At 43.1% G+C, this 106,558-nt stretch overlaps 1 long non-coding RNA gene across 2 annotated transcripts; it reads left to right on the top strand.

Annotated features, from left to right (window-relative positions):
* Positions 1–1,021: 1,021 nt before the first annotated feature.
* Positions 1,022–79,746, top strand: LOC117225324 (uncharacterized). Of its 2 annotated transcripts, none has more exons than XR_013033216.1 (4): positions 1,022–1,529; positions 4,192–4,294; positions 4,756–5,364; positions 78,625–79,746. It is a non-coding gene; the product is annotated as an uncharacterized LOC117225324 (long non-coding RNA). The 2 variants fall into 2 exon arrangements; XR_013033217.1 differs by having other exon boundaries at positions 1,022–1,524.
* The last annotated feature ends 26,812 nt before the right edge of the window (positions 79,747–106,558 follow it).

Here is a 106,558-nt window from a genome sequence, read left to right on the forward strand (position 1 = left end):
TCCCAATCCTCAACCGACTCGGAGATCTTATAAATATTGTTGTGCGAACGATTACTTTGCGAAATTGATGATAAAGCAAATATTAACAACGCTATGAATTATTCTACGCTTAATCGGTTTTTAATCGACTTTTGCTGCAACCACTTCGGCGTACACACATCTTCTAATAAGACTCGTCTGCGTCACGTGCTGTGATTTCACTACTGTGTATATTTTCCGTCGTAGTTTCTTTATCTTTTGTCTTTTAAACATTCAGTTCGCTGGGAAAAATTAAGCGGTTTCCCTAAGCAAACAGTAAACCCACCGACGGCGACTTTCTTTACTATTAGAAAGCTTCTTAATCAATTTTCGTAGACCCATAAGTAATCTGTTGCATTTAATGTAGCAACTATTCATTCAATTTAGCCGATTAAAAGTGGACAATTGAATAACGATTTTGATAGTCTTTTGATAGTCTAGTCGAGTTTTAGAAACGCTATGATGTTTAGCACGAAAAATAGGATTATGTAGAAAAGTAAATACATCGATGCATATTGCTATAGATATTTCTCTAGCAAACTACGCTGATGCATAAAACTTTATTCCCTCCCAATACTCTTCACCTTTGTCAGGTGATCTTTGCTCGTGAAACAAGAAAATCCGCATGAAAGCTACATTGATGCTTCGCAGTTAACATGATCGACCAGCTAATGGAACAGTAATCTGCCATATTAAATCGCTATAGGCCAAGTAAGTGTATAGACCGAGTAAAGAATTTAGCCATCAATGTTTCGCATGATCCAGTTTGCAATTAGACTATGTAGCTAAACCAGTCCTGCAGCTAGTCCAGTATCTAGTCCAGTCCCGAATGCCTTCGAAATGATCAACTGCAAGAAAGTATTTCGTCGCTAACGAGCACGAAGCAACGTTAAGCTACAAAAAAAGCCGAGCGCGTTGCTACAGAACAAACAATGACGCGGCGGATTCGTCGCCGAGCGAACAACTAAACAGCAAATCCCTGTGCAAAGTCAACAGTCGGGAAACGGCGAGCGTCTGTCGATTAAAGAGCCATGACGCCGTGAATCCGCAAGCGTGCAAAAAGCGTGGATCGTTCGATCAGAAACTCCGTCAGCCGGTCGGACTATGGTCGGGGCTGGCTCTCACGGTTCCGGGAGCAGTCAGGTGGCTTTCGCCGAGATTTTCCGCGGCGTGGCGGAGCGGAGGATGGAATATGAAGTCGCGCAGTTGCAAATGTATCGCAAATTGTCGTTGCGAAGTGCTTAATGCAGGAGGCGAGAGGCGGTGGCCGTCGAGGTGGCGGAGGAACGAGGACCAGGATTGGGGCGAGTGCCGGGGACGCTCTTAGACGAAGGGAGACGAGCCATTTCCCCCCTTCGTGCCCCTCCCGCCTCCCCCGCGGTGCCCCACCCACGCTGCTTGCTCGTCCGTGCTCGAATTCGAGGCTCTGTTGACGTCAGAGGCGCACCGAGACCGTCATCGGCCACGCTGACGGCGGCGACGACGACGACGACGACGCGCCTAATGGTTCGGTAATGTTCGCCCGTAAAGATAATCGACCGTGAGATCTTCGACCGATGCGTCCCGCTCGCGCTTTTCTTCCTCCCGGATTCCCATGGGACCGCGGATCCCGCGAGCGAGCCGATTTCCCGGCGGAAAGTCCCACTCGAGATCACCGTCGACGTCATCAACGGTGCACTCCCGGAATGCGCCGGGCTTTGATGTCTCGCGACATCGCCCAAGGTTTTCAAATGTTTTCTCCCCGGAGAGTAGAGAACGAACGAAGATGATTTCTGGTCTTAATGCCGCTTCATTTCGACGCGGTTTTATTCCGACGACGGCGGAACGTGTTTTCGAGATGCGCGCGTACGAAAATCTGCCTCGCGACGTTCGCGGCGCGGTTCCGCGTTCCGGGATAATGGCGGCGGGTTAAGGAGATTCTGGGGACCATTGTTGCCTCGAGAAGCTTTTATTCTTGATAATTGACGGGTGGCCGGCAAGTTTTAGGGTGTTAATCCGATTTTTCAGAAATGGGCTCGTCGAGCGACGAATTTAATTCGCGGATGAACGAGAGGCTATTGTTGCGGGGGAAATGTTCGGCTATTCGGAATGCGTGGGAAATGATCGAGGTTTAACTGCATCTTCAGTGTTATTAGGTTGTATTGTTCTCTGAAACAATGTATTTTCAGGAACGGAAAGATATTTGATTTGGCTGAAAGGTTTGACTTATTCAGTTACAGAACTGCTTGCTTCGTTTGGAAGCTTAATTTGTTCTTTGATGTGAAATCGGTGTAATGGCAAAAATTCAATGTTTTTATAAATTCGTTTAATAAACACATGTATTGAATGAATAACTCATAAATGTATCTTTACAATCTGAATAATCGTCAATTAAAAAATTAGTGACCCGTCGTTTCGACGGATTCCGTAATCTTAGTGTTAAAAGCAATTGGATTGTTGCAAAAGTAATTTCGGTCTTTTTTTCCTAAGCTATCTTCTATTCGTAAAATCGAAATTACTTTTGCAACAACCCAATTATGAGCTCGAAACGAAATAATTAAGCGATGTGGACGATCGAATCTCCGTATTTCCGCGAAAAGATCGAAAAATCGAGGATCAATTAAGTGTCAGACAGAATGATCAGAATCGATGGCGATTCCCTGTAATCAGTTCATGGGATTTATTAAAACAGCGTTTAATAAATATTTGCTGCACGTGTTTTATCCTGTGTGTCCGCCGACAGAGAAATCTGCATCGGTACCATTCGACTCGAATGTAGATCCGCTGCGGTGCAGTAACATAATGGCCCCAACAAGCCACGAGGGGTTGGGTCGGTGGCTTGGTTGCCCTCAAATCATCACGGGGGTGTGAGGCAAATGACGTTCGGCCACGCGGAAGTAACGCGATAATGGCAGCCATGAAAGGCCCCACCGTGATATCTGGTGCTTTGATGTCCTCTCCCAAAGCTTCTCGCTGCAAAATCCATTCTTTCCACTAACACTTTAAAACCCCTTGAACCGATACAACGCGGGCTACGGCACCAGCACCGTTTCGGGGCTCATCGATCGCGCCGCTTTATTACGATCTGGATGACGTAATGATCTCGATAAAACTACCTGAAACGGCAACTTTTACACGGCAACTGATTTCACAGGCTTTTAACGGCGAATCTCGTTGCGGCTTGGCGCTTGCTGGTCGCGTTCACGCCTTTTCATTCGACGATTTTACATACACACACACGCATACTTTGTCGTTCGTACAGCTTTAAAAAATACATTTGCAACGATTTCGGTAAATATTATAGTACTCGTTCACGTTTATACATAATTATTATTTTGTGGGGAAATTTTCGTGTGTTCGATGGTGTTTCGTGCATTTTCATCGAGGAATTTCAGTCGCATAAAATTGTGGCAGAAAAATTGATCTTCGACCATCTCGCTAAGTGCTCTAATATTCCTTTTAACGTTAATGAGGAAATTGAAGTATTAGGTGTAGCAATGAATTTGTGTTTCACAACAACCATATCATTTGCAACTTTATCTTAAATTCAGTATTTCCCTCTACGTATCTCAGGTTTATTTATGGACTATACATTTTATGCAAGAAAATATTATTACGTTATTTAAAACGGGGTGAAATTATTGATAGAAAAAATACAGGTCTCTTTAACTCGTGTCTTTTGCAATTTGTGCAGAAAATACTGAAGAATCTGGCGATATTCGTTGAAACTTCGTGAAACTTGATATTTTTATTCTATACAATAACAACTCTTTATTTGAATGAAAACAATTTTCCTTTTTGATGAATATCATCTACAGAAATTAATCTACAGTCACTTTACAACATTTCTAACTGATAAAGGTGACACCGATCCTACCTGATTCTTTATGCAGTTAGCTGTTTTTGACGAACATTCTGGTCATATATAACGTAAAAATTTGACGTTTAAATTGCGATTTTCGTAAAAACTAAAATATCATCGTAAATTCTAAGATGTTTTCAATATTCAGAGGCCAACACGAGAACAAAAACGAACAAATTAAAAGACATAAATAATTATTACCTAGATTAGACGTTTCGAAGAGGTCGCAACAGCTAAGTGATTAAATTCAACTTGTAGAGCGCGTTACCGCGTGGAAACGGTTGCATTTGATCAAAGGCAAATCGCGGGCCAAATTCTAACCAGTTAATTAGTTTCAGGTGCGGATCTCTCTCCCGGGGCGATCAGGAGATCTTCTTGTGGACGGTGCCAAGAGCCAATAAAGGCGAGACAAGGGACCGCTTGCCGTCCGTGAGGGTGAGTTTCCAAAAGTGTTCGCGAACGTACAATCATTCGTCGGGATTCCACGAGTGCGTACTCCTGCCCGCGATCCTCCGGTCGTGCTACATCATTACGATCCCCAAGAGATCTCTATTTATCGAGTTTGCTGCGGCGGCCGGGGCGCTCCGGTGCCCATTAAACAACGAGGCAACGGGGTTCTCGCGCGAATTGCTACCCCGGGGATCACGAAATCGATTCCGAAAACCGTTTTTTACCGGCGGAAAAGAAATACCAAAAGGCGAAATTACGTCTGGAACGGGGGCTGAGGTCGCAGTCTACCGGAACAGAGAGACTCGTCCGTAGTCGCAGTTTGTCGGCCAATGGGACCAGACAGAAACGCAATCGCAATGCAGGCCAATCCCTCTGCCCCGTTCGTCCACCCGCTCGCTCGCCCTCCCGTTCCCGGTAATGACAATCATTACGGGGAATGATTGCAGCGTCGGGTCCGCCAGCGCGCCAGCCGCTATTGGGGGATGGAAACCACCTTATAGAGTCTCTCCTCGGTCCTCGATGCGAGCGGATTGTCACATGCTCCCGGCACGGCAAAGTGTTTCCTCTTCGTGCCGACTTCCTTCGGGACCCGACAGTGCGAAAAGCTCCCTTTATCGACGACCTGACCGCCAACGACGACACGGGAAACCTTCGGTCCCGGTGGGCTGCGAAAAATGGCCGACCGACAGCTTCGATTCGACGGTTCCTCGATCACGTGGACAAACTTAAGTGACCGAGCACGTTCCATTGTCAGTGATCGCGAACACCGAGCGCTGTGTTAGTTGCTGTTTTACTTAATCGAGTCTCAGAGCTTCCGATCCTGTGGAGTTTCGAACGAAGATTTTCGATCAGAATTCGAGACAGTTGGTATACTACGAAGTGACATTTCGATATCGGTGAATCAGTAAGAGGCAAATTCATCGAATGTAACGGACGTGGGACGAGGAGACGTGGAAAAGTTCGCTGACAAGGACCGACGGCGGCCGTGCTGCCAGAAGAATATGGCGGTCGAGGCACCACGTGACCGGCCACCTGTACGGAAGACGGACCTTGAGGTAACTGCAATTGATCGACTACGTAATTACGCATTTCTCTAAAGTCCCTACTAAATGTTAAGCGTATTCTCTTTTGCTGCGGATACTATGGCCGGTTTCTTCCGCTTTGTGTTTCCGAGAGAATGCGTTCTCGTACACGTTATTGCCCAGAGCCTCTCTGCAAGTACAGAAAAGTATATTACTTCTTTTGATCGTTCTTCTTGTAATTTTAGATGAAAGAGGCTCATTTTTAATATATTATGATTTCACTCTTGTCTAAAATACGATACGTGTTTACTGTAAAAGTTTCACACAAGATTCAATATTGTTCCGCTTATAATTTTGCTCGATTACGCGACAGATGACCCGATTAGTATTCGACTGAAAGCAGAATTTGAGGAAGAATAGATTTTTGAAATAGTAAATAGATCATAAATATTTTTATCTTCTAATGTAATACAGAATTTGGCAAATAAACTATTTTTGAGTACATATGAATATTGTGTAGTTAAATATATTTGAAATGCTATGCAACTACAATTTCAAAAAAGGCTTATTCGCCAAATTTTGTATTATATGAGAAGATTTTAATAATACAGCAATATCCTTGAGTTCGGGCAACCTCTTCGCAATTTTGCAATTCACTATTAATTTTTCCATCGAGTGCGTAAAGTCCACAGTCTACTTCCTGTTTACCTCTTGTCAACGCGTTAATTAATCTTCGGTTACAGTGGTTCTCACTTCGACGAACAGAGTCTAGTTCGACAGGAATTACAATCGCTTTTGCGCTGGCCTAATATTGGCCTGCGACAGTCTGAGATTCGATTACTCAGTCTTTCCATAACTGTGTCACTGGTTGGATCGTTGCCAAGTTGGCCCAAACCTCAGGGGTCCGAAGCGTAGCATTCTTATTCTCGTTTGGGGGTTAGACGATAATTGTCGTTTCGGAACTGATCGTTTCCTCTTCTCGCAAAAGGAAACTCCGACGTTCGACAGGATCTGCGTTCAATAAGTATCAATTTCGCTAGAATATCAATACATCCGTAATCCTTCAATGCCGGTGCTATGCGAAAAAATTTAGTCGTCCCTAAAATAATTGATTCCAATTATACCTTAGAACCGAGATTATCCGGTTCTTCAATATCACAATCATCTGTTATTAATGCACTTTTTACCTGTAACCAGATCGATGAAAGGCAAATGATATGCAAAACGATTTATTGTGCAAATCAATCAAAATGGCAACTAGTGATTTAACTGAGTAATTTTTCTATTATCTGAACATTTATGTCGCTTTGCCGGATAATCGTCCTCTTAGACCGGATAATCGAGATTCTACTGCACCATATGATAATAAATAATACCTTATAATGTATTATCAATGCATTTATATGCTAAGAAGGTTTTTTTAATGTCATAAAATTAATGTCGTAACATTGATGTCATAAAAATAATTCCATAAAATTAACATCACAAAATTAATGTCACTAAATCAATGTCATATCGTAAACGTTATTAAGATTATAATGTTATTTTCGTATCGATGTATATGAGAAATACTGGTCCGTATTTTTCGCACGTACGCCATCGTTCGAGGATTAAACACAGCTAACTCCTGCTCCTCTTCCAAGATTAATAGATCCAATGGCTGACAGTAATCGTTCCGAATGATCCGCAAGAATCCTCGCCTTTCTCCGAAATTACGGAATCGCTCTCTCGATTCGTTCGATTCCTACGAAATTCCGATTGCAAGCGAAAAAATGTCGCGAGACCGGTTGTGCCATAGTTAGTATCGAAGGAGCAGATCACGGGAATTCAGGAAACAACGGCTATACTTCGCGAAGTACAGTATCCTTTAGAGGGAAATGCCGGTGTCCTCTGTTCGAGTGTTGCACCCTCTTTCCCATTAGGAGACGGAAAAGTGTCGCGGAATGCGAGTGCACGTTCTGTGAATGGAACAGGGAGAATTCTGTGTCCGTTTCAATTGATTCTTCGGCGAGGAATGCTGCGGAACGGCGTCGAAGTACGATTCAATCGAATTGCAGACTTCCAGAGAGCATGCTCGGAGTTTTATCAGACGCGGGTACGCGAATACGTTGATGGTCTTGCTATGTTCCGGTGGAACTGGATCTTTATCGATTGTTGTAGAACGAATCTTCATTATCCTTTACAAAATGAATTCTCGTTGATTCGCACATAATGGATCTCCGTTGATTCATACATAGCGAATCTTCGTTGATTCTGACAGAATGAGTCTTCGTTGATTCATACACGTTGGATAATGGTTCGGGAATTTGAACGAATTCATGAATCACAGATCTGAAATAAGAGAACACGTTGCAACGCGCCCATTGTACGGTTGAACGAAACAGGGAGCCAGTGTATTACAGAAAACAAAAGAATACGTAATCAACAAGGGTTTACATAGTCAACGCGTAAGCGTTTCGACCACTATTGGAACGCTGAACACACTAATCGGCGGGAAATTAGAAGCCCCATTAATACAGCTCAAGGCTGAATAAGTGCTCAACTTTTGGGTAAAATATTTGCTAGAAAAATGTGTGTCTTTCGTAGAGAAAAAATTAATAAAGAATTTCATCTCGACTTTTCCAACTCAGACACTTCGATTAAACTTTTAGAGTATGCTGTTCTCAGAGATCAATCGATTTAAGGATTAATTTTTTTTTGATAGATTCTCTAGTGCTTTTAATGTTTATAAAAGTTGAATGAGTTTCCACAGAAGTACATTAGTGACTTTAACAGTTATAAACGTAGAGATCTCGAGTTTCGGCTGATAGATTCAATGATAACTGCGAACTGCTGGTTTTCATGCAATGAGATCAACAAATTGGCATTACCTTTTGCAACAACCTAACATTTTATCACACGACAGGGGACTATTATCGGAACCTGAATCACATTGTAGCCTTCAGCGCTTCCAAACTTAAATGCAGACAAATCGCTTACATCATTGACTCTGTATCAACTGTTAATCCTTTAGCTGTTCACGACGAATATATTCGTTATGGTGGCATGGTAATTGTAGGATCAGAAAGTTGGAAAAAATTAGTACGATATTTAATCGGAAGAAAATTACAAGAACACAACAATAAAAACTTTTAACACTCAACTTCTCCAAATCTTCTTTGTACACCGTTTCATCTGAATCGCTGAAACTAATACAAAACGTAACCACCGTCGTTCTTCAGTTGCTGAAGAGCAGTGACGTATCATTCTGGTAATGATTCCTTATGGTAATATCATCATTTCTGGTAATTTTTTAATGGTAATTACCTCATTCTGGTAATTATTCCTATTCCTTATCACTCTAGTTATATGATGCTTTATCCGGTATGATTATTGACACAATTGTTAGCGTCACGACAAGTACACTCGTCTTACAATTTCAATTAAAATGTTTCCGCAATATGACAGTAAATTCGCGATACTTTAGAATAATTGTATGATAACTTGGGTCACATTTGACTTTGTGTCCAAGTGTCGCATCGTCCGCTATCAGTGGAACATTTGTCGGACGACAAAGGGTAGAGAAAGACGTCCATTCAGCAACGTTCTCGTGGAGAACAGAACGATTCGAAGCCGCGTTATCCTCGAATCACAGAGAATCGCAACAAAATGGCCGAGCGAGTCGATCAGGTCTTGCGAATTGAATTTGATAGCAGCCTGATGGAGTACTATCGGGCGGAGAGTGCGTGCAGGATGATCTAGGAGCATGGTATCCGAGTTCCCGGAGGTGTGCGAGCCTCGGCAAGAAACTCGCTCATTGTTCGTCTCCTCCTCTCCTCGGGTTCTCTGCCGGCGACAGGTAAAGTGCGTGCACGCGTGCATGCGTGCCTGCATGCCGTGCACCGCGCGGCTCGCTGCATGTGCACACAGCGCGTAGACCGCATATAGCCGTCGCGGCGCGGAGCGGAGCGGCGCAACGTGCACACCGCTCGGCTCGGTGCAGCGTGTACCGGAGTCAGAGAGCCGCTCAGGGCTATCATTATGGCGGCAGTAGACACTCCCTCCTTATCGCCGGTTTCCAACGCGAGTCCCGACCGACCGACCGACCGAACGAACGAACGAACGAACGCTCGCAGCTCTCCGCTTCGCCATCATTATATTTTCCGCGGCGAGAAAGGACGCGCACACGCGCGGCCAGGAACACGCACACGCTCGAATCGGTTTCCATCGTACGTACAGGTGAATCCGGTCACCGTCGAATCGAATCTCTTCTCGCGTGCTTAAATATACCCATGCGGTCGGCTTTTGATACTGTGTAACCGATGGTTTAGGCGCAGAGAAACTGTATTACCCAGCGCCGGAAAAAAGCGATCGGTTTTTTGGGGTCCGCGGACCCCAGGACCAGAAGGGCTGGCCCCGGTTTTTTCCGCCGGCTAATTGCGGTTGTGGCCACGGTTTTGCGGACTGGATCCCGCGGAGCCGGGTTCTCTTTCCTTTTTTTTCTCTCTCGGGGATTTTTGATCGAGTATAATGAAGTAGCCGGCGGAACAATTAACCAGTGAACTGCGGATCGCCGCGGCGGCGCGTGCACGGAGATCGGAATGAAAATCGAAGACACCCGCAAAAAGATGGTATGTCTTATTATGTGCAGTGACTGGCATGCGCGATCATTATGTAAGAATTGTGCAATGCACTGCAACTAATTGCGGGGAGTTGCGTGCCTCGCGAGTCAGTCCGAGGAAAAATTGAACAGAAGGCGCGTAGAAAATTCTGCCACGCTCTCGCGTTCCGCTCCTCGATCGTCTCGGATCGATCGCCGATATTCGCAGGTCCATTTCTCAGCATTTTCCAACGTTGCGCGGGCGCTTCGTCATCATTTCGTTCTCATATAAAGAATTCAAACTGAACAATTTCAAACGGGGTGTTCGTGGTTGGAAGGGTTAGACCACCCCTCGATAGTCAATAAAAAGGTGACGTCTGCCTCGAATCAACTTCCAGTCCGCCGGACCTGAAGAATACTCTCTAACACGTGATTCTTGAAAAAGTCCGCTGATTAATGGACAGCGAATCTTTGCGCGACTTGTTATGAATGGAATAATTTTTTTACTGTTTATTTAATGTTTAGGGTAGTTTTTGCAGGGATAAAGAAAAAACATTAAGTTCGTAGTTGACGAGTAAAGAATAACATAAATGTTGAGTATGTTGCATCACATTCGAGACAGTTGTGTCGTAAGGCAGAGATAAATGGTAAGATTACTATGAAGAAAATGTTCTATCAGGAACAAAATGGAGTAAGAAATTCTTCAGTTCGATGCGAAATAAACATCGCCTGGATTAATTCTGAGATAGACGATGTTACAGTAAAGCGATTCCCTAGTTTGCGATTATTTTATTGATTTTGTGTATCCACTGGTAACCAGATTAAGATGGATAAAATCGTTCCAAGCTATTCGTACCAATGTTCAATGTGAAAAATCAAAATGGTGGATACGTCATACAAATAAATATCTCTTTGACCGATTTAATCATTTTATTATCTCAATTTACCCATTGGCGATGTCTAGACTGCGGATTTCATGAATTTATGAGATAAATGAATAGGCCAAGTACAATACCATGAAGACATTAAACGAATTCAAGGATATTGTTACATCATATTCAACTTGTTACTGTTATTAAATGAGGAAATACATTTTCGTCCAACTTTTATTTCTTACAAAGAACTCCGGCAATTTTTATTCCACATAAAAATCCGCAGTCCAGTGATGGCATGAAAAGGGACGGCGGATATTTTATACAAAATAAAGATAATCTAAGTCGTAGGAAGTCAAAATGAGATCAACGTATATTTTGTCATTCAATAATTTGAATAAGTCGAAAACGATATAACAATATCCTCAAAATCGAACGATTTCACAGTTTCGTCCGACACCATTCCATTATCGTGATAAATGCATCGTCTAATAGTCTAATAGCGATAAATCCGCAGTCTAATAATCCAACCATCGGTACCACAGTGGAACACGAAAAATCAAAATGGTGGTGATGCGAAGCGTTAGACGAGCCATCGATAAAAAGCATGGAGTGTTTCCGATCTCGGAAGCGGATCAGGGGACAGCAGGGCAGGCCGTAGGGGTAGATGGTTCGATAAATTAACGGGGCCCGGCTAGGTTGCGTAATGGCCATTGAAAATTTCGAAAAATCGACGGGGCAATGGTTGATTCCGATCGCAGAAAAAGAGAGGAGGATTTCTGATCGAGCCGGGGCGCGCACCACCACCACACCCCGGGTATTCCTGCGGCTCGGCATCGCCACGAGGGTTACACCGGGTTCACCGGGAGCGTACGGGGTCCCGCCATTGGTCGGGTCGGTTCAGATTCATTAGCACGCGAGCGCCGATTGGCCGGCCGCGAGGCTATCGTCTTTTTGCTTTCTGGCCGGCTCGCGTAATGACGTGCTGCGCGTCTCGGCTCGGCTCAGCTCGGCTTATATGCAACCGAGCGATCGTGCATGGCAGATAGGTTTTGCCCCGGTGTCTGCATGTGCACATCGTCCTCCACCACAGAGATACACACCGGCCCTCGTCGCTTCGTTCGCTCGGTTCGCTTCGTGTCGGGCTTGGCGGCGCGGAATGGCGCGGCGAGGAGCGGACACACGCGCGGCGCGCCTCTCCCTGGTTCACAGTGTTCACACGTACAGGAAGCGGCCCGACCAAACTCTCCAAGATACCTCGAGGGGGGCCTGTGTGTGTTACCTGCATCGCAAATGGGTCTACGCCACGCAGCTCAGCCCCGAGACCCCCGAAACGATATATGTACGCCCTTTCGCTTGCACCCTCGACGAATCGCCGATCGAGGGGACGCCGAATCGCCTGATCGAGATCCCCAGATTTCGCGAAAAAAATAATTACGAGGCCGCAGATACGTCCCCGGACAAGCAAGCTTGCGAGGGGGCAGCCGGACTCCATTTTGAATTCTTCCTCGACGGCCGCAATAATATCCTGCTCAAGTATCATTGAACTTTCCGTACTTTCGACGTCTTTGAATGGTTCGTTTAACCCCTTGACATCCTACGAATTAATTACGGCCAATTCATTTTGTACACGATTTTGACTTAGCACGACCCAAACAAAGAAATTCGATTTCCCTTTTACACGATTTCATTCGATTTGCCACGGTTAAAAGTGTTATTTAATTGAAGTTTGAACCCTTGTGTCAATAAGATACCTTTTTGCACACGTTCTTCTCGAAATATTTTTTTATTTCTGTTAAAATATTTCAATAACCGACTAGATCTTCGTTATTTGTTTTATTTTTTATTTCCTTTCGATATCTATTTCGAGTATAGTCGTCGAAAACACCTAATTGGATGGATAAATACTTTGATATTCTTTATTAAATTATATATCTTACAAATGTGTCGTATTTAAACAAAACGTGAAGAAAATGAGATATACACGGTATAATTACGAAAACATAAGTGTAATTAATGTATACATTTACAATATAATTACAGTGCAAGTTTCTTTTCTCTCAAGCTTTTATATTTCAGTCTTTTTTACAGTTTTAAGTTTTTGTATTTTATCCGTCCTTTTGTGACCGCTACATTATTATTACTTTCTCTCGCTGTAATAAAGGCTTTATCCCGCGTCGATAAGTAATGTTATTATTATTATTTATAACTTCCACACTTTTCGAAGAGATTGCGACAGCTAACTGATTAAAAAGGATCATTCTCGACACATTTGCTGCGTCAGAAACGATGGCAATCTTCCGAAAACTCGGCATCGTCGATTCGAGCGTGCCCATAAATTAAGTCGAGAATAACACCAGTTATTTAACACCTTTTTCGAGAATGACTGTCAATGACTGTACTCCGGCGTGCTAAAGACGCGACAAGGACTCCTTGTCTTCCTTCTTTCTGTTGTTCTTCGGACACAGATGCGATATTAATTAAAGAGAACTCGAGCGAGGTTTTTGCGCGATTAACAGAAGTGGATCAGATTAGTTGCACGTATGCTAATCATGCGATTACGGAGACACGTGACGAGCCAGCAATTTTTTCTGTCGGAGAACCGACAGAATATACTTGTGCACCGGGGATTTACACTCGTGGTTTTGTAGCGTAACTCGAGTGTCTCTGGCCTGCTCGTTCCCTCGCTGTTTAATTACCGATCCAGACCACTGTTTCCTCTTAACGTCATAATCGGCTGGAGGGCCGTGACTCTTAAATCGGTTGCTCGAGGACCAATGCGCAAGTGTCGCGACAGTACACCCCTATGCATCGTCGAGAGGGCGCCGGGTTCACGTGTAAGGGCGGCTTTTGAGGGCCCTAGGAATGCCGTCGAAAGCACTTCGCCTAACGCGGAGACCCCGTGTCTAATGCCTCGGAAAGAATTGTCTTTCGTTATCGAGCCCTCTGCCACGAGTTTCCAACCCTTTCATACCGAACTCGATCGTTTTGCTCGAAAATAGGGGATGATCCGTACCTTCGCGCATATCTATTTCTGGGACTTTCCTGCGACATATTCCTTGGATTCCGCCTTGTAATCACTAGACTGCGGATTTTTTTGTTGCAAGATTCGATGGTGGCAATTTTAAAACAGTAGACGCAACTGAGAGAATTCAGTTATGTCAATGTACAATATTATTTTCAAGCTATTAGAGTTATCGAAGAAAGGAATTTCTTGCGATTGATGAAGGCAATTTTTATTTCGCATAAAAATCGACAGTTTATTAATCACTTGTTAACCCAAAGCTTTAAAATTAGGAAAAACATCGTCTCTACTCGTCTCTCGTCCTAAAAGGACGTGACAGCGTTCCGAGATCTGAAATCGATTGACAAGTGTTGCCTTATGAGAATTACAAGATTGAATTAATTTAAATTTTTCACAATTTTTCCGCGAATGAAGAAATATCTTCGGCGATATCTAACAGAACCAGCTTCGTGCCTTCAATAATTATGAAATAGAAACTACGAAACGGGCCACTCGGCCGGCGACGATGTGTTACGAGTGAAATTATCTCGAAAAGGTGCATATCTTCTAGAATACATTGCGTCGCGGCTCGAACTAACGGAACGTGCAAAATTATGCAACGGCTGATAGCGAACGCGTCAAATAGTAGACCTCGGATTTTACGTTTCGGCGAGAAGAACGAATAAATGAATTTCGCATTGCCTTAGAAAATGTTTGGTCCGCACGAAGATCTAAACTTTCGGCCGAAAATAAGAATGGTGAACTGGTCGGTGCCAGGTTGTTCTGTCCCCGAACATTTTCGTGTTTTCCTGGGGGGACGCAGGAGCATTTTCGGTGGCAGAGTTCATGCGCGGCAACGATGCATTATTTTACAGAATTGTCGGCGAAGATAATGCTAGTAATTCCGTCTAGGAAACTGGCTCGTCGAGACTGCGGCCCAACGACATATTTATTACTGCCGTGTAAAGTAAACTCTCGGACAGAACCGAGGTTTTTCATGATTACGTAAACGCCGGGGCACGTAACGGACAACTCGCATGCAACATTGTTTGCAACCCGGCGTTTCCATGCTCTTTGTTTCAAAAACCGGCTGCCGCGTGCTCGCGCATTATCCTTCCCGCCTTTCGATATGTCCATTATCCGAACGCAACGGCGTGCTTCTCGCAACAATGTGTTGCCCGCAACAATTTGACGGAGCTTAATACCGTTTTAACGAAAATGACACTGCTCGATGGAACGCGTGGCATCCCCCGGCGTCGAATCACGAACTTTTCGCGCTGCTCTGAATAGGCTTTATTAAAGGGTGAGCCCTCGATGTAAAGCAACTATCTTCGTTCTTGTTAAAGGGTTATCATTACTGACTTTTATGATCGTAATTTGCCGCCCGTGTGTTTATAACACAATCTACTCTCCCTCGGTCATATTTGTTTATGCGTACCGGGCAACAACGGCCGATCGCTGATAGTAATAATAGCAATGAAACGTTCAATTACTGATAATAATAGCAACAAAGTATGTAATGGAACGCTAACTCGCACACTAAGAGCTTGCACGTGTTGAACAGCTCCTTCGGGGAGGAACTACTCGACTGCGAATCATTTGCAAAATTGCTTGTGTTTACTTCATTTCAGGAAGCACCGACTCCGCATGATTTTGCCCATTTCTTTCCGAAATCGTTGTTGGAGTAAACAGATGCTCGTAGATTTCGATAGGAAAATGAAGTTTGACTGGAATTTTCATTAACATCGTGTTACGTTTTCAGGAAATGCGACCTAAATTAAAGAGACCTAAATTAAAACAATATTTCGCCGGATAAATTTCACAAAATTTTTAGAACATGAATTCCACGTTGTTCACGGTTGGAAGGGTTTAATGGATGCCAATCGAAGTAATTGTTCAAGTAGACAGAAGATTCTGCTAAACAAAAATTACAATTGTTCAATAAACGCAAACGTAATGTTATTAACAGAGTATTGATATTGTTGCCTCTCTAATATTGTCCGTATCTCCTCTTCCCAAATTGTCCATTTCTGTTTACAAGCTGCAAGAAAATTGGGAAGAATTTACCGTACGTTGACAAAAATTGACGAATAAAATGGATAGACGGTCGCAGGCCCACTCGGTGAAATTGTTGTCGAAAAGGTCCGCCGTTTTGAAGTGTTAAAAATGCCAGTGAAAATTCGTCAGGGTATGCGGTTTTACGGTTTAATGGGGATTCCAGCGGTTAAAAAGGGAGGATGCGTGAAGGAGAGGCGCTAGGAAGGATTACAGGCCCTCGTATTTCGAACATCTTGCTCGCGGGATCAATATTTAAGTAGATAGTGGCAGTTGGTGCACGAGGATGAAGAGGGAACACCTCTCCTCTCGCATCCGAACAGAAAATGGCCATTGAAACGCGACTTGCCGTTAGCAGATATGGATCGCGCCTTCCCCGGAGGTCGGAGGGATCGCTCTGGCGCACGGGGAAATGGTGAACTGCCGGAGGACGGGGTTGGTGTCGCCATGGCAACAACGATCCCTCAGTAGCCGAGCCCTCCTACACCCTTCATTCAACTCTGCCACCCCTGTAATCCGCTCGAACTCGAAGACAGCCACTACGCAATTTTCGTGAGAGGATACGCGTTTCGACTGTGTCTTCCAGGTGCCTTGGCAAATCGAGAATCTGCCAAGAAAGTGGGAATCGTCGCTTTGAAAATCGACCCTCGTGCGTCGGGGCCGCGTACAATGATTCTTCACCCTAGTCATCCTAATGAAAGCAAACTAAACTGCGCCCGTCGTGTAACGTCCGACCTACAATTGTCCGGCGAAGTCGTAAGAAAACCGGCGATCTCGCAGACGTGCAATCACCGGAGCAGTTAAAAAGGGTCACGACCGCCATTTTCAGGGCTCTAACGAAGCGTCGGAACGTTTTAATCGGCATGTCGGCCAAGTCTGACCCAGATAAATATTCATGAGCCCCTGCGAGACGTTGCCCGCTTCTGGGGAAGCTGATTTCCAGATCTGCTCCGCGTTCAGTGGTTCCTCGTATAATTGCATTTACCACTCATTAACCTCCTTTTTCTAGTTGCGCTCGCCTCTCTTTCTTTCTACACGCATGGCGGTCTCTTTCTCTGCTCGTAGAACTTGTTCCACCCAGACAACCTTGTTTTATACTCATTCCGCTTCGGCACTGCTTTGTGCCCTTATCCTTTCCACGCATGAACCTTTCTCTTCTACGCCCGTCTTTCCACACTCGTGCGATTTCGCGTACACTACATTTTGTACTCGTTCCTGGACTCTTGTTCTTCTACTCTTCTATTTTGCTTTTGTTATTCATACCCACGTTGCGTTCCATGACGTAGCTTTTTCGACCGATGCAGATTCTTCTTTTCTACTCTCGTGAATTCAGTTTCGTTCACAGGATTTGCGATTTACTTCTTACACTCTTCTTTCAATCGTGTATTCTTCCGCTTTATTTACTATCTTTTTCCTATTTTTTTTATTATCTTTGTCCCTTTTTTTCATTCTGAGAAACAAGGCGTCTTTACTGATCAACTTTATTTTATGAAACACTTAAGGTATTAGAAAGTTTAAGGTTTACTTTGTCATTTAAGAAGAAGCGCAATAAATATTATTTCCTTTGTTCGTGATATATATATATATATATTTATACAGTACTGTTACATAATACATTTTGGTATTTGCAAAAATAAAATATAAAAAATTTATAAAACGACGTTGTTACAACAAAAATATTAAAAACAGGCATTTTTTATCCTCTCTTAAGCATGCTCGGGTTAAGATAATTTACTTAACTTATAGCAACTTTTTATAATTTATATCACTGGTATTTTTGACGCGCGTAGATTGCATCTTAAGATATAAATCAAATTTTTCGAAAATGTCACCTATGTCACTACGACTCCAACCACACCTCGGTTGTCTAATTTTATTTCTCTCCAATTGTTGGACCAGAAATCCGCCGGGAAAATGATCGCCACGGAACGATCGCCGAAAACGACGAGTAGCAGAGCGTTTGTCGCTGTCCCGTTCATTAATTATATTTGGTGAACTTATAATGCGTCGCGACGACCGTGGCCGCATACATAATGCACCCGACCGGGCGACGTAGGCGAAAAGTCTGGAGACGGGGACGGCCCCCGGGTGGCGATAGGATATTGTAATATACGTCGGCATCGATTAACATAATATCTCTGCTCCTTTCGTATTCAAAATGGGCCACCGCCACGGCCGGATAATGGTACTCTCCATCCGTGTTTATACTAATGCTAGGTTCCCCGGGACGAGCTCTAAGATCATAATGAGCCTTCGATCGAATTAGGAAGGCGGGTGACTCTCTCTCCCGTTACTCTGTCGCTCCCTCTGCGCTTATGACCCCCTTCATCCTCTGCTCTCTGCTCACCGCCACCCATTGTAGAAGTCCCGCCGCTCTTTTTCGGGAATCCCGGTATAGTTTCCACGGGGCCACATAACAACGGAGACGCCGCGACGTGTATGGTAACACGGTGGACAACCCTCGGCGCCTTCCTCTCTTCTTACCCCCTCCGGGCCCTTCTCCTTCTTCCTCCTCTTCATCTCGGCTGATATTAAAAACGGTTCAGCGAAGCGACCCTCCGATATTAGACCAGCCATCGTGCATGATTTTCTAATTGGCGAAAAAAAATCAGCTGGACGCCGTCTCCTGTCTGCCGGACTAGGTCCTCTTATTTTACGGCTGTAAGACCGGGTGGGGGCAGCTTTTAGTCGGGGACAAATTCGAAGTTAATTGAACAAACGTAGCGATCGCTTCGTTCGTGGTTTCTGTACCAGAATTTTGCCATAGATGCGGAGATAGATGTCTGTTCTGTAGGGGATGAAAGATGGTTCTCCAGGAAAAATGGCATATGACGATAGGTGATCATAATTTTGGGAACTGTGCAGACCTTGGTAAATTTTGTATAATTTTGTAAATGTTCAACACCATCTTCGTTTCGGTGTATCATTAAATTTTATAAAGGTTGGAAGATGGCAACAAATGCTCCAGCGAACAGTTTTTTTTTCACTAAATCAAAGTGCTACTAGATTTATAAATTAAACTTATCGTATGTATATTTGCACGTTCTTATATTTTTTTATTCGGTATTAAATTGATTCTATGTTGAGTGAAATCATTGTAATCGATAATAGCTGCGCTGTATATTTGGTAATAATATTTAGTAATATATATATCAATATAAATATCAATCAATATATCTTATAACGAATAGATAGTTCGTGATAAAGCATCCTATTGTCTCCATAAAATTGTGTCAAAATTTTAGACACAGTAGGTGACTTCAGTTTAAAGGATTGTGCAGATTGTACTTGGAATCGTGGATAATAAAAATGTTCTTTGTTCAGAGCTTGTACCTCAAACGGAATAAAATAAAGATGCTCCAACTATTGCAGAACTTGCAAACCTCGAATCGTAGAACATAAGTTTTTTAACCAATTTGTATAGGAATCTAACATTTAATTTTCTATTTCTAATGTCTTCCATCGTACTCGGGACACTATACGTTTAATAGTGTTCTAGTAAAAAGGTATTTGCTTTCAGAGCAAATTGACAACAGGTTTTATCGAGCTGCCCTCCGAGCGCGATGCAACGTCCCCGTAGACAGTTTCTTTTTCAGCGTCTCCCCACATCTCTCTCTCGATTCGAATATCCACCCTCTCGATATCGATTCGGAAGCGATACGGAGCCGAGGAGCCGCGGAAGAATACGCGCGGGAAAAAGTAATTCCTCGTTCGTGGAAAATCAACAGTTTTTCCGCGAAACGAGCTTAAAATCTCCCCCTCGTTGGCTGGAGAAGTGCCATTAGCGGCGGCAGCGAGTACTTTAGAAGCTTCCAGCCTCTCCCCGCCGTTGCATCACCGTGCTTTCGAGCACAGAGAGACACGATGTGCCAGAGCTCGTCGTTCTCTTATCCGTCAATGACGTTCAGAATATTGCATCCATTCGTCGATCCTGCTGCGAAGGGGTTATCGAATCCCGTCGTTTTTTAATATCAGTCATCGATTTATTCCCCTTCTCTCTCGATGCTATCATCGCGGTCGGGATTCGCATACTCTTCGCGAATAACCAAATCATTTGCTAACCAATCATTTTTCGAATTCTTCTAACTCTGCGTACTTTTATTTATTTATAAACGGGAGAAGGCTCATTAGAGCACATAATGAATAGTATTAGTGCTATGGTTATTATAGATTTCTCATTTGATTTTGACATTGAATAATAACAGTATTATTTCTTAATTTGTGTTCCCGTTTGAATATTCTAATTATATCAGATTGATAAAATTTGTACAATTTCTTTCGAAACTTTGCCAAACTACGTCAAACTTTCGATTAATTTTTGAACGTTGGATTAGCTTCTTTTTGTTTATCCTTTCTTCATCATTAATTTTCAACGATTGGAAAGATTTTCCAAGGTTAAGAAAGTTACTGCAATGAACTTTAACATCAACCCTTTTCATTCAAAATTGGTTTGACTTGAAAATCTAGGCAGTTGAGCTCAGAAATTTCATTCAGGATATTCTACACGTACGGAACTGAAAATGTGTATAATCACTCGTATCACAGTCATGTGTTTAGCAATTTATTATGTACGAACATATTCAGTAATGTTAAAATACTTTGAAATTATAAATCATGCTTCCCAAAAACTCTTTTCGTTTTTTAGTTCATGTAATTCTATCGTGTTAGTAGCTCTATAGCTCGATGATCTTAATGAAGTAATCACTAGTAGACTAATTAGTAAGTTATTTATTTTTGATACGGTGCTCAGAAGTACGTATTTTCCCCTTTCACATCGGCACTGGTAGAACAGATTATCATTTTACACAAAAAGACCCCAATTTATCCAGACAGCAGAAAGACGTCTTAAAGAAGTCCGTGTTTGGACATTCGGGACGTCTTCACGAAAACAAACCAATAAAATATTCTTCAAATGCGTTGAAAATGTGTCAACAATATCGTTGTAACGATTGCATAAATAGAAACAGATACATCATGTAATTAAAAAGAGAACAAGAAAAGGTTGTCCCGGACTGGGTTCGAACCGAGTCAGTTAGGTTCCACAGTCAGACCCTTAACCGCCTATATTTCTTAATTACCCCCCAACAGGTATACTCGTCCTCATCTCACAAAATAACACACCTCTCCCCGCTGTTTAAAGCAATAAACCGAAGCGGAAAACATTTTCAGACGTAACAATCGCCCTGGTTCCCGTGAAATCACATCCTGCCTCGCCTCTGCCCCTGGATCTTGCAAATTCCAGTCGAAAACAGTGTCATTAGGCAGAATGCATCTCCATTGCTTTCCGTGGTGGCGCGGTCAGTTGGCAGCGTTTCGATATCCCCTCCATTCGCGAAAAGCACCGAAAAAGCATTCTGCCTAGGAACATTGGTCGAAAATCGCGCGAGATTCGACGTGTCGTCAGAGTGCTGGGCGCTTTCTCACGATTCCGCAGATTTTCCCGGGTTCGAAACGCCGGCGGCCGAAAAAACTTGAGCGATTCCGCGGACCTGATCCGATACATCCCCGCGTGGAGCTATCCGGGAGGATTTCCGGCGCGTCGGTGCGGGGGTAAAAACGTGCGGGCGCGATAATGCCCGTGCGACGCGTGAAATCGGCGCGGCTCGGCGCGGCGCGGCCGGGAAACCGGGCGTTTTAAATCGGCACGGTCGTCGCCCGCCGCGCCGACCGGGCCCGATCCAAGGCGAATCCGGGATTAATGCGTTTTTAATAGTGACATAACTGCGCCGCTCGTTCGCCTTTTTTCCCTCGGCGTTTTTACGCGGCCGGAGTGTCGGTTGTTCATCGTCGAATGCACTTCGCGGAAAGCCGAAACATCGGCCGTCGCCGTCGCAGCCGCGCGCATCGAGTATTTTTAACGATCCCTCAGCCGACCCCCTCCTCTCCCTGTTCCTATCCCTCTCGCGGCGAGCGCAGAGAGGGTGGACGCGGAGGGCCGAGGGAAAAGGGAAGAGCAGAAAATCGCGTGAATACATTATACAACGACCACGCTCCACTTTCTTGCCGGCGGAATTGCGTTTTGCAAGAAAGTCGGCGGAGTCGGCTCGCCGCCGACACGCCCGCCCCTCGTTCTCTACCCAGAAGTGCTCGGAATCGGCGGATTGCGCGGTCAATTTCGCGAGCGACCGGTGAAAGCTCCGTTTCGACTTTTTGCGATGGTGTTCCACCGTTTTAACGGGCCCCCGCGCGTTTATTCCGTTGACCCTGAACACGATTTCGGGCGCGACACGCTTTCCTTCTAATGCGACGTGTCACGAGCGAAGCCTGGGCCACTTCTCAACCGTCCCCCCGGGGCCCTACGATCTTGCGAATCGTTGCTTTTTAATTGTCGCGAACGATACGAAACGTTAAGGATATGTTGCATCTGCTTTACTTTCGACGCTTGGAATTAGTTTTGGTTGCAATTGACGCGGTGGCTGATCCGTTTTATTGTACATATTCTATATCAATAGTTAATTTTTGGTATGATATTTGGGACAATACGTTTTCCTTCAAATGTGACGTGTCATGAGTGAAACATGGACAATCCTTCATCAGAGAAATAGACAGTTTTTAATCAGTTTTTAACGAGCACACTTGTCGCGAATAAATAGCAATATTTTGATTTATTAGTAAAATATATTCGTAAATTTTAAGATGTTTCGATTATTTGTGAGGCAAAGACGCGATAAAACGAACAAATAAAGAAGTATAAACAGTTATTATGGAAAAACTGTACTCGTCATCACTGACTTCACGACTAGACTGCGGATTTTATGCATTTATGACAAAAATTAATAGATCAAATGCAAAATAGCGAAAACACTTATACAATTTGAAAATATTATATTACTGTCAATTCACATTAGAATGATTAAGAAAAGAAATAAATGTCTGCGTAGTTTCTATATGTTGTAATTAATCAAGACAACTTGAATTTTGCATAAAAATACGCAATCTGATTATTATGGAGGATAAGGATGTTGAATTTATTATACTTTCGATGCTTGGAAACTTTTTTGCTTACCCTGCATATTAAGATATGCAGGAACCGAGAAGGTAAATGAAGCAGTCACTGCATGAAATTTCAGCTTTCCATTTTCGGTTTCGACTACGATTTACCCTCGTGTAAAATTCATAACGTACAAGAAAGGATGTAAGGATGTAAAGTCATTCAGTATCGTGTTACGCGTTATAATACAAAGTAATGGTATGCATGAGATTAATTTCACTTTTTTCTTTTCGCATAACGTACAAACCGTGGCCGTCACACGTGTGTAACAGCTGGTAGAGAACGTGTTAATATCGTGCTTATAGCACACGGCATAATGTGAATTATTATGAAAGTAGGTACGAACAGTATATCGTGTAAAGTGTCCAGTTATATTTGTTGAAATTCAATCTCGTCGAGAAAATGTCATCGTGATTTTAATGCCTAATTACGGCATGAAAAAGTCCGCATTAGATCATTTCTATCCTTCTGGTAGTTCTAATTAAAGTAATCATGCAGTTTAATTCGAGCATGCTTAAGAGAGAAAAATTATCCGCTAAATTTTAAACATTAAATATATATTATTGTTTTAACAATGTTCTTTTATATTTTATCTTATATCTTTCATATTTTATTTGTGAAGGCACCCAAGTTTATTGTTTAACAGCATTGTGTAAATAAGTATACCTTGTACAGAAAAAATAATATTTATAGCACATTTTCTTACATGGATAGAAAATGACTTTAATATCTTAAGCTTCTTAGGGTTAAACTTTTTCTTGTCGAAAATTTCTTATTTAAAGATAAATTAAAAACTAGTACAACACACACACATTAGTAACCTAATTTAAAACAGTATTTAGGTTGTACGTATCAGTACCATATACCTTGAGAAAGGACAACATTTACAGTGTCTCTAAAAATAACAATTCACTACGAATTTGTAATTTACGTATATCTTGGAAAGCAGAAATACTTACAGTGTTGCTAGTTGTACTAATTAACAACGATTAGGTTCACCTAGGTAAAAATCCGACTATTCTCCCTGTTTTTTAAGTTGTCCAAAGAGAGACAGAGGAATAGCTTTGAACAATGTTTCAACACTACAGTAAATTCTCCCTAATTGACGCTCAGATTGTACACGAAAATGGATAATTTGGGAACAGGAAACACGATTATTCGAGCGTTGCAGCTCGTTTTTTATAGTTACCGATTGTCGATAACTATAAAAGCGGGCTCCTCTTCCCAAATTGTCCCTTTTTGCGCACAATCAGAGCGTCAATTAGGGAGAATGATTTAGATTTGACTTTAGATAGGATGTCACATTTGCAACACACTAGTCCAACATTAAAAATCCAATTTCCGGTAGGCAACAGCCGCTGGGCCAAGTGTTAACTATATCCGAAGCGTCTGTAAATTGCGTTTGATCGTTCACCCCGCGTAGAAGCGGGATCTATTATAAGGGAAGATCTTCCGCGTCTGGCTCGCGAGCGTCGAGCATTACCCAGCGGAAGATTAAAAGTTTCCACCGGTCGGGTCACGGGATAATGAGCTGGATGAACGATTATTAGGATCCGAGCGTGTCTGTCGCGCCTGCGAATTTTTCGTTTTTCCCCGACGGACGTGGTACGTGGGACAGAATACGTAGGGGAGGGTTTAAGGTTCTTTTGAAACGCCGATTCGAGGCAGGTGGGGAACGGGCGCGATACCGATCCGTATCATAGTTTTATTCCTTCCACGGTCCGGCGAAAAAATGTAATTGGCCCGACCGAAATCTATCGCGAGCTCGCCGAGGATCGAGGAGGAGACGGAGGGGTTGCAGGGGATGAACGAATGAAGGAGAAAAAAGCACGTGTGCGAACGGGCGACCGGTCGTAATAACAATGATTAGGGCGACGAACGGACCACGGAAAAAAGACGAGTGGAAGGAAGAGTCCTCCTGCCTTGACTCCATCTCAAAATGGCGGTTACGAAGCGGGCCACGTGGAACCGTGACCGATCGATCGGTATCGATCCAGGCAGGGATCCGGACGGATCGAAGTCGAATGCTTTGATGCAATCGGCATCGATTTTGCCGAGAGATTTTATTGAAGGTTGCGAGGATCGCTGCAACTGGAAAATAATAATCTGCTTTTAGTCGCTGGCTTTTGCAGAGATATTGTAGACGTTTGCACTAAAAATATAGTGCGATGAGTAGTGACGGAACTTGCGGAACAAAGGCTGATCAAAAAAGTTAGAGTTACACCTGGGCATTTATGGTAAAATTAGACCGTCATAATTTAGAATGATATAAAGATTAAATGAATTTTAATACGTCAATCTATTATTTTGAATCTATTCAAATGATCGAGGAAACAATGAACTTGTTATTTGGTCTCTGTTTTTTGCAATTCGTGCAGAAAATTTATATTTTGCATAAAAATCCGTAGTTTAGTGATTAATTTTATAACTAATAAATAACCTTGACATAACCTTATCCCGGAAAGTAGATGAAATTTGTAAAAGGATGCAACTATTTATGAGGGCCCTAACAGAGATTTTAGACTACGAAAGGGATGATCCGAAAATGTCACGAGCGTTTACGCCATAAATGAAGTGCGATAAGAGGAAACAGTACTCGGAGAATGACCCAATAATTTAATACCATGGCGGCCATAGATATCGCGACCGTTCGAGGACGGAGAGACGCGCGATCTCTTATCTCGCTATCTGCTGGTAGGTTAAATCGAGGGTTAACTCTTCGTTGTCGTCGTCTCCGTCGTTCGACGTACGATGCACCGAGCTGAAGGAGGAGTGGAAGGAGGAAGAGGAGGAGGAAGAGGGTCCAGCATTGTTCGCGGACATTGTAAGTATGTCCGGAACAAAGAGCGGTAATCGACCCGTGTAACATTTATAACGTAATGGGAGGGCCTCACCGGCCCATAATAATATCAATTACGGGGCAAGAGGAGAAAGCTGGAGAGAGTCTGGCCCGCGGAGAAAGAGAGAACGATAGAACGGTGAGGAGCGAGGTGGGGAGGGCGAGGCTTAGATCGGGGGGAGCGCATTGGCGACGCGGATTCGCGAATCTGTCGGCCAGAAAATTGAACCCTCTCCAGCCAGCCAGCTGTCTTCGGGATCGGATGGGGGCGTCGTGACGCTCTCGTTAACTGTCGCAATCAGGCCTGAGAACCGGCCGATTTTTGCATATCGGAGACACGAGGCATCCGACTTTTTATACCTAAACACCCGCTGCGAAGTTAATCAGGTTTACTTTTGTGGCGCTCGGTGATCGACGACTTCCGACGGCTCGGTTCGACATACTTTTAACGTTGTTTAGGCAGAGAATTTATAGAGTAGCGTGTTAGTAAGTTTTAATGACGTCGGGGTTTATCTGATAGTTGACGCAGTTGCTAGGTTTTTAGTGTTACTTAATAGTGATTATTAATAATTTAATCCTTGCGCTATGACCACGAGACAAACTCATGGTGTAGATTTCGTACGTAATTCACCGAATATGAACGTTATTCATTTTTTCTAAATCGAAACAAAATTTCATTCTTTTGTTATCAAAATCTGGAAATGAAAATAAGCGAAGACGTAGTTATCATTGCAGATCACTTGGACCCCTTTATTTCCTGTTCTAGTTTTAGAGAGAACCTCGTCACACTTCCATCGTTTATTCGTTTGTACATTTATCCATAAATCTCTGATGTGTATCAGTACAGTAAATTTTCTCCAATTTTCCTTCAGCTTGTAAACAAAAATGGTCAATTTAAGAAGAGGAGATTCGATTATTCGATTTTTATAGTTATTATAAAAACGAGGTGCAAGGCTCGAATAATCTCCTCTTCCCAAATTGTCCATTTTTGTTTACAAACTGAAGGAAAATTAGAGAGAATTTACTGTATTTATATGCACTAAAATATAAGTGCACCGTATATAATATTAATATTATTATATGCACCATATATAAATAAATTGAATTCTTTTACTGTTTGTTATTTCTAATAGCCATTTATACAGGTGACATGATTTTTATCTAGATTCAAAAACCCATTTGTCTTCTAAACTTCAAAACTTCGTCTTTCTGTTGACGCAGTTCGCAGTTTTTGACAATCCCTCTTCCAGGAACGATTTATACAGGTGACATAATTTTCGTCTACGTTTAGAGATTTATTTGTGTCGCGACGTGCATCGATAAACGAATTTATGCTGTCAATAATCGCTCGAGTAAAGCGTGGTCTTCCGTATCCACTTTCGTTAACAAAATTACTTCGACTTTCTGCAACATTATAAAAACGATCACAGACTATCCACTTAGACAGTTAATATCTAGAATTGTTATACAGTTACGCGACAAGCAGTCCCCAAGCCAGGGAGAATTAACGAAACTGTTATCCAAACATGTTCCAGACGATTCGTGCAGATCACACATTTATTGTTAAAAATCAATAAGGATTTTATTTTACACTGCAACCAAGTACACCTATGATAGCAATTGATAGGGGTCAACCAAAAATTCCTGACAAGCCGTAAAACAGATCTGTCTTCGTAGGCAGCAATTAACCAAAGAAGTTTTAGCTAACGCGTCGCTAAAAGAAATGTTTCAAGGCGTAAGCGCGGGTCGGATAGAAATTGCGGATAGGCAAATTTTCGGGCTGGATTGGTGGGGCGCGTATGACGATGAACGGACACGTCGCGAGGGTACCAGGATCAGCGTGTTGGTACCGGGAGAGTGTAGGGGCAAGGTCGGGAACGTATCGAGGAGGGCCTGAGACCCTTCGTTTTTTAATATCGCTCTCTTCTGGCAAGGTTTTATTTAATGGCGAAGGCGGTAACCGCGCACCGACCAGCCGACCAATGAGAGCTCGGCTGGAAATCATACGCGGGATCGCCGGCCGCGCGGCGGCCTCCGAGAGTGGAGGTGAAGTTAGGTTAGGTGAGGTTATGTTCGCTCCCCACGTCTCCTTAACATTCGACGGGCCTGTCCCGGCACGGCATCGTTCTCGCAAGAGGTGGGGCTCCGTCTCTTCGATCGGCGTCAGGCATTTCTTCGTCTTCTTCTTCTTCGTCTTCTTCTTCTTCTTCCTCCTTCTCTTCCTCCACCTCCTTCCTCTCTCCTCCTCCTCTCTCTCTCTCTCTCTCTCTCTTCCTCGCCCTCGCTCTCGCTCTCGCTCTCCTCGGGCTTCTCCTTTTTTCCACGCTTTTTCTGCGCCGTTCTCCACCTCCCCTTCTTCGTCTTCTTCTTCTTTCGTCGCTCCGTCATCGCCTCCTTCGCCCTTCCAATGCTCACCACGAAGGGTACACCTTCACTATACTTAGCATTGCCTTCGTTTTAGGATGAGAACGCCACGTGAAGCATCGTGATAAGCAAACCGCTATCGCGAATACAAATGAGAGAGGCCGGGGGTGGCAACAGCGCCTATCGGGCCTTGGTATCTTTCGACATAGTATGTCAGCCTGGTATTAATAGTTTCCATCATCAATAGTCCGCTGGGAAATGCCTGGTAACCACGGGCTACCACATTCCTCGGCTTTGATGGATGGCTCCGATTTTCGTCTTGCGTTATTCCGCGTTGGCTGGTCGCACTCGATATCTCTGTTCGCTTCGTTGGAATTCTTCGGGATCGGAATACATAGTTGGCACAGTCTCGGTCGCGGAATATATTATAATTGTGGACAGTTTAGTTGCTGGTAATGATAATCGTCGGAGCAATGTGCAAATAGAACGACTGTGGACAGAGTAGTTACTGGGAGGCAAGGATAATTGTACATTAGCACAAACGGTAGGGGAAAAGTGTTATCGTTTTACCTGCGTTATTATAGCAGTAATTTTTAAGTATACGTTGAAGAGATTTAGCTAAGATAAGCTATGCTAATCGGAATCGTCATTCGATGCATTGAGTGTTGCACATTTGGCATAGCATGATTTGGATTCATTTTGACTCGTTTTGGTTTAGATTCGCAAGAGGTTTATCCGATTTCTAACTTTTTGGATGCCAGTTAGGGTTATTAAGTATTTATAATTAGCTTCGGCAAAGGGATCAACGTGGATTTTGCTACGTTGTACAATGATTACTAGAATGTAATCATTACTTCCATGGAATCGTCAGAAATATCGAATTTGTTCAAATTCACAGTAAGTGGTTTACGCTAGACTATCTCGTTCCCATAAAAATGAGAGCGTTACGTTTTAATAACGGAAAGATCGCAAGAAATCAAGATTACCGATGCATTAGGAAAGTGCAGGAAAACTGTTGTCAAGTCAAGTTCCACTTCATTGACCGAATAAACTACAATTGCTGTCTGTCGCTGGACGTTTGAATATCACCTTGCAGTTTTTTCGTTCCTTTGAACCGTCGAAGACCTTCGCTGTCTGGACTTCATATCTAAAAATAACTATTTTAGGGAATGTAAAAGACCGACGTATCCCCGAACACAATAAAATATGTCTATCCGCAGCGAGGTGGCAGACACTATTTGTAAGATTACACGGTAACCCGAACGATGAAGCAGCAACAGTGTGGGAGTTGCGAATGCAAGTATTACAACGTGGGGTAGTAATCTAACCCGCGCAGGTCCTTCAGCGTTAAAGATGCATTCTCATAAACAACACCACGAACAAACCGATTTAGAAGATTGCGAATTCCGAGCCGCATTTCATGTTTGCCAACGTGGCATCGATGCGTGAAAGCCGATCGAAACCCGCGATGAACCCCGAGCACATCCGAATCCGCAATTCAGCCGGCTTATCAGTTCCGATTGCCGATCGAAGAAACTGTCTCGGACAGTTCCCGTTGCAGTCCGGCTGGATTTTCAGTTCGCAGCCTCCGTAGCTGTCCTAATAATCGGGTTATCGGGCATCGATATGCCGAGAACTCTAATTACATTCTTCTGTGTTACTGCTTAACCGTGCTGCGCGCAATACCCTTCTCTTCTGTCAATACCGAACAAAGCGTTTCGCAATTCCTTTCGAGTAGAAGAAATTACGGGGTACGTTCGAAGACGTGGGAAGTGGAGGAGCTCCTTGAAGACCAAGAAACTCGTTGGGATTGTCGATGCTACGGATCCGTCGATTACAGATAATTAGCGATGCCGTACGAACGAACGAACGAACGAACGAACGAACGGATAACTCCTCGTCTATTTTATTTAAAGGGAAACGGGGAGGGGAAGAACGAGGCGCGGCCCGAATGAAATGCCCTCGGAATATCATAGATCCGATTTCTCTCTCGTGAAAACGATCCCGCGGCGGAACACGCTGATAATTGGCTCGCATTATTTCATTTTATTCGAGGAGAAGTCGTCGATCACCGGCGGGGATCTCGCTTAAATTATAAATACAAAAAACTTGTTAAACATACCGGCAGATTTCTCCGCGTGGATCGCGTGATCCTGTCGTCCGCTACGGATTAACAATCACGTGACAATGAGAACCTTGCGTGCCCCATCCCGGCGCCGATTGATCCGCAATCTATACACGGACGCGGTGCCGCTGATATCGTTAATTATTAATTGGATACAAGATCGTTAGTCGTATTAATCAACGCTGTGCCGGCCGTCGTCACGATCCCGCTGAAAGATCCGACAAATTTTACATTCGATCGTAGATTTTTCCACGATCCCGGATCCGATCCGGCTCCGTGGAGATGATTCACGAGAAAGCCACTTTATGCGGCCAGAGAGAAGTGGCGAACGCTGGAAAGGGAGGTACGCAGCCATTGATGCAGTCTCGCTCGCCTTCGTTGATTCTTGCGTGTATTGATCGATGGTGACCGTAATTTTCAGATCGCGTGCCACATCACCTGCCACCTTCCTTTCCAATGCAAACCAATGTTATCGGGACGCGGCTCGCGTTTTTCCTCAAACCTCTTTTTGCCACCCTTTTCTCTTTCGCCGCTCCTCCAGGCCCTTGTATTTTATTTTCCGGGGGAAGAGGGCGAGCGTGTTCCGCGGACGCGATATAAGAAACCGATTAGGCGGCTTGTTTGTAAGTTCACGACCAATTAATTTTATTTCTCGCCGTGTACACAGCCGACGACTTGAAAAACGACGTGCCGCTGAAAAAGAACTAAAACGGTCCACCGTGTCCACCCTCTTTACTCATTCACCCCCGAATCAAACGCTAATTCGTGTGCAAATAGAAATTAAGCATTTTACTTGTCACTTTCATTTCTGATTCGAGGGACGTCGTTATTGGCCAGCATATCCTCGCGCAAAATATTAATTGCAAGATGCAGATGCTACTGCAATTTTTGTTACTGCAAGCTAATGAACTATTTACACGGATGTGTCGGTCTGCAGATTTCCTTGCGAAGTAACAATCGTCCCTGTTAATTGCAACGTACAGAAGCTATTAATTTCTGTTCATTTGAAACGAATGATGTTCATAAAACGACGCGTATCGAGCGACGAACGTTGGACAAAATTTTAAGCGTCCTGACAGAACATTACTTTTTCTTTTTGCGCGACCACGATGATAACGAGGACGGCAGCAAAAATGTTTTCAATTCTTGCGAAATCAATCGTTACGAACAATCGTATTTAATTTTTCATATCTTTTTCATACACAAGCTTTATTATTGCACTTGTTTTGATGGCCCATAAAACATTCCCACTGGAACTTCGCTTTAATTGCACGCGGTTCAGCAAATATGAATTTCTGTAATAAAAGTATAATGATTTTACAGTATTCGAAATTATGTTCGCTTCGGAATAATTTGCTTCTCGTTCATACGGCGTCTTATTACGGGAAAGAAACGGAACGATTTCGGTCGGGTCACAACGACCCGCCCGTCGGACGGGAGCGACGGCTGTAATCGGCGAGCCTCGCGCGGCGCGGAGAGACCGACGTTCGCCGATTTCGAGCGACGGCACGCTTCGTGTTCGGTTATTGGGAAAACACGGGTCCGACAGCAATCACGTTTCCGTGTTCTTTTCAGTTGCAGGTGCAGCGGCGACCCAGCCACCACGCCGCGTGGGGAGAAAAAAAAAAGGGAACGAGAACCTTGAACCGATCGTAAATGGCTCGGAGTGAAAGCGGTCGAGTCTCCGCGGTTTTCCCAGAAGAGCGCGCGAGCCGCCAAATTATCGACCTGTAAATCGGAATGAAGGATCTCTGGTTTTCTTGCCCGGCGCGGCGCGGCGGATCGGCAGAAAGTCGCGCGAGCGCCCGAGATCGAGACACGGTCCAGGCTGGCGGCGTCCAGAGCGGCGAAAAAATTCATCGATAATTGTGATCTCGGAAGTCCGAGGGGGGGAAAAAAATAGGGGATGCAACCCGTTTGTTCGGGTTTTATCGATCGGTATTAAAATGCCTGGACGGCTCGGTGGGAATGCTCGGCGTACCGTTCGCTTCGACAATTTGCCAGATTATGAACGAAGATACAGGAACGATGCTTAGCGCCGCATTATCCTAACGACTTCCAGGTTACTTCGGATACGTGGACGTCGACTCGAAGATTTCCATCGGGAATATCCTTGGGCTATGCGCGAGGTGATTGATGGAACCTAGCTGGTCCCAACTGGTCCCCGTTCTAACGGAATTGTCACTCATTCTACAGATTCTTTGCGCGAAAATCGCTTAACGAGTGCGAGTTTTGGTACCGATGATGTCAATGAGGAGTGAATAAATGGTCATTCCGCGGGACACACTCCGTTGGGATTTCTTGAATGAGCCTGTAATTGATGATCCTCTTGCGGATAATGTTAGGTTGTTGTGTACGGTATGATGTGCAAGTTGCGCATAGTATGGGACTTTGATGGACGGCTCGAGATAGCTGTATTGCCTTGCGAATTTTATTTGCTTTTCCAAACAGGACTCTGTAGAAAGAGTGGCGCTGGCATGTGGCTACTGTAGTTGTGCCGTCTTTGGTTATTATTGAACCCCCATCCGTACCTCGCGTCAAGTTGACACAGTTTTCACGGGGATATTCAAGGAATAACAGTAATTTCTCCCTAATTCGCGGCGAGATTGCGCACGAAGATGGACAATTTGGGAAAAGGAAATACAATTATTCGAGCCTCGCGGCTTGTTTTTATATTTTAACCGTATCTCCTGTTCCCAAATTGTTCATTTTTGTGCGCGATCAACGTTAAAACTTGCCCATTTTATCTTAGGTTTTCGTCCTTAAACGAAGAATTTTCGAAACGAATTATTTATTCTTCCATCCTATTCGATAGTTTACCATTGTGTCAATTTTATTGTGTCGAAGAACACGGTTAGAAATAAGGAACGGACGAGAGTTAAACGAATGATACGCTTTTCAAATGTCTCCCTAGATTTCCAGACAATTGAACAAGAATTTCGTTTCAACACGATCTTATCTTGAAAATTAAAATTGCTTTCTTTTTGCTGTAAGATATACTGTTTCAATCTGCAATTTCGAGGACGTTGTCATCCCTTGGTCCATATTGTCATAATTTAAGCATCGACACAGGAAACGTTTCCACAGACGTATCAAGCAAGTTCAATCAAATAAAAATGAAGGGAGTCATTATTAAATAATTGTTCGTACGAGAAATGATTTTAAGAGTCTCTTAAGAGTCCCCCGAACGGTCGGGTTCGTAAAACGCCGAAGGTCGCCGACAAGCTCGCAAGAATAAATTCTGAAAATAAATGTTTCTGCAATTATCGCGACGCCTCGCGTATCCAAAATGGATGGGTCCGCGGGAAGGGGAAAGCCGAAGGTAAACGGCGTCAAATCGTCGCATGCCCGACGAAAAGACGATCGAGTCTGGGAGAGGACAGAAATATCGCTGGAAACCAGGACGAAGTAGTAGAAAAGAGGGGACGAGGACGACAGGGCGAAACAGTGTCGGGCGAGAGGAGGGGATTGCAAAGGGGGGTGCCAAGGGAGAGGGCACCAGCGATCGTAGAAACCGGCGCAATGCCACAAGAAACTGACTAACTGGTAATTAGCATATTTCCAGAATATTTCGGCAGCACGCGATGTTCCGGTAACTCGCTCCGAAAATGCTCCCCATCGTTCGGATTCCAGCGAAATAGGCCTCGGCGAATGCACATTATAACGACGTCACACGATTCTATTTCTGATGATCGAGATTATATTCTCCGGATTCGATTGTCCTTCGATGCCAAGCGAATTTCTTTTCCTGTTTAATTGAAGAAATCTCATTTCCGTTTGTTACCAAATGTCGCTTGCCTGTGTGACAAGCACAATTGTGCACACTGTGTGAAGATAACGAGAAGGAAGACAATTTTGATCTGTACTGTGATAATTGTTTTATGTTTTATAAAAGGATACACGTTGCAGTTATTAATAATAATACCGACGGAGCCGGTCGAACGATCGCTTCCACATTTTTTTAATTTAAAGATGTTGAAATTATAAAGATTCTTTCATAAGGAGTGATTGACTCAATATCTTCTAATGCGACATTATAATAAAATATATTACTTTATTTTTATATCACTGTCTACGTATGTACATGTAACTACATTACGATAAATATGTTGAAAAATCTAAATAGATTCAGTCTTGTTGTTGTTATGGAACAACAAACGTCAGTTACTTTTAGTATTAAAATAAGATAATTGAAACGGATGCTGTTGAAATAAACGCTGGCGGCAAACTTGAAAAGACACATCGATTTTTCAGCAATTTTTCTAAAGAGACAATTGAAACCAATTTACCTGAAACTTTGAGGACGTTTTTACCATACTCTGGCTATACTGCACAAATTTATTTAAAAATGCTATGATATGATCAATTCCAATTCATCTCATTTAAAAAATTCCAATTAAGTTTTAGCTTATACACACGTGCATTCTAAAGAGACGAATGAAATTAATTGATCTAAACCATGATAAATATTTTCATCATAATTCTGGTACAATATTAAAATTTATCCAGCTGCATTAAAAATAGAGTTTGCACAATGCGTGATCTACGAACTGCACAATCGATTCAAATTCGTCTCACCTCGAAAATTTCCCTTAAGTATTATTTAATAAACACAGTTCTCAAAAGAATATTCCACGAAGTGGAATCCACTTTCCAAAGAAGTTCTCGGCGACAACATTTCCGTCCACAAAAATTCGACAGCACATCTTCGAAAAACGAAAAATCGTGCCACTTTTTCAACGTTCACAGACCGGAGCCATTTTCAATTCCGATTAGATTCCCAGTTTCCCGAGGAAGGTGGACATTGCCTGGGTGTCTTCCTCGATCCTCCTCCATCCTCGCCGTCAATTTCCCCCGCCCCTTCTTATCGCGGCAATCGATCTTGCGAAACCAGTCAAGGTCGATATTCTAACCGGTCATTCGCGGAATAATCATTCTTTCACCGACGGTGGCCGATTATCCGTGTCGGTAATTGAGCTTAATTGGGCATCGATCTATACGATCTACGGGGGCCTGCGACGACGATCCCCGGTTGTCGTAGGCGAACGGACGCGATGCACATGCGTCCACCGTATGCACACATAGAGGCTGTGTGCATACACGCGTGCACTCCGTCGTACGCGACGAACGGACGACGGAACAACGGTCGACAGAGAAAGACCGATCGTTTGTACGCGCGGCGCGATTATTACATCGCTAATGACACGATGACTCAATTAGAAGGCAACGTACAATCGGAATTCAGGCGCCTCTCCCGTCGTTCCGTCTCTCTCTCTTGACGCCCATTCACGGTCCACGCGGCCCGACGAGGCCCGCACGATATCATTTCGTATTTGGCATATCCTGACCGAACGCGGGCCGAACGTGGGCCGAACAGCGCGGAGGAGACCTGTCACGAGTCCGCCGAGCGCAGATCGTATCTGACATTATTGTCCCCCGCTATTAGGATGATTAACGGTACTCCTGGGTAATCGAGCCACGGGTATTGTCCCGTCGTGTGTCACCGTTGAATCCCGGCCTGGTTCCTCAGCCGCGACTCCAACCTCGAATCCTTTCTAATAGCCTCGGACCAGGTTTTCCTGCGTCTTCATTTATTCTCGACGCTGTAGCTTCGTTTCAACCGTGATGCAACCGGAAATGCATCTTCTGGAATTTCGTTCCTAAGCGTTTCTATATTTTCGGCCAGAAAAGGTCATGCAATTTATTGTGTTCGATTCTGATTGGTAGAAACGGTACGGCATCATGAACGACGCTGAGCAGAATCATTGGAGGAGATTATGTATCGTTTTTAAAAACGTACACTCTTTACAACAGCAGAGTTAGGCTGGAGAATTATGTCACATTATAAAGCTCGTAGAGTGTGAGATTGAATGAACAAAATTACAGAATAAGTTAAATGCAGAATTGGTGTAACTCAGTTTGAGTTGGTAAATGTTTTTCTTTTTTATGTTTGACAAAAATGGGCCACTATGTTGGAGAACACTGAGCAATATTGTTATAAGAAATCGCGTTGAAAAAGACACCTTAATAAAATAGCAAAGTTACGCATCTGAAAAACATCGCATTATAAAAGTTGTAATGTGTGAGATTTCAATTAAACAAAAATGGTGTAACACAGTTTGAAATGGTAATAGTTTCCGTTCTCTATGTACACAAAAAATGAGAAATCACATCATGATGTTCTTTGAAAACCAGCTAAAATGCAGCTAAATTAAATTTCAGAAAAGATATCATGTTATAAAAGTCGCCAAGTCCGAGATTTAGATTAAACAAAATAATAGAGTAACATAGTTCGAATTGGCAATAGTGTTCCACCATTAGGTTTCTTAAAATTTCCGAACCATGTTGAAAGATACTTAAGCGATTGGAATTAGTGCTATTTATATATCACTAATGATGAAATTGTACCATCATATATGCGCCAGAAAAATGTGTTAATTAAAAATATCTAACGATTGATGTTTCTCGCAGCCAAGCTATTCTACTCGCGTATCGTACGAATGAAAGCAAAATCAGTAGTTTAAATAACCAAATAAATCTTATCTGAATTGTATCGAAGATTTCATTGAATTGCGTTTCACTCGATCAAACGAGCCACGAACGCGCAAACAGGCCGCGCGCACGTGTAATAGCAAATTCGCAAAAAGGCCTAACGATTTATTATTATTTATATCCTGTTACGAATTACTTTCACGTTCTTTTTTGGCCGCATTTTATTCTCATCTCGTATACTCCTCGTTTCTTTTCCCTGTCCGAACAATATTGCCTACTAATGAATTGTTTTTACCGATGCCAGATCGTTATTTGATCCTCATCGTCGTCGTCTTACGAAGGCGCCGCCAGATCATTAGCCGTCTTCCGGTTCCGCAGCGGGCCGACATAAGCAGGAGAAAACACCATAAACCATATTAAGCAGACCCATAAAACGCGCCCTTATACGCGGCTACGGGAGCGGCTTGATTTCAAATCCCGGGAAGGATCCCCTATCAGGCTCCTTTTACCATGGACGCGACCGGCGTGTGTCGTATATATTTATTGAGACAATAAACCGCAATTATGGCCGCCGTATAAACGACTAACTAACCACGTGGCGGCCGATGATCGCGATATTTTTCGACCGGTCTTCGTTCACGGCCTCTCTCTCTCTCTTCCACCGGAAGACGCTTTCTGACCAGCAGTCGCTGACGCCTCCAGTGTAAATCATTTCCAGATTGGTGGAAGAATTTTTTTTCCACCGTGCACTATCGTCGTAAACGTGCCGCGCGATGTGCGAAACGCCCGAGAGATGTTTACATGTACTCAACTCGCAGAAATCGCCACGATAAGGTGCAAATAATTAGCAACAATTTTCACACCATCGGCGATATCGCACGTTCAAGTTTTCTCGAAGATATTGCCACGTTTTCGTGGCAATATTCATTGCTAAAATGCTCAAGTGAACGCGGTGTGCAGTAATTTCTCCCTGATTCGCGCTCAGATTGCGCACAAAAATGGACAATTTGGTAAGAGAAGATACGAGCTAAATTAATTCGATCATTTTCGCGTGAAGTACGAGATTCTGAACGTCGTCAATAGCAAAACTGACACAATATTTCTGAAAATTCTGTACCGATTTCAATTCTCTTCTGCGAATGCATTGTTTTAAATGAAATAATTATAGGATGAAGCATGGGGAACCGGTCGTTCGATCCGTGGCAGGTCGAAGTACGATTCCATATACGATTTTTGTGCGTTAGGGTCCCTTAGGAGCAACGTATAATTTCATTGGCTCGCCAGACTTGACGCAGTATTATGGTTCAATTAAATGGCCGACAGGTTGTAATTAAAAGGGTACTATTCGCGGCTCCGATTTTTCCGCATTGTTTTAGACGAAGGAAAATAGAGGAGCGTTATCCGCGCGTACGAATGTCCCTCGTTACCATTTATCGTCGTTACGGCAACGAGACCCGTCGAATCAAATCCCGGTCTAACGACGAGCTTGTTCGAGTGACCGTGAGTCCGGCAGCTTCGGCCACGGGATTTAATGATTATTACCGCGCCGATGATTGCTCCATAAAACAACATATTGCTGTACCTGGAACTCCGCGGCGTTGAAACTTCGGCTAGCTCGTGCAACCTCCGGCCCGATAATGGTGCTGCCCTCGTTTCCGGTTGTTCTGTATACCGGTTGCTCGGACGTAAACGTGAAATCCTCGTGATTCGACCACTCGATCCACTAGCAACGATGGAAAACCGTCGAAGGTGTGACTCGACCGGTCGTAAAACCGCCTAGACCGTTCTGATCCCCGAGTTTAACGATTCGATTTCTACCGAAACTCTTAAAACCCGGTTCTACCGCAATCTAATGCCGATTCCCGGACGCTGCATAAAAAAAGAAAAACAACGAGAATTCGGAATCCGCCCTAACGACCGTTGAGACACATTCGTTTTCTGTCATCAACGTTCCGGCCTCGAGAATCTTTCCAATCGAACTTCTCGTATCGCGTACTGATTGGAAATTAATATTTCAACAGATTCGAATGCAATTTGAATATCTGGAAGTTGGGCAATTTTACCTGGCTGCAGATTTTATACGCGTTGGTCGTTAAATTTATAAAACATACAAGAACGTGGATGATAATAATTTGCCTTCGAACGAACAATTTAGGGAACAATTTCTGGAGAAGTTGTTATTTTGTACGAATCCAAATAATTCATTCAATCATGGACGAAATTGCTGTCGCTCTTGAATCATTATTCGACGAATTCTTGACTGTTGAATTTAATCTACTTTAATTGTCAATTAATCTTTAATACGGGCAATCTTTCAGTAATTGTACGTAACATTTACGTTCAACCTTATGTTTAAGTTCAAACTTTGTGCACTACGAACACGCCATACTTTACTTAATCTCTTATTCGCGTTTAAAGTCATCAATTATTTTATCGCATCTCGAACATCCATTAGGCGCCAAACTAAATTATCCCTCGGTTAAGAAAAAACTAATTAACCTTGACATAACCCACGGACGACGGACTGTATTCGCAACTGTACTAATGACGATGTTTCTAACAATCCTAACCTTCATTCGGCGATTTTTCGAATTGTATTTTTCAAGATATTTCTTGCCGACTTATTGCCCTTTCTGTTCCAAATGTCGCAGCAATTTATTTAATTTAATTACCGAAAATGGAATAATGAACTACTTAAATATACTTAAATATAACGAATTAAATATACAAATGTAACCAACACTGTACTGCAATAATAACAATATAATAGGATTTTTAGGAATGTCTCTTTTTTCTGCCCCAACTTGTTAATTTGTAATCCTTTTGTATGTTTTCCAAAGGGTTTCGTCTTTGCGCAAATAAACAATAAACACATGAAATGAATCTCTCCTAATTGAATCTCCACAAAATCGAAAAGAGGGATTCGCACGAACTAAATCGAATTTATGCACTTGAAAATCATATCGCGCTTAAACATCGCCAAAAGTGATCTGCGCGTGAATTTACATAATTCGCATAATAATTTGCCAGCACAGTGACTTCTCTCTATAAACGCGAGTCTACAGACCTCGACTGCGGCCAACATCGAGGTGCACAATACCACCCCTAAAATGGTGTTTCCACTATCAGCAATCCCGAAGACGACGCCCGACCATTACATTATAAAAGGAAGTGGCTAACAATCACGACTCAGATCGCAGAATAATTTTAACCCTCTTCCCAGAGGGTGCTGTTGATTTTCTAATAATCGCGTGGAATCGGTTTCTAAGAATCTCCGCTGAACGCGACGAGAATGGCGAGCCACGACGTTTGCTACTGGCAGATGCATTTTTCATTTTTGAACGGAGCCGGTGCAAGGAGGCCGTATTAGTCAACTATGATGGAAGCGGGGCCGTATCGCGTGTAAACGCGAGCCGTATATATTCAATTAATTCAGGGCGGATGTTGTAGGCCGGCGATACAGCGCAGGGGTCGCGCCTCATTCTCGAAACAGTAGCCGTGTAGACGGTGCGGTTAATTAATGGCAGCATAGACTGCGAGCGGTTCGCTTCGAAGTTGACGGAATGCAGCCTCACGTTTCTGGAGCTGCTGAAAAATCTGCGAAGTCCGCAGCAGCCTGTTTGCCACCAAGTTCGTCAAAAAGTACACGAAACCCGCGACTCTGCGACGTTCACCGTCGGTGGACTAAAAATGCGATGTTTGTGAAAGTGTTTAACCCTTTGCACTCGAGTGGTGGCTCTGAGGCACCGCTGAAATTTGTTACATCACGTTCTAAGATAATGGTTACATTAACAAAGTTGAGATTTTAAAAAATGGTTAAAGTGTAACCGTTGTGTAAGTCGCAAGACCCAATTTCGCATGCATAAAATGCACATTGTCATATAAAATGAGAATACTATAAATCAGAAAAATTATTTTAGATTTACAGTTAAAATAGCTTCGAGTGCAAAGGGTTAATATAGATTCGAGTTTTCTCATCCTTACGTGATAATTAAATGAGGAGTCATTCATTTTTTGGAAAAGCGTCCAATACAGACTCATACTTTCTCATCCTCTCGTGATAATTAAATGAGAAGTCGTTCATTTTTTGGTTTAGACATTGTCGAATTTCTTGCTTCTTCATTTTTATTATTTTGCTTTATTTTTGGCCATCATTGGTCAGTTTTGGGCATTTTTGGGCATTTTGGGCCGCTTTTGGCAATTTTTAGTCGATCTCTCGAATTTCAGAGATTTTTTAATGAAATTTCATTAAACATTTATTGATTATGTCAAAGTTCTTGCTTCTTTATTATCTTACCTTAAAAAACAGAGTTTCTGAAAATGTCTAATGCAGACACACATTTTTTCATCTTCTCGTAATAATTAAATGAGAAATCATACATTTTTTGCTTTAGATACTATTACATTTGCTGTTTCTGCATTTTTGCGCCAGAAAAAAAGCAACGTTTGCGAAAGTGTCTAATGCAAATTGATTCGTTTTTGTCCTCGCGATATTTTGAAATGAGAAGTCGTCCATTATCTTGTTCACATATCGTTGAATCTGTTGTTTCTTCATTTTTGTACCAGAAAAACGCAAAATTTATGAAATTGTCTAACGCAGATCGATTCCTTTCCATACTTACATGACGCTCAATCGAGAAGACAATATTTCAGCCATTGTCCAGTAAACTGGTCCGTCTACCACCTAAAAAAAATCCAAGTCGTTTCGACCAATATGAAAAAAGATTTAAAAAAATTCGGTTTTAAAAAAAGTTTAAAAAATTTAGTTCTAAAATCTGTCCAAAAATTTTTGCGATCTCCCGAATAAACCGACCTCCTTACCTCTTGAATTCACAAGAAAACAGAAATGTTGAACGCGGTAAAGTCAACACTTAATTCCATCATAAATTCGTGCAAGCAGTCTGTTCTACGATTCCGACGATCCAGTATCTAAACGACGATCCAAAATGGCGGCGGCTCGGCGAAGCCGCCGAAGAATGCGGCTCGCGTGTTGGTTTTCTAGCGGTATACGGTTTTTCTCACCTATATTTCGCCGCAGCGACGATGGTATCGCGTAAAAAGGGGTGCGAAGGAACAGTCGTATCGCGGTTACGCGTCGTGTCGTACGGTATATATATATATCGATCGGGACGCGTATCGATAATAGAGGATCGGGACGAGCGCAGAAAGCGTCTGTAATTTGCGACACCGCGGTCGTCGCTTCCTTTCCGGATCCATCGATCCGGGGTACGGACGATTGATAATATTTACCGAAGAGTTTTCGCGTCGCACAGAAGCCGTAATAGGCGTGCCATCGTCACGGCAGCTCTAGAACCGGCTATTACACAACGCGCAATAATTAACTAAATAAGCGGCGTAAACGTGCTACTTTTCTAATCTGCTCTATAGTCACTTTATGCTCACATGTTGTCGATGAGAGTCAATTAGGAGTTCGTTATACCTTATCTTAATTATACTAACGCCGCCGCTGCCGTTCGAACAATGTTGCGCGACCGCGCATCACGCTCCGGCGTGGATAATCCCATCGGTACTCCGTTTACGAAATAATCGATCCCTTTGACTCCGTACGAGCGCCGTTGGAAATTGTAGATTCTTAAGAAACAATTGTCTCGTCCCTCCAACGAGCAGATGGGACTGCTAGACTAGCGGAAAATAAATGGCCGATCGGTATCCGCGTGTTCGCGTGCGCTAATTCTATATATTTTGCGGACAGTACTGTCAGAAAGCTTAAGCGGGGCATTTGTGCAAGCGCGGCTCGATGGATGCATTTTTATTCCCCATTAACGGCGCGATGTCACTCCTCGTTACCAAAAGTAGTTCATACCGTTTTAATCACGCGTTTCAGGGTTGCCAGTCTACATATTTTCAAGGATGCGTTTAGCAAGTGCATTAGCAAAGCGTTCATTCATTAGCAAATGCTTTAGACGTCGGTACGGGTAGACATTTATTTATTCATTATGTAGACGCCGGTATTAGTCGAAATAAAAATCTGCACCGGTTTTATGAAGCATATGTTAACTAGAAAGATTTTTCTCTCATTTAAAATCGTTGACATTAATTGAAAAGTAGTCTGTTAATCTTTTTTTGCTCATTTAAATAGCACTTTTTGCAGCGAATGGGCAAAGTCCGTGGATTGCAGACATTATTTATTTCCAACGCGGAGATAGTTAATATTAATCCTGGTAAAAAGTATTCGAACACCTCTTAAAATGCAATAACTTGATTCAAACTGGACTGATCGACTTAAATTGTATTTAAATGTTAAATGCACTAGTTTACTGTACAATGGGTAAAATGCTTTCTTTAATTTTGCTATTAGCTAGAATTATAAGAAAGTTAAAGAACGAGAGTTTTTTTATTGCGTTTTTTATTTGTTTTTATATCGTGTTTTTATTATATTCCAAGTAATTGCAATATCGTGGAAAGGTATTTCAATCAATCGTACATAAAACTGGTCCCTTTAACGTTTAAAAAAACATTCAAGTCGTTTAGTCGAGTTTTAAGAGAATCATTGCGTTTTGACCAGTTGGCTGTGTTTGACGAGTATACTCGTCATGGAGAAGTGACAGTATGTTGGCTATTTAAATTGTAATTTTATTAGTGAAAACAAATGCATATTCTCAAATTTCAAAATGTTTAAAATATTTTGAGGCCAGGCCAGAATAAAACGAACAAATAGAAAATATGAATAATTTTGCGTCTCTGTATGCACTGGCTGAAATAGTTCATCAGTTCGCATAATTAATTCCTTGCTTTGTTGAATACCATTTTACAGCAGCAATGTGAATTTTTGACTTTTATAAGTATTCGATATTTCCTGCGTTTTTCGTTTATTACGTATGCAGTATATGTTGACGTTAAGTGAATAAGTAAATAAGTAATAAAATTGTTAATTTTATAAAATATAACCGTCTTTCTGATATTTCCGATATTCCGATATTTCAACAGCGGCACTTACTCTGTGCTCGACGAGTATACTCGTCGTCGCTTGATTCTCGCGACGCAAACAGGTGCGCGCTCGGAAAAGGAGGCGCCGCAGCTAACTGGTTAAGATGTTCGGACACTTTTGCCAGGGGTTGTAGCAGAAACATTACAAGAATTTTATGACACCGTTACGCTGTTACAACGATTGAATAATAAATTTTCATTTCGCATGTATCCCGCTCGGGATCGTTTGTTTTGCACCGAAGTTTAAACGATAGCGGCGGATACCGGTAGAAAATGAATCAAGCATATGCGTACACGTGGACGTTGCCGCTTCTTGTCCCGGGCGATACGAGCGAACTTGATCTTTACTTCCAAGGAAGTTTACATCATTATATAAAATAATTGCAGCCGTCCGGTGACTTCGACACAACTCGCGAGGCACGCGACCGGGAATGCAAATTCCGTATCTATTTGCATCCTCGCCGTGGAATAATGTATTATTCATCGTTACGGCTAATGATGGAAAACTAATCGCGATGTTCAAAGTGATACTTTGAATCGAGACAGCTAGCGCGGCGTTTCCTTTAAATAGGCATAACGAACGGCCGCGCACCGGTCTGGCCAGTGGCGAGTAAATGTTTCTCTACCGGGTTCCGTCGGTTTTGCATAAATCCGCGGCCAACCGTCTGTAAAGTGTTAATATCGTCGAAAAACACGGCCGTCACAATCCGCCGGCTTTTTATTGCCAGGTGCCTCGAATTAAGACGTTACAGAGCCTCGAGCCCCGACGCGCTGATTATCGTTACGCATTGTTCTGGATAACGCGAAAGCATTAGTCTCGCCGCCGGCTGATTCAGAGCGAAATTAACCGAAAGGACAGGCTAATTGATCTATGCAATTAAGCCGCGGAGTGTAAGTGGTGCTAAGTGAATGCCGCGGCGCGCCCCGATTCCTCCTGAATTATCGGACAGCAATTTCGAGCACGGAGAAGAGCAAAAATACCGTCGATCGCGCGCGACGACCTCCCGCCTGATCACGATTCTCGCAAGAATTTTTTCGCCGCTTGTTATCACAACGTTGTAATTCGTTTGTCTATTGTTCTCGTGGGACTCCTTGTCTTCATATTTTTATCATTCTTTCGAACTTCGGAAATATTCGACTGACGCAGAAATTGATTTTTTTTCCGAATGCAGTAAATTCTCGCTAATTTTCCTTCAGCTTATAAACAAAAATGGACACTATGGGAAGAGGAGATTGATTATTAACAATTATAAAATTGAGGTGCAAGGCATTTTTGTTTACAAGTTGAAGGAAAATTAGGGAGAATTTATTATATTAATTTAGGCTTTCCTTCATAGTTTATAGTGGACTAGAAATTGTCTGAATTAATTGCAACATATAAGAGCTACACAGGCAGTCCCTTCTGTAATTATGTTACCGCGTTGGAATTAATACAACAGTATTTTCGAATTCTTTACATATTTTCACCGTCTCGTGCGCAGTTTAATTACAATAACAACAATAATAATTTAGATTACTAGACGCGTTCGTTTTCTACGAAAGATCCTTCGTAATTCGTACGTTTAGCGGTAAAAAAAGAATCGTGGCAGCTGGTAATTTCATTGTTGGTCAATAACATCGTGTCTAATCATTTTTCCGTGGTTCATAAATCTGACAAGTCCCATCAAACTCGAGACAATGACACCTCGGCGGCGTTCCTTGTTAGCGAATTAAATTATTAGGTGCACGAACGAATAATACGCTATTGTTTGCAGCCGAGTAGCAATAAAGTTCAGGCCCGCGACGGCTGCCCGGCGAGTTCCGTTCCGAAATAACAGTGTTCGAGAAGTATTATTGATGCTTCCGTGATTGTATCGGTTTTTACTTACCCGGGAAACGCTGGTGGAAAAAAAAAGAAGAGAAAAAAAAAGGTGACGGACGATTTACGGGAGCACCGTTAGCGGCCATTAGCATGGAGCGTCCGGATTCGGTAATCGTGCAAATAAACAATCCATTTAGGCGAGCTCGAATTTCGCTGCGAGCCGAGGCCCAATTTTAAGAGAGCCGTCGCTGTCGGAGGAACCGGGATTTTCGGAATCGAACCAGAGCCGCGCGTCGACCCTAGCATTAAAGGCCGACTTGTTTTCCTGTAATGACAGTCCGGTGGAACGGCTCGGAGATGCCTAGGCCGCGAAGATCAAAGACATCATGGTCTCGATCGCTGAAACCCCAGGCTTTCGACCATAATTCACATTTCCGTTTCTAGATTCTCCGGGCCAATTGTCATGAGAACCCATCGCCTTCGGCCGGATTCGTGTCTCCCAGAAGCTTCCTCGAATCGAATACTAAACGAGGATCGATTCGCTGATTGAACTCGCGTCGGACGGCAGTGGTCTGGGAATCGAGATCGAAATTATTTTAGCGACGTTTCAAGGTTCATGGTTACAGCACAGCTGGTCGTTGAATTTGTCACGACGCTGGCTAGAATATTATCGAGTTAATCATGTGTATAAACATTTAATCAGTTAGCTGTGTGGCGACGACGAGTATATTCGTCAAGCACAGAGCAAGTGTCGTTGTTACAATATTGGATCAGAAAGACGGTTTTATTTTATAAAATTAACAATTTTATTATTACTACGTAACCTTGACATAACCAGTTAGCTGTGGCGACGACGAGTATATTCGTCAAGCACAGAGCAAGTGTCGTTGTTACAATATTGGATCAGAAAGACGGTTTTATTTTATAAAATTAACAATTTTATTATTTCTACATAACCTTGACATAATCAGTTAGTTGTGGCGACGACGAGTATACTCGTCGAACACAGAGCAAGTGTCGCTGTTACAATATTAGATCAGAAAGACGGTTTTATTTTATAAAATTAACAATTTTATTATTCCTACATAACCTTGACATAATCAGTTAGCTGTGGCGACGACGAGTATACTCGTCGAACGTAGAGCAAGTGTTGCTGTTACAATATTGGATCAGAAAGACGGTTTTATTTTATAAAATTAACAATTTTATTATTACTACGTAAACTTGACATAATCAGTTAGTTGTGGCGACGACGAGTATACTCGTCGAACACAGAGCAAGTGTCGCTGTTACAATATTAGATCAGAAAGACGGTTTTATTTTATAAAATTAACAATTTTATTATTACTACATAACCTTGACATAACCAGTTAGCTGTGGCGACGACGAGTATACTCGTCGAACGTAGAGCAAGTGTCGCTGTTACAATATTGGATCAGAAAGACGGTTTTATTTTATAAAATTAACAATTTTATTATTACTACGTAAACTTGACATAACCAGTTAGCTGTGGCGACGACGAGTATATTCGTCAAGCACAGAGCAAGTGTCGCTGTTACAATATTGGATCAGAAAGACGGTTTTATTTTATAAAATTAGCAATTTTATTATTACTAATATTTACTTGTTCACTTGACATTAATATATACTGCATACATAATAAGTGAAAAACGCAGGAAAAATCAAATACTTATAATCGTTAAAAATTCAAATTGCTGCTGCAGACTGGTATTCAGTAAAGCAAGAAACGAGTTCATTATGCGAACTGATAAACTGTTTCACTAAGTGCATACAGGGACGCATGAGTTTATCTCAAATTATTCATATTTTTTATTTGCTTTTTTTATTATATATGGCCTGGCATTAAAACATTCTAAATATCTTGAATATTCAGAATATGTTTTTGTTTTCGCTAAAATTACGATTTAAATAGCCAGTGGTCACTGCTTTTCACGCACTATACTCGTCGTGGCATAGAATACTGCCACTTTCTCATGACGAGTGTACTCTTCAAACACAGCTAACTAGTTAAGAAATAGAGATGTCCAGCATTTTTTATAAAAAGAACATTTTTTTTCTGCAAGTTTTTATACTTTAGTTTGTAGGAAAGTGAATACATACCTATTATCTCCTGTTCTTATTTTTATGTTTTATCTCCTATTATCTCGCATTTTCTGCGAGATCATTGGACGTGTCCGAGGAATCGTGGGTTGTTTTGAAATTGGATACGGGCGTTCAGTGACGAGCAGGCTTACCGCTTGACTGCTTACCAGGCGTCGAAATCTGTACTGTGGTGGCATCAATTTGTTAAAACTGCAGCACACGCGGAGGTGGCCACAGGTTGCACTTGAAATCGATCTGCTCTTCTTAGCAATTGTTTAAACTTTCGCGTAAGAAAGGACTCGTGCTAGCAATTTTTAACAATTTTATTAAACTGTTCGAAACTGGCTTCAATACTACGCGTGCACCAACTAATACATGTATACAAAACAATCGTTAAAAGCTGTTTTCTATTATTCTATAATTTGTGTGAAACGTTTAATTTTATTTTGAATTTTATGATTCTGTGCTTAAAACGTCGTATCGCGGCACATAATCATCTGAAACGAATAATATTTTGGATCTGCGAGGTTTAAAAGGTTTTCAGTTTGCAGCAATATAGCAAATTTAACCAGTCAGCTGTGTTTGACGACTATACTCGTCATGGAGAAGTGGCAGTATTTTGTGTCATGACGAGTATACTCGTCGCGCGTAAAAATTAGTGACTATCGGCTATTTAAATTGTATTTTTGATGAAAACAAAAATATATTCTCAAATTTCAAGATTTTTAGAATGTTTCGAGGCCAGGCCAGAATAAAACAATCAAATAAAAAATATGAATAAGATTAGAAAAGAAGCAACAGCAATTCGAATTTGTAACTTTCATAAGTATTTGATGTTCCCAGCGTTTTTCGCTTATTATGTATGTAGTATATATTAATGTCAAGTGAATAAATCAATATTAGTTATATAAATAGTAAATATATAAGTATAATAAGTAATATAGTATAATAATATATAAGTATAAGTATAATAGCAAATATATATTAGTTATTTATAAATATAAGTTAAAATTGTTAATTTTATGAAATAAAACTTACGTCTTTTTGATCCAATATTTTAACAACAACACTTACTCTGTGTTCGACGAGTATACTCGTCGTCGCCTGATTCTCGCGACACATACAAGCTCACGCTCTGAAAAGGAGGCGCCACAGCTATCTGGTTAAGGCATTGGATTTTGACGACGAAACACTTCCTGGCCACAGATCGCTGCAAGCCGCCGCGCCGCACGGATTCGCGTTAATTGCGTTAACGGGTCCGATCTTCGGGGAAACCTGGAATCTGGTGAAAAAAGACCGGCTTACGCGACGCGACGAATAATACATTAACCTTCGCCGGCCTTCGCGTCGCTTGTCTTCATTTCAGCGAGCTTTTTCCGGTAAACGACGCGACGGCAAGAATGCAGTCCGCCGGGCAAGAAGGAGGCAACCAGCGCATTCTTACATAACAATGGCGAATTCACATGATAAACCGTGACCGGGCTGCCGACTTCATCCACTGTCGGGGAACTGAAACATTTTCGAAACACCGCTGACGCGAGGCAAATCGGTTTAGTTTTGACGCGCTCGCTGCCGCCGCGATTCTCTTGGATGACATTGTCGCCGTTTACCGGAAGCTGCAATTTTTACGCTGCAATCGTGTACTGTTATGATTAGACCGCGGATTTTACGTGCATTTATCAGAGGATGAAGTTTCAAACGTCAGAGAAATTTACAAAATTTAACATTGTTTATGTATTATTTTCAAACGATTAAAATGATCGACGAAACAAACTCTTATTTGGCACTCGTTTACTGCAATTGCTAGAGAAAATTTTTATTTTGCACAATGATCTGCAGTCCGGTTATGATAAATAAAGTGGTTATTGTTGGGAACCGTGCGTACACGGTGATGTATGTTGCTATTAGCGACGATTTTAATCAGCCTGACGGAAGGTCATAAACTTGTTAAAAGTTGACTATTAATCGTTAATTTAAGCTAACAATTATTCGCCGTGCACAGGTCTAGCTATTTACAGATTTATGAAATCTTTTATTGCAGCCGATTAATCTTTGACCGCGTGTTAAAATTGATTTCCGTTGTTAATCCTATGTTACTGACCTCTGAACTTTACTTTGAGATACCACAAGGAAAGCATGTATTTTTCTACGTTCTTTTGTTCTTCTTTGGGCAACATAATCGTTTCACGTAAGATCATTTTCACAGGTATGAAAATAGCACCGCAACGAGATCTCGAATTACAATGACAATTTTATCGCTAACTTCGCGAATCAGACTATAAATATGCAAATTCGTGGAAACACCATTTTCGCTCGTAGATCAAGGTGGAGGATGAAGATTCACTGCTCCATCTTCGGAAGACGATTTTCCGTCGACGAAGTTCCGTCGAGCGTGCACGATGCGCATCGTTTCGCGATGAAAACCGAAAGTGAAAGGTAACGGTCTGAAATTTAGCAACGCAAAAATCGCGGCTGGGTTTATCGGAAATTCACGGCGTCCAGTAAACCCCAGACGATAAACATTTTATACCTCCAGCCGGCAGACTTTCTGCCAGTTCCCGAGAAATAAATCCAACTTTCCTCCATGTATTAAGAAGCCGTCCGCATGGAACGGTCTCACGAAGACATTTGCATAGACCGACGCACGAAAGGCAATCGCGATCACGCCAAAACGGCTAGGTCTGGAACTGTGAAATATCGTCGAGTACGGGGGCCACCGGTTTCGATTTCTCGAAAAGAAATCGTTGTTCGCCTGGAAAACGCACACCGCGCGACGATATCGACGGTCCTCGATTCTCCTCAATTTTTTTGCTCATCTTTCATGGCGACTGTCGTCGCTCATTCGGATCGGGTGCGCGCGAACCGAAACTATTGCAATCGCACTGCAGATGCATTGCATTCGCATATGAATGACACTTAAACATCTCTTCCGACAGTGGAAATAGCTTGAAAATAGAATAAATTGGCAGAACTTGATTATTGTACAACCTTTTGCTATTTAGTGCATGTGCATCTTTCTGCAGATTTCTCTTTTCTCAGCAAAGTGCAGATTTTTATTCTGCAACTTCCCGCAATTTATTGCTTCCTCTGCAAGGTGCAGATATAACTATGCACAACTTTTCTGTAGCTTACTTTTTCTCGTTCAACAGAGTGCGGATTTATTCTCGCAGGACATTTTGCAGTTTACTTCTTTTCGTTCGGCAAAGTGCAGGTACATTTTCGTACAGTCACATCGTTCATTAGAAATATCCTAAGTAGAGCGCGGATTTTGCGCGCTTACGACAAGAATGAGTGGTCAAAATACAAAACAGTGGAAACACGTAAAGAAGTAGAAAATATTGTCGCTTTGTTTTCAACTGAATAAAATGATTGAAGAGAGTAAGAAATCTCTACGTAGCTTCTATATTTTGTAGTTAATGTAGAAAATTCTTATTCGGCATAAAAATCCGCCGTTTAGATGCGCCTTTTACTCTCAGAAACAGAGTTTATTTTACAAATAACTTCGCGCAGCCAATAACTTCCCTCGTTCGTCTGCAGTTTCGATGTTGCCATTTCGCGATCAAGGTACAGATCAATCGATACTCAGCAAATTTGTTTGACCTATTTCCTGTTTTTATATTGCGCATACTCGTTCCTGTTACGAGTGCATACAATTTGCGATCGAGCTATCAGCTGCAGCGGAAATTATTTTCTAATGACATTTTCTCCAGCAACAAGAACCTGTTTCTGTAATTGTCACCGGCGAAACGGCCGGAGTTTTTCGAAAGAAACGTTGCCGCGGAACGTGGACAGATAAGATCGAGGGAAATTCAACGGGGGAGGCGATCTCGAACGGTTTTCCCGGCGAGCGTGAAATTCAACTGGTTCTCGCGAGGATCGCGAGGCGTTTCGCGATTACTTTCCTTTCCCTCGACGATCTTTTTCGCGAACGGTGAACGGCACGATCGATGCGAGCCGAAAAAATGCGGTCGATGCGGCAGGAAGGACGCAAGGTGGACACGGTCGAGAGAGGGTGCAGCAGGGTCGGTGCTTTCCGTGAATGCCGGCGGCTTCGTTTGATGGTTTTTACCGGGAGTCCTGGATACCGTGCGTTCCTATACCACGATTGGCTCCTTCCACGGGCCCCCGATCGGTCATTGGTCCTTTCCAACAGGATCGTAGGTGCCCGTGGGACGACTTAAACAGACGTCGCCTTCTCTAAGCTGCCTTCTCTCGCCACGTCGCGCCGCGCCGCGCCGCGCGATCAACTCGCTTCGACTCGCCGCTTCGCGTGCACGCGCGTAACTCGCCGCGGTGAAAACCGACCGCTGCGCTGACATTCTTCGGGCAAACTGCCGGTAACCTTTACGAGGTTCGACTACCGCGAAAATGAAATAGTACCAGACACGCGGATTTCGACTTTTATGGGCTCGCTTTGGAAAACTATGGTAACCATCGGGGAAAGGGCCTCTGTACCCTCGCTGCGAGGATTGGTGCTGCTATTAACGCGTTCGTCCTCGCACTTTCGTTTAGTTTTAGTCACAGATTGTGGACTTTAATGCGAGTTCTCGGCTGAAACTACCAGACGGATCAAAATGACCATTTTTACGGTTTTCAATTTCAAATTGTTGAAATTACGATGATTCTTTATTAGCGCGTCGACTGCCGCTGGAATTCGCGTAAAAATCACACGAAATTGGAAGGACTTATTTCATATTATACAATAATATGAAAAAAATAAATGTAGCAATAGAGAGGGCAAGAATTATTTTAGATGCTACATCTGTAATACTCCCGAATCTTCTAGGTACAAAACAATTTTGATTTATTCAATAGACTATGCTAAAAGTTGAGTACCAGTTAGCTAAACAAAAAACGAATTACCCGCACATGACCGACGTAGCAGTCGAAGTGTTAAGAAATAGTTAAGTAAATTCCTTTAATCAAGCTTCCATTACAATAAAAATGGTGAATAGTCGAAATAAATTCGGTCTTATCATTCTTACGAAGTAACACACGTCAGTCATTTTTTATAACTTTAGCGTTAACAATAATCTTATGAAGGAAAACATTACTTGCATTCATTAAAAAATTCCTTGCGATACCAATGAAATGATACACATAATTTTTGATCAGATGCATATTTTATTGCAGAATGATCTAATTGTGTCGCTTTTCTTTTCTATGCACTATCTATCGCGAAGAATCAGATGGTAGAATATTTTCCAACAATCCGAACGTTATTTGTATTTTACAGATCCAGTCATAAATCGTCGTTCGATCTCAAAATACGCGACGAATATTTTTAATAATGTTTCAACAATTAATGCTGCTTCTTACAAGTTCATTCGATCCTCGTGACATTATTAAATAAGTTCACGAACGCATTCAATTTCTAGCAACAAGAAAATTACCGAGCATCCAGAAACGTCGAAAGTACCTACATTTCATTTCAGAGGGGTTGTTTCTCGATGACCGGAACGAGGATTGCACGATCGCGGGCCCGTGATTATCCTCCCCTTAATTAAACCGTGGATGTAATCCCTGTTTTTTCGGGCCTGCAGAACAGCCAGAGTTTAACTCGCACACTTTCTTCTGCGGCCGTACATAGCCACGTTTCTTTGAGAAAGTTGTCAAGGCTCCTGAACAAATGGTAATCTGTGGGAGAGTGGTCGGGCCGAGAACGCCGAACCGAGGAAGGACCCAGCCCGGATCGTTGCAATTTTCAGGTGTCCATTGTGTTGCCTAGAATCGGCTGTTTCGTCGCCGGTTACGCGTGTTTTACCGGCGCGGGGAGTTTCCTCGAAGAAACGCGGCTCGCCGAACGTCTAACGCCGAACCCATAAATCCCGGAGCCGATCCGGCGCGGCGAAAACGCGGATTTAACGAAGCTTATTGCCAGCAATCTGCGCGAAGACCGTTCGCGGTACGAGACACTAAATTAAGCTTAAAGTCGAGGACCCAATTAGCGGAGATACACTTCGTTAGCAGGGAGAGCCCGAATGGGTCGAACGATCTCCAGGCAAATCTGAGATAAATCGGGCCTCTGCGAACAGATGGTCGGCGCGGTTTGATTATTCATGAAGCATAGAGAATCATTGCGCGGTGCAGGTATACAGCGTTTCAGATGCCGTGGCAATAATAAGAGATTTTATGGGGATCTTATGACGGGTCGAAGGCGGTGTGTCGGTTGCTGATTCTCCTGCGGGTCTGGTTCCCCATTGTCTTGGCAGATGGCGCCACCGACGTGGTCGATACATCTCCCTGGCAGTGGAGGATCGAGGAGAAGGACGACGAAGTCCTTGGGTCCTTCGCAAACCCGTACGAAAGTTCTACAAATAATTAATAATAATTTCGACGGGTATCTATGCGCGTGGAAAATTATTTCCCGATCGGCGACGATGGATCGTAGAAGCTGTGCTTAATATTTTCGCGGACGTTCGATCGTCTTTCAATTAGATTATCGCGAATTAAGGTACTTCGACGACTGAAACGACACAAATCGCTGGTCCACATTCTGAAAGCTCGCAGACTCCGTTCTCGTCGTGGAAACAGGCTACCAGTGGTCTCCTGTTTGTTTTCGCATATGTTCGCCTAATGAGCGAACACTCGGCCGGTACTGCTTTTATACGAGGCGATAAAGTGCACGCGGGTTCCAGCGATGAAATTATAATCGTGTTCGATCGCTCGGCACCGACGTATTAACTACAAGACAGCCTTGTTTGTAGGTACACGTAGACGCATCAGCGGTTCTATTAATTATGTAGATGATGCGGTTGCGTCACGGACAGACTCTAGGTACGCACCGCCGATTCCCATGTATCGTGGTGAGCGGCGCTTAATATTCCGAAAAGAAATGGCCTGGAGAGGATCGCTGGTAGCCGGGCTCTTAATGAGCCGTTGTATAACGAAACCGGGAATCGAATCGTTCGAGCCTCGCTCGAGGTATCGATGGAAAGCGCGACGGGTAACCTCGGATTCCCGTGGATCAAGGAGACGAGACTTCGCCTCAAACGGCTGGGATAAAGGTTAGATGTTAACAGTCTCTGTCAGCATTGCAAATCGGAAGAGCCTGTCGAATGACAACGCCGAAGACGAAGTGATTCCCACGGCACGAGAGAAGCCACTCGACACCGACGATCTGGGAAGTCTCAATTAGTTTCTGCGTTCGATGCGGCGATCAGTCTTTCTGTCTTCTAGATGTCCGTATCACTGGACCACCTCTGTACAAGGTAGTCTGTTACATGGTGCATCGTTTTCTGGTCTTACACGAAATCTGAATTATAGTTTGTAACAACGGCTTTTTGAAATTCGGGTAAAGAGTCTATTTTATGGACGCTTCTCATAGATCAAGAGTACTCGATGTCCGCAATCGAAGATGTCTTCCATAAAAGATCCCATAGCCTGCTACAGTATGTCTTGTACACAAAATCTGAATCACAGTGTGCAGTAACAATTTGCCAATTTGTCAAGAAAGGCTCCATCGAATGAAATTGCACGAGAAGTCCAAAGGAAACGCACTCCATATCTATAATCTAAAAAGACTTCTATAAAGTATCGAATAATTTGTTACATTCTGTCTCGTTCACTAGTCTTCCCCAAAAGTTTAAAGCACAATTTGCAATAACAGTTTCCAGATCTATCAGCAAAGACCCTACCGAGTGACATTGCAGAGAACTTATGGTCGATTCCCATCGGTCGAACCGTAGCGCAACATCCACTTTGCAGAAATGCAGAAGAGAAGTCGACCGTCCGACGAAATAACAACCTGGAAGAGTCCCTCAAACGTCAGTGCAGTACCTCGAATCATATCACCGATCAAAATAAGTCATCAACGCCAATAAACAGAGATGAAGCTGCCAGACTCCATCAGCACAGCAGCTTATGAAAATCCATCGGATCGCAACTAGAGATTTAGATATCTGGCAGGCGATTGTCCCGAATCGGAAGAGGCCATTAACACCAATAAACAGAGAAGAAGCCGTCGATCCATCGCGATGGAAACCTGGAAGAATCAATCGAATGGCAGCCAGAGATCCATCGAGTTCTTCCCACGAATCGGAAGAAGTGCTCGATGCCAATAACCCAACGGACCGAATCGCGCAGCTCGAAGACGAGAAGCCCCGCCGTCGAATGGTAACGTGGAAAGTACCAAACACGTTGATGAAGTGCTTACAAAACGTTGTCCGGAGGAGAGACAGAACGACAGGAGGGGCGAAGGGGCGGAGGGAGGAGGAGGAGGAGGACTCCCCTTGCTGTTCCTTCAATTCAATTGAATTCTATTCCAGCGTGCAGTTGATATCATTGAGGTCGCCACTTAAATCCTCATTGTCGTTCGTCGCTTATTGTTTCACCCTTCGTTCGGCTACCGACGAATGTACATACGTACGTTTCTCTTTCACATCCGTACCCGCACCTCTAACCGACCTAAAGGAGAGCCAGACCAGAGGGTCCGGACCGCAGCGGCTTAAGAATGTAACTGTCGGATCGAAAATACACGTTCTAGACGAGGACGAGTGGCGTTCGATGTTTCTAGGGAGGCTAGACGCTCGATGGTTTGGGAACCGCGTCGACTCGCTTCCTGGATTCGAGGTTGCGCATGGGAATGGTCTCGGAGCCCGCCGCTCCTGGTAATAGCAAGGTTAGCCGTTTTATTGCTGCATCGTGACGCGAGTTGCAGAACTTCAGATAGAGTCATCGTTTCAACAATCCTCTGTCCGAGCAATCTTCTGGCAGCCTCATTTGTTAGCCACCTTGAGGATTCTAAGAGCTGCCCATGAGAAAGATCTCGAACCCTGCTGGAACCTCTAGCTCGTTGGAAAATTGGACGTTTCATTGATAGATCGTGATGGAATCTGTAGAATACCAGGCAGTGTCATCGTTTTCACTCTGCTCGATTGATCTTCCGACGGGCTTGTCTGTTAGCTACCTAGATTCTTGTATTTTGAGGAACTTAAACGTTCTGCTGATGTCAAGACTGGACCCTGTATTTGATGAAACTCGTCGAGCATTGACAAATTCGTCATATTGAAATAATTCCATCTGTCGCCACGAATGACAGCTCAAGCTCTTTGGAATAGAACGCAGGAAGATCTTTTAGACATCACGATGAAAAGATCAGAGAAACGTTGTTTCCAGTGAAACGTCGTTTCGGCGGAACGCGTTTCGTGGCCCGAAGTGTACCTAGAAGACCGAGGAGCTGGATCAGGCCGTGTTCGGCGTAGACAAAAGGGTGGACGGAATAGAAGTGAGAAAAATAGAAGCGAAGGCGAAGACGGGGAAGGAGAGGAGTCGGTCGGCTGGTAGCGGCGTTCCCATGTGTTCCTACGAAGTCGATCAACCTGGTTTGTTCGAGCGAGCATGTGGGCCAACAATGCCCACTTCGGGAGCAACCGCGACGCACTTCACTTCGTCCATTATTCCGTTCACGTTTCCATGTGGCCGGGGTGCCGGCGGTATTCCCCGTCGTCGCGAGCGTTGCCAACAACATCGTACCAGAACTACAGGCCTCACGGTACACGAAGGGTTCTCCACCGCACCGGCCACTGTTGAAAGACCCTGGAGAGCACTTCTCGAAATTCGCTACGCGGCAAGTAGCGTCGAGTCGCATGGCGCTACCTGCGTCCTCGAGCGGTGATGAAGTCGAGGGAAACCCTTCAGCCGGATACAAGGAAGGGTTGGGTGACCAAATTTTTGGTTCCTGCCCAGACCCATCTCCTCGGCCGATGCTTTCAGCGTGATTAAAATTGCGAGCCGGACAGAGTGTTGTTTGAATGCCCGAACGACTCTATCAGCCTGCCATCCAGCCTCCATCGTGACGCTGGAACTTCCAGCCTTGCCATTAGCGTCTTCCATGTTCCATCGGCAAGAATCTGCCACCTTTTCCTATCAACTGCCTGGAATCCGAATCTGAATGACGAACTATCGCAGGTTCAAGAGTTAGCATCGAAAGTTTGCATTAGCAGGACATTGTAGATTTTTTTATACATTAATCTAGATCACAGTTTACGATCTTTTAAGACGCCGATCAGTGAGGCTACTCGATGGTTAATAAAGTAGATTGCAAGTTAAGCTTTATTGCCAGACTGCGGATCTTTGTGAAAATAAAAATCGTCTAAGTTCATTGTAAGAAATATAAGCCCGATGAAAGTGTCTTCTATCTCTTATTAATTTTAATCAGTTTTGCTTACTATAAACATTTTCACGAATTCTTCTGTCTTCATAGTTTTAAATTCTACCTAGTCGTTATTGTCATAAATGCATAAAATCTGCGGTCTATTTATTACGTGTACGTTGTTCGAGGATCTACACACGACACTATTTAATGTACCCCGATTAGTTCGGATAACAGAGTTTGTTGATTACCCATTAGACCGAGGATCAGATTCAATTTACCAGCTGGACTATTATTGTACAAGTCAGAACAGCGTTTTAATTGTTCCATTATCTAAACTGTCGCTGTTTAATTCTGCTAATTGAGGTTATGGGTGACCTATGAGACTGGAGAGCAAATTCAATTTATCGACTAGGACATTATGACAAAAAATACAGTACAATTATCATGAATAAACTGCGGATCTTGGTGCAAAATAGAAATGTTCTAACTCGAAACATAAATGAAATGAAAATATATTTTAATAAATAGAACAGAAGATAGTAGCCTCCTTAAATTTTTCCAACTGGTTTATGCTTTGGTATTTTATCTAGTTGTCATAAATGCATAAAATCCGCAGTCTGATCATCAAAATAAGTAAACAGCGCAAATGCATAACTATGCGTCGTCTAGCGCCAACCACGCGTCGCAGAACATATTCGGAGATCGTAACGATCCTTGGACAGCGTTTCCGCGTGATCAAAGGGCCCCAGGATCAAACGTTTCCTTGGATAAGCTCGCCGCGGCTGGAGGAGGCTCGCCTCGGCTCGTGGCGATCGTATAAAGTGAATTATCCCATCTGATTATGTCGTCATTGTCATTAGGTCCTGATCTCTATCGCCTTCTCTCTGTCCCAGCCACCTACGGTGCCCCCGTTAACAATCCCACTTGATTCCGTCATTGGCAACGTTGGAGTTCCTGAATGAGTTCGTAACGAGATGCACAGCCAGAGGGCTGGCCCACGTCGGGGTTGCCAGCACGTGTCCTCAATGGACCAATCAAAGCTCACCCTCTTCTCGTCTAGTCGCTCTCGCCGGCTCCCTGCGTTTCTCTCTCCCCGTGGCCGAAGCTTACGTACATTAGCCTAATACGATATGCTCCGCGGAGGATTTTATGGGTCGGGAGGATCATCTGATGGAGAAATTGCGGTCGGCGTGGGACGTTTTCGTGACGGATCCCACCCGAGCTCCTTACCATGAAATCTCATTTGCTCTGCGGCAACGATCGGACGGCGTTTCCGGTTCGAGGAAAGTTCATTAGTACGTTCGCGGATCTTCTCGCGAACTTTTTACGCGATCATCCGGTTTCGTTACTTTCGGAGAAAAATTGTTTCGCGTCATCTACATCTCGATGGTCTCTCGATCATGTCGATCATTTTGCAACGCTTGTTTCGGTTTGTTCAAGTTTGATGCTGACTTTTACGGCTTCGATTGAACATAATCCTTTCGGGACTCGTGTCGATGCAATAATTCAGCACTGTTACTTAAGTCGTCGATGCATAAGTCTCAGAGAAATATCTCCGGTACTTTAAAAAAGCTACGTTTGAGCATCGGCAAGGGTATGATCGATCTTTTCGTTTTCTACTTGGTCCTAAAAGGATCAGTCAGAGACAACATAACTGGTTGAGGGTTAAATATAAAGCTGAAGGTAACAGCCTTCTCTCTCTCTCTCTCTGGACAAGTATGCAAATCATTGCATGTGAACACCGCAGGATGTTGAACAAGGTTGAGACAGTGGTTGAAACTGTTCGAAATATCCGAGGCCTCGCGTCGAAGCAAATCCATCCACTTTGAAATTGTTCTATTCGGTTCCTTAACGCTAGACGTACGGAGCGTTAGAAACAACTGTTTTATATTAGTTCTTAAAAGCAACGATAAGACTCTGTGACAGAGACTCAAGAAGAGACATAAGACTCTTCTGTGTGTGTGACACGTATATTATATAAATCACTCGTGAATAGAATTAAATATAATTAAAATATAATTAAAAATTATAATATAGCATTAATATAGCATTAACATTTATTCGTTTACTTAACCTAACCAGTTAGCTGTTTTTGACGAATATGATCAAAAACAGCTATCTGGTTAATTACGCTATGCGAAGAAGCTTTCTTTTAGTTCGACACTAATCGTGATTGTTCTCCGGTTATTAAATGGAGCAACAAGAAATTGCAACGTAAGGGAACAGCAACGCGTCTGTTGAATAAATAACTGATAAATGTATCTCCACGACCTGAATAATCGTAAATCAATAATTCAGTGACCCGACATTTCGACGGGTTAACAGTTTTAATTTGGACTCCGCAATTTCCCAGCTTCTGCATCGACTTCATCAGCGTAGCCTGCGTTTAAGAAAATTCTTAGCCCAGTTTCCGCGGAGATTGAAGTTTGCAGAACGCGAACAGGATTCGTTCGAAAAATGATAAACCACGGTTCGTTCCTCTTGCGAACGGTAGAGAACGTGGCGAGTCGGCTCGCGGAGTCAACGCGAGCAATTAATCATCGGAGCAGTGACGTGCGGCCGCTCTTTCGGCCGGCGAGCACTCGGAGCGGCTCGATACCTCGCTAACGATCATCTTGCAAAACGTTTTCTAATGAATATGGTAATTGAATCCGAATCCGGAGTAGGAAGAAAGGCGATGGACGACCAGCGGGAGAGCAAGCCGCGCCGATTCGCACGCACGTGCGATTACGTGCACGCGTTCAAGCGGGAAATGCGTTCGCTGTTATAGTTCCGGGAGACTGAATGGGACCGAGGAAGACGGGGCCCGGCACATCGGACCTAATCGCCGGCGAACGAGCGCGAGTCATCGTTTGCTTTCCGCGACGACGAATTCCGTGGGGAAAGGGCGCGCGATTCCGAGCGAGTGCGCGCGAGTAGGCGCTCACCCCGACGAGTGGACCGGCCTGTAAACGCGTTTCATTTGCAATTTGACTTCTATAGTTACGCATCTCGAGCTTGCGGCCGGCTTTCATGGATCGCGAGCTGATTCATCGAGTGTGTTCCGCCATTCGGAGCCATCGACCTGCGAATTTGTTTGCGGAGGGTCGCGCCGAAGCTTTTTACAAGAGTTCTCGCATGGGGATGTCACTTTCGGGCTCGCTCGATCGATTCTCTATCACGCTGTCTGTTGCGTCAATTTTATTAGCTTGGCCAGAACGTTCGCGCGCTTTTCGACGATCCTTGAAGTCGGACCTTCCAAAATGCAATTAATTTTAGTTCATTTTTTCAAAGCAAATAACAGTTCGAAGGGCAACGTTTTTATCTCAAATTATGTCCAGAGATTTTTGTGATCCCGTTCAGTCGGCGAGTTTGGTGGAATTTCGAAGATGCAAGACAAATAAAGAAACATCTTCGACAGATTATGGTATTTTATTTTAAAAAATAGGCAGAAACGCGACAGCAACGTGTGAGGAGATCTGTAAGGTTATGCCGAAGAGAATGCGATCAAAAGTGTCTAATTGATAACAATCCCCGTTACACAACGCGAGATCTTTCGCAAAAACTGCAAATACCAACAGCGATATCAAAAGCAACGGCAGAAAATCATTTGCAACGACTCGGCCGTGTTAGCCGACTTGATGTTGGGTTTCGCAGCAATTAAGCTGGTTGAAACAAGCACCTGGATCGCACCACCGTGCACCATGAGAATCAGTTATGAGTTAATCTTTGAGTCTGCTATTCGACCATCGTTTGCATACACAAGCCGGCAAAGTTGAATTACGTCGTTACGAACGATAAAAACTCGGTTTGCATCAGACATACGCATGCTAAGGGTTAGCCTAACGTGATGCAACGGTGTTCGCACGGGGGGCTACGGTTCAAGGAACAAACGATGCAATTTTCTTTTGTAAGCAAAATTCGAATTCAGGCCCGAGGCGGCGAAAAAAGCCGCGATCGTACGTCGTAAACCTCGAAAATTAGAATGCCGCGCGTAGAGGCACGCAATAATGCGTCCGTATATTCGCGAGATTATGGAAAGACGTCTGCGCGTTGCGCAGTATGCAGCGTGGCTCGCAGGCAACGATTGCGACAGTCCTTTTAACAACCACTCTCGTCGCGGAGAAACTTGTGACATCAAAACTTCGGCCGATTGCCGACTCCGCGATTCCTCGGAGCACCCTGAATGCTGCTCCGGGTTGAAGCTGAGTCTGTGCTTTGCACCCCCGGGAAACGTTCCGCCGCCGTAAAAACGCTCGGATACTTTCACCGTTCGAGCAGATTCACAGGAAAGTTGCCTAATGAACAAGTGTGTCTGATAATCGTAGCTGCGAAGCAAATTGCATGGCAAGGGGCTAATCATTGAAAGTACGAAGCCTCCGTTTCTTAGAAGATTGACGAGACAATGACATTGACGAGATAATGGTTTTAGGGGGAGGGGGCACTGTGAACAGGCAATTTTTTAATTTATAATAGCCAGAATCGTGAGATAAAGTTTTTAACGTCTTTAGAAAGCGTTTCGAAGAGTTCTTCAATTTTCCTTTTACCATTTTACATAAAAAAATATTACGAGAAAATGAATGATGTATAGACAAAGTAGAAATCTCCAGCATTAGAATGAGCTCAGGTTTGTCGCTCTACGATTATTTTTCATAAAATCATAGCAATCTAACCCTTAACCGCGTACATTCGAATTTGTGACAAGCGGATACGGAATCTGTCAGATTCTCGTTAAAATATATTATTTCTGGAATGAATATGATATTAATATTTACATGGAAATTAAATATAACACGTATCGCATATTTTTATCACAAAATATTTTATAATATATCTACAGAAAAAAGAAAGCGCATTATTAAGCAACAATATTCACGGTAAAGTCTGTCATATTCTGTGTCCACAGTTAACCAGTTAGCTGTTTGAGTTAAGTGATTAAATAAATGTTAGTAATAACAGTAAAGAATAAAACAGCCGTTTATAGGTTAAATATCGACGATTTTGTGAAAGTAAGAAAAGTGTGAGAATTCCTTGGCGGGCAACTGCGGGCGATTGCGAGGCTCCTGTGCAAAATTCTGGAATGACAGCAGCTTTCGAAGATACCGGGGCCATGATCTAGAGAGACTGTCGTCGCGGGTAACAATGGCCACGGGCCTAATTGAGAAATCTCTCGGTCCAGCAACAAAACGTGACTTTCGGCGCGCCGCAGTTCGTGGAACGGGAACGGGAACGGATTGGCTCGGGTTTCCACGGCGCGAAATAAAAGCCGCGCGGAGTAGATTCAATCAGGGCATGAGGGGGTTTGATGAGGGGTCCAGGGGGTGAGGGAAGCCACGATGGGGAGAGTGCTGTTGCGAGAGGCAGTCGGTTGAAGTGCAAAAGCGAAGGGCTCGGTAAATGCATGCGCGCACGGCCTGCCCGGCTATGCATCGGCAAAGGACACGCTCGCATCGGAAAAGGACGGTGTGTGCACAGGCTGGCACACCGACGAAACCGTTCCGTGTAACTCGCCTCCCCTCCTAATATCGTAGGGTGCATTACGCGTTAAGTTAAGTTACACTTAAGGATCGTCGTTGAACAGGATTACGTACATACACGTTAATGCACGCGTAGCCGAGTGCGTATTGTCGAACGGGGACGCGAATTAAACGAGCTCTGTCTAACGAATACCAATACCGAATTGATGCTGCATCGCTCCGATAGTTCCTCGTCTCTTTCGCTAATATTTGCCACGATTTTCATTCCATCGGAGTCTAAATATATGATTAAATGAGATTACAAACAGACCGCATAATTTCTGGGCACTTATATCGAATGCGTTTCAGTGCGTTTACGAGAGTGAGATGTTTACAAGAAATTAATTTTTGCATAATTTCGCAAGAAATCAACTTGTGTGTTAGTTTACAAGAAATTAATTTTTATTTGAGTTTACGAGAAATTCAATTTTGTATAATTTCACAAGAAATTCATTTTTGTCTGAGTTTACAAGAATTTAATTTTTGTGCAATTTCGAAAGAAATTAGTTTTTGTCCGAGTTTACGAGAATTTAACTTATGTTTGAGTTCGCAAGAAATTAATTTTTGTGTACATTCATAAGAAATAAACTTTTGTATAAATTCAAAAGAAATTCGTTTTTGTATAAATTCACAAGAAATTTATTTTTGTCAAACTTCACAAGAAATTCATTTTTTTATGCCAGTTTACAGAAAATTATCTATTGTTAATCAAGACAAGTGTTAGCTCTCGAAGTCAGATACCCTTTTAACTACATCAGACTCAATGATTTTAATCGTCATTTTAAAAATTGTGAAACTCCTATCTCAAAGGAGTTTTCAAAGAGAAAACTCACTGAGACATTAATTTCTCCATCGCGCCGATTTGACACCAAAGAACAAGTAAAACTAAAAAAAAACCATTAAACGAAAAGTATTATGCCAATAAAGAAAACATTGACCGTTCAAAGGCTACCCATAACCTCCCCAATCATCCCCGTAGCCCCTCCCCATGAAACCAGCCTCCCGTAACGTCATCGATAGCGGGGCGCAGCTGAATCGTGATTGAAAATTACCATTCACGAAATTTTTATCTGATCGTGGAGGACGTCGAGGACGAAAAGGACGTTTCGATGTAACTGATACCGGGCTTCCAGGCGAGTTAGCGGTCGGTTTCACCGGAACGGTATTAGACGAACCAATTGGCCGCATCTGTTGACTGGTAACCGGGTGACCTCGCCTCTTATCAAATGCGTTGACGCGATAGAAGTCGAGAGGTCCATTTGTTGGGCGTTAACGTTGCATAAAAGGGAACGGGCAACGGGGGGAAAACACGGCGTTGATTGCGCGATGCGATTGTCTACGGGCCGATAAATTCGGTCCTTCGCAGGGCTCCTTTTCTTCCCTCGTTCACGGCCGACCCTGCACGTAAATTAGACAATTACCGAGAGAAAGAAAGTTCCTTTTGATCCCCCTCGAACGGACGGACTTGTCTTCGGCGCACATGTAGGTAGCCGCGAGGTCGAATCAATTAAATCCGTCTACTCGCGACGCTGGCGGATCGGGATGAATAAACGTCTTCGTGAGCCGGGATTTCTGTGGCGCAGTTCTTCTGACACGTGCTGCGATATCGGTCCGTGGATCCTTGGGGACGAGGATTCGTGACATGATAGATGCTACTTTTAAGAGTAGCTACGGTAGATCTCATCTGTCGGCGATTTGTCATTGTAAGAAGCCAATCGATTGGACTGTTTTAAGGTGGATTCTGTTCTCTTTAGATTTTTCTGTTCTTTTGATTTTTTAAGAGACTGTGGATTGGATTAGTGAGGTTAATTCGTTAGTGGTTACTATGCTCTTAGAATTATCTGTGTATTTTTGGTTTCGGAAATTTGTAGAGAATGATTAATCATTTAAGTACTACATTAGTTTATTGTAAATTCTAAAAAAATGATTTAAAGGTACTAGTTGTATGTTTGCCACGAACGCGAATTTGTGTTTGTAGTCGTAACTTCAAATAGTTAGCTTTCGGTTAACTAAAACAGTGTTTTATACCGCAAAATAGCTTAATTTAAATTGGATAGATTTATGTCATTTAAGTAGTATAAATATATTAAGAAATGAATGGAGAACAAATCAGAAATACCTGGGATTTTGTCGCTATTGGTATATTACCATATTATTACATATATTACTATATTAATTATTAAACTTAAAGCTTCAACGTTCTGAAAATATTCAGTTGTACAACCAGAGAGCTAAACGATACGAAATGCAAGAGAAAGTTAATTTTTACAAAAATTCCAGCTGAAAATATACATATAGTTGAACGAAAAAATTATGCTTAATGCCGTACTCTTGCCCTAGTTCTAGCGTTAAAGGAACGTTATGCGGTACTCTAAGAGAAAAGTAAATAGATGAATATTCACACTCGGGAGCGTAATAGGTTTCCGGCAGGCAAAGTGTTAACACGTATTTTCGTTCGGCTCGTAGCCGCGGAGCCACAGGTTTTTAATTCTTAATGAGAGTTGCATAATGTATAGTAAGTCGGTGAGGCCGTTTTAGATCGGCGCCACGTGTCCCGGTTCCTCAATCAGGCTAAAGAGAGCTGGCCGGAGAACATTTAACGAGGAACGCGGTAAATTACAGGCCAGTTTGATTTAAATATGTGTAGTTATATACGCGGGTATATAAATTGTTTCGAATTAGCGGCTTAACAACCGTGTCCAGTGTCATTAACTAGGAACGGTTCGCGGGGCCGGAGGAACACGTGGGTGTTAAGCAGATCAGAAAGTCGTTGGGTGGATCGATAAGCTTAAATCGCTCTCTCGTGTTCCGTCTGCAATTTGCGAAAGGACCTCTTAATTCGATGTGGTTTTCTGAGCCCGCACAACGCCGCCGCCGCGGCCTCAGCTGCGAGCCGAGCCGGTCGGCTTGGCACGAACAACGTGTAAATATGTAACGAGTTCATTAGGCTGCTGGTCCGCGGTGAACTTTCGTACCCGCCATAACGACGATCGTTCCGCTAATTACGGTTTCACCGAATTTCCTCGATTAACGACCGCTACTGCTCCCGATTCCGGACATCGACGACTTAACGCCGAACTGCCTTCCGCGTAATGGAACTGATTAACTGGGATGCTTACCCAGTCGACCCTAACCTGCAATTCAATTTCGCGAAACGAGCGGATCCTCGCTTTCGTCCAAACATTGTACTCGCGTCGTTTGGACACTGTTACTCGGTTTCGCGCGTTCGCTGCTTTAGATTGATGTAATTATTGTCAATTCTTCCGAATTGTTCTCCAGCTTGTAGGCAAAAATGGATGATTTGGGAAGAGGAGATTCGATTATTTAAGCATCGCGGTTCGTTTTTATAGTTGCCGACTGTCGACAGCTATAAATACGAGGCGCAAGGCTCCAGCAATCGTATCTCCGCTTCACAAATTGTCCATTTTTGTTTACAGGATGAAGGACAATCGGGCAGAATTTATTGTAGAAGACGAAGATTTCACAGTGATTACAGAAACTTGGGACACTTATCTTTGCTGTCTATGGGGCTTAAGACTGCACTTAATACTTTTAAGTTGCATGAGAGACTTTTTCCTGCATTTTATTCATTTTGTATAGTAAACTTTCTTCCATGGGAAAAATTGTGGGAGGGCTTCTAAACGATTAACGTTCCATGACTCTCATTTTAGCTAGAGACCATTTACATTGTCTACAAGTAATAAAACGATGTAAACAATGTATTAACGCAGAAACGATGTTGCAAAGAATATTTTCTCCAATGAAGAAATTTCTAGGAGAATCTCCAAAAAATTCACGTTTCTCAATCCTCATTTTTGCTACCCTTAAAGCAGACTGTATAAAGAAATGCGACTGTTTGCATCGTTTACAACTAATTAAGAGACGGAATTATCTTGATGCTCAAATGATGTTCTAGAATATAATTCCAATCATACAAAAATTGATAGGAAATTTAATCAAAATTTTATCCGAAGGATTGGTCTTCTTCTCATTTTAGCTACCATCGAAGCAGCACGTATAAAGTGATAACACCGTTCACATCGTCGACTAACTAACTAAACGATGAAGCATTTATCTCGACGCATCCTATCGAACGCATAATTGAAAATTAACAAATAGGGTTAACTACCCCCAAACAAGCATAACGTAGCCTGAACGACGAAGGAAGTTGTCCTCTGTTTAAATGAACATCACCGGAGGCACAAACGAAGACGGTTTACGAAGACTGGAAAGGAAATCGAACGTAGTCGATCGACAGTTCGAAGGGGGTGGGTTTCGTGCCGTCGAAGTTGGCGTGGATCCGCTTTGTCGCCCGGCGGTCTCCGGAGTTCAAGGTCGCCGGTAATCTAGGAGACTCGCATGTCCAAGGAACGAAGAGCGACGACGATGTATCGGCGTTCGGTGGCCGACCACATGGTGAATTAAGGGTCAGCCCATTACCGATTTGACCTCGGATGACCCGGCAGTGTATACAGAGCTGGTTGCGTGCTGCTTGATTCAATTAACCCCACGACACACAAACACGCGGGTCGTGAACACGCGGTGCGTGTGTCGTGTGCACACGCGGACAAGTTTGCACGTGTGGACGGGAGCCGAAGAGGCTCGTACGAGGGAACCACGACAAATTGGCGAACCTCGTTGTCCTCGTGAAGGAACAGACCGAAAAAGAATAAGACCCCGGCGATGGGGGTCAACCGGGCTGAGATTCGACAATTAAATCGTCTATAGGTACATTAGACCAGCCGAATCCGGACATCTGCTTGGCCGAACTTTGCTACCTCGTTGACCCTCGTTCAATCGAGCTTTACGCTCCACGCAGTCAATTATTCATTTGTTTTAATTTCGTTCGGATCGCTCCGCAGCGTTGTACTGTTTATTCTTTATTGGACAGTTTGAACTTCTATAAAGAGGTTATTCTGCAAATCCATAAATATTTACAGAATGTGTAGTCCCTCCAATCTTATTTGATACGTTTAACATTCGGTTAAAGTTAAATTGCTAAATTTTATAATATTTTCTTATTTATTTTACTTACGTATCATTAAATATATATTTAATAATAAATATTGTACAATTTTTAACACTGCACTGTACGGTGCAAAGGTAATTTTTAGAAGATCATTTTCATATTGGTCATACAGTAGAATATTGGTTATCCGAACCTCTGATGTCCGAATTCGAATCCAAGATGATCCACATGTGCCATTATTTATTGTGAAAGTAAATTAGGGTATCACCTAGCAATGTATAATATGTTCTGGATAGTTGCCTAAAAAAGTAAAGATTGAATCCGCAAGCTTTCAGAACAACAAATGATACAAACGATATTTAATTGCAGCATCCATTAGGAACATTAACAAAGAATATAAAAAGAGAACACTTTAATTCAGAATTTGCGTTTCATTTGCGATATCATGGCCCGAAGATGTTAATTACCGCAAACCCTAATGAATCTTTGATTATGACTCAGAGTCCGTAATGAGAATGAAGTTTCACTCAACGAGACATTATCTTTCCGGTCTCGTTGTCATTACACAAATTACGCAGACTTTGCTGCACTTTTTGGGCGTCGCGTCGCGGCCCACAACGAACGATTTCAGAATCGAAGAGCTGTTGATCGGATCGTCAATAAAATCCGGCAGAAATTTTATCGCGTTTCATCCTGGATCAATTTCCATCTCATCCCGCCACGGTACTGAGTAACAAAATTCCCGAACAATTTCACCATTACATCAGAAGAGAGAGAGAGAAAGAGAGAGAGAGACAGGGAGAGAGATAGAGGAGTTAATGGTGTCCGCGACTTGCGCGCGTCTCGGATGAAACTCGATTACGCTCGTACGGTACCTTTAAACGTTTACAAGAAAGCCGGGTGGAGTACTGTGATTTCGGGGCGCAATCATCTCTCCGGGGCCCCGATAAAGGGTACGCCGGGATTCCGGGAATTGAATTACCGAGAGCACTCGCGCGCCGAGCAACATGTTTAATATCTTCATGCGGCGGATTCCGAATCTAGTGGAAACGATCGGGTCCGGTACAATGTCCGAGAGAAATTATACGTTCGGGCATATTGTATTACACGGGATCCTCGGCCGATTCTGCGAATCTCTATGCGGTCCGAATCCGTGTTTTCGCGTGTTATGCTCGCGTTAGAGCTCGATGCAGAGCGATCCTGAGAGTTGCGGCCGCTGCTGCGACTTGTGAGACACCCGGTATCCGAGCTACCCGTGAGATACTCGAGTATACCCGATGCTACTCGAATACTCGGTTATTTATTTAGTTGTTGTTTCTGGCGAGTGATAACAGAAAATATTGTTATTTGTTCATGACAAGAAGAATTTGGGAGAAAGAATTCAGATGTTCTCCTTTGTAGAATTTAGAAGACATGTTTCGTAGACCTTCGATTTTCTCGGATTTATCTTTGATATTTAACCTTGACATAGTCTTGACATAATTGAAGATAATGAAATATTGAATATTGATAGTGAAAACAACATCCAAATGTTGCACTTGAATTTTTTAAAGGATCGGGTAATCAATGATGTAATAATTACATGTTTTATTATTATCATAATCAAACTGAATTAACTTAGATTAAATAAGAAGCAGAAAGAATCCAATCTGTTAAAAAGGTATAAAAAGAAAAAAATAATTTATATTATAATTTCTACAACAGAAACATTTTGGAAGCTTTGTATCGCGTACAAATCCGTAGTTAATCTCGGTTTCTTCAGTAATATAATAACAAATAAAAGAAATCAACAAACGTTCTTAAAATAGTAATAACTCTTGTAGCCAGTAACGAGAGCTTATTTTCAAGCAAAAGAAAATGAATAGTCCGCATCGATTCACATAATACAACAGAATCGTGAATTCTTCGAATGTTCGCGCTGGTCGCAGTTTGTCGTAGTTAACCGTTGTCATAAACGCATAAAATCCGCAGTCACGAGATACCCGCGTGTCTCACGGGTACACGACGGGTATCCGACACACCGTGGCAAAGGTACTAGCCGTAGAGTTACAGCACGGCGGATGGTTCTCCCGCCTTCTGCGGTTCCGCGGCGGGAGCCGAGTGTGACCAATAATTCTTGATTAGAAAGCCGGTCGCCTCATCGGATGCGAAGGCGTACATGGAGAAGAACGCGAACCAACTGAAGAAGGGAGGAACGGAACGTTAGGGAAGAGCAGCCACGTCTGATTCGCCGGACGACCGCTCGGAGAGAGGATCCATCAATCACCGGGTGTCCCGCACCTCGGGAACGCTGGTTCTCGCCGGTAGCAAGAACCTGCAGAACCTCCGCAGCTTTCGCAACCATGGAGGAAGCCCAGAATCCATCCACCGAGCTCGTTCCAGGCCCTCCGACTCACAAAAACACCGTAATAATCGGCCGTTGTACCCTGGATCTCTCTCGAAGTAGTATTGTCCTATTTTCGACGGACCACCGCAGCTTTCTGCAACAAACTCCCTTGTCGGCACTCGGCAACATCTCACGGAGACACCTGATGCAATTAGAGCCGATGTCCTGGGTGTCGCGCTTAAAAATTAACCGAACGAACTTAGGAGGGTACTCTTACGACTGGAAATGTGGACTGCACGATTTTGATCGATCATCGACCTTTTGAAAGTCGATAGACGACGAACACTTCCAAACCAATTATTTATTAGATTACTAATATTTGTGAACCGTCTTGTTCGGTACGATGAATTACGACACAATGCAACAAGACTGTTTTTACACGTCCACCTGGTTTCATTCGTTCATCGGAATTCGCAGCAATCTGTTTGTCCTGCCAGATGGACTGGCACCTTTGAATACGTGAAAATAGTACAATGCATCGACGACGCATAAATTGAGACTTTTCGTTATTCTCTAAAATGTAAGTAGCTAATGTTCTCTGACATGAAAGAATCTGTGGCTTTCGGCGTCTTTTGCAACGATCGCTGGACGACTGCGCATCTTCGTGCATTTATGGCACGTGCAGGTTTTCGAAGTACAAGAAAAGAACATCGAAATCGACAAGGTCGCATAAAGATTCGCAGTCTAGTAATCACGAAGACGAATCATAGTATCCGAAGCAAGGTCCGGCGCGTTTCCTTCACCCACTTCGAATTTACCATAATAGACCGTGGAAACTAAACTCGCCGCACCATCAGAATCCTCCGAAGATTTACACTTTTACTATGGCTATGCTTATTATGTACACTGCGCTTTATTGTACTATATATATAATATTATATATTATATTATGTTATATTATATTATATTATATTATATTATATTATATTATATTATATTATATTATATTATATTATATTATATTATATTATATTATATTATATTATATTATATTATATTATATTATATTATATTATATTATATTATATTATATTATATTATATTATATTGTAGCGTCGCATTCCTCTACCTGAGCGCGGCCGCTAGCAATAAAACAAGTACCGTTCCTAATCCTCAAAATTCCCTAAAAAGCACGCACCCCTAATAAAGCAATTCTCCTCACATCTGGACACCTCGACCCGCACGGGACTTTCCCAACTTTCTCTTTTCCTACGAAAGTCCATCTATTCCTTTCTTCCCTTCCAGTATAAAACAGACAAACGCGCAACTCAAAAGCTCAGTCTGTCCGAAGTCGCTAGCCCTACGACACCACGCTAGTCGCGCCCGCGCTCATCAATAGCCAATCAATAAACTGTATTAATAGTAGCCTTAAACACGTTCTCCGATTCGCTTACCTTCCCTTCAGCGCTAAAATTGGTGACCCCGACGTGATTTGAAGCGAATCTGACGATACGCCAACGCGATCGAAAAAAGTAACGTGTCCACCATAGTGCGCGAATTGCCTTCGAACATAAAGAAAATGAACGGGAACAACTTCCTCGGCAACCTCGGCACGGCCAATGGCATTCCAACGACAGGCAACTCTAGCGCTGTGAACCCTACACACATCGACCGCGTCGCCGTTCGGATTCCTCCGTTTTGGCACAATGACCCGGAGACGTGGTTTTGCCAGGTGGAAGGACAGTTCGCTGCAGCCGGGATCGTCGCGGATGAGACGAAGTACCACTACATCGTGGGGAACCTGGAATCGAGGGTCGCCCAAGATGTCCGCGACATCATCACAAATCCGCCACCCTCAGATAAGTACGCCAAATTAAAAAACGAACTTATCAAGCGTCTCAGCGCGACACAGGAGCAAAAGCTGCGACAGCTCCTAGAGCACGAAGAGTTAGGGGACCGCAAGCCTTCGCAGTTCTTGCGTCATTTAAGAAGCTTGGCCGGCAACACGGTACAGGACGAGATTTTAAAGCCACTGTGGCTCTCGCGCCTGCCGAGTCAGTCACAATTCGTGCTCGCGCCGCAGAACGATCTTTCGGTTGACAAACTCGCGGAGCTCGCCGATAGACTGACGGAAATCCCGACGACGCGAGGCCAAATCAACGAGGTACAGCAAGTGCCGCAGACCCTCGACACGTGCTCGCTCATCGAACGGCTAACGATATCGTTCAACACCAAGCTTTGCGAGATGGCGAACACGATGCGGCAGGAAATCGCGGCGATATCGCGACAACAAGATCAGCGTGGGAATCGCCGAAATACGCGCTCACGCCCGCGTTCGCGTTCGCGATCAAGATGGCAGCAGAGACCCGACGGACCGTGTTACTATCATTCGAGGTTCGGAAAGGACGCGCACAAGTGCGCTCAGCCTTGTTCCTTCTCCTCGGGAAACTCTCAGGGACCTCGTTAATGGCGGCGAGCGACTCCTGCCCGACCTCGCGCCGCCTTTACGTCACCGACGCCGCGACCAAAGTACAATACCTGATCGACACGGGCGCCGACGTCTCCGTATACCCACGAAAACGCGTTCGCGGTCCGCGAGAAAAGTCGGAATACGAATTGTATGCTGCGAATAATTCGGTGATCACTACCTACGGCACGATCCCGATCGACCTCAACCTCGGATTGCGTCGCCAGTTCTCATGGAACTTCATCATCGCGAACGTCGAAAAACCGATCATTGGCACAGACTTCTTGTACCACTTTGGTTTGCTAGCCGACATACGCAACAATAGGCTAGTCGACAGTACAACGTCGCTAATTTCGCTCGGGAAACCCGCAGGGGACGAGGTGAGCAGTATCAAAGTCATCGTTGGTACGTCGAAATACCACGAACTGCTCTCTCGTTATCCCGAAATTACGCGACCGAAAGGTTCACTTGCGATGAGGGATATCAATCACTCCACTCGGCATCACATCCGTACGACGCCCGGACCACCGGTATCCTGCAAGCCTAGAAGACTTGCGCCGGAGAAGTTCAACGAGGCCAAACGCCAATTCAACGAGATGATCCGCGCCGGCATCGCACGACCATCGGACAGCCCGTGGGCCTCGCCTCTGCATATGGTCCAGAAAAAGAACAGCGAGTGGAGAATATGCGGAGACTACCGACCCCTCAACGCCCGAACCATACACGACAACTACGCGCCACCCAACATCGAAGATTCGACGCAGAATCTCCACGGGAAGAAAATTTTTTCCAAAATAGACTTCGTGAGTGCGTTCAACCAAATTCCGGTCGCCGAAGAACATATTCCGAAGACAGCGATAATAACGCCATTCGGCCTCATCGAAATGTTGGTCATGACGTTCGGCCTTCGCAACGCGGGACAAACGTTTCAGAGGTTCGTCGACTCCGAATTTCGCGATCTCGACCCGGCATATCCCGATTCAAGATTCAAATCCGTCCTCATCAAGTATATAGATGACTTCCTGCTGGCTTCAGACGATGAAGAACAACACTACCAGGACCTGCAAGCACTTTTCGAAAGGATAAAACAGCTCGGCCTTGTGATCAACCCAGCGAAGTGCGAATTCGGCGTTTCCCGGATGGATTTCCTCGGATACAACCTATCCGAAGCAGGTATACGCCCTCCGGAAGAAAAGGTCGAAGCCATAAGGCAGTATCCAAGGCCGCGTACTGTAAAGCAGCTTCGCCGCTTCCTCGGGGTAATCAACTTTTACCGGCGTCTAATCCCTCACGCAGCGCAGACACAGTCACCGCTAAATGACTTACTGCGTGGGAACGTTAAAGGCAAAATGCCGATAACATGGACTCCGGAAGCCGAAGCTGCCTTCGAAAAGTGCAAGAAGGACTTGATCGAGGCAACCCTGCTCGCCCACCCGAAGAACGACGCACCACTCGCCGTTGTCACCGACGCCTCGGACACCGCAATCGGCGCAGTTCTGCAGCAGCTGATCGAGAAAGAATGGCAGCCCCTGGCGTTCTTCTCGAGAAAGCTTAGCTCCGCCGAACAAAAGTACGCAACGTACGACCGCGAATTACTCGCAATGTACGCGGCGGTGAAACACTTCAAGCATATGGTCGAAGGAAAAATCTTCACGATTTTTACCGATCATAAGCCTCTCACATATGCTTTTCACCAAAAGCCCGAGAAGTGTTCACCCCGCCAAACACGTCATCTGGATTTGATCAGCCAGTACTCCACCGACATCCGACACGTAGCCGGAAAGGATAACACCGTAGCCGACGCGTTATCCAGAGTTGACGCACTCACAGCAACGATCAATTTCGACCGATTAGCCGAATCGCAGCAAGATGATCGCGAGCTGCGATCGTTCCTCGAAGACACCGACAGCGGACTCCAGCTGAAACAAATTGTCGTACCTGGATCTCAAGCGCCAGTGTATTGCGATCTGTCAACCTCCAAGGCTCGACCCTTCCTCACGGCACCGTTTCGCAGGCCCGCCTTCGACTCCCTGCACCAGCTAGCTCATCCAGGCATCAAGGCATCGGTGAAGCTTACGACGCAAAGGTACGTGTGGCCCTCCATTAAAGCAGACTGTACGAGATGGGCACGGAGTTGTATTCCGTGCCAACGATCAAAAATCTCGCGCCACACATCGGCACCAGTCGGCCGGTTCACACTGTCCTCAGCTCGGTTCGAGCACTTACACATCGACATCGTCGGACCACTTCCCATGTCCGAAGGATTTAAATATCTGCTCACCTGCGTCGACCGTTTCACCCGATGGCCGGAGGCATGGCCCTTGGAGAACATCGAAGCAACAACAGTCGCGCGCGCCCTATTTACCGGTTGGATTTCCCGATTCGGCACACCGCTCAGAATTACATCGGATCAAGGACGACAGTTCGAGTCACACCTATTCAAAGAGTTGAACGCTTTGTTAGGTACGACTCATCTCCGCACGAGCGCATACCACCCCGCAGCCAACGGACTCGTCGAGCGCCTGCACCGCCAACTCAAGGGCGCTATCAAAAGTCACGAGGAGGAGCGTTGGACACAGGCACTACCAGCAATATTGTTAGGCATACGATCTGCCTGGCGAGACGACCTCAGCGCAACCTCCGCAGAACTCGTATACGGTGAAAACATCCGGCTCCCTGGCGAATTTCTCGCACCCCAAAATTCGAACCAGCAACCGACAAACCAATTCACCTCCGACCTGAAGAACAAGTTCGCGTATCTTCGCCCAACAAACGGCACAAGGCATGGCCGGAGATCCGTCTTCGTTTTCAAGGATTTAGCATCCTGCCACCAAGTGTTCGTCCGGAACGATGCCGTCAAAACGCCGTTACAACGACCTTACGAAGGACCGTATCGTGTCGTAAAAAGGCACGAACGCAACTTCATCATTGCCATAAAAGGAAGAAACGTCAACGTGACGATCGACCGATTGAAACCAGCCTACACCATGCACGAAGATAGCGAACAAATACAACAAACTCCAGATCCACACAACACACAGACGCCACACACAGACACCAGCAGGAACGGAACAAAAAATCCCGTATCACCAGCGACAAATCAACGACGGTCCAACCGAAAAGTTAAATTTCCAGATCATTACGGCCTACCAATCAGCAGCGAACATATCTTCGATTAACTTCGCCCACATTCTCTCCGCTACACCTTCGACAGGAGACATATAATTTAATTTCATCCATGATCCTCGGAACCAACATTGTAAAATATTCAGTACACAAACAACATTTTTCTTGCACAAAAACACTAACGGGGGAGTACTGTAGCGTCGCATTCCTCTACCTGAGCGCGGCCGCTAGCAATAAAACAAGTACCGTTCCTAATCCTCAAAATTCCCTAAAAAGCACGCACCCCTAATAAAGCAATTCTCCTCACATCTGGACACCTCGACCCGCACGGGACTTTCCCAACTTTCTCTTTTCCTACGAAAGTCCATCTATTCCTTTCTTCCCTTCCAGTATAAAACAGACAAACGCGCAACTCAAAAGCTCAGTCTGTCCGAAGTCGCTAGCCCTACGACACCACGCTAGTCGCGCCCGCGCTCATCAATAGCCAATCAATAAACTGTATTAATAGTAGCCTTAAACACGTTCTCCGATTCGCTTACCTTCCCTTCAGCGCTAAAATATTATATTATATTATATTATATTATATTATATTATATTATATTATATATAACCCTTCTGTTGCAGAAGAAATAAAAAGTAAGATAAGAGAGTAAAAACTTTATATAAATAAAAGTGAAATAAATCAGTATAAAGTGAACAAATAATCTCGCTTTTTATTTCTTTTGTTGCACAGAAGTTTTCTACACGTATACACGAGTAAATAAATAAATTCGACAATTAGAAGATCCGGTCGAAGAAAATCTGTAGTTTCATCGAAGCTGTTGAACAGAATTAAATGCGAGGCAATAAATATCGGAGCTCTCGGTATCGTTAATTAGAATGAAAAGGGGGCCTAATGCGTTATTCTGATCTGATGAATGAGGGTAGCGCGATTCGATTTTCCCGAAGGGATTAGCTCGGTCACCGAATTCCGGGTGATCCCGTGACGAAAGCGAGTGGAAGTTATGGGGATCGAGAGCCGAGGAAACGAGGAAAAGAGGAGGATCGAGGCGAGACCGGGTCCAAAAGGGAGGAAGGAAGAGGAGGAGGACGGCCGCGGACTATCTCGGAGGCGAGATTGTGTGTTAATGTATGGCTGGCATTCGGACGACAACCGTGACAAATTGCTTTATTAGGTTGGCAGCCCGGGAGCCTTTCCACTCGCGGCTCGCACCTCAGGGCCGCTGCTCATCGTGATTGTACGCTCTATTCTCCTCCGCCTCTGTTTCTTGTTCGCCGGCGCGGCGTGGCGTGGCGCGGCGCGGCGCGTCGCGTCGTCCTCCTCTTTCAACGCGCGCCGGAAGACAACGTAACTCGCGGCTGGATGAATGGATGAGCGAGAATGCTCGCCGCGGGAGGCCGATGCTTTTTTGAAATCGAACCGAATCGTCTCATCCCGGGGATGAACCCTGTCCACTCGGGATCATCGATTTCCAGAGGCGATTCCCACAAATCCTCTTCCAACCGCTGGCCCTTTTAAGGTCACTTCCTTGGCCCGTCGCCGAGTTAATGTATCTGCCTTTCCTGGGGTCGACGATGAAAAATTGTGTGCTTGCGAGTGGAAATTAATCGACAGAAACAGAGGAGATTTTTGGGGAGAGAATGAACGGTGACGAAGCCGCGTCGATTCGGAACGGTTGGTAGCTTTCTAACACGGACGAGAAATGTGGAAAGAGTGCAACATTGTTTTTACATTATTTTAGTAAAGGATGAAGGAAGGGGAAGCTCGTATTCTCTAGGAACACTTGTGTGGAAAGACGTAAAATTCTGAACGGAGATCGGAACTGCAAGAAATAGACACTTAAATGATGCTCGATATCCTTAGTCTATGAAGTGTCGTAAAACTTGTTAAAAGTTTCTTGCACGAACATCATAGAACTTTTCTAAAGCACTCTTCATTATATTGATTGAAGCTAGAAAATCGTAACGATCGAAAGAAGCTGCGCAATAGGCTTATTTTGCAATACATTAGCTGAGATAAATATGCAGAATGATGTGTCGTGAAAGACTCCAAGATAGCATTGCTTTTAAAATGCATCGATCAGCTGAATTATAGGCAATGTAAAAATGATAAAATTGTCTAATTACTCTCTCAAATAATTTCGCGGCTTTGTCAACTGGTACAATGATTCTCAACAAATTAAAAATTTGTTGATCTAATTCTAGATAAACATTGTGTTCTATTCGTGGAACAAAACTTGAAAACAAAACTTTCGCTAAAAAATCAAATAGAAATACAATGACGGAGTAACTCATTATCATATACCAGTATATCAGTTATCGAATATGGGTGAAAATTAAGAGTATCACTCTCGTACTACGACAGATAAGAGAAGTCTTCACACAACGAATGCGTAGCAGCGAGTGATTTCGAAATTGCGAAATAAACCCGTCATATCTCCGGCTTATTATGGCCAGGCTTCAGAGTCCGGAGCCTTGGATCAACCATAAACACGTTCGATACTTCTGCTATCTTTATTTAAGCGTGGTTTCCGAGAACGTTAAATTGTTTTTGCTCCCAGACAATAAATTTCATTCCAGTTAATTATCGATAATCTCTAATCAAGCGAAGACTCTAACGAAGGTTCTAATATCTTTGCAGGGAGGAATCGAAGGCTATCCAAGCCCAGAGGACGAGGCTTCGGGATCGATTGGAACGGTAGCAGGAGGAAAGGCTCCAGGAAGCTCACAGGAAAGATCGTGGACTGTTACGTCACCTGGCCAAGGCTGCCACCTTGCAGCTCGCGTCCGCGCGGCTCGGCTCGGCTCGGCGAAGACTGCGGATTATTAATGTTTGCGTCGGGTCGTTAATGGATCGGGGTCTCCCATTCGAGGCGCGGGGAACGTAGAATGCGGGTCCAGCTGTGAACGCGTTATAAGATCCTTTTTTGCGCGGTACAATGTCCTGGCGACTCCCGGATGCGGCATCATTAAGTCAGCCGCCCTCCTCGCCACACCGTCGCCCATCTTGGGCCTCTGTCCCGCGGTGGGACTTTTGTAAGGCCGCCGCCGCAATCGAATATCGACGGTGTTAGGCGAACGCCCGCCGCCGTAACTAGAGGTGTACTCGAATTTCGTGTCGAGACGTAAACATGGGAGTTGCTTCGATAATTCGTATGACACGAATACTTACGATTTCTTTAATCACTATTTATTAAGACCAGGTTTGCGGAACCTGTCAAAATCACTAATTTTTTCATTTACGAATGTTCAGATTGTAAAGGTACGTTTATGAGTTGTTTATGCAATAAGTGTGTCACTTGTGGCAAGTATTATAGTAACGCTTGTTAAAAATCAAACTAAATGTCTTATTGTTGCTTTTATAAATTAATATAGGGCAGCTGCTTTTAACGCTCAATAAATTTGGTATTAATAGTATTAATAGTATATTAATAGTACTAATAGTATATTAATTATTAATAGTACTAATATACTATTAATATACTATAGTATACTATTATTAATAGTATTAATAGTATATTAATAGTACTTTACTTATTAAATAAAGAAATTAGATAGTGAAATCTTTATTCGTTAAATAAAGTTTGTTAATTACATGGAAGTATCATATAACGCTTGATAGCGCTTCATACAATACATATAAATTAGAATCGTAGTGACGCAAATTACGTTTTCGAAAATTTAGACTTACGTCTCAAAATGTAATCTATACATGCCAAAATGTTAAAAAGACCAGTGAAATAAATTATGAAGTTGCAATAAATTAATTTAACTCTAAATTATCTTAACACTAAATTTGCTCAGTGAACAATATATATCTTAGACAACAATAATACTTCTTGCCACATATATATAAATATTCGAGTAATTTTCGAATATTTTCGAATACAGTAAATTCTTTCCAATCTTCCTTCAGCTTGTAAACAAAAATGGACAATTTAGTAAAAAGAGCCTCGAGAAGATCATTCGAACCTCGCGACTCATTTTTATCGTTGCCGATTGTCGACAATTATAAAAACGAGATTCAAAGCTCGTGTCTCCTCTTCCCAAATTTTTGTTTATAAGCTGGAGGAAAATTAGGGAGAATTTACTGTAACTAGAAAATTAGAGATCTGTCGAAACATATGCGAGAATAATCCGACAATTTTCATCCCGAAAATTCACCTTTAAGTTCCTCGAGAGTTTACCAGCCGAGATGTTTCGAGTAGCTCGCATTTGTTGCAGCAGTCGGCCGATTCCGAGCGACGCGAAAAATTCGAATGCTCGCACACCTCTAGCCATGACCTCCCGGCTTCTCCACCTTTCGCTAGGTTATTAACTCTCGGCCAGGTAATCAGCCACCGTTGCTTAAACCGAGTCAACTGCCTAATGATCCATCGTCACCTTCGCCTGGCCTCCCTTCTACGCCCTCGCCGCGTTGCCTTGTGCCGTGACTTCTCGTCACTTCTGTCCCACCTGTTCCAGCCGACGTTGACGCGTCGATTGTTTGAAGATCGTTACCGGCTCTCGTCGGAATTCGAATCGACCGCTCGTAGATGTGCTGCCAGCCACTTTCGCCGTGTTTGATAGGCGTCGGAGTGACGGAGACGGGGAGGATTTGCCTCGGGGGGAAATTGTTGGAGACGTTTCAGGGTAAATAATAGATCGATGGACTCGAGGAGGGTGGGCTCGGCGCGGCGCGAATTGCGGTACGTGACTGTGGCAGGTGACTGGTTGTAGCGGGAGCACTTCGGCGACGGTTTGTGTACACGGTTTTGTTGGATTTCATGTTTTAGCGATGCTATACGGCCGGCAATGTGATTAGGATGTCTTTGGAGGATGTCGCGGCGCTCGTCTCGACAAACGCGGTGAATACATTCATTTCAAGTAGGCTGCCGTTTCCACGTTATCATTCAGTAATTCTTATTTAATGACTGTGACGAAAAGATCGCTCGAACTAGGTGTCAGAAAATAATTCTAGCAGTGTAGGATATTCTGGTATTCTTCGAAACAGCGATAATATGAAATGAAATATATAATGTGATAATATGAAATGTCTCATTTATGCTGTACATATAAAACTAGCTGGTAAAACAAGCCCCTACGATCTAAAATGCAATAATAATCCAACATTTTGATTTTCCTAAAAATTATGGATTTAACATTAAACCTACCAGTGTCGGTCAATTAAATACAATCATTGAGAGTAAAAGAATATAACCATGGAAAATTGATGTGATGAACTTCTTTATTTGAGTAGATCTTGTAATAAAGATCGCACAGAATTTAAACAGATTCAGCACTGGCGTCTTTTAAAAGTAAATCATTCCAATTGCTTTTAATGCATCGCAGGCTTAGTGTCAAAATCCTCGTTTCCAGCCTTAATTTCGTCACTTGACCCTAGCATGCTTAAGGGAGGGGCAAAGAATATCCACAGAATTTTAAACGTGTATTTTTGTTCCAACAATATTCTCTTACAGTTTGTTTATCTTTTATTTTCGCAGAGGCACCTAAATATATCATTTAGCATAATAAATAAATATTCCTCACGAAATAACCATCCTTTAAGCAGACCTTAATCCTTCTAACACCTCAAGCGTCCCAGGGTTAATAGCTAAATGGAAGGATACCAACAGCTTTAGATACCATCGGAGGATGTGTTTTGCTATAGTGTGGCTTCGCAGTTGGTTCGCAGTGCATGCGAGACATTTGATTCATGGGGCAGATCCGCGATTTCTATTTGCGGATAGTCATCCGGTTTGATAGGGATGTTGGCGTCAGCAGGATCGGGATGGGTGTTGATTCTGGGGCTATCAGACATCGTCTAAAGTCAGACGCGTGCGATTGGACCAAATGCTATAAGTGGAACATGGGAACAGTCCGGATTTCTGGTCCACGATCACGTCGCGCACGTCGGGCTCGTCAACGAATAGATAACGAAGGAGAATGAGCTAGTTGAGGCGGTTTGATACATCGGCGACATCGCCGCAACATTCATCTGCATAATTCATTCTTATCAGTACGATTCCCTCAAGCAGGGATTCTCAACCATCGACCACGCATACGACGCTTTTGTTTCCCTCGTCCTACCGTGAACCGTGACAATTATGCGAAATCGTCGTTTCTTCCATTTTTACCGCGACTTGGTGCCGGAACCCGCTGGTTATTGTTCTCTGTCACGGTATTGGTAGCCTTGCGCTGGATGATTTTAATTTCGAAGTAAACCTTCGACCCCGCGGAGGAAATAAAATTGCAGTTTAGAATTCGAAGATTCAATTTCTTTATGATGTCAACGAAGTTTGTTTGAATATTTATAGCGATTTAGTTTAAGGCGATTTCGAGCAGCTTCATTTTTATAGCAGAGAAAGCTCTTTGTTAACACGAGTGCCGAAAATCAAGCTCTAAAATGTCCACAACGTCGATGTAATTCAATTCATGAAGCTGATACTAGAAAGTTAGAATTTATTATAGTGGATGGCACTTTAACTATTTCCTAATCTAAAAGTCCTAGTAAAATTCAGTTTGTTCGATTACATTACAATAAAAATGGATTTTGGAAAATAAACAAGAATTAGCGTCATCCACATGTAACCTAGACCAACGTGATAAAATGAAACTGTATAAAACAGACATGTACCAATTCAGTGTACACGATAATCCAATTTAAATCAAGATGAAGTACCTTCATTTTTAAGCTGAACAAAGATCTGTTAAAAATAAACCGCGTTGCTTAAAATTGACACGCAATCGACCATTAGGATTAAACACTCATCTACAAAAGTACACAAAATTATCCAGAACGTATATCCCACTTTGGAACGCTGCTGAACATTATTAAAAATGCATCGGTGTTGATTTCTCTTCGACTAGTGCATTATTCTGCAGCTAACATCGCATCTCACACAGCGCCATGAAGAATCTCAAGAATGTTCGTGTTCGAACATCGCTGAGAAGAGACGAACCTTCGAAACAAACGCGCCAGGGACGAGACCATTGTGGAACAGATTTCTGCGAATGAATCGATGTTTGGGACCGAGGAATCGGTGGCAATCGACGCGATTCGTGGTAATCGTGTCCACCGGAACAGGAACGTTCAGCCGGGCCAGTTTCGACTAAAGTGCCGGCATTGTTAACGTCGTTAAACCTGCCCGTGGATAGGCAAGCCGAGCGAAGCGACGCCTTTGACGCGATCGCGCGATATTAAGCGTGGTTCACAGGTCGCGGGATTCGCGTTCTCCGCACGTAAGAATAAGACGCCCACCGTATTTACCCGCTCTGAATTCCTGAGTCGCGGTTCGCCCCCTCGCGAATTGTTGCGCAGCGCAAACCCAAACTCTTAACTCTTAAGCTCGCATGACTTGGCCGCATGGCGATCTACAGGGTGTCCCCGCAACACGCATCTTCCACGGTGCGTTTCAACCACGCTCCGAATCCTAAATCTTCGCGGTGAACTATTTTGTCGCTTCGGACATTATTTTACGAAAAATCAGACAACGATAACTTTAGGATTTTTCTAGTTCTGTATAATATTTGCCTGAGAATCGACGATGGTTCAACGAATCGTACAGGGAAACGAGAAGACCGGAATATTTTTTTTATTCGATTATCGTTATCGATGAAGAAAGGGGTGCGATTTTAACAAAGGTTGCTTTTGATTTTTGCGGTTTGCAGAGGCGACGGCGGGTCGAAGATAAATCGAGATACTTGAGGAACACCCCGTACCTACACAGATGTTTAAGAGCTAAGCAACTACTCAGAGCGAGTGAGTTGATGCGAGCCGCGTATCACGAGAAGGAAGTTCAATTTAACCCAATAAAGGACAATCAGAGGCCGACGGCGACCAGAGACGAGTACCTACTACTCCTCTGATGGCTAAACGGATCGACCGAGGGACTTCGCCTTCAGGTCTTTTCGGCTCGGAAGACGGAAAGACGAGAACGCTTTCGGTCGATCTTGCCGCCTCCCTTCATCGAAATCCGCCATCTTAAGCTTTCCCGCATTCACCAACCGGTAACAGACAATTATCCCACAAGTGGCGATCGCAAAAGTGAAACTGTCGCATTGAGATTCCATCCCGCAAGTTCTAACGTCGGGACACGTAACAACGGAGACGTCAATTTTATAAAGACATCTTTGACGTAATTGTAAGCAGCCAGGCAATCCAGCATCACGCAATCTGAATTAAATTATTCTTTTGTGGAAGACAATTAAATCTAGCCGTGCGGAGGCAATTTGATCATCCACGTCAACCTCCTTTGTCCGCGTTGCCTTGAAATTTTCTTTCACCTCTCGACAAGCGCATTGTATTTTCCCCTCGAATCTGTGTCTTGTTTTGATACTTGGCTGAAAGATCAATGCGATGGGCAAATGAATGATTGAACTTGTAAATTCAAGAACGAGATTTTGATGACGCGGTCGAAATTGTGAAGCTTTGCAAGAATTTTACGGCGACTTCGCAAACGGGGGACACCATGCAAAGGAAGCTAACAGTGCAGCAAAAGAAGCAACGATTCTTTCGATCAATTCTTTTCCAGCAAACTAGTTCAATCTAAAACGTAATCTCAGCTGTAACTAATTAAAAAGAATCCACCAGAAAATGTTCGATAAATTAAAATACGACAAGAAAGATCAAATAGAAAAGTAGCCAATGAAATTGAAATACATGAAACAACGCAAGTCGACACTAAACAACAGCATGCATTTTCTTATGCAAAGCAAAATGCACATGTTGCATCAAATCTCGAATAAAGAGATTAATTCTACAAAGTAAAGTGTTATGAAAAGAATAAAATAAGAAGACAGTCAATGGGATCAAAATACATGAAACAACAGAGGGTCATAATAAACGACATCGTGTAATTTCTGATGCACAGAAAAATGCAGAGAAATGCGCACACTGCATCCAATCTCGAATAAACTATGCTCTTACACCTGGAAGCTAGAGTTTCTAGAACCTGGGAGACCACGAGTGTTTTTCGATGATGTATTCGAAGAATATCGAGATCCGGAATTGACGAAAAAGCGAGAGATGGCGTCGATAATGGCGCAGACCTCGACGCCAGTATCGCAACGCTTTCCAAAGCGATCTACGCGGATGCTCGCAGCGCGCGGTGCCAAAGAGCCGGAGAGCACTTTCGAAAATCTCGTGACTCGCCTCTTCCCTGTCATGGTAATACCTTTCGTGGCAAAAAAGAAGGAGAGAAGCCGGGGAACGGGAGGAAGGAAGGACAGGGAGGACCGGCGTGCCTCGTAAAAGGAAAACGGAATCGAGGGTGAGCCAGAGAGTGTGGCCATTTTGTCTGTTTAGTTCCACACGGAGACACCCGATGTATGGACGCCGCGGCGCGTATAATCGCTAATGCTGTAACCCCCCTATCCATCCACGGGGTGGGCTAAGTCCGAACCCCCGCTAATCTCGTAGGCTACCTCTCCCTTTTTCTGCGACACTGTCAATGGAGCCCGTGAGACCCTCTCGCTGTCTGTTTACTGCTCCATATATTCCTGATAAGGGGGCAAGACAGTTTGAAATTTCGAGAAAAAGTCGATCTTTTTGTTTGCTTTAGATGGCACAGTAAATTCTTCCTAATTCTTCTTTAGCTCGTAAACGTAAATGGGAAGAGGTGGTACGATTCATCGAGCTTTGCACCTCGTTTTTATAATTGTTGGCAACAGGCAACTATAAAAATGAGTCGCGAGGCTTATCGTATCTCCTCTTCCTAAATTTCCCATTGTTGTTTAAAAGCTGAAGGAAAGTTAGGGAGAATTTACTGTAGTTTGAAGTCTTAGAAAATCTTAGAAAAGGATGCAAAAGATTCCAGCATTTGAAACAACTTATTTCGAGGTATAAACAGAAAACTGACGTACCGAAATTTGCAATGCGTTCTTCTCGAGACTAAGTTGTTAGAAACAGTGTGCAAGATATCTCGAAATTCAGTGTAACATTTATTAGGCATCGAATTTTGTTTAGTTCTTAACAATTTTGAACAGTATAAACGGAAATCGTAGAAACAGAATAAACTCTGAAACTTTGTAATAGTTATAACAGTTAAAGAATCCGCAACAAGTGCGACGATGTTCGACATGTAAAAATTCACGGTAACAAAGATTGCTACTAGGTACACTCAGTTTAAATTTTAACAATGAATTTCGATAAGCAAGAATCATAAAAATTGCCCGAAATTCTTCACCGCTGGAAAACCGTGTCACTTGTTCTCGCAAATTTTATACAAAATCGAACGATTATTTAGAAAGAGTAGACAGCGTAGCTTCGGACGGAAGCTCGTTCATCATATATACTCTAAACACGAACAAACAAAGATAACAGAACAATACTATTGTCCGGGTGAAAGGACAAAAGGCTGTTTGCGTACGGAACCTATGCTGATCCGTTGTGTTCACCTCTTTTCGGACCTGTCAAAAGCGATGTTCCCGATCAACGATTCCAAATCAACCTATAGGGGCCATTTCGTTCCATCCCCTTAACCATAGTCGCAGCCTTTTTGCGGTCTTTCTGTGGGCTTTTGTAAGGAACGCTCCGCTGCCCGAAAATCCGCTTGGTCCATGTCACAGCGTTCACAGTCCATTGGATCGTGAGCTAGATAGTCCTCGTTGTTCGCAGGTCGACGGGCCCGAAGAATGCCACGAATTGGCCTTTTCCATTTTCGCGTGGACCGCATGTCCCATAATACGCGTTTCGCTAATCGGGGAAACTTTTCCCGGTGGCTGAAACCACAGAAAATAGGGGACGTTTGCGGGTTGAACTGTGAAAAATGGTACGCGTACCGTCTTGGGGCATTTTCACGGTAACGGAGTGGCAGAACAATATTGCGGACAATTTAAATATTTTCTGCTTTGTCTAAAAGTGTGTACACGACTGCGCGTTTTGTTGCTCTCTACAACAAAATTCGACGATCCATTGAATTACCGTAAACGTTGATATTTCAATGAACATCCGCAATTTTATCGTATTATGTCTGTAAGGTATTCTGGAGCGGAGCGGGTGTTCACTTCCTCCGCGATGAAACCCCAAACAAACTAAAAAGTCTGCCTAATAATAAATGAACGCAGAACTTATTGACAGTGTAAACACAAAAGGAGACATTTTCAAGACCGACCGACAGGTAAGTTTCTTTCACGGCTGCATAATAGCGGCGTGTCGTAACAATAAGGAAAAGAGGAGACTACTTTACGTCCGCCGGTGTCGGTTTCAACAATGCCGGCGTAATTGAGCTACACTTCAGCGGAACGCTAATTTCTCTGAATCGTTCCAATAATTATTATTTTACCTCGTACCATTCACGCACCGTGCCGCTCGCCCGTACACGTTCAATCTTTCTGCAGCCGAATAAAATTCGTGCGTGTCGTCTCCCGGCAATTATTGTTGAGAAATCCTGGCCGGCCGAAGTACGGCCGGCCATATGTTCCATGTCGGTCCACAGGAATGTCCCACAGGGTCCTGTTGCGGTATGCATCGGCAAACGACAGTAGCTGGCTTACAGAGGGCAACGGAGATCGGTGTCATCCCCTTAAGTGGGCACAATGGGGACAAATCCGATTTTCGAAATGATCGCGTTAAACGTGCCCCGGGATTTGCCGAGGGCGGATGCCTCGTCTCAATAGCCGATGTTTACCGGCTCCCGATGGATACAGATTACCCCGTGCATATCCATTGCACGGGAAAGAGTGCGCTCCATTGGAGCCCTATGGAGAGGGGATGCTCCAAGAATTGCACCGCGGGGTGCATGGGGTGTGATGTCGCCCAAGTACTTACGGTGTCCCATCGGACAACGGGCCAAGGATGCGCGAAAAAATTGGTACGATCTACAGCTGCCTCGTGTGAACCGGCATTTTCGATGCTGACATGACAGTTTTTGGAAAGCGCTATAGCTAACTAAGTGCAACGATGACAGTGCACACTGCTTTTTTTGGAAATCATTTGCACTTATGATGCGGTTGCGTTTTTATTACAAAATTTGTGCGGCGAGTTACCTTGATTATAATCGTTAGTTAACCTTGTTTTTAACAGCGAGATCGCTACTGTAGTAAATTTTCCCCAATTTTCCTTTAGCTTGTAAAAAAAAAATGGATAATTTGGAAAGAGGAGATACGATTATTCGAGTCTCGCGGTTCATTTTTATAGTAGCCGATTGTCAATAATTATAAAAACGAGATTCAAGGCTCTAATAATCTTATCTCCTCTTCCCAAACTGTACATTTTTGTTTACAAACTAAAGGAAAATTATGGAGAATTTACTGTAATTATTTATTATAATGATAAAAAAAATAATTATAAGGAAAATTGTAGGAAAAGGAACGCGTTTAATACGTTTGCTTCTATTGAATCGAACTGTCCCAGTTGGACCCCTCCATTATTGACGCAAAAAGTAAGAACAATTTTGATTTTGATTTTTTATTTACTACTTTTATTATTATTATAAGTTTATTTATTTTAGCGTGGTGCTAAAATAACTGCGAGGTCCTTAGCAACCACATGGCTTACAACTAACACATAAAAACTTATATTCTAGATTATAATTAAAATTTATATTGATATGATTAACTATAACAGAAAACTTTAACCAGTCATACAGAAAATCTGGTTCGTTCCAGGAATCCTCTGGATTATCCATGTAACGTATGATGAGCACGCCATCATAAAATGCATTTAAGAGGACATTATTTAGTTATCAGGAAGTCGTGGGAAAATCTCGAGTGTCCAATCAACAATGATTACGTAAGTTTCAATAGGTGTAGTAGTTAAGGGTTAAAGAAATTTTGAAAAAAATCCCCAACTCAATTCAAAATCATCGAGGCTGATTGAACACTGTAGAAGATTAATGGAATACCTGCATAGCGAGAGAATGAGCATTTGCGAGGAACTGTTCTAACCTTGCTTATGATATATTCATCTGAGAAGCCTACTAAATAATGCAACAATTTAGTCAATGGAAAAATTAACTTGCACCGTATATTGATCATCTTCAGCCAGGAAAATGAATTTTCATGCTACGCGACAAACAATAGCATCGTTGATGAATACATCAACGATAACTGAACTAACATCCATTTGAGCGGATGAATTCGTTGCATCTCGTGGATCAATGCAACTATTTTTATTTTTTAGGAAAATTAGAGAAGACATCTGATACAGATCCTCGACAATAGTCAGCTCGATAACCTGCTGGATCACAATCTGAACAGAAATGATTATAATATAACTTACCGAGAATAATTTGTTGGTGCAAAATCTAGTTCTTAGTTATCCTAGTTAATTAGAATCTTAGTTAATTAGTTTAGAATCTTAGTTTAATCTTAGCTAATTAGAAATCCCTTAGCTACGAATCACAGATTTATAAAGTAAAAAATAAACAGTTGCAAGTTGCAAGTAAACAGATTTTGACAGAACAATATGAATCGTTCGACAGCAGCGAAAAAAGAACAGCCGAGTCTTCGAACGTGTGTGGCAACGATCGAGTTCGCAGATTCGACTTTTCATGCGGCGATGAAGCGTCGATAAAGCGATCCATCGAATCGATTTCGTGGATCGCGTAGCAGGAACAGCAGGAAATTCCGTGCCGGCCGATCGAGGTATCGATCGAAGCCGGCTGTCAGGAAGTTCATTCAGAAATTAAGACAACCGGCGTTCGGCCTTTGCCGCGACGACTTTAATTGCGGCTAATTGTTACGAAGGTCGGAAGCGGCCTGTAAAGACGCAAACCCACGCAACTGATGGTCACACCACGCGATTATACTGGGTGATCGAGCAGTAAAGCTGCGCGTCCCCCATCGGGAATAGAGAACAATCGATACCGTGGTTTCGCACAGGTGAAACGTAACAGCTCGATTCTCGAGCGTGTGCGTAACAGAATATTTTCTCTCTGTTGCGGAACACCGTCGACGACAACGGGGCACCATCGGTCGGGGCGGCGGAGAGGGAGGGGTAACGTCGGCCGTAAACACGTCGAAAGTATCAATCACCGATAATTTATATCTCCGGGAAGCTCTCGCGGAATCGTTGTAATTACTTCATTAGTCCTGGAATTCTAATCCATCATTGTCAGCCGGGTTTGTCCTTTAGTCCCTGCCCGATACAGTAAGGAATCAATTATAATGGTGCCCCACGGGTAATCGCATTAGCACACAAACGCTCGTCCACGCTTCCGACCAGCGAAAAGCCGGAGATGGAAAGAGACGGATCGCGGCGGGGCGACGGAGAGGAAGATCGAGGAACGTTCCTCGATCGTTGCGCAACGGAGATGAAATCACGGAGACGGTTTTCCCGGGAACGAGCGGATATTTTCCCGCGAAACCCGCCGGCCACAAGGACGCTCGGTTACTTAACAACGATCGAGTTCTCCTCGTTCCATGGACGGCGCTCGTCGTCCTGGACACGTGCGAGCCGAGAATTTCGCGAGGATATTTCGCATTCGACGGATAAGGGAACGCCGCGCCGCCGGCGGACGGGAGCGTCAGGGGAGGAATTCGCAGCGTGCGTCCGCGCTCGGCCGACTTCTTCGGCTCTCACCTCTATCCCACGTTGCCGATCCTGCTCTCGTCGAGGTCTCCCAAGGCTGGCCGCGCTTTTCGTGCCGGCCACGCAATCCGCCTTTCGGCCATTGTCGTCTCTTCACGATAGTCTCCGTGCGTGCATCATCCTCTTACCCGCGAGCCCCGTCGGGCCACGATCGCTGGAATGCTACTGCGGCGAGCGAACTTTCCCGGTCTCTCGAATTCTGAGATCGACCGCGAGATCCTGCTGTACGTCGGGGCTGCTCGATTTATGGCAGGCGAACGCTAATAACCAGACTGCGCGGGTCTTTACAGGAAATAAAAATGTTCTCTATCAATTTCGAGGAATGGTAGTTTGACTAAAAATGTATCTCTTCTCTTAATAGTTTTAATTATTTGGAAATAACATACCTCTGCTCTTTTATGCTTCTCGCGTTTCATCTAATCTTGCGTTTCACGTTACCAGCTTTCCCATAAATGCGTAAGAATCCGTAGTCTACTAATAACTAGACTATTAGTCTAGTCTATTATTAGTCTACTAATAATTGTCTACGTCGATTGGAAGATACAGTAACTGGAAAGCAAGTTCGTTCTTTCTTTAATCATTTTAACCCCGTTTAAAGATCGAACTCCTCCCCTTTACAACGACTCCGTGAAACTCGTTCGACCATTTTTTTCGTGGCGTTTTATTGAGCTTTCAATGGAAGCTACATTTTCCACTTTACGGTCTTGTGGGTTAATGAGAATTCCACACGGTCTCTTCTACTTGCACCTCGTTTCTGTTGCATAGAACAGCGACGAAGAATCGTGGATCAGTTTTCGAGGTGTCGTTGGAAAGGTGAGACTTCAATCTTGAAGTTCATGACAGATCCATCCAGGAGAACAATTTTTTAGAGTCTGTTCAAATAATTTGAAATCTGTTCAAATTATATCGTTTTCACAGAAGAAGGGCCATCAGATGTCCCTTTTCCATACGATGCAGAAAAATTGCAAACAAAAATGAATGATGCACAGCGAAAGTAGAAGCTTCGAGCTTTAAAATGAGCTGCGGCTTATGGCTATAGAATTTTTATTTGAAAAATTATAGCAATTTGAATATCAAGAACTTTTCAAAACTCAGATATTTGCAATGCATCCTTCCAATCTCAATACAATAATTCGGATAATGGAACAGTCACTTAGACATGATGCTATTTTAAATTTTTGTTCATTCGTACAATCAAATTTGTTGTTATGAGACACACTATATTGACTTGTTTATACGTAAAACTCACTTGGATTACAAATTAGTCAGATATCGAGGTTCCACCGTAATTATAAAATAAGAAAATTAAAAGTTCGTCATTTCAACGAATTTACTGATTGTAATATTAAATAATATTAGCAGCAACCGGCATTCTAGTGGACCCAGCAGAAACTCACCCCCGGATAGTGGCGAATCTCCTTGAGCGATTCGGCGCTTGTCGCCAGCTGGACGGCTCGCGGGCTGCAACGGTCCTCGGTGCTTATGCGAAAACCGCCTCGAGGCCAGTGCCGGCATCGGCGAGTTCACGCCCCCGGTGTCTCGGACACAATCGCGATCGGGTCGCGGCAGAAAGGAGGGTAAAAAAGTGAAAGAAGAGAAAAAAGCTCGCGATGAAAAAGGCGACCGGTGTTAGGGTACGCGGGGGCACTGCACAATGTGGGAGGAATCGGTGCTCGTTTTTTCACCCCGTCGCATTCCTCCCCCTTTGACCCCTTCTCTATCGCTGTCTTTTCTCTCCTTTCGACTCGCAGTCGCAACCCCCGGCAGTAAGTCGGTCGTGCGTACCGGGTGCTTCCGGTGTAACCGGATATCGTCGCTCGCATTCACGTTAATTTATAAAATATTCCGACACCCCCTCCTCACTCCCTACCTGGTCACGCCCCGCAGACCCTCCGGAGACAGAAATTTCTGCTGACTGCAAACATACGTGTGCGTAACATTTCTTCTGTACGGTTGAACAGCAGTTGCACTGGTTCTGCTTATTTCGGGTAGATTCTGTTTTAGATGGATTAGGCTAATGGCTTGTTCTATAATTTTTTCTTTAGCTACAGTTATTTCGACATCTTTAACGCCTTAGTTTTGACTAGCTTCAAAATTCATTTTTATTGTAATACACATTCGAATTATCTGAATTGTACTAGGATGTTTAGAATGCAAAAGGGTGACAGTATCATTCATTATGATACATCATAACTTTCTAGTTTCGGTTTCGTTAACCCTTAACCGCAGATACGGTGTCTTGCAGACTCTATTGTAAGTATTATTGCTTATTGTTTCTACCATAGGTGAATCTAGAAGTTATTATTTCGAGTACCTTCTTCTCTATTTTTACGTAAAAATTAATATACATTTTATAGACAATTTATTTTAGCGAGTAGCTGCTACAAAATCGGATGTCCGCAGTTATGGGGTAACTAAATTACTCTGATCTTCTGCGAATTTTAGGGGTTGATCTTCGACATTCGACGTATCAATGAAATTTTCCAGAAAAAAAGGAAAAACAGAAAGAAAAAAAAAGAAAAAAGGAGGACATAATCATCGCGTGTTCATATTTATTTTTAAATTACTTCGAAAGTTCAGTTATCCACTTTTCGACTGAAAATTGATTCGGCAAATGATGTGACATATGACAAATGATGACAATTCTCCGAGGTGTTACGTGGGAATATAAACTAAATTAAATGGTGAACATTTCAACGGGAAGCAATATGGCGTTTGTACAGCTTAGCCGAGCAAGGTCAGGACCACACACGCGGACGTAATTCATGTAACCAGATTGGAAGGTACACGAGGATCCCCCTAATACGTCACGCTGCGTCATTGGCTAATGTTGATCACTATTATCTCAAATGATAGATTGTCCCAAAAGATCTTCCCGTAATGTGCACACATGATGCTGTCAAACAGTGCCAGCGTGTATACGCGTGCACAGTAGAATTATACGTTGTTAATGGCTGTGTCGTTTCTTAAGATCTGATATCTGGTATTCATTTTTGTCGAGGTGCCGCAATTTTACAACATTACATTCGCTGTACACCTCTTCCGTTACTTCTTCGTTAAGATTTTCCTTATCTAATTACATCGTTCTTTAACCCCTTGCCATACTTCGACAAGTCGGTCACGTGTCGGAGATTTCTATTAATAATCTGTTAAATATGAATGCTATTCCGTTCTCTTTAGTCCGATTTCTGATTTATTGTCATCAGCGTTTAAACATTTAAGTAAATATTGGTACACAATAAATATAAATAAATGAATCTATAATATATATGTCTATAATAATATATATAAATATGTATAAAAATATATATAAATATAATAAATATATATCTATAATATCTATAATAATAATAATAATAATAATAATCTAAAATAAATTTAAATAAATATAATAGAAATAAAAATTATCTTTTTTCTTCTTAAAAATTATTACAATCGAGGAACTTCTAATCATTGTAACTATGAAGAAAATGGTACAGCCAGTGGTTAATATTGACGAGTCAATTCAGAATACCGTTTAGTGATCTTCCTGATAAATACAAATGATTCGCATTCCAATTCTAGCCCAGCAGCTAATTATAACTAACTGTTCTATCATCCCTATTCGACCAGCTCTCTTTTTACTTTCATAATCGAGTTTCTTCTTCGTTATAACACTTTCTCGAACCACTTTTATTTCTCCCACTTCCATTCGCGTCAAACCGCAGAACCATAATACAAGATGGTTTTCCAGAAGTTACTCCAGCAGATGGTGTTCCGCACATCGTTACTGGCAAATTGAATTTAAAGTACACTTGCGTTATCGATATCTGTCTTCAGCTGCCAGAACTTCACCGCGATGAGACCGTATTACAGAGCACCCGCTTGAGCTGCCGCGAGGTTGCTATGCACACATAGATGGGTATCTCGAGTGAACGAGTTTAACGTTCGAATAAAGTAAGATGAAAAATTACGGGGCGTTGAACGGGGGGATCCCTCGTGCCGCCCCGATAACGAAACTGTCGGAGGCACAACGACGTCGGATCACCGTTTCAACCTATCATCGCCTCCGATTTCAGGGCTCGGGTGGCACGCGTCAACCCCTGTTGCGCGGCGCCCTTCAACCTTTGTCGGGACGCACGCATCGCGCGTTTTATTTTACAACCCGCTATAGCTGTTATTTTCGAATTTGCCGGCCGGGAGGGGGAGACCGACTTAACACTCATTAGCCAGTTGCGATAGAGGAATTTGCGGGACAGCGGTTCGGTGCAGGGGCTGCGGACGCTATGTTGTGACATTCGTGAAACTTTCGTAGCAAGACTATTCTTTCTCGAGCGTGTTAAGCGATTTTCGAAACGTATTCGAATTATGACCTTTTTCATTTTATGAAGCGATGACGAGTATTATACGAATATTGGATTAAAAAGACATTTTTATTACTAATATTTACTTATTACCTTAACATCAGCATATATTACATACATAATAAACGAAAAATGCAAGAAAAATCTTATGCAACTTAAAAATTCAAATTGCTGCTGCAGAGTGGTATTCAGCAAAGCAAGGAACAATACATAATGGCACACCAATATCGCGATTCTTTTCTAATCTTATTTTTATAACAATGTAAATTCTAATATCTTTTTTTATTATAATATTCTAATTATTAATTCTATTTTTATTATAATATTCTAATTATTAATTCTATTTTTATTATAATATTCTAATTATTAATTCTATTTTTATTATAATATTCTAATTACTAATTCTATTTTTATTATAATATTCTAATTATAATATTCTAAACATCTTGGAAGTTGAGGATACATTTTTGTTTCCCTAAACTTACAATTTAAATAGCCAATGGTCACTACTACTTTTTACGTCATGGTTAAGCAACAGCATTATTAGGCTGCAGGGATTTGATGCATTTATGGCAAATATGAGTAGATGCGAATTAAAGCAGTGCACCGGTTGAAAGTGATCAAGAATATCGATGTAGGAATTTTATTTGGCAGCTGTTTCTAACTATTGCACAGATAGGAAGAGTCTAAGAACATCGATGAATCGTCTTTATTTATCGTAATCGCTAAATGAGCAAGAATATTGTTACTCAGCTGCTGCATGTAATTGTTCCTACTTTCAAACTTGTGCACAAGTTAAAAGAGTCTAAGAACATCAACGAATGGATATCATTTAATTAGAACCATTAAATAAGCAAAGACATTTGTACGATACTGCTGCATTTGACTATTTCTGCACAGGTTAAAAGGACATCGATGCATCAAGTTCATTTCACCATAACCACTTAATAAGTTAATACATGTTAAATACTGTATCTAACCGTTCCTGCTCTTAAAATTGTGGCCTGGTTAAAACACTCTAAGTGCATCGTTGCATCAATTTCATTTCACCAGAATCGCTTAATAAGTTAATGCATTTTAATAATGTATCTGGCCGTTTCTGCTCTTAAAATTGTGAACTGGTTAAAACAGTCGAACTGCATCGATGCATCAGTTTCATTTCACCAGAATGTCTAAATAAGCAAAGAAATTCGTATTTCGCTGGTTGGTCTTGTAACCGGCGCAGAGAATTTTAATTGAACGGCAAGACCCACAAGCCCAGCGATCGCAGCCCGATGAAAACTTGAATACATGTGTACCTTGTTACCAGGGTATTCCGTTCGTCACGAAAGTCCTCGAATGGTTCCGACTGGAAATAGAGCTATGGTCGCGAGTAATTGGACTGTTAAACAGTCCGCGGTGGGTGCGGGTTCACCAGAAGTAATTAGGAAACGGAAATTAATTAGGAGCATGTCGTCGCAATGAATTTCGGCCCGAAAGGGTTAATTACCGCAAAACAGTGCGTGAACCTCTTTCCCCGATAAAGGTGGGTCCTGAACGGTGGTGGAAGACAAACGGACGCACACAGCGAGAGCCGGGTAGCACGCGACTCGAATGTAATTGACGCGTGGTTCCGTTTGCAGAAAGCTACCCGATGCGCGGAGGCTCGCTAGCAAGGACGCCGCGCCGCGCCGGTCCGTTCATTCCATAATACGCTTAATGAGGGCCCGTTAATTACACTAATGAATCCCAGAATCCCATCGGCTTATACCTGGCCGTGGAATCGCGTCTGCTGCAACGGACAGACCTCTCCCGTCCTTTAAGCGGCTATTACATCTACCTGTTCCTTGCCATCCATCCAAACCAACCGAAATACTTCAATGATTTTTTTCCAACCCTCGCCGACAGGTGGACGTAACAATTTCAGAAGGAAGTTTCACGTTCACTTTCCCGTACTTTTTCATACTTCGTTCTCTAACGAATCCCTCTACTCTCAATTGTTACACGTGCCCGCGCAAAGCTCGGTGCACACGCGTGCATACTTTATGGAAACTGTGTGGAAGGATTGACACCTCGAGTCGATAATTTCGCACAAGGTCGATGTTCGTTCAGGCGGTAATTAATTTAAGGAAATTCAGTACATTTTATTGCGATTTATTTAATGTCGAATGAAACGAGCACGACTTGCTCGGGTAACTTTAAACTTTGAGGACGTGTTAATTAAACACCGTTAATGAATTCAGCGCAATCCTCTGATCCAATAAGATCTAATGAGCAATAGATACCACGATACATACTGCTTGGTACGTAACGTACTAAGGAATGAAAGCAAAAGGATAGATATGTGTCAAGAAACGTACGCGTTCAATGAGATAATGTGGATGTACGCGTGCACGTTGAACCGGCTTGAGTGGTTAATATTAACACGAAACATGTTGCTATCCAATTCCTAATTGGGGTTTATGTGTTTATAAAATGATGGTACTTTAGAAAATTCTATCACGTGGAAGATAAATGTAGAATAATTTGGAGAGATAAAGTGTACATTGAAATCCCATTTGAGGATGCTCAGAAATGTTGAGCATCAAAGGATTGCTTTCATAGACGTATTGCGGATTTTATGCATTCATGAAGAAATCAGTTGACGAAGACGATCTTTCTTCCGCATAAATAAAAATCCAACCGTTTTTGGATCGATTTTGAAAGCAGCACGACGACTGATCTGGAAACTTGCAATGCAACAGAATTGAAACTGTCTTCGTACCAACACCTTTTTCAGACAGTTGCAACTGTAAGACAGAAAATCACGAAAGAGCCAGATTCTCATGATCCGTTACTAAAGCCTTCCTGGAATGCACCCTTGGAATATTTGAATGCAATTACCAAGCATGAAAAGGTTACTGGAGCCTTAATCGATGTGGTAATTGTGCTCGAATATGTGTGCGTGCATCTGTAGCAATAGCTACAGGTAAATAGCCGAGGTAATAACCTCACAGTTTAGGAGAATCGATTATCAACAAAAGTGGTTGAAGAAAAAATTAGCTGTCCGGTACCTCCCCACAAAACTGCCACGATCGAGTCTGCTTTTTTTTTCATCGTGAAGCGTGTTGCATCTTTGTAACAGGAACGATCGCGAAACGAAAAATAATATACCAGCGTCCCGGCCGCCGCGGTGTCCACATTTTTTTTCAGACATTATAGCATATTTCCTTTCGTATTGATATGCAGAGTTGCTTTTAAGATAATTTATCTATCGCAGTAAATGTTTTATAAATAGATTCGTATCGCGCACAATTGGCAGTCGTTCCTAATGAAAACAGATTAAACGCAGGCATTTTCTCCTACGTCCGCGATACGTTACCCCTTAACGAGATACGTCCGAGATAATTAGACGATCCGAGTGTAATAACCTTGCGAATCTCGTTCCCTCTTCTTCGTTATTGACAATCGGGGCGTTCTGCACGTGGGGAATAGTTATCAGTTACCCGGGATTCCGGGGAATCACCTTCGTGACCGCGCACTTAAACGCTCGCCATTAGTGTTATAGCGATTGCTGTTATTAGAAGCGACGCTTTAGGAGTATGTACATGGCTGTGTTGCTTCCTGCAGGTACTGAACGGATCACGGGTTCTACCACTGGCCATTCGAATCGATGCGATGGAACGTCTCGCTCGCATTTGTTTGATTTTCTTCTTACGGAGCCGCGTGCGCACTTACGGCTTTATTACGATTCAGGCGATCGTTCCGTACCCTCAAATTAGAAATCTGGTCCATTAATCTGTTCCTCTGTCATTCAGAAACGTTTATTTCTCTTGGGGATCTCGGCATTGTTTGGTATTGCTCTCTTCGTTCAGAAAAAAAAACTAAAGAATTCGTCGATTTTTTTCGATTTTTTTTCGCTATCTACCTCCGCTGTCGGTTGATAATAATGCGGATCTTCTCCAAAAAAAATCATTTCAATGCGAAGTTTGAAATCACATATTAATAACTTTATTACTTTACGGACAACTTTATGATGGCTTTCGATTCGCTGACACGTGTTACTCTTCGTACCATATTCGACCGACTGGCAGCGAGAGCACGAGGCTCCTATTTAACTTCTACAATCACTTAGAAGGTGGCGTTGTTGTCTTCCAATTATCGATAAGTAGGTTTAATTATTCAGGTTTAATGATCGTATCTAAGCTAATTATTGAGACTGATACGGGAAAGGCAACGTTTGTCGCAGTCGATGTAACTCTTTTGCATTCTAAACATCCCAGTGAAATTGAATTCGTTCGAATACGTTAAGATAGCTATAAACATCGGTATGCAGCCAGAAATTAGCTGTCATTCCCGTTAAGACGTTAACGCGTTAAACCATAGATCCGTCCTTTACAATCCTGCGACATAAACGTCTACTTTGGAAATCCTGAAGTGGCACATCAATTTTGCGACTGAATGTGAGTGCCTGCGGAAAATGATGTATAACATGTCATTAACCCTTTCGCTACGGCGGTTCAGTCCGCCGTAGCGCCCCTCCTGAACGGAACCACCCGCCGAAATTGTGCACATTGCGCGTGGATAGTGTATTTGGGAAGAAAAGGGATTTTTCTTTAAAACAATATAGTTATAATTTCTGCATAAGGTATAAAGTTATTTAATAGGTAAAAAAAGTTTCATTAACAATGGGAAAAGTGAAGAAATAATATATAATATACAGTAATAAAATAAAACATAATATTCATAATACAAAACATAATACATAATAATTAGTCCTAAAGTTAGTACTTTCGATTTTCTATCCCTTTATGACATGTAACACAATAATAATGGGAAATGCAGGTAGAACAAATATAACTTGAATGGTGTGTCGTTTATTTCGGACTGTCGTTTGTTTGTTTCGTCAAAAGATTCACGCAATAGTAACAAGAGGCGGTGTAGTCCAAAAATTAGGTCGCGATTTTACCAGCATGTCGGATATATCCGGCGTTCGGCTCCGCGAGTGTTTATATGGATGACGGATATATCCGTCGTTCGGAGCGAAAGGGTTAAAGATAAGTCCAGCCGTACATGGCACCGGATAAATCACGATTTTGTTGGGACACTTCGAGTTTAACATAAATGATCAATGTCATAAAGTGCTTCTGCCGTATTCTAAAACGTTTCAGCTTCAACGTCGAAAGAAGAACTGCGTCGCCTCATCTCATTCTTACGAAAAGTTCTTTGATTTTGGAATAACTCCTTCATTTAGCCCCGCTGTGCGGCATTCTCCGGTCCCGTTTCAGGAAAAAGTCAAGTGCGTGAGCCGATCTGTCGACATCTTCCTTTCTTCGTGACGTTAAGAAGGGTTAAGGGGATTAGAATGGGGAACGCGGGCTCCGGGGACAGGAGTCCTCTTCGGTGCGACGCGCGATGCCCCGCTCAAAGAGAAGGACTCGGCTGTGCCTACCTGTCTGGCAAAGCCGCGCAAAAATAAACAGATTTAGTGGAAGGCCTATTCTCTGCAGGACGGTAGTCGTAAAGCCGAGAGAATTTAAAGCCCATTGGACAGCGGGCGCGCGTCCGACCCTCTGACCCACTCTCTCTTTCTTTCTCTCTCTTCATTCTCCTCTCTCTCGCTCCCTCTCTTTCTCTCTCTCTCTCTCTTTCTGTCCCGAGTGGGGTCACTTCGGGAAAGGGCTGGTGACACTAATCTGACGTTAACGGGCCCGCGGTAATCTTAGATGTTATCTGACCGCGCCGGGCCCCTAAAACGAGGACGAAATTGAGGCCCCGATAACGACTCGGGAACTCTTGGCTGCCGCTGGTCGCCGGTCAATTTGCCCCGGGGATCCGATCAATTTAATAAATCGAATTGCACAGATTGGCCGAGCTCGATTGCCAGAGACCGTTTGTTCTTTCGTTTCCGACGTCCTCGCCGCTCCAGCTTTTCTTTTTCTTCATCGTCGCCGGCGCGCTCTCGATGAATTATTCGCGAGCTCGCGAGGGATGATTTTTTTTCATGGGTTTTCGAATCCCTCGAAGTTACTGTTTTAATGGGGATTTAATCGCGGACCAAGATAAATGTTTACGTTCGGTATTAGCTGACCTGTGCGGGGTCAGGACTGGAAAACAAATTCATGAATTATTGCGGCTGGCTTTCTGAAACTTTTCTGTCGAAGTTACTGATTATACGTGAATTCATTTCTGCATTCAGCGCGTTTCTTTCCTCTGGTTTATCGATTTTAGCAGTTTATTCCCCACGATTCGACGGCAACACCTTGTCTTCGCTTTGTTCGTCCAGAACAGCGTGACCCACGAGTGACCTTAGGCTCTGAAATTTATTAATTAAACGAAGCCGCAGGGCGACGTTATTACAAATGAGTTTGCAAATCAAGTTGTAAAGAAACTTAAAGTGGAGCACAGGTGGATATTAGACTTAAGCATCAACTATGAAGATAAATAACCGAGCACGAAGGCTGTAGCAAAATTCAGTACGCTCTGTATAGGGTGTCCCAGGTGGAAGCCGACGCACTTTGTTTAGATGCTCGGGAGTTTGTTCTGCGCAAAAAATGTTACACTTATCATAAGCCGGTTCGTCTTCGATTTCGAAATATGGATGAAAATGTTGACAACTTGTCGAAGCTATACGTTTCTCTGATGAGCGTTGACAACAATTTTGAAAACATTTCGCAGTGGATGCAGTCGATGGGAGGTGATTTTGAGCAATCTCTTCAAATTACTTTATCCAGCAAATAACTCGAATTAATCTGAAATTGTCTTAAATAACTGTAAAACATGGTTGCAAATAAATCATTATGTATCGTTGAAAGTTCAGTGTCTGTGATTCGTACTACTTCTCTCTCATAATCTCGGAAACGAAGACGAATGGGACTCGTGTACACATTTCTTGCTCGGAACGATCTATCGTACACGTTGACAGAGTTCGTCGGTTTCGGTGTGGGACACCCAGTACGTTTGTTAATACCAATATTTATACTGTCAGGAACGTACATGCTACCGCACGACTAATCTCCGACGTAAGGAGTACAAATTTTTCGTTTGAAAATTCATATTTACGACCTCTTTCCCTATCTCTTCAATTATTTCACAGTCGTAGATCATTCGAAGCTCGCATTTTCGTATTTGCGAGCTTCCAATCGCCGTGTACTTCGCATTAACAAGTACGCTAATGAATATTGAACGGGCCCGTCGAATATCTAAACAGCGAATAAGTAAGCCATTTGTCAAACGAAAAACTGCATCCTGCTTAAAATTCTGCTCACCCTCGTGATAAACGTTATCGGCGTAACAGAGCCTCCTAATTTCCCGGAACATAAATATTAACATCGCTCGAATGTATCTGTTCTTTTTCAGCGAAAAGATAAATGGCGTACCATTTCCATGTTAATTAAACCGTATAATTAGAAAATTGTTCTCGTGCTGCGGCGTGTGGAAACAACATGGCCGCGGGGCCGGTCTACGCGCGCCATCGCGACAGGCCAGCAACATTCGACGATAGATTTTTGCCGGGAGATAAATGATCGAAAAAGCCGGCGACTTTATGGCGCGAGCGTTTTACGAGGATGGAAAAATGAAAACGTTTTACGAAGAAGGTGTACTTGCTGGAAATAAGGAGGCCGGGGAGGCTCGATACGACGGGATTAGCCCGGGCTCCTTAATGAGCGTTAATGGCACGTGATTTCTTAATCACCTTAATGATCACCATGCGCATAACTCGCCGCCGTGGACACTGGGGACCAATAAAAACCAATTTAACCGATATACTCGCCGCGTTATGCCGATTCACCTATCGTTCTTATTTTGTCCGTTTTGGCCTTTATGCGACGCGCAGCAAATAGCCCTTACGACCGCGCTTTTTACAACGCGGCTTCTGGAAATGCTCATTATAATATTACTTTTCCGTCGATTACCTCTTAACTGGTTTAAACGTCAATCCGCTTGAAGGTGGTATTCTTGAACTTTCGAAAAATCGATTCTTTTTTATTGCATTTTCTTAAAGGGCGCGCCGTCGAAAATATGCCTGCAACAGGACTCATTTGAATTTGTATTATGTTACACGAGATTTTTCTCGACAATTCATTTTTCGACTGGTGCGTGCGATATCTCAATTATCGAAATATTTAATTATTGAAATCTTTTATTTATGGTGGTCATACTAGAGCTATATTTATACTAAACAAGATGCCATTTTGTTTGTTTCTGATTAACGAAATGGTCAGCATATTTTTCTAAAATACCTGTTTTTAACCAAAAACAGCTCACGTAATTTTTATTATTTCTGATTAATTACACTTTAATTAATTAATTATACTTTAAATGTTAGTAAATATGTGATCCACACAAAACCCATGTACAAAGAGTCTTATGATTTCATTTAAAATAATAATAGTAATCGATCACACATTTTACAAGATCACGAGGCAAATTTTCATACGTCCATTTAAAAAATATTGCGCAAGGCACGCGCGGGATCTTGCCCGCCCCAGAACCCACTGCTTAATCCATCCAGCTCGTGTGCGTCTTTCCGCCACGTGGCTTCAACCCTTGTGAGACAAACGATCCGCTGGGCGGAGTTCTCCGTACGTTTCCTTTCGACCTTTGTGCCTCTGCGACGTGCAAGTTCGCCAGCTGGATGTCCAGAAGGCGTTGCGACAATTCGACATTTAAGCCATTATACAGGGTGTTTCGATACCGCCGTGCGCCGGGGGTGAGTTGTAAAAAATGTATTTCTATGGCTCGCCCATGAAAGCCTTGTTTTCGTCCAAGCCACAACAGCCTGTGTTCTCGGAGCTGCTTTGTGGAAGCATTTGCTCCGCTTTGAACGTCTACGAATTTATATTTTAGATCTATTTAAATTTCTCCATCTGCTTGCTTTCACATCTATGACAATTAATTATTGTGTTCTACACTTAGTTACATTTTTTAGGATAACGCAGTTGCTAAATTCATATAATGCTCAGAATATTAATCAAATTATTAATCAAACAATTTCGTTTAAGGCAATTAATTCTGAGGTAATCCTCTATGGTAATTAATTATTCTGTTCTACAACAATATAATAATTCCAGACTAACGCAGTTGATAAATTGATAATGTTCAGAACATAGATTAAATTCTCAAGAAATTTATTTTAAATTACTCCAAGAATTAGCTTCCACTTTTATGACAATATTTCCAAAATTTTGCGAACTTCCACAATTTATTATTACTTTCTACACTTGAATAATTGCAAGACCCAAACACAATTGCTGAATCCATAATACAAGATTTAAATGCATAAATTTGTCTGTCGTTTAATCATCCTGTGTTCAGCTTTCAAGATCACACCCTATTTTAGAATTTTTCTTTGAGGATATTTTTTAGAATAATTACTTTGAGGATCGTTCGATACTCAAAGCGAACGTGTTCAGTGCCAGAGTGAACCTTGGAACTGCAAGGTTCGATCAGACTTCTCGAAATCCCTTTCACCACCTCCGCCGGCCAATCAGGTTCACTTTAATACTCACAATCGCAAAAGCAACCGACAACCGACCCTAAACGTCGTTTTCTCCCGGCCTTCAAGGACGAATTCATTGGTTTTCATCCATATAAGAGAATTACGGGATTAACGCGCGAGGGTCGTTGAGAGAAAGATGGCAGGGGTGGCCAGAAGGTTAGGGTTGCCCGACAATGTCGCGCAAACGAGCGAGCCACCCCATGCGCGAGACCGCCACGCCCTTCTTGCTGCGTGGAATCGCAAATTGGCACCCCAACCTGACCACCTCTTGCTTCTTCCACCTAACTTTTCCACCCCTAGCTTTTCCTCTTTTTCTGGCCGCCATCGCGACCTCCCTTTTCCCATCGTTTCGATCTCGCCAGGATCGTCGAATCGAACAGGCCGAACGGATTCGTTACGCTTACGCCACGTTCCGCGAAACACTCCCACAAGGCCGCACGTTCTCCTTGAGATACTTTATCCGATGTTATCTTTGTTTCAGTAATTATTAGACTGCCGACTTTACGCATTTACGGCAAAAACGAAGAGGTCAAATAGAGAACTGTGAAGACAGAAGATTATTTCTATTTTATATTTATCATTATATTTATTGTTTATATTATATTATACATATATTATTTTATATTATTATATTTATTATTTCTATATTTATTTATCTTTTATTTAGAAGATTATTTCTAATTCATTACAATAATTAAGACAAGAAAGACATTTAGTAATGTACCCTGTAATTAAATGAGAATTTTTATTCTGCATAAATATCCACGGTTTAGTAGTGATATTTAAACATTTACACGCCAATGGCGACCTTCGAAAACCACTAAAAATTAATACACCGAAATTCGAACGAATTTATAAATGATTAAATTTGCGCGCGTTTACCGAGTTCAACGATACGCGGATCACCAAAAAACAGAAAGTTATAGATTTCTTGAAGAAATACAAACTTCCGTGCAAATGGCAACGCCCAGCAGCGTCAGCAGCCAATGACGCGGCGCCGCGTGGCTGCGTCGGGCATTTGGCCTCGCCCAAAAGGGTCACGTGAGTCATGCGCGCTACCGCGTCAGATCGCGTCGTCCGAATTTCTCGAGTCGGCAGAATAACTCCGAGTCCCTTCGAGCGGTTGCAGGGCGACGATTGAAACGAAGGACACATTTATCATCCACTTGTCACCGCGCGTCACGGAACTGTGTCGTCCCAAAGACAATCTAGCGGCAGAAAGAGTTAGAGGCCCCCGTCTAACGACGATCCTCGAGAAGAGAAGTCTATGGTGGTGGAAGGAAGGGACGGAGTAATAGAATTAGTTCGACCAGACGAGGAGACCTCCTCACTTAGCTCGCTATAATACGAGGCAAGTTCCGTCACGAAGACCTTAATATCCGCCACTTCCTCCGCCTCCCACTCGTTCGTTTGTTTATTCGATATCGTCCGACGTCTTACGAGGCCGAGCCTCGGTCTTCCTGACCCCTGCACGATACTAATTCCCTTTCCTGTTCTACTCCTCGTGTTCTTCTCTATGAATTCATGAATACGACCGCCCGAGGTGCTCGATATTTCTCTTCTGTACCGATCGCATCGACTATCAACCATTTTTTAATAAGGTAACGCTTGTTGCGATATTTCATTCGGTACGTCGAAGAAAATGTAAACCAAGAAAACACATTCGAATAGGAAGAAGGAAATCTGAAACCGAGACGTGGAGGATGAAATTCTTTTGTGTCGGTGTTTATAGGGTGCCGTATTAATCTATTCAATTTAATTAGCAGCGTCTGGTTTTCGCAATTTTGATAGCGAAATAAATTTGTCTAAAGAAAGGAGCAAAGAAAACCTTGAAACGAAGACTTTAAATCAAAAAACAATTGCGGAAGATGGGAAAAATTAGAAACCAAGAGGTGGACGATGTAATTTTTTTACGTCAGTGTTTCGAGGATGTCGCACGAAGTCATTAAATTTAATTGCCGGCATCTAATCCTCGCAGATTTCGCAGTGCAATTAATTAGTCCAAAGAAAGCGTTTCGCGAAGAAAACCGCGAATGAAGCCTTTCAATTGAAGATTCACGTAAAAATCAAGAAGCAGAGAATTGAATTCTCTTGTGTCACCGTTTCTGGGATGTCGCAGAAATCCACTAAATTAATTTAAGAACGTGCAATCTTTGTAGTTTTGGTAATGAAATTAATTAGCCCATAGAAAGCGTTTCGCGAAGGAAACAGCGAATAAAGCCTTTCAAATGAAGATTCGCGTAAAAATCAAAAAGCAGAG

The sequence above is a fragment of the Megalopta genalis genome, chromosome 4 (genome assembly GCF_051020955.1).
Source record: "Megalopta genalis isolate 19385.01 chromosome 4, iyMegGena1_principal, whole genome shotgun sequence".
Classification (NCBI taxonomy): Eukaryota; Metazoa; Arthropoda; class Insecta; order Hymenoptera; family Halictidae; genus Megalopta; species Megalopta genalis.